Source organism: Ruditapes philippinarum, unplaced genomic scaffold (assembly GCF_026571515.1).
Source record: "Ruditapes philippinarum isolate M1 unplaced genomic scaffold, ASM2657151v2 ctg1678_1_1_1_1, whole genome shotgun sequence".
Classification (NCBI taxonomy): domain Eukaryota; kingdom Metazoa; phylum Mollusca; class Bivalvia; order Venerida; family Veneridae; genus Ruditapes; species Ruditapes philippinarum.
Genome location: NW_026861405.1, coordinates 1 through 131,929, shown reverse-complemented (window position 1 = coordinate 131,929; position 131,929 = coordinate 1). Strand labels below are relative to the sequence as shown.

The 131,929-nt window shown below is 33.1% G+C and overlaps 4 protein-coding genes and 1 long non-coding RNA gene across 11 annotated transcripts; 3 read left to right on the top strand and 2 right to left on the bottom strand.

Moving 5' to 3' along the window:
* Positions 1-16,255: 16,255 nt before the first annotated feature.
* Positions 16,256-38,473, top strand: LOC132715509 (FACT complex subunit SSRP1-like). The gene is made up of 19 exons (XM_060698514.1): positions 16,256-16,400; positions 18,973-19,048; positions 21,473-21,658; positions 22,207-22,312; positions 23,243-23,436; positions 24,281-24,375; positions 25,837-25,972; positions 26,467-26,570; positions 27,152-27,277; positions 28,044-28,265; positions 29,662-29,734; positions 30,146-30,281; positions 30,502-30,587; positions 32,163-32,285; positions 32,620-32,625; positions 34,484-34,581; positions 35,860-36,028; positions 36,943-37,080; positions 37,670-38,473. Exons 2-19 carry the CDS (start codon positions 18,992-18,994, stop codon positions 37,766-37,768), a joined length of 2,154 nt encoding a protein of 717 aa, XP_060554497.1. The 5' UTR covers positions 16,256-16,400; positions 18,973-18,991; the 3' UTR covers positions 37,769-38,473.
* Positions 19,776-20,683, bottom strand: LOC132715523 (uncharacterized). Its single transcript, XR_009623694.1, has 2 exons — positions 20,435-20,683; positions 19,776-19,998 (listed from the first exon to the last, which is right to left on the bottom strand). It is a non-coding gene; the product is annotated as an uncharacterized LOC132715523 (long non-coding RNA).
* Positions 38,474-54,220: 15,747 nt separating the features above from the next.
* Positions 54,221-56,014, top strand: LOC132715515 (uncharacterized). Its single transcript, XM_060698526.1, has 2 exons — positions 54,221-54,328; positions 54,486-56,014. Exon 2 carries the CDS (start codon positions 54,486-54,488, stop codon positions 55,089-55,091), a length of 606 nt encoding a protein of 201 aa, XP_060554509.1. The 5' UTR covers positions 54,221-54,328; the 3' UTR covers positions 55,092-56,014.
* Positions 56,015-66,087: 10,073 nt separating this feature from the next.
* LOC132715522 (protein unc-93 homolog A-like) lies at positions 66,088-69,140 on the top strand. The gene is made up of 4 exons (XM_060698534.1): positions 66,088-66,278; positions 66,648-67,524; positions 67,995-68,262; positions 68,516-69,140. The coding sequence occupies exons 2-4, from the start codon at positions 66,652-66,654 to the stop codon at positions 68,737-68,739; spliced, it is 1,365 nt and encodes a 454-aa protein (XP_060554517.1). The 5' UTR covers positions 66,088-66,278; positions 66,648-66,651; the 3' UTR covers positions 68,740-69,140.
* Positions 69,141-69,716: 576 nt separating this feature from the next.
* On the bottom strand, positions 69,717-131,465 carry LOC132715513 (phosphatidylinositol 4-kinase alpha-like; the record flags this gene model as incomplete). Of its 7 annotated transcripts, none has more annotated exon segments than XM_060698519.1 (48): positions 69,717-71,732; positions 73,063-73,222; positions 73,693-73,813; positions 74,423-74,548; positions 74,881-75,154; positions 75,465-75,537; positions 75,727-75,797; positions 76,139-76,268; positions 76,786-76,906; positions 77,779-77,832; positions 78,810-78,935; positions 79,403-79,535; positions 80,630-80,808; positions 81,805-81,884; positions 84,100-84,219; positions 84,643-84,773; positions 85,163-85,270; positions 86,678-86,829; positions 87,451-87,609; positions 88,338-88,465; positions 88,963-89,022; positions 93,966-93,998; positions 96,509-96,593; positions 97,130-97,222; positions 99,995-100,018; positions 100,321-100,530; positions 100,963-101,046; positions 101,388-101,469; positions 102,029-102,153; positions 102,714-102,784; positions 103,164-103,246; positions 103,710-103,843; positions 109,319-109,555; positions 109,754-109,804; positions 110,036-110,195; positions 110,654-110,757; positions 111,315-111,498; positions 118,217-118,315; positions 124,427-124,522; positions 124,913-125,163; positions 125,729-125,829; positions 126,921-127,121; positions 127,664-127,760; positions 128,630-128,704; positions 129,052-129,527; positions 130,019-130,091; positions 130,445-130,530; positions 131,372-131,465. In XM_060698519.1, coding segments are annotated over 48 exon segments (6,141 nt in total), but the record flags the coding sequence as incomplete, so codon positions are not given.
* Between the last annotated feature and the right edge of the window lie 464 nt (positions 131,466-131,929).

The following is a 131,929-nucleotide window of genomic DNA, read 5'->3' as shown; positions in this document are numbered from 1 at the left end:
TATAATAATTTGTGATATAATTTTCCCACTTAACATAGTCTAGGCACCTAGATGCGTAAATATATCATTGTGTGAAAGGTATCAAAACGGAATGTTGAAACCTCGTATCACTTTAATAATAATATATTATATTTCTACATGTACGAGTTAAAATTACAGAGGAAAATTACAGAGGAAAATTCTACAATAGACGACTTTAGAAAACGATTTTTTATCTTGCCCAATTATTTCTAGTTTACTTGCTCCTGATGTGATATCGGTGGGTTCATAGTAAATTTTCCTGTGTTTTCTGTGTTTTGTTTCAATTTAAAAGTATCTTGTATCCATTACTTCTTTGAATATTATTCTAACACTATCGCTGAGATATTGTTGTATAATAATACAATTTTGTATAATAATAGAATTTTTCTCAAGGTATTGCTTTAAATGTGAGTATACAGGACTTCATTGTTACAATAGATCAATTGATATTATTTTATTCTATCTATTAATTCTTATTAACTCTACTCGTACATGTATATTGTTGCTGAGGGTTGTTTTTCAAAAAGCTATTATGATGTTTAAAATAATGAATAATCAGGCGCCTTCCTATTTATTGAATAATTTTATTTTATCGTCAGATGTCCATACTTGCATTTTGCGTTCATCATCTGATTTTCAACTTTATACCCCTAGACCAAATACTGAACTACGAAAGCCTAATAGTGTCAAATGAAATAAAAAATAAAAATGCAAAGGCGTTATAACGCGAATAAAGGCGTTATTACGCGAATCAAAAGGCGTAATAACGCGATTAAAGGCGTTATAACGCGAATCAAAAGGCGTAATTACGCAAATCAAAAGGCGTAATAACGCGAAAAAAGGCGTAGCAACGCAAAAAAGGCGAAGTAATGCGAATAAAGGCGTTATAACGCGAATCAAAAGGCGTAATAACGCGAATCAAAAGGCGTAATAACGCGAATCAAAAGGCGTAATAACGCGAATAAAGGCGTTATAACGCGAATTAAAAGGCGTAATAACGCCTTTATTTGCGTTATAACGCGAATTAAAAGGCGTAATAACGCAAATCAAAAGGCGTAGTAACGCGAATAAAGGCGTAGTAACGCGAACCAAAAGGCGTAATAACGCAAATCAAAAGGCGTAGTAACGCGAATAAAGGCGTAGTAACGCGAAACAAAAGGCGTAATAACGCGAATCAAAAGGCGTAGTAACGCGAATAAAGGCGTAGTAACGCGAACCAAAAGGCGTAATAACGCAAATTCAAACGCATTATAATGCCAATTTTATACCATATTTATACTTATCAAATGGCCTAGTAACGTGAGAAAGGAAAAACAATATTGATCTGAATTTATTGCTCAAGATATAAACTCGTATAGAATAATATAATATACATTTACAATAACTATCATTCCATTTGCGCAGTAATATTGTAAACCATTTGTAATAACTTATTGAAGACTTTTTGATATTTGTCAATATCAGGTGACTTGGAGACTTAAAGGTCCATTGGGTTATATGTCAATACAGTTACTTTGAATTCACATCATTGATTTTACACATGTCACTATAGTAAATGAATTTCTTTTCTTTTCTTATATCTTATCTTATTTTATATGTGCGTCATATGTTCAATTATATACGGATATGTCCTGTATAATTATTTAATAACCTGTAGTATCTTTTAATTATGTGAATGTCGTTCCTAATTACACTATAGGTAATTGGCTATAGGTAACAAGATTTGGAAAAACGTAAGGCATACGTAAGTCACATTAGGGTGAAAGTATCTCTAATTATTGATAGGTATGCTTAGAGGGGTAAAAGTGTTTCTGTTAAGTTACAATTATAGGTGACATTGTCTTCTTTGTCTTTATCGAAAAGTATCTATAGTTGGGTGATAGTAACCTCTAATCTCACGAAAGCATTTCCTGATAAAAGATTAAAAAAATCAGACTGTGGCCTTAGGACGTATCCTTACAGAATTGAAAATAAAACGTACATCTTGATCAATTCATTTCAATCGACATTGTTCTTCCTATCTTACATCATAAGGCCACGGTTTGGAATTTATATGGTATTAAATTAGCGTTATAACGCCTTTCGTTTCGCGTTATTATGCCTTTTGGTTCGCGTTATTACGCCTTTATGTTCGCGTTATAACGCCTTTTGATTCGCGTTATTACGCCTTTTGATTCGCGTTATAACGCGAAAAAAGGCGTTATAACGCGAATCAAAAGGAGTAGTAACGCCTTTATTCGCGTTATAATGCGAATCAAAAGGCGTAATAACGAGAATTAAGGCGTTATAACGCGAAACAAAAGGCGTAGTAACGCCTTAATTCGCGTTATAACGCGAATCAAAAGGCGTAATTACGCGAAAAAAGGCGTAGCAACGCGAATCAAAAGGCGTAGTAACGCCTTTATTCGCGTTATAACGCGAAGCAAAAGGCGTAGTAACGCCTTTATTCGCGTTATAACGCGAATCAAAAGGCGTTATAACGCGAATTAAGGCGTTATAACGCGAAACAAAAGGCGTAGTAACGCCTTAATTCGCGTTATAACGCGAATCAAAAGGCGTAATTACGCGAAAAAAGGCGTAGCAACGCGAATCAAAAGGCGTAGTAACGCCTTTATTCGCGTTATAACGCGAAGCAAAAGGCGTAGTAACGCCTTTATTCGCGTTATAACGCGAATCAAAAGGCGTAATAACGCAAATTAAGGCGTTATAACGCGAAACAAAAGGCGTAGTAACGCCTTTATTCGCGTTATAACGCGAATCAAAAGGCGTAATAACGCGAATAAAGGCGTTATAACGCGAAACAAAAGGCGTAGTAACGCCTTTATTCGCGTTATAACGCGAATCAAAAGGCGTAATTACGCGAATAAAGGCGTTATAACGCGAATCAAAAGGCGTACTAACGCGAATAAAGGCGTTATAACGCGAATCAAAAGGCGTAGTAACGCCTTTATTCGCGTACTAACGCGAAACAAAAGGCGTTGTAACGCCTTTATTCGCGTTTTAACGCGAATCAAAAGGCGTAATAACGCGAACCAAAAGGCATAATAACGCAAAACAAAAGGCGTTATAACGCTAATTTAATACCATATAAATTCCAAACCGTGGCCTAGTAATGTAAGATAGGAAGAACAATTTGATCTAAATAAATCGATCAAGACGTACGTTTTATTTTCAATTCTGTACGGATACGTCCTAAGGCCACAGTCTGATTTTTTAAATCTTTTATTAGGAAATGCTTTCGTCAGATTAGAGGTTAACTATCACCCAACTATAGATACTTTTCTACATAGACAAAGAAGGCAATGTCTCCTATAATTGTGACTTAACTGAAACACTATCCCCCATTTAAACATACTTATCAATAATCACCCTAATGTGACTAACTTATACCTTACGTTTTCCCAAATCTTGTTACCTATAGCCTATTACCTATAGCTTAATTAGGAATGGCATTCACATAATTAGAAGATACTAGATGTTATAAGGTAATCAAATAGGATATATCCGAAGATAATTGAACATATGACGCACATATAAGATAAGATAAGATATAAGATAAGATAAGATAAGATAAGAAAAGAAAAGAAATTCATTTACTATAGTGACATGTGTAAAATCAATATGTGATACATGTGAATTCAGATTAACTGTATTTACGTCCAGTCCAATGGACCTATAAGGCACCAAGACACCTTAAATTGGCAAATATTAAAGAGTCTTCATTAGTTTATGACAAATAGTTTGCATTATTACTGCGCAAATGGAATGTTAGTTATTGTAAATGTATATTATATTATTCTATACGAGTTTAATATCTTGAGCAATAAATTCAGATCAATATTGTTTTTCCTTTCTCACGTTACTAGGCCATTTGATTAGTATAAATATGGTATTAAATTGGCATTATAATGCGTTTTAATTGGCGTAAGTACACCTTTTGGTTCGCATTACAACGCCTTTATTCGCGTTACTACGCCTTTTGATTTGCGTTATTACGCCTTTCATTTCGCGTTATAACGGCTTTATTCGCGTTATTACGCCTTTTGATTCGCGTTATTACGCCTTTATTCGCGTTACAACGCCTTTTGATTCGCGTTATTACGCCTTTTGATTCGCGTTATAACGCCTTTATTCGCGTTATTACGCCTTTCGATTCGCGTTATTACGCCTTTATTCGCGTTATTACGCCTTTTGATTCGCGTTATTACGCCTTTTGAGTCGCGTTATAACGCCTTTATTCGCGTTACTTCGCCTTTATTTTCGTTGCTACGCCTTTTTTCGCGTTATTACGCCTTTTGATTTGGGTAATTACGTCTTTTGATTCGCGTTATAACGCCTTTATTCGCGTTATAACGCCTTTTGATTCGCGTAATAACGCCTTTATTCGCGTAATAACGCCTTTGTATTTTTATTTTTTATTTCATTTGACACTATTAGGCTTTCGTACTGAACAATTTCGTAAGTCTTTTGTTTATTCTGGATCTTGTATTTGGAACGGCCTTCCTGATTATATTAAGTCTGCTACATCTTTGAACCATTTTAAAACCTTATACTTGAGGTATTATCACACATCCATGTATGCAAATTGATAATCTCCTGTATGTTTTTACATTTATGTATTTTAATAGTTTGAATATGTTAAATTTATATTGTTCCTTGTTGAGGGCCTCATGGAAGATTGATATGTTTGTTCAAATGAGTTCTCTCGTTAGATAAAGTCTTTATTATTATTATCATTATTGTTATTATTACTATTATTATTATTACTATTATTATTATTATTATTATTATTATTATTATTATTATTATTATTATTATTATACTTAAACGGAACCAAAATGCAACCGGAAAAAACATTCATTGCAAACAAATCTTCAAAATATATAAACTTTATACCTTCTGATTAAGTATATTAATAGATAACTGAATAAATAAGTTATTAATATTGGAGAAGTTTCATCAACAAACATTTCTTGTGTATCTGACACATACAAAATATAACACAAAATCAAATAAGTTAAAATTTCATTGTTATATAATATGCACTGGAACATTTTTCTACAGTGGAATTATGGATTGGAATATTTACCAGAAAATGTGAATTATATAACAAATCATGTTTTATATACATCATCTGTTAAAAGCTATATTACTGCAAACTGGAAGACACAACATAAAAATGACTTTATTTATTATTGATTTGCATAATCCATTAGAGCTTTGACTCTTTCAATCTGTGATATTTAAAAGTAAGATTAATATTAAATTGTAAACCTTCTGTGATGTTGTGGTCTTTATATTTTAAATTGAAAAATATAGAATATTGTAAGTATTATTAGTATGTTGTTTTGTTAAAGCATAATAATTGACAAATGATAGATGTTTTACTTTTGTATCTTTTATTTTTTATTTATTTTTTATTTATTTTTTTGCTTTATTTAGTGTAAGCTATGATGAAATAAGCTAGCTAATATACCAGCATACATGTACGCACTACTAGTAGGTATAAAACCGAAATACGTGTACAGGGGTTTAAGGTAAAAACAGCCAGGGAGTGGGGATCAGTGAGCATTAACAAGGGAGGGGAGGGGGTCAATTCTATATTTATCTAAAAATTGAGCAGCTTTAAAATCAAATGTTACATTCCGCTGATTCATGTGCGGAATAAAACTCCATATGTGAAAGCGGAAAGACGTTATGCACAAGACTAGTTATCAACATTTTTGATAATTTTCGAAAGATTTCATAAAATTCAAAACGATCTTCGTGGAGACAACCCGGCGGAGTTCAGAAAAAAGTTCAGCAGATGGAGTGTCATAATCTTGTCTAGAATTAGTTTTGCAGCTCTCTTTTGGAACTTAATAACTTTATCTTCCAAAAAAAGACGTACAGTAACCGTAAATTATGCAACGATAATCAAGATGTGGTAAAATATTTGCATTGTAAAACATTTTACGTACAGGTATAGATATGATATAATTTTATACGTGATAATAAATGCAACAATGAGTTACATTTTTTTAAGAACATTATCAATATGGCTTTGCCAAGACAATGTGTTATTAATTGTAATACCCAATAATTTTTCTTCAGAGCTTCAAAAAATTTGCTCTGTTTTATATGAAATACAAGGATTACTTTCATGAATATAATTTTGCTTGTGTTTTGAGAAAAAATACATGACATTAGTTTTGTTAACATTGATAGACACCAGACTTGCGATTCAAATCACACCATTTGTTGGCATTTAAAAGATCATGAGTAAGAGATTCAACTACTCTGTTTAGGGATACATCAGAGGTTGAAAGGGTGGTGTCATCAGCAAAAATATCAGTTTCTTTTTTTTCCATAGACAAAGGCAGGTCATTGATATAGATTAAAAACAGTATAGGACCTAGCACTGAGCCCTGAGGAACTCCAGTAGTTACTCAACTTGACTCTGAATATAAACCGGATATGTAAGTTTGTTGGGTTCTGCAATCTAAATAGGAGGAAAACCAGGAAACTGTTGAAAGGTCTAGGTTATACATTCTAAGCTTGCCAATAATAATAGAGTGATCCACATAGTCAAAAGCTTTAGAGAGATCAAGGAAAATTGAACCAACTATTTCATTTTTGTCAGTAACTGTAATCCAATCATCAATAATTCTAATCAGTGCAGTTTGACATGAATGATTTGACCTGAATCCAGACTGACGTTGGTAGAGAAGTTGATTTTCCTCAAGGTATTGCTTTAAATGTGAGTATATAGGACTTCATTGTTACAATAGATCAATTGATATTATTTTATTCTATCTATTAATTCTTATTAACTCTACTCGTACATGTAACTTGTTAGTGCATATGCAGTATTAATTAATACTCTTTTTAATTGTAATTCGACTTATTTACAAGTTTACTACTTGTTTCTATGTTAAGTTTCTTAGCGTAAACAAGATGCGATTGGAAATAAGTGCAATATTTCTAAAAACTGCACTCTCTCACATATGCAGACCGCTTAACGTCTGTTATCAATATGAGTATTAAAACCAGGTAAAAACAATTATATCCATTCATAAAACAGGATCAAAAAAAGGGGAAAAAAGAAACAACTTTAGACCAATATCTGTATTACCACTCATTTCTAAAATATTTGTATGACAGACAGGATTTAGATCTAAGCACTCTTGTCACAACATGACAAATGGATAAATGCAATGAATAAGGGAGAACTAACCGGCACAATTCTCCTCGACATATCTCAAGCTTCTTATTTCATTATTACCATTATTCTTCGCACAATATTATTCAGTTTATAACTTATCTACCAAGAAACAGAACACAGAGAGTCAGTGTACCAGGCAAACTGTTTGAGTCTACCAAATTAACATATCAGGACTACCTCAAGGGTCTGTCCTTGTGTTTTCGCTTTTTATTAACGATTTGTCTCTTAATGTTGGCGATGTCAGAATAGATATCTTGAAGAGTACATCTACCTTACAGCATCAGGACATTTTGGCACAAGAACTAAGATCCAAACGTCAAACTATCCTAGAACATGTCAGTCTTTGGTGCAGACAAAATGCAATGGTGTTAACTGACACATCTAACATTACACAGCTATAATTTTGTAACCACCATTACACCTTTAAGATCAGGTAAATGAATTTTCTGAAACCGAAAAGTTACTTTATTTTTTTGTCAACAATAAAATGAAATGGAAAATCCACACAGAGAATTTGCTTAAAATACAATAATTAGTTACACTTTCTAACCAGAAATGTACAATATCTCGGCATATATCTTACCTATGGTGGCTGATTTGGAACGCTTTTGTGCGTCGTGTTGTCGCTAGCGACAGAACGAAAAGGGACCAAACAGCGCGTTGTCGGACTTTCGTCTTGTTGTCGTGCGATGTGTTGTTGCGATGTCACGTTGTCGCTCGGCTCAAATCGAAGGATTGTCTATTTTTATATATATAAGCCAAGCGAAAGGGCGACAATGTGCCGCACGACAACGTGCCGTTTGTCGTGCTTCACTAGGGACAAGACGACAGTGCGACAACGCGCCATTTGGCGCGTTTCCCTAGTGCCAGCCACACTTACATTATAACTGTACAATCTGGGATAAAAGCAGCAGTTAATTGATCTATTCAATGATAAGCTGCAAGAATAATTATAATGCACCGTCCATTGATTAACTTTAGAAAATGGAAATGTTCTATTTCCTCAATATTCCAATTCATACACCAAAAACATCAGCTAAACTTGAGATCTACAAATAATTCAGATCTATCTGTGCCAGAATCAATGCTGAATCAATCGACAAAGCCAATATCCTAAACAACCAATACCAATCCGTTTTCACTAGGGAGGACAAATCCAGCATCCCAAATCCTGAGGGCGAACTATCCCCCACCATGCCTGACATAGAGATTACCAACAAGGGAGTGCTTACACTACTCAGGAAGCTCAACCCAAAGAAGGCAGCAGGCCCAGACATGATCTCTGCGCGCATCCTTAAGGAGATGGCTGAACAGTATTCGTCATACCTGGTCGTCATCTACAAAAAGTGCCTCTCTACTGGCAGCATACCTGAGGTGTGGTTAACAGCCAACGTGTCAGTCATATTTAAGAAAGGGGAGCGCTTCAAAGCCAGCAACTATCGACCGGTATCCCTCACCTGCATAGCCTGCAAGATGCTGGAGCACATCATCGTTAGCAACATAATGAATCATTTGGATAGTCACAAGATACTCACCGACAGCCCGTATGGATTTAGAAGAAGGCGGAGCTGCGAAACCCAGCTACTAACGCTGACAGATGAGCTCACCAAGTCCATGGACCGGCGTAAACAACATGACCTCGCAGTACTGGACTTCAGCAAAGCCTTCGACCGCGTCCCACACAGTCGCTTGCTTGTCAATCTCCATCATTATGGCATCAGAAACCATACCCTGAAGTTGATTGAGGCATTTCTCACAGGCCGCACTCAGCGCGTAGTTGTTGATGGAGCAACGTCCGACCCAGCACCCGTTATCAGCGGAGTCCCCCAGGGAAGAGTGCTCGGACCCATACTCTTCCTGGTCTTCATCAATGACCTGCCACTTCATGTCACGTCCAAAGCCAGACTCTTTGCTGACGACTGTGTGGTATACCGGGAAATCACCACTGAAGAGGACTGCCACATTTTACAGGATGACCTGAAGAAGTTGGCATTGTGGGAGAAACGCTGGGGCATGAGTTTCCACCCAGAGAAATGCAGTATAATCAGGATCCACAGGAAGAGGAACCCCATCATATACCCGTACTCCTTGAAGGGCCACACACTCGAGATAGACTCGACAACCAAGTACCTCGGAGTCCATATGTCTGGAAACCGCTCCTGGAATCAACATGTTGACAAGATCGTGAAGAAGGGCAACAGTACACTCGGCTTCCTTCGACGCAACCTGCGCATCAGCAATGAACAGGTCAAGAGCACAGCCTACATGTCACTCGTGCGACCAGGCCTTGAATATTGCTCCACCGTCTGGAACCCTTATACCAAGGACCTTACACGCAAGCTCGAGATAGTCCAGAGGAGAGCTGCAAGATATGTGACGAACCGTTACCACAACACAAGCAGCGTATCCTCAATGATCCAACACTTGGAGTGGGAGACATTAGAGTCACGACGGACCAAAGTCCAGCTGACCATGATGTTCAAGATCACCAATGACCTTGTGGACATACCAGTCAGCGATTATCTCACCCCTGCCCCGAGCCGCACTAGAAGTGACCACTCCAAGAAGTTCCATCTACCATCCACATTTACATCGTACTACAAGAACTCCTTCTTACCTCGTACAGCCACAATATGGAACAGCCTACCTGCCTCCGTTGCAGAGGCCCCTGACTTGGTATCCTTCAAGCAGGGGCTATCAGCCCTCACATTCTAAGTCGCCTTAGGGGCCCAGCTACAAGTACCCACTAGTGATATCCAAGGCTGTGCCGGCAGCGGCCACCGTAACCGGAGAGGTTTGGATTGAAGAGGCGAAATGTAGCTGGCCATACTTTTTGTCTATATCTCTACCTTTGTACTATCCAACCTCTTCTAACTTTCTATCATTTCTTGTATATTTCTTTTTCTTGACCTAGCACCACCCGTCGCGTCAAAATCAAGTGTGATTGCGCCGACGTACAATGTAGATGTAGATGAGAACCTTAAAACGATTTTTTTATTCAGAAAAATCCACAAATTACTCTTGTCCCAAAATCACACTGGCCATAGCTTTCGCAGAAGCGGTGGGTCTACCGCAGCGACGGTGGATAAAATATGGCCGTTTGTTGTTTTCGGTAAGTATATGACTGAATTTTGTTTTATGTTTTAATGTTTTACTGGAAACACTCAGTGAGACTGGAGCCCACATATGTACTCTTTCAACCTATTACAAGGACACGGTGCAATTCATTGCCGTTTATGCAAATACTTCTGTACAGTTTGATGAGGGGACGCCACTTTTGTCTAATTTTGGTTAAAACACATACAACTGTGTGCAAAACGACCCAATAATGCATCGGCATCACATCCAATCAATGATACTTTCACAAATTAACCATAATTTGGAAAATTTGGAAATTATTATTGCCTGTTTATAAAATAAATGAAAAAAAATGTTTTCGTCGCAGACGGCAGTGGATTCGATTGCAACGCAGTACGGTGGGCCCGATACTATTTTTGTATATTTTAAGAATTTAACTTGACGTAAGGCATTTTTCAATTGAGTACAGCCCTTTTCTTACTTTGACATCTGAGAAACGTGCTTATTTGATGTTTAAAACGATATTAATTATTATATATACGTTCGTACAAGTATATGTCCGAGGTCCGCTTTCATTTTCCTGACATTGAAAATTACTTCAGCCATAATTATCATTGAATAATCTACGTTCAACCTTGAACTTAAAAAGACCGTAAGTTCATTTTTTGTCATACAGACATATAAAAGATACTCGTAAAGATAAACAGAACATGCTTCTTGAATACGAAAAACAACCTCAGTTTTTAATGTCACTGTGTTATATTACCATATAGTGAGAACACTAATATAAATAAATTTTATGTTAACACCGTAAGAGTTGTTTCAGGAAAAGTTTTTTCTCTATTACTTTTTAGTAAAGACCTACGCGTTTTTTCTTCTTTTTCTTAAATTGTGACATATATATAAAAAAATGGTTTCAGATATGGTATATGTTTAAAGAATTTTAAAGTATGAAATGAAATAAAAAAAAAGGAAATAGAAGTATTTTATGGAATTAAGTCTTTCTTTAAAAATGTACACAAATATAGTAAAGAACTTAATAGCGAGCTCGACGAGCTGGCCCGAAGGGCCTGCTCGCAAAGCGAGCTTTACGGTAACGCGAGTACCTGCTAAGTGATGGTTTTGAAAACTTTCGTCCGAAGTACCAAATTGGACACATCGCAACCTTTCGAATTAAAAGATAACGATAAAAACTGAGGAATTCTGAATGAAAACGGATGTGTAGACTGGTCACCCGCGCACGTCTATGGGAACCATAATTGGACAGGGAACCAGAATAACGGAAGCTGTGTATAAAATATCGAATGACAGTTTTAAAACGGAAAATGTAAAATGAAAATTGAAGGCGCCATTTTGTTTGAAAAATCTGATAAATAAAAACAATTTTTTGTCGAATTTTGTTGTGAAATAGAATAAAAGAAAATGGTCTAACTAAGAAAATGAATCCGAACAACAATATCTTTTATTCAGTCGTTAACGCTGTACAGACGTTTAAAGTATTGTTTACGTGACGTCACAATGTAGCGCCAAACAGCACGTGCAAAACAAACAAATCAAGTACGCTATTTTAATGTCGCAAACGTTTTAAGTTTTACATTTATTTCACTTATAATTATCTTTATTTCGCTTGAAAAGTTATAGAGTGAAATAAAATAAACAAAGTTTTATCAACGTTTTCAAAACTCGTTATTCATTTAACGACAGGGGCGGAGCCATAACACAGTACGTAACGTCACACGCACTCGTCACTGCATTTGAGATTATTTTATACTATTTCACGTTAAAAGTACATCGAGCTCGCTTTGAGGCTTTGCCTTTTTCATATTAGCGAGCTCGACGAGCTGGCCCGAAGGGCCTGCTCGCAAAGCGAGCTTTACGGTAACGCGAGTACCTGCTAAGTGATGGTTTAGAAAACTTTCGTCCAAAGTACCGTATTGGACACATCGCAACCTTTCGAATTTAAAGATAACGATAAAAACTGAGGAATTCTGACTGAAAACGGATGTGTAGACTGGTCACCCGCGCACGTCTATGGGAACCATAATTGGACAGGGAACCAGAATAACGGAAGCTGTGTATAAAAATGAAAATCGAAGGCGCCATTTTGTTTGAAATCTGATAAATAAAAACAATTTTGTTGAATTTTGTTGTGAAAACTATCTAGAATGAAAGACAATGGTCTAACTAAGAAAATGAATCCGAACACCAATATCTTTTATTCAGTCGTTAACGCTGTACAGACGTTTAAAATATTGTTTACTTGACGTCACAATGTAGCGCCAAACAGCACGTGCAAAACAAACAAATCAAGTACGCTATTTTAATGTCGCAAATGTTTTAAGTTTTACATTTATTTCACTTTAAATAATCTTTATTTCGCTTGAAAATTTATAGAGTGAAATAAAATAAACAAAGTTTTATCAACGTTTTCAAAACTCGTTATTCATTTCACGACAGGGGCGGATCCATAAATTAACACAGTACGTGTGACGTCACACGCACTCGTTACTGCATTTGAAATAAAAATTAGCGATTATTTCATGCTATTTCACGTTAAAAGTACATCGAGCTCGCTTTAAGGCTTTGCCTTTTTCATATTAGCGAGCTCGACGAGCTGGCCCGAAGGGCCTGCTCGCAAAGCGAGCTTTACGGTAACGCGAGTACCTGCTAAGTGATGGTTTTGAAAACTTTCGTCCAAAGTACCGAATTGGACACATCGCAACCTTTCGAATTTAAAGATAACGGTAAAAACTGAAGAATTCTGACTGAAAACGGATGTGTAGACTGGTCACCCGCGCACGTCTATGGGAACCATAATTGGACAGGGAACCAGAATAACGGAAGCTGTGTATAAAAAATGAAAATCGAAGGCGCCATTTTGTTTGAAATCTGATAAATAAAAACATTTTTTTGTCGAATTTTGTTGTGAAAACTATCTAGAATGAAAGAAAATGGTCTAACTAAGAAAATGAATCCGAACACCAATATCTTTTATTCAGTCGTTAATGCTGTACAGACGTTTAAAGTATTGTTTACGTGACGTCACAATGTAGCGCCAAACAGCACGTGCAAAACAAAAACTCGTCGAGCTCGCTATCAACGTTTTCAAAACTAGTTATTCATTTCACGACAGGGGCGATGACATATTTAACACAGTTCGTGTGACGTCACACGCACTCGTCACTGCATTTGAAATAAAAAAGAGCGATTATTTCATACTATTTCACGTAAAACATGTAAAAAGTACATCGAGCTCGCTTTGAGGCTTTGCCTTTTTCATATTAAGCGGGAGAAAAAAGATTTTTCAGACTTGCATTTAAGTTATATGACCTTGAAATAACCACAATTAAGGAAAAAATCAAATTCACGTACAGGAAATGAGATCGGTGACCCCTAAGTTTTTTTCTGCTCTAAATGTTTATGTTATCATATTCTAGCATCATGCTTAATTTAAAGAATATAATTATATTGAACCTCCTTAATTCTGCGTGTATGTGTTTATAACACTGCACATTTGTTACGTCACTTTTCATTGGATAATCGTGACGTTTATATAGAGGATATTTGTTGGTTTCAGTGTAAGATCGAAAAATATTTCACCGAGTGAACACCAGATGCAATATTTTCCACGAGTGGCGTAGCCACGAGTGAAAATATAATAGCTGGGGTTCACGAGTGAAATATTATTTGATCTTACATGTAAAACAAACAAATTTTCTGTTTATTTCATGATTTTTTAACGATTTTTACACCATTTTACTGATTTTTGCCGCGTAACGTCATGCTCTTATCTTCATGACGTCATCAAATATGACGTCACAATGTTGAAGCAAAATATAATTCCATGATTATTTTTAGATTTTAGATGTTTTTCAGCACAACGTTCGAAAATATTTACGAACTACAGTTATCACGTACATTTTTTATTATGATTGACTACATTTCCGCTGAAAAAAACATTCATTAATGATAAATATTTTATTTTTACGCCAAATATAGTTCGGCTACTGTGAAATTATATTTGGTAATCATTACTGTGAAATTATCAGAATATAATTAACCGTAATAATTCAGTAATCTACTGCAAAACATGTAATAAATACATACAATGTACTTTTTAGATACATGGCTGCCGTCGATTTATGAAATTATCTCATTTTTCTCTAACAAAAAATGCTTGATGTATTATGAGTTCGTTGTAAATAAATCCAACAGATTATATGTTCGTATATAAACGGTTGTTCGCAATATTAATGGCTATCGATCGAAATTCTTTATAATACTTGTACATGTTGTAAAAATCAGAAAATAAAGTTACAAATAAACCAAAGAGCTCTATAATTAGATAAACGTCTCGATTTTCCAATGAAAAAATACGTTACAAACATGCAGTATTATAAAGTTTATATATACGACTGCTGTTTATTTAATAAAAAATTTATGTTTATGAATTATATTTTCAAACAACCGTTTATATACGGCCATATTGTATAGCCTTTCAAAATCTTTATAACTAATATGATACTCTCGAAAATGCCATGAATATGTGTTAACTTTATGTTTTTATAACTCATATGCCGTAATGCAAAAATATATGCATACCTGCCATGCCGCTTTTAATAAGTCAGAAATCGGCATTGGTTATAAGGTATAACACGTGATCACGTGTAACATGTAAATGTCTGACACATGTGATATTTTGGCTGGATTCATCACATTTGTGGAATTCCCTGCACATCGCTATATTACCTTTCGGTGGTGCATCAAGGTCAAATATTATGACTCTTAGTTTCCGCCGTTTCCTCTACGGTCCGGGTTGTCAAATGCATGAACCCTAATATGAACTTGGAAATACAAATATGATAAAGGGCATTATATATAAAATTATTATATGTTCTTACTTTCCTGCGCTTTTCAACTGGAATGGTGCATTCACAATCAAATATACTTGATACTTAGTAATAACCCGCAATAAATTGTTGAACGTGGATTATTCTATGATAATTATGGCAGATGTCAAAGTAAGAAAATGGCTGCACTCAATTAAAAAGTGCCTTACGTCAAGTTAAATTCTTAAAATATACAAAAATGGTATCGGGTCCACCGCACTGCGTTGCAATCGAATCCACCGCCGTCTGCGACGAAAACATTTTTTTCATTTATTTTATAAACAGGCAATAATAATTTCCCAATTTTTCAAATTATGATTAATTTGTGAAAGTATCATTGATCGGATGTGATGCCGATGTATGATGGGGTCGTTTTGCACACATTTGTATGTGTTTTAACCAAAATTAGGCAAAAGTGGCGTCCCCTCATCAAACTGTACAGAAGTGTTTGCATAAACGGCAATGAATTGCACCGTATCCGTGTAATAGGTTGAAAGAGTACATATGTGGGCTCCAGTCTCACTGAGTGTTTCCAGTAAAACATTAAAACATAAAACAAAATTCTGTCGTATACTTACCGACAACAGCAAACGGCCATATTTTATCCACCGCTTCTGCGACGAATACTCCACCGTCGCTGCGGTAGACCCACCGCTTCTGCGAAAGCTATGGCCAGTGTGAAAATATAGAATAATTAATTGAAATCCAAAAAAAAAAAGTTAAGGAATTTTAAGTTTGATCAAAGAGCTTGATTTAAATATGTAATACAAGTCTCTGGTTTGATATCAAACCTGGTATTTCACATCTTTAACTTCATCACGCAAATGTTTTGAAGTTCATTACCAGAATTAGCACGTAAAGTTCATTACCAAAATTAACATGTGTAAATATTTTTATTGCTACATATGGGTTTCACTTTAAAGACATGCATTTCAAATTCTGACAATTTCACTGTTATGTTAATTATAACCATTTTTTTTATTTTTATGTATACTGTCAACGTAGAACGTAACGACTTGAGTACTGAAGTATAACATACAATAAAGGTCAGGAAATATGTCGTGGTGAGCCAGCTGTATTTAGTACTTTACAACCAAGAACAAACGGAACGTGTTTACGGGGTTTAGCTGAATAAGTTGCGCAAGCGTCGGTGTGATCGAAAAAGAAGAAGAAGCAGCACTGGATAGCTCTTGTTAAACATTTAACGTGTAAATAACTTTTGACAATTTTTTAGTTTACAAAGAAAGAGTAGACAATTGTAAAAATGTATACTTATTGTTATGTGGTTGTCTTCAATATATTTCGATGAATATATACGTTGTAGATCTGTTATTAATGTTTAGGTCATTTGTCAGCTCTTTTTCCCGCCATCTTGACCAGGCCTACATTCTATTATTTTGTCAAATTTACAGACACACGTGAAGTCAAAACCAAATCAGTCAAAAAATTGTTCAATAGTGAACAACACTAAATAATATCACAGTAGTGCCATATTTCCATGTCATGTGGTAGGTGTTTACAGTGGTCCAATTTGACCTATTTAAATTTTAAGCAATTGATGTCCTTTAGGTCAATTTGTGTTTTTTGTAATACCTCAAATATTTTCAAAGTCCATTGACATATGGCTTTGAAACTTTGCACTATTGTTCACCATCATGACCCCAACCTGTAGACAGAAGGAGGTAACTCTATCAAGCATTTTGTCAGAATTATGCCCCTTTTTCGACTTAGAATTTACGTTAAAGTTTTTGTAATACCTCAAATATGTTCAAAGTCCATTGACATATGGCTTTGAAACTTTGCACACTTGTTCACCATCATGACCCTAACCTGTAGACAGGAGGAAGTAACTGTATCAAGCATTTTGACAGAATTATGCCCCTTTTTCGACTTAGAATTTACATTTAAGTTTGCATACCACCTCAGATATTTTCATATTCTATTGACATCTGGCTTTGAAACAAGTTGAAATTTTATTCTTTAATCTTTGAGAGCATAATAGGACTCTCTTCAAGGCCTATAACTGTAACATGGTCTTAAAGAAAAATTTTACCCTTTTGTTAACTCAGAAAATTTTACATTTTCAAGGTTTTTTTACTATCAAGCACTAAGAATAGTCGAGCGTTGCTGTCCTACCGACAGCTCTTGTTAATCTAAGGAGTTTCTGCTGTATTATGCATTTGTTATTAAAATGTTTGATATGTTGGATGACCATGTGTATTTGATAATTTGTATGACTATTAATGGTAAATTGGTTTGCAATAAAAGGGCAAAAAAGACTTGAATATAAGTTTACAATCTTTTATAATGAGCCATACTGGTAAGGCAGGCTTCGCGAAAGTTGCCGGACCGTCGGACATGTCCGACAAAAATTAGGCCGGTCCGATATTTTTTTCCGAGTTCCAGACCTTATGTCCGGTACGAATACCGGGATATATCCAAGACCAATCAAGACCGAGTTTTCTCCCTTGAATAAAAAAATGTAAAACGAGTTTTGATTCGCCGTTTCATTTTTAGTGTCCAATCAAATTAGATACATACAACTTTCAATGATCTTGTACTCGGAAGAAAATGTTGGTGTTACTGCATTATTAAATTATTACGTTGGCGCTACGCCATGCAAAAAACGTAAATTATCTAATGAAGGAAAAAAGCGAAACAAAAGAAATACGAGTCCAGGCGCCTGCCGAGAAAATTTGTGGGTAAATGGAAAAATGGCCGCTCGTGGTTGGTTTTTAACGAGGAAGAAAATAAGATGAAATGTACATTGTGTCATAAATTTTATAAAGATCATATGATGATGATGATTTTGATCATGAATGTTTAAATTTCCAGACAGAGTCCATCAATCTGGATAAACTGATGTTTTATTTAAGAGAATAAAATTGTGTTGCAAATCTTTAAAAGTTCCTATGTCTTTAAAAAAACACAAACGTATTACCATATACATATATTTGGAAAAAAAATTCGGTCAGACAAAAGTTCTTTCGGTCAGACAAGAATTGAAAGTTTGTCTGACCGGATGTCAGGCAAATGTTTCAGCAGTTTCGCGAAGCCTGGTAAGGTACATGCAAAACCAGATAACCATCAAAACCGAACAGCTCCTAAAATGCTGATTTAGTTGTTTACTTTGTTCAGTGGTTGAGATATATCAGACTTTTTTTATTAATATGTTTCTTCTATGGTTAAGTAAATTAAATTGATTTTAACTTTCTTGAGAGGTAACACTAACAGTTGTGTGTCTATTGCAATGTTGACATTGAAAATTCTGATGTCAAGAGTGCAATACCTGAACTCTAACGCTATTATCATTTCCTCAAAGCCCTTCTTGCTTAATTATTTCCTTTTTTAACTTGGAATATTTTCCTTTTTTCTCAAAAACCATGAAAGGTATTCACTTCGAACCTGAGATATTTGTTGACTGCTAAGCCTGTTGCATATTTGCAAAATGTATGCCCCCTCAACGCAGAGAAAAATGGAGTGTGCTGTCCGAAGACAGGTCTTGTTATATATTTAGTTCACCTGAGTGATAGCAATGTCAGGTGAGCTATTCACATAAGTTAATCAATATTAGCATTGAAGTGTTTCTTGTTATCATGTGTTCAGTAGTTTCAATTAATTAGTCTGAAATTCCCAATTAAGACTGTGTACAATTTTCCCAACAATTCCAATGGTGTAAAACTGTTAGTGGCTTTCCAAAATACTGAAAAAAAGAAGGCCTAGACTTTGTTGATATTTTTTTAATGGAAAAGCAATGACATCTCTCTATTGTTATTACAGGAGTCTCTAAAACATAGCAATGAGCAGTGACTATCAAGAATATCCAGATGTTGTACAGGAAGTGAGAGGAGCTTTAGTAAGTCTTATGTGTGGTGATAAGCCTAACGTTAAGCATGTTAAGATTTTGTTAAAGACCACCCTTGTGGCTGATGGGTTGCTTTTAAGGGTTGAGGCCTCAGAATTGCAGTCTTCCTTTATCCCTGCATGACTGTAAGAGACAATTAAACGGGTTCAAATCATTTCATAGCTCCATTTTGACCATTGGTGTTGCTTTAAGTTTGTAACACCCAAGGTTAGCCAGAATCATCTTTCCTGTTTTGGCACCATATGACTATTGTGTTAGTGCACCATAAAACCAAACAAACAAATAAGCTTTTTAAAGGTACATTAAGCCTCAAAAATGAATACATATTTAAAAAATATGTAATTTTTTCTCTTGACTTGTTTAGATTAAGAACATGTTTACTGCATATTATGTGAAAACAGCATTGATGACTGTGAAACAAATTTGTCAGAAACATAGCTAAAACATAGAGAGTAGAATTTTATCTTCCATACAAAATACTAAATCTGACACTATAACTTCAGCTATGATTAATTCAGCAGGGCTAGCACTGGCAGATTTTTTCTTTGAGCCAATTTTTCGCGGCGAAAATTGCGTGCCTGTATTTTATTTTCAAACAAGCAATCATGGTACTGCAGAATAACCAGAATTCAATTGTCAGACTTACTTATTGCATTATCTCATATATGGAACACTTTAAAAGGCATGAGATATTTAGAAGAAAAAAAAAAACATAAACTATATTTTACAACTTTATTTTGGTAGCTACATTTTTATCACATTAAAACTGATCATAAAAGCTTGCAGCTCAGTAGCTATAACATTTTCCAGGCTAAGTTGTTCAGCAATGTTTTCATAAAATCTAAGTCAGTGGCATGACAGTGACATCAGAACCACATTCTAATGTGCTGCTTCAGCTTGCTTGGTTAATGCCAAAGACTTTGTTTGAGGACTATCTGTATCTGAAATTATAAAAACAGAAACATTTGAGAGCAAGAAGAATAATTATTAATGAAGAAAAGAATATTGAAAAGTTCTAAACTAAACATAATTCAGGAAAAAAATGACATACTATTCATTATAAGAGTAAAGTTATTAGCATAAGTTTCCTAAAAATATTTTGTATGCTTCTTGAATTTTCCTTAAACATTTCACAGCCATATGCCATTTGTAAATGAATGCTCCAGACATATGTTATGTACAAAGTAAGGTCAATTTTTTTCCAGGAATACTAATTGTCAAATATACTCCTTGTCAAATTTATATAAGTTTTTTTTTTTAACAATTTTTAGGTCCGATTTAATTTGCAATTTAAAAAAAAACAACTTATATTCTATAACTCATAATTCCTTTGATCTTTTTATCAACAACAATAAAATTTAATGAATGCAAACTTACCGTAAAGTCCTCCATTTCATAACCAAACTGTTGATTTAATTGGCGATAATCTTAAGATGCCGCTAGTTATTGTTTTTATATTGAATATAAAGACCAATTATCCAGTGCACATTTAACAATCTGCCACAGGTATTTTTCACACCAATTAGTGTCGTATTTATCAGCTGATAAACATGTAAACATACCATGAGGTCAATGTATTAGACTGTGTTACTGTTTATAACAATATTTTATTTGGAAGGGAAGTACCAAATATAGACCAGTCAATGACCCCACAAAAAGGAGACTGTGTCGCTGTCTTTTGTGATAAGAAGCGGTAAAGCGGAAGTTGTATATGGTAAACCAAATGTGTACTTTTCCATTCTTAAAATAGCAAATGCTAAATTTAGACTGGATATTCCAAAAGTTATACTTTTCGTAAGTTGGAGCCAATCATGTTTTTTTTGAGCCAATTTAATAATTTTGGAGCCAATTTGCTCATTGGCTCCCGCCAGCGCGAGCCCTGATTCAGCCATATGGCCAATGAGTACAATTTTGGAAACTGTAACAAAACACTAAAATTAAAAGCATCTGAGAGATAAAATTAAGGCCATCCTTAAAAAAATGTTTATTTGCAGTAACGCGACTGACTCACAAAATTTGCCCCTACTCATATTTTTTTTCATGGTCTGGATAAAAAAAATTTTTTTTTTTAATCAGAAAATTATGCCTTGTGCTTTGTTTTCGTTTTTTAAAGGTTAATAGAAGAAATAAAATGTAGTTCTTATTAAATTAGGATTCAGTTATCAATTTATTAATTGTTACCAGCTTATCAAAGTATATATTGTCCAGCATTTTGAAATTCCATGTTTATTTGGGAGTACAGTTCAATAAAAAAAAAATAATAAAAGAATTATCGACCTACCTACCCACCTTGAAAATTCTGGGTCGGGTTACTGCAAACAAACATTTTTTTAAGAACTGCCTAATTGCAATTTTAGGATTTAATGTTCTGAACTGGATAAACAGGGTAAAAGTAATCTTATTTGTTCTTTACAGAATCCAGGTCGTTTAAAGTTTCAAGGGAACAGTATAGTGTTTAAAAATACAAAGACCGGAAGGGTTGATCAGTTTCAAGGAACTGATATAGATGAGGTGAAGTGGTTGAAGAGAGCAAGGGGTTACTGTCTCAAAATTGTCTTACACAGTGGACATATACACAGATTTGATGGCTTTAAAGAAACAGTAAGATACAGATTCAGATATTTAAAAAAATAGTTCTTTTTCAGTATAATTGTGCTTCTTGAAATTTTTCTATGGCGCTTGTTTTAGTCAATCTATACCTGTACTTCCTGTTTTACTTCCGTCTTCATTTATTGATTTGAGTTTAAGCTCATGTTACTACAAAAAGACACCTTGTCAGGTTAAGGTAAATGAAGATGAATCTTGGAAGGAACGTTCTTTACATTAAATATCAAATCTTAATATGTTCAAATATTTTTGTTCTGTACAGAACTTTGATTGATAACAAAATTTGAACATCTTCCAGGCTCAAAGCTTCAATGTGAGGCATATTCTAGTAGATCTCCAGAAAGATAGATCGCATTATGTTCCTGATATTAACCCCAACCCAGAGGTCACTTATTTTTATAATGTCTGGAATAATAGGGAAAACTTTTTAAAAAAATGTATTCGATAATAGATTTTGGGTTGACTTGTATGTTTTAATTGTTCCTTGATTTGCATTGTTTAAATTTATATCTATATTTTATCTATGAATTTTTGATTTACAGGATCAGGACAAACTGGGATCATTTATTTCACGTAATTACAATACGAAGCTGGAACCTGTTGATCTTTCAGTTAAAGGATGGAACTGGGGACAGGCTAAATTTGAAGGTATTTCCTATAAAGATAAAGCAATAAAACTCCCTATAATGTTGAATTCAAGGACCTTTATGCATGAAATTAAAAAAGGGTATGCAGATTTTGATGCAGTAAATTTAATATGTGCAAATATAATTGGATTGTATATCTGGACATTGATAAAACTGTTCAGAGAATAATGAAGCTATCTTGCTCACCCATGTGAAAGTGACTGTGTAATACCTTTTGTTAAAGTTATGCATGCTAGTAGCTACTTTATTAGCAGCCAACTGTTTATTTTACCAATCATGGAAGGTATTTGCTTAAAACTTTACACCTACCTATGAGATAATTTTCCATGGGTTTAACGGTAGCATGGATTTCAATGGAATAATAGCCCTTTATGTGAACTTAAACTTTACTAGTTCAAGATTTGCTTGAAGAGTCAGTGTTCCCTTGAAACTTGACACATGTCTTCAGAACATAATTGAAGGCCACTTTCCAAAAACCTTAACTGGCCCAGATTGTTCCTGAATTACTGGTATTACAGTTTGTGAACTTACCAAATTCATGTTCTTAGTGTTTGGGGTAAAGTTCTGCTTTAACTACTACTTGAAACTTCATACATCTTTGGAGCATAATTGAAGGTCATTATTTAAGAACCATAACTGTAGCATGGATTTTAACTATGGAAAAATTATTGCTACAAGTTCCACATCAGTGACAATTGATATTGAATCCAAACTGACGATATTAACTATGATATTTGGTGGCCACTTCTTTTCTGTAGTTTAATTCCAACAAGGCGTTCATAAACACTTATCCGTAATGTTTATTTCAGGATTTAGGCATATTGTTTGTAGCTCATCTGAGCCAGTGTTACATACAACTGAAGTAGGGTCATAAGTGTCTTGTGGACACATTTTTAGTTCTTACTAGTATTGTTTAGTCTGTTATCTTCAGGTAATGGTTTGAATTTTATGATTGACAATAACTTGGCATTTGAGCTTCCACTGAACAATGTATCTACAACAACAACAGCCAAAAATGAGATCACGCTAGAGTTTCATCAAAATGACGATGCCGCGGTCTCTCTAATGGAGATACGATTTCATATTCCTGGTGATCCAGCTAACCAAGAAGTAGATACAGTTCAAGTAAGTTTGAGCTATTGCCAATTTTTTTTTTATAATTTTTGACCTTTGACCCTCACATAAAGGTGGGTTTTTTTTGTCGTTGCCATAAATTGCTGGGGTTGGAGGCATAAGTGTAACCCCCAGTCCATCTGTGTGTGTGTGTGTGTGTGTGTGTGTGTGATGGAAAACCCAAAATTTTGGGTTCTGGTTGATAAATTTTTCCCTGCATTTATGGGGAAATTTTTTGTTAAAAATTTGGTTTTGGGATGACCAAAAAGAGCAGCTGATTTTTTCAAATTTATGGGTCAAAAAGACTGGTTTTTTTTTTACTTTAAATGGTTTTTGTCAGAGATTTCCCTTTTTCTCTGAGCAAAAGCAGTTTTTATTTCCCTTTCAAAAAGTAAGATATTTAAAACTCTCTAAAACAAAAAACCTCTCAAACTAAAAACCAAAAAAATTTGCTTCCAAAGGGGTGTTTTTATTGCAAAAGGGGTTTTTGCTTGTTTAATTTAACAATTTTTTTATTTGGTTTGGACAAACCCTTAGGTCGGGGCCTCTAACTTTACGTTAGGGGTCGCTGAGTTTAAGGTCAGTGTTGCTTAGAACAGACTTTTAGACTGTTATTGACTTTAATGCCCAATGTGCATTGAAAATCATTGACAAATGTGCAGGTTTGGGGAGCATCCATAGCAGATATTCTTGTTTAATCTCAATTTTTTAGTCAATATGAATATTGTAAGGAAAATTGATTTTATTAGATAGTTTCATGTTGATTGTTATCTTTCCATGGAAGTTTTGTTTGAATCTGACATCCCTACATCATTTTCACATCATAACTTATTTAAGGTTATTGTTATATTATCAGGAATTTCAGAACAAAGTTATGGAGAATGCTGAGATTATACAGGCAACAGGTGATGCAGTCTGTGTTCTCCCTGAGGTACAATGTCTCACACCCAGGTAAATACTTCTATACCTGATTTCTTATATCATGTGATATATTTTGTATCTTTATAGTGGGAATATTTTTATGCCCCCGCCATGTAATGGCCGGGGCATATAGTGTTACCCTGTTCCGTCATTCTGTCATTCCTTCATCATCAGTTTCCGTTCATTATCTTAAGAACGGTTGCACACATTCAACTCAAATTTGACATATGGATATGTCATGAGAAAATATAGGTCAAGTTCGAATTTGGTCATGGTAAGGTTCGATGATTTTTGGCAGAGTTATGCCCCTTTTACTTTGAAAATAATATGAAATTTCAGTTTCCGTTCATTATCTCCCCAACGGTACAACACATTCAACTCAAACTTGACATATGGATATGTCATGAGAAAATACAGGTCAAGTTCGAATTTGGTCATGGTTCGATGATTTTTGGCAGAGTTATGCCCCTTTTACTTTGAAAATAATATGAAATTTTCAGTTTCCGTTCATTATCTCCCCAACAGTACAACACATTCAACTCAAACTTGACATATGGATATGTCATGAGAAAATACAGGTCAAGCTTGAATTTGGTCGTGGTTCGATGATTTTGGCAGAGTTATGCCCCTTTTACTTTGAAAATAATATGAAATTTTCAGTTTCTGTTCATTATCTCCCCAAAGGTACAACACATTCAACTCAAACTTGACATATGGATGCGTCAAAGGAATGCGCAGGTCAAGTGCAAATTTGGTCATGGTTCAATGATTTTTGGCAGAGTTATGCCCCTTTCACTTTGAAAGTAATATGAAATTTTCAGTTTCCGTTTATTATCTCCCCGATGGTACAACACATTCAACTTAAATTTGACATATGAATATGTTTTTGGAATGCCCAGGCCAAGTTCGAATTTGGTCATGGTTCAATGATTTTTGGCAGAGTAATGCCCCTTTCACTTTGAAAATAATATGAAATTTACAGTTTCTGTTCATTATCTAACTTAAATTTGACATATGGATATGTCAAAGGAATGGGCAGGTCAAGTTGGAATTTGGTCATGGTTTGATGATTTTTTGGCAGTTTTAGCACTCATACTTTTTGCCATTATTTTGGCTACAAATATGCAATATGCTATTTTTAAAAGGTTAAGACTGAATAATTTCAGTGCCTTGAACATTGTATGAAAATGGTTTGTGTTAACATTGAAAAGTTTTAAGGGCTTTGAACTTAAAATGAAAAAAATAATTAATGCACCATCTGAAATTGTGGCTGCATGCGGGGGCATCCTTGGCATGATGACACATTTCTAGTTTATTATTTCATTTTTAAAAACTTAATTAAACTTTTCCATCAATTTTCTATTGACTAATTTATTCACAATTTTCTGTTTGCAATATATGCATTTCTTTTAAGGGATTTTTTGCAGTACTTTAAATTTTTGAATTCAGTGTCATACTTACAGAATGTTGTCATGTGGTTTTATATTACAGGGGTCGTTATGACATCAAGATGTACACAACATTTTTCCAGCTTCATGGTAAAACATTTAACTACAATGTTCCATACACTTCTGTCTTACGCTTATTTCTACTTCCTCATAAAGATGGCAGACAGATCTTTTTTGTGGTAAATTTATAACTTTATTCAATCATTATACTATTCTTGTACATACTCAATAATTGTTTCTTTTTTATGTACTTTTTGATATGATATATGATTGGTATGCTGGAAAAAATCTTAAAGAGCTAGGTCGTGATGTATACATTTTCATTCTTAATATAAATTTCTTATGTGCTTTATTTACTTACCATAGCAAACATACAAATAATGAAATTATGTCAAATTTATTTGAATTTGCTATGCTGTAGTGAATAGTTTGGAATAGAATTAGGAACATTACATCTGAAATACCTGTAATATTTGGAGTAAAGGATGAAGAAATGAAAATATAAGTATTTATAGGGTACGGAGTATTTTGGCAAATTTGACTTTGTTTTTAGAATATTTATGAATGATTATTGTTATAACTGTTGTCATTGTGTTTGGAAAGTTTCTGGAGTTTAATGTCGGGAGGAAGTATTCTTATTTGATGTAACGGTTGTTTGTTGTTTTATTTTCAGGTGAGTTTAGATCCACCAATAAAACAAGGTCAGACAAGATACCATTTTCTGATATTATTATTCTATAAAGATGATGAGATGACACTGGAATGTGGACTAGGAGAGTATGTACCATAAATATTATACTTTTATAACTATGAAATACTGTTGGAAAAAGGCGTAAAATGAAACAAACAAACAAACAAAACCTATTTTTCATGAATTTCATTCCATTCAGTTATGTCTTAGCAGCAAGCTTCATATTATTTAGAAATACCATTTCAAATCTCAGTACTTTGTCATTAAAGTTAAACAATACCAATGCCAGTAAGCTAAGAAATGAGTGGTGTTTGTTGCCTGCTTGTGCCTGAAATGATAATGATAGTAGCTTTTAGAGTCTTCTAGCTTCAGTTGGAAAGTGTTCTTAGAATGTTAACAATGGCAGTCAACCATTAAAAATAAGATGTTATTATGCAAATGGTTTGAGTAGGAACTTTAAATATTTTGTCATTGATTCTATTCAGTTTAAAGCTTCTCAGTTTTATGAAGCCATGATTTGCATAAGATGATGTGAGATTTGTTACATAAACCATAGTGATGTAATGTATCAGAATTAATTCAATTTTATAAGGTTTCTGTACTTGAAGTATTTGAAAAAATAGAATTCTGTATGATTAATGCACTCTGTTTTTGTTTATCTCTGCAGTCAATTAGAAGAAAGATATGAAGGAAAATTACAAAAGGAAATGAATGGACCAGAGTATGAAATAGTTAGTAAAGTGTTCAAAGCTGTAACTACTAGAAAAATCACAGTTCCAGGAAGTTTTCTAGGGTATGTTTATTTTTGTGACAATGTTTGCAAGCCAGACGCCAAACTTCTCAAAGATGAGTTTTTTGTGATGGCCTATGTCCATTAACTGTATGTCTTTTAATTATCTTTTCCCAAACCAATGGTTGGATTTTTGACACTTCTTAGAAGTGATTTTACAGATGATAATCTACTAGCCTTATAGCAAATAATTCCAGTCGGATGCAGGAGATCATAGGTGATAAGAATAGCCTTTTAAGGAGCTCCACTGAGGTGCAAATGCCTAAACACATAAAATTTGAAATTCTTACATAAATCAACTGGTGCACTAAGAACCAGTATGCAAAGATTATAAACCTAAAATTTACTCTAAATTAAATTGAGAAATCAATATTTGTATGGTTCTCAGTTTAAAATGCTTTTCATTTTTGGGTCATTTTGCACACACACAAAAACATGGAGAAATGAAGTGAGCAAATGATCTAAAATTTTGGACACAACTTCAGACCCGCTTCAAATGATACACATCTTTAAAAAATAAGGTTTTCAGTCCTGTCAAAAAACTGTGGAGTCCTTCAAAGAATGAATTTCTTTAAATAACAAAGCCTGAGCATAGATGTTTGATTTGTAGCAGTGATCCAAAATTACACTGGTCATATTTACTAGTAGAATTAGTTACATTTTTGAGGACAAATACCTTGATGAAGTGAATTATAAATATATTTTGTTTTACTTAATTAAACATTATTTACTAACATACATATGTAATAATATGTTATGTTTGCACCAGGCACTCGGGTACCCCAGCAATAGGTTGTTCATATAAAGCAGCTACAGGTCTCCTTTACCCACTTGAGAGAGGTTTCATTTTCGTGCACAAACCTCCCGTGCATATCAGATTTGACGAGTTAGCAGCTGTCAACTTTGCCAGAAGTGCTGGAAGTACGAGATCTTTTGATTTTGACGTTGAAACTAAAGCTGGAAATGTTTATACCTTCTCAAACATTGAAAAGTAAGTCTTAGTTTTAAAAAATATTTTAAACTTGTTTTGTTTCTTTCTTCTTCATATTATGTTATACCCCCTGGCGTCCGTCCGTTAGCAATTTGGTTTCCGGAGCATAACTTAAGTTCCATTTGGCCCACAATATTCAAACTTCATAGGATGATTGTCCATATTGGGTAGAAGACCCCTATTCGATTTTGGGCATCACAAGGTCAAAGGTCACTATGACCTTAAAACTGAAAAACAGTTTCGGAGCATAAACTATGTCCCATTTGGCCCACAGTGTTCAAGAACTTCATAGGATTGATTGTCCAAATAATTGGGTAAGAAGACCCATATTGATTTTGGGGTCTCAAGGTCAAAGTCACTATGACTGAAAACAGTTTCCGGAAGCATAAACTTCAGTTCCATTTGGCCCACAGCTGTTCAATCTTCATAAGAATGATTGTCTATATTGGGTAAAACTCCTACTGATTTTGAGGTCCAAAGGTCAAGGTCCAATTACTTAAAACTGAAAACAGTTTCTGGAGCATGAAACTTAAGTTCCATTTGGCCCACAGCGTTCAAACTTCATAGGAAATGATTGTCCATATTGGGTAGAAAACCTATTGGTTTTGGGGTCAACAAGGTCAAAAGTTAAGTCACTATGACCTTAAAACTGAAAACAGTTTCCGGGAGCATAACTTAAGTTCCATTTGCCCACAGTGTTCATACTTCATAGGATGATTGTCCATATTGTCACAAGATCAAAGGTCAAGGTCACTATTACTTTGAAATTGAAAACAGTTTCTTGAGCATAACTTAAGTTCCATTCGGCCCACAATATTCAAATTTCATAGGAAGTTTGTCCATATTAGGTAGAAGACCCCAATTGATTTTGGGGTCACAAGGTCAAAGGTCAAGGTCACTCTTACCTTAAAACTGAAAACAGTTTTCAGGGCATAACTTAAGTTCCATTTGGACCACAATATTCAAACTTCATAGGAGGATTGTTAATTGAAGGAGGTAATACTTTATTTAATTCCAATTCTTACAAATGCTTCATCTTGACTTTAAAAAAAAACACTTTCGGGCATATAATGCTCCGCCTAGCGGTGCTCTTGTGTTGAATTGAAGTAATTTTAAGTAATTGGCTCATTCAATACCTAAGTAGAAATTTTGGACTTTAATGATATATGACTGTATAGTAATCATTAAATATTGTCCAACATAGGTCATGTGCCTCCTTTTTCTTAGAAAAGTTACTTTACTGAAAAAAAGCACAGGCTTTCTTTTATTAATGCCATATTACAGAATAGGAAAAACTGTTCACTGTAATGTATATACTGTCATTATGCAGTATTTGTTATAGATCCACTGCTTGTTGGTACACAAACATGTTTTAAACATGGTTATTTATTTACAGGGATGAGTATGGAAAACTATTTGAGTTTGCAAAGAATAAAAATCTGAGAATGAAAAATATTGGTAATAAAAAGGTAGGTAGTGTGTATCTTGTAAATTATACAACATGATTCTTCAGCTGATGCTGTCTGATTTCAAACTTTTTTCAATTGCTGGTTTGACTTAAAGGTAAAGAATGCCGTCAAAATTTAAAGTATGCTCACTTAGTTTTACAGGGAGAAGTTCAGATAGATGATTCGCTCCTCAGACACCGCAAAATTTCAATATGACAATTGATTCGAGAGGTTAGGTCTTATAGTCATTTGTCTGTCATCGTTGATTCAGAAATTATGTGATTTTAGTGGTCAGTCAATTGCTGAGATACTGGTAATCACTTGTTAGTTATCCAGGAAAGCTGTGACCCAAGATGTGACCAAAAAAGTGTTGAACTTTGTGTAAAATCCAGACAAAGAAAGAATTGACAACATTACATACATGTATTTCAGAGTGGTGTTAACAATTATGATGCGATGATGGACAGTGATGATGAGGATGGAGGACATGATGCCTATCTGGAGAGAATGAAAGCTGAAGGAAAAGACAGGGATAGTGATGCTCTTGATGATGATAGTGATTCTTCAGGTAATGCCAATACTATAATTTTGTATTAGTTTCCCCTTTTGAGATAAAGCAAAAATATAATATTTCTGAACAAAAGTGCCACGGGCATGATTCCACCAAACACAGGTTCTTGTCATCTCCGACTGCTCTTGTTGTACATACATTTGTAATAAATTCATAGCCCAGAACGGGTTATGGAAGTAATAGTGTTTCAATTGAGAAGTTCATTTATAAATTTCAGATGAAGATTTCCGACCTGAGGATTCAGCTAGTGATGTTGCTGAGGAGTATGACAGTAATCCTATGACTACCTCAGACTCTGATGAAGTAAGTTGGTAGTCAGTAAATTATAGTCAAGTTTCAGATAATGAGTCAGTTACCAGTAAGTTGGTAGTCTTAAAAATTTGCTTTCAGTTAGTTGGTAATCTGTTAGCATTTATAAAGCTGTTCTAAGGTGCTAAGTCATAAGGTAGAAAGTAAGTATGGTCTTAGTCATAGAGATAGTAACTTAATTATCAGCTAGTAGACAGACAAAACAGTGGTATGTTGGGGCATCTATGTATGTGTCGGATAGGGTACTATACTATCATAATAATGTACAACACGTTGTGTCTGGTTTATACGTCTATTCAAACTACTAACCTTTACACTACAAAAAAAGGAAAAAAGTTTGGGGAAACCCGTTTTTACCCCTTAGGGTAAAAAAGACGTCCACGCATACGTTGGGTCTTTTAACTGGCAAACATGTTATAAGCGCAATTCTCGACAGTATGCTTTTGTAGTTAATAAATATTGTTTAAGTGATTATTTAAACATGTAAGACCCACACTTTGTAACACCCCCACCACATAATGTTTTAGAGTCTATATTACTTTGTCATGTTGGTTGGTCATTCAGTTAGCTGGTCAGTTAGTCTCCATGTGTCTGCAATAAAAATCCTTTATCCTTTGAGGGATTTTTTTTTCAAATGTCAACCTAAACAGGGTAATGTGCAGAACCCATGCCACCAATGTCCCATGTCAAGGTCAGGATCATGCTTGATACTTAAATATCAGATGGCCAGTAGGCAGACAAGTTTGTTTGTGCTATAAGTCATATACCCCTTCAAGGATTTTCTTTTAACTTTGGTTAAATGTTCACCTTAAGGGAATGTGTAGAATCCATGCCATCCTTGTGCCTGATTTGTGTTGACACAGTTGTGCTGCCTCAAGGTAAAGGTTACCTTTAAAAGTTTAATACCAGGCAGTAAATGGGGGGTCTGTGGCTGAGTGATTAAGGTCATTGACTTAAACTACTGGCAACTCATCACTTCAGACTGGAATTCTTTCATATAAGGAAGCTCTTCAGCTACCTTACGGAAAATTAGTGGTTCCACTTGGGTGTCTTTTCAGAGGCCTTCCTCCACAGGTAAAGCTGGAAAGTTACCATGTGACCTTTATAGTGTTGGCTCAATGTAAATTTTCAAAGTTTGATAAGTCAATAATTCATGTTTCACATTTTTGATGTGTGATAGTGTTTATTTCTGCCTTACTGTTTGGTTTACCTTGGCCTTACTATTTGGTTACCGTTGGCCTTACCATTTGGTTTATGTCTGCTTCACTGTTTGGTTTATGTCGGCCTCATTAGTTGGTTTATGTCGGCCATACTGTTTGGTTTATGTCGGCCTCACTGGTTTATGTCGGCCTCACTGTATGGTTTATGTCTGTCTCACTGTTTGGTTTATGTCAACCTTACTGTTTGGTTTATGTCGGCTTCACTGTTTGGTTTATGTCGGCCTCACTGTTTGGTTTATGTCGGCTTTACTGTTCTGTATATGTATCATGAAAATGCAAGTACACAGTTTGATGGGGGTGTTAGTATTAATGACAGATTGCATAAAATGAATGATTGGTATAACTTCAGGAAGGTAGTGGCTCTGGTGGTGAACAAGATGAAGAAAAGAAGGCAGAGAAGAGGAAAGAAAAGGAAAGGAGAAAACAAGAAAAAATGGAGAAGAGAGAAAAATCTAAATCTTCTAAAACTGTGGTAAATTACAGAAAATGTTCATAGTTAAAGATATACAAATGTAGATTGAAGCATATTGTTAGTCAGAATGTTAATGTAAATCATATATAACAAAAATTAATGAAAATAAGTATAGAGGGAGGGGGAAAGATAAAAAGTATCTGCCTTTTAACCAGGTATGATTGGTTTGAGTGGTACTGAGGTCACAACCCCTGGAAAAAAAACAATTTGGAAAAAAATTAAAAAAAAGGAATAAAATATTTTGGAGTTGGAATTTTCCTGCATGATACAAAAATTTTTTGGGAACTCATTGTAAAAAAAGTAGAAAAAAATTTGAAATTTTTTAAATTTTTAAAAAGAAGGTGGTCAAGAAAAAGAAGAAAAAAGAAGATCGTGACCCAAAAAACCCAAACGTCCCAGACTGATATTCATCTGGTTTATGTCAGAAAGAAAAACAAAGACATAAAAAATCCTGGTTTTTCTTTGTTTTGATTCTCAAAAAAAAGCGGGAAGTTGGGGAAGGGGTTTTTAACAGAAAAGGGGAAAAAAGGTGAAAAATTACCCCGATAATTATTGAAAGTTTTAAAAAGATTATTGTTTATATATTTGGGCTTTTTGATTGGAAAGAAATTCAACAACCTACCCAAAAATTTCAAAAGATGGTTAATGACAGATTAACCTATTTTTGTGCAGAGTCAGTTTAATTTGGGGGTCCCTGGTTTTGGTTGTTGATTTAAAAAACACTTCCCTAACATTTGGGTAGAACCAACCCTTCTTTTTATATAAGGTTTTATCCACTGCTTTTTGGAAATTTGTAGTTCTACCGGGACCCGTTCAATGCCCGAAAAAACTCCCAAATGCACCCGAGGTTTTCTTACCACTTAAGGAATTTTGTCTATAATTTTTTCTGTGTTGTGTGATTAAAAAAAAAAAAAAAAAAGGGGGATTTTTTTTTTCTTTAAAAATTTGGCAAATCTTTTATTTTGGCAAAAAGTTTCAGTATTTTACATAGACTTGCTTTTTATATTGAAATTACAAACATTTTACTTTCAAAAACTGTTTAGTTTTTTCCAAACTTAAATAATTAAACAATATACAGTTATTTCATATGTGATTTGGGAACAGTCAAACTGTTGGCCCGAGGTGGAGGGGGTAGTGTTTTGAACTTTTGCCCAAGGCCGTAGGCCGAGGGCAACAGTTCAAAACACTATCCCCGACACTGAGTGACAACTGTTTGACTGTTCCCAAATCACACATGAAATAACTGTTTTATTACCTGATCAACTACTGATTTAACAGTATTTGCAGAAGAAAAAAGGAACAAGAAAATAGTTTTGCACTGTATATGTTAATAATTAAACTTAATATTTTAACTATGTCACGTCAAATCTGGTTCATGATCAAGATCGATGGACGCTTCAAGTGGGAATCCTCTATGACGTCAATGACGTCAGAGCACGAGAGGGAAACAGTTGAAACTATTGACCGGTCAACAGTTCGCGAATGTTGACGTTTTTAGAATTTCAGAAAACAGTAAATAATAACAAATTACATTTATATAAGGTATCAGGTAATAAATTTATTTATGTATTACTAGGTTTTTTTTCTGCCCTTGTCTTTTACCAGCTCTTCTCATCTTAACTCAGAAAGCTGGTGACAAAAAGACTTGCTTTTGCTATTATTATAAAACCAGAACAGCTTGCATTACTAAACAACTTATTTATTCTGATATACTGATTTAGCTTAGAAAGTAACTACAGAAAGATACAAATTTAAAGCAAGCAAAAAAAATCAGAAATTTACCCTAGGCCAAAATTTCTTGAAATCAACATTTCAGACTGTTTTGCTATGTTAATTATAAATAGAGGATATTGAATGAGTGTAAGTTCAATACTGAATTTATTGCATGAGTTGATAAAATTATATTATGCGAGCCTCTGGCGAGCATAATATTATTTAAATCAACGAGTGCAATAAATTCAGTAATGAACTTACACAAATTTATTCTATTTATCACATACCCAAAATAAAGACCATTTAAAGTTAAATTAGAGTCATTTTTCATCTATATGACATTGAGCAAACATTTAAAGTTTCGGAATTTTACTATTCACAAGATTTTACAGCAAAATTTAATCTCTTTTAAAAAGTCTGATTTGACAGTAATTTAACAGGGGCATGTCTTACAGTTATATATAGGAATATGTAATACATTTTAGCCATTTGAAGAGAAAGCAAAGGAGGCCAAAGAAGAATATGATATTGCTATTAAGGAGTACAATAAAAAACTTAAAGAAGAAGGACCTCCAAAATCTAGGTGAGAGATTCAATTTATAAGATTTGAACGTTTTTAGATTTGAATTCATTTGATATATGACTAGCAGCTCAAAATATCTTGAAACTTTTATAATGGGGGAAATCTGTATTTTGGTGTTTCACTAACTAAGTATTTAACACAAACATACCAGCAGTGTTTCTGCCAGCTCTGATTTTCTGAGGGTCTTTTATGACCCCCTGTATGATATTTTAGGGGTCATTTCAAATTCATAAGGGTCATGCCAATAAATTTAACAAAAATGTAAAAAAAAAAAACAGGTAACACTTTATAAGTTTTATTTACAATATTTTGTATATTTTTCGTGAAGAAATTGGTCAATCTCTGCTATTTTGGATTATTTGTCATCCAATAATAACGCTGTATTTCTTAAAAATTATGTGTGTTAATTTTCATAGAAGAAAGAAAGTCGATACTATATTGAAATTCGTTCATAGTCGCCTTCTATTTTTCATAGTGCTTCATAGTACAGCCTAGTGACGTAATCAAGGGCCAAATAAAGCTTGACACTAAATATGTTAAGTGTTCATCCTTAGCTGTTTTACAGAAATTAGAAACATTCTCCTGTCGCTATCGCTCCTTCGAAGTTTCTAATTTCTGTAGAACAGCACAGAACGATATGAACACTAACATATACGCAGACTGCATTTTCCAGCAGACAGTTATTCGTTCGCAGAATATGACGACAACAAAATAAATAATTTGTTTGGGCGCTTTCAATATATGCAGTAACGTATAATGCAAGCGTTTATTAACTAGTTGAAATTGGCTAAATGCCGGACCACGGACCCGGTAATTTCATTTCTCATTAAAATTATAGTGGAGCCCACGGTAAACATTCCGTACATTTTTATACTGAATTGACGGTTTATAGTCTGTATATCTGACTTGTGTTGAAATCAGCGACGGTGAAATTCTTGCGTCACAAAATACGCACTAACTAAATTTCATTGCGCCATGGCTGAAAATAGTGCGCCAAAAACGCAAAAACGCGCTCTGGCAGAAACACTGTACCAGAGAAGCAAATTGTTAGAGTTTTTGTGTATCCTAAAAGCAACAATGTCTAAATAGATACGAAAAAGTAAACCTTTTAGTAAAAAAATATGGGCACAAGATGTGGAAAATATGCACAACGTGACTATAAGTTTTCCAGATATCTTAAGTCTTTGATTAGTCTATTATGACTTTGTGTGGGGCATTTTGTATTGAACATTTTACAGAATTAATTTTTATTTATCAGAGTAAAATATATAATTATAGCAGTCCAAGTGAGAAAAAGTCAAAGTCGAAATCAAAATCCAGTCCGAAGAAGCCAGCTGTAGAATCTAAGGCAGGAGCTGGTGGTTCATATAAAAGTAAGGAATTCATTTCGGAGAGTGAGTCATCATCTGACGAGTCTGAAGATGAGGATGATAAACCTCTCAAAAAGGTCAGTACAACATGTAACACTGCATGATTGTAACATAATTCATTGGAAAATCATGATGTTTATTAAACATATTTCTTCTCCAGTTTTCTCCCTTGATTGTGATTTAAGAAAATAAAATGTTCTATTTACTCTGGTTTGGTAAGTTAGATGTGTCTCATACAAGTGGAATTTGTATAATTATGGTTCAATGGCTTCATACTCGTAAACCATGCAGAACATTATTTAGGGAAATCAGATAATTTTGATTATTTACTCTTAAAATTGTAATTAACATAGTAACATACTTGAAATGAATGACCTATTGACATTTGGCAATACCATTCATATTGTCATCTTGAAAGGATGTCTAGTTGCTTCAACTTGCTAAAAATGATTGGGCTAAAATTGTATCAGGTACTTAATTTAGCTTCATTTCAGCTTAATATTCATTTTCATTCTTACACATAATACTAAGATGCTTCCATTCAGTTGGTTGTATCATACAACAGGGATATTAATTCAACAAAATGGTTGTTATGCTCCCCGAAAAATTTTGGGTTGCTACCTTGTAGGTCAAGATCACAGCATGACCTTGCAGCAAAATTGTGTCCGGCCCATAACTTTGTTATTTGAAGTCAGATTTTACAACTATTTCACAGAAATGATCACCATGTTTAGACAGATGTGTCACACGCAAGGTCGGTAGATAGATCTCATTGAGTAGAAGTGCAGTGCAAAGAACAGTACCTCTGCCTTGCCTAAGTTTGGAATTATCACACTTTGAACTTTGTCTGGGACATAACTCTGAAACTACAAAAGATATACTTTCTGTGTCCAAAACTTAGTCGGGGAGCATGACCTGGTTAAACCGGCTCTTGTTTGTAATTGTTTCATATTACAGAAATATTTTATTATATTACCCTTGTTTTGTTTAGAAACAGAAAACAAGTAAGAAAGAGAAGAAGGAGAAAATGGAGGTAGAAGAATCTGGTTCAGAATCGGAGGGAGAAAAACCAACAGGTGTGAAACGTAGATCTCAGAGGAAAGAAGGGGAGGAATCTGATGTTGGTTCAGTAAGTATAAATCTGATTTTATTGTAAAGTTAAAGTTTACACATTGTTCTTAAAGGATATAAAGTATTTGTGATGAAATATTTTTATAAAATTTACAAACAGTAAAATTATGTTGTTTCCATAATATTGTGGTCAATTCTCTAAAGACTTGTAACATTGAATGTTTGACATGAATATTCCACTTAAACAAAATAAAATATTCCAGAATGTAATATTATGGTGCTGTTATAACAATTAGCAATTACTGCATGCATGCAAATAAAATATTGCCAGATCTAATGTATGTGCTTGTGAGCTCTTAAGGAAATTACAAACATTTCTTTTTAAAAAAAGTTTATTGATAAATTCACTTTCTATGGTCTCTATAATTTTAATTTTTTGACTGAGGTCTAGGATCACAACTTTTTTCAGACATCTTCTTGTATGATACCAATAAAATAAGTTTATGAAGCCTGGTAAAAATGTTCCTTGCATAAAGTCGCATCAAGGTATTTCAGTTAATTTTGTTACAAGCAGAAGTCTGAATACCATGGCAATTAGAAACAAAATCTTAAATCTGTCCACTATACAATCATTGTTTATTTTGTAGTTACCAGATGAAGAAGAAATATTAAGTTCCCCGGATCACTCGGATCCTGGTGAGGCTGCCTCCGAGTCCGAGTCTGGATCAGGTTCCGCATCAGAATAAAGAATGTGTGACAACACAAGTCAGAATATCTGATCAATACAACAAGAGTGATTTCCCTTCCTGTGTTGAATAATTACAACTTGTTATTTTACATATTTAGAAAATCATGTAAATCATGTATACGAAGGTTTATTGTTGTGAATATATGTGAATTCTGTTTGTTTATAAGATATTTTCATGATTGTTACAAGAGCATCATAGGTTTACTCTGTACTCAATATGTTTGGTATTAGTTGCTTTTGTTTGTTGTAAAAAGCAGTAGTAACGACAAATGCTTGATTTAAATCTCAGACTATGTTTGACGATATTGCCTATGTTATGGACAATGATATTTATTCTGTTTTTGTCAATGACACTTTACTCTGTCAGGGTTTCTTTTCGTGTTAAGAAACAACAAAAAACATTACCACAATGTTAATGACTTCAGAAGAAGTCTAAATGAAATTTGTTAATAAAATTTACTGTGTATTTTCCTTTTTTATTTTATAATTATATAAAAGGTAAACCTTGTCTAACATTTTAATATCAATGTTGAAACCAAAACCTCTGGAAGGAAAGTTTATGGGTTAAATAATCTATACATATCTCTTTCTAGAAAAACCAAACTTCACTTAAGTGTCACATCCTCTTGAATGAAGATGGTAAGGAAATGGGATCACTCTAGATATATGTGTTGCTTTTGAAGTCATGAAACATGTAAGAAAAGTGCAAGTACAAGTGCATCATTGAATGAATAAGTTAATGTCATGTGAGTGCAGAATATAATCTGGTGTAAGAATGGAGGCTACTTTTTGATATGACTGAAATTTCTTGTAAGTAGCAGTTAATGTAAGATATAAGAAACATGGTTAGATTTTAGATTTCTGTAAATTATCTTGGATGGGACCAGTGTATAAAAACTTTCTCATCTATCATCTCTACCTCATTTTAACCCCCTCCCCCACCCCTCTCCCCTGAAATGGGGATGCACATATACAACGCCCCATCTGTCTCGGCAACCATTAGCCTGAATATATCAAAACTTGATAAGTTACTTCCAGCTAAGGAGGACCTGTGCATATAAATCACATGTTCAGGGAGTTCTGTCCCACCTTTTCTACTAGTATTGCAATAATTTCTGTTATTATGTTCAATATATAATTTTGAAAAAAGGAATTTAATTCAAATATTCCTTCTACTGATACATATTTTACTAGCACATAAAACCTGCTCTTATGTGCTACTTTAGAGAGTAGTTATGTTTCCAGTAATATTATTCCCTATTCCCTCTCTCCCCTTCATAGAGATAGAGTAGTTTTGCAAATGTCCATCTTGATAATTATTTTTGATAAATTCCAAAAAAAAATTTTGCCTTGCAGATGACTTACTGGTGTTGGAAAATATGAGTGTATGTACAGTAAATATGAATTTATAAGTATGACTGTTCAGTGGGATACAACATTATGTTTAATTACTGGGATCCTATATTGTTGTATGACACAATTTACAAGTTTATGAATCATGTATACAAGTAAACATAGTTACTCATTCACCTACTTTTAATATGTCAGTAAAGTGCTAATGAAAAAAATCCAGTCTTTGTTCTGTATTTTGTAAAGAGAATGTTTTAAGTGGATATCAAGTGGTTGTTTTGAAAGTGTTCAGGGAGAAATATTAGTATACTAATGTGTGTATACACAACATTTGGAGTCAAGTGTGTAGGTGAAGTCAAATGGTACATTTGGAGTCAAGTGTGTAGGTGAAGTCAAATGGTTACCTGTACACCACATGTGTGGTAAAATGGTCAATACTATGGTAACATATACACCTGATGTGAAGTAAAATGATCAGTTGTGTGGTAAATTTAACACCACATGGGGAAATAAAATGTTCAACTCGGTGGTAACATCCATGTAAAGTCAAGTCTGTAGGAACAACACTACATGTTAACAAAAGTGGCCAGCTCTGTGGTAGTTAACATGTTTAGCAAAATGATACGATCTGTGGTAACACTCACCACATATGGAGTAAAATGGTCAGATCTGTGGTAACATTTACCACATGTGGAGTAAAATTGACTGATCTGTGGTAACATTTACCACATGTGGAGTAAAATTGACTGATCTGTGGTAACATAACCCATGTCAGACACAAGAGTATACAAATGAAATAGCATTTACATGTATTATTGTTTCGATTATTGAAATTATTAATTTTGCAAATATTCATGAAATTCAAATTTATATTCTGCAGTCTGACCAAGGCATAATTTAGTCTTCACTAATGTACTTATCTGGCCATCGTATTCTGTAATTTGACTATTGTAGTTCGTAATCTGACCAACATATGCTCTCATCTGACCATGACATACAATAAGTAACATTAGCCTGACTATTGTATTTCGTCATCTGACCATCGTATTCTGTGATTTGACCATCGTATGTGATTTGACCATCGTATTCTGTGATTTGACCATCGTATGTGATTTGACCATCGTATTCTGTGATTTGACCATCGTATTCTGTGATTGACCATCGTATTCGTAATGTGATCATCGTATTCTGTGATTTGACCATCATATTCTGTGATCTGACCATCGTATTCTGTGATCTGACCATGGCACACACAAGACTGACTTGCATTTCATAAATTTTACCATCGTATATAGTTTGTAGTCTATGACTTAGGCTTGTATATCGTAATCTATCCACAGTATTTTGTAAACTGGTCATCTTATCATTTGATTTTGTGGTCAGAAATAACTTTTCATAATACGCTCATATTTCTAACAAATAATAAAGGAATCGCGCTTCTGGCTTAATTGGCTTGAAATCACTTTTCAAAGGTATCTTAAAACTTTTCTTGGATTTTACGGCAACGTCTTTTTTAGATGCATGTACTTCATTTTTAAAAATATTTACATTGGTAACATGTAATAAAGGAATCCATTAATAAAGTTATGTACAAAAATTCTATACGGTTGATTTTTTTTTATTTGTTTCGGATACTGTTTATTAAATGGTTCCTCCTCAATATTATTTCCTTGCTAATTGAAATCCAAGCTTTTATATACCTTCGGTAAGTTATATTCAATTTTAGATTTTGATATTTTTTCGTTACTTTCAGATTCCAGCATTGGCAGGCATGTCTCTATATATTAACCCGTAATAGAATCCCTTGTTTTTTCAAAGAATTGTTCCCAATGATGAAAATGTTTCTCCGGAGACTAAAATAATTAATTGCGGATGCAAAAGAATGTCCTATATTGAAATTTGATCTCAAGATAAATTTTGAAAGGATACCCCTCAATACTTTCAGTTTGAATTTACGAGTCCACATTTCTTGTGAACTGAATTAAAAAAAATCCGCACAAGTCCACCTACTGTTAATAATAATTATGGTAATTTCCCTGTAACTTTCATCACTAACTTATATCATACAGAGTGAGTTTATGGTAATGTGGTTTTTTTCTCCAGCTAAGTAATAGTAATTAAGTGCCTTAAGAACACGAGCACTTGACTGCTTATATTAATAACGCCACTTGAATTTAAACGATCCAAATGATAGTGCTGATAACCGAGAATTCAGATCGAACGCGGGAGAGGGTGATTGCTATAACATGTCTGTTTCAACATATATTATTTCTTTTATTAGATATAAAGATTCTTGACAGGTTATATGGCCCTATATAAACGGTTGTTTGTATATAACCCGGGGCGCTAGGCGAGCGTTATATTGCAAACAACCGTTTATATACGGCCATATAACATGTCAGGAATCTTTATGACGAATTTATAATACAGCAAACTTCTTTTTTCGGGAAAAAAAATGTAATTTCTTAATAAACTGACAGAAGCCGTGTACATGTATATAAAGCTTTATAATACTGCACGTTTGTAACGTCACTTTTCATTGGATAATCGTGACGTTTATATTATATGTTATTTTGGTTTTGGAGTGATATATGTGGATATATTACCTGTTAAGATTTTATATTACCCGAGCCGTTAGGCGAGGGTGATATTTTATCTTGGCAGGTAATATATCCACATATATCACTCCAAAACCAAAATAATAATTTTATTACCCTTCCCCTGCCGAGTTTAGACGATTTTTTAAAAAATCATTGCTGTTTCAAATGAAACGTCGAAATAAGATTCCCTTTAGGATACCTCTTCGTCACAACATGACGTCACATAAATACATGACGTATTTTTCCCGTACCTTACGAAAGTAAACAAGAGAAAAGGAGTAGTCTATTGAACGCACTTTTTTGTAATTAATATCAAGCTTTCACAAGGTCATATTTGTTTTTCGATACTGATGGTAATATGTATCATTACTCTACTTTGGTAAAATATTGATCATTTGACAGTTAAAAAGTGCTTTTAAATCGGAATTTACACCGCGTAAAATCGAACCGTACGCGCATCACCTCAGCGCATGTTGTTTACAACGTTGGGTACCAAACGGGGAAATTTAGCGTGTATATTACCCGTCTGGCTCGGTTATATCAATTTCTTTCGGGTGATCAATATCCAATCAAAAAGGCGAAAAAAATCTGGAAGGGTAATAAAGTTTTATATACACGGCTGCTGTCGACTCGTGAAGAAATCTTATTTTTTTCTTTAAAAAATGATGCTTGCTGTACTATAAATTCGTTATAAAGATTGTTGACAGGTTATATGGCCGTATATAAACGGCTGTTTGCAATATAACCCTCGCCTAGCGGCTCGGGTTATATTTACAAATAGCCGTTTATATAGGGCCATATAACCTGTCAACAATCTTTATAACTAATAATATAACCGTCACGATTATCCAATGAAAAGCGACGTTACAAACGTGCAGTATTATAAAACGTCAAATATCATAAAGTTCTCGTCTCTTGTGTCAAAGTGGTAAAATTTGAAATAGTAATGTCAAATATCCTTGACCTTTTTACAATGCGATATTTCCCTAGAAACGGAGGTAGCATTTCGCGTTTGTGTATGGCTAAAAAGAGAAACTTCGTATACATTTCCTCTTGTATTTATGCGTAACCTGGAAATAACTTACGATTACATAAAATGTCTTTTTTCCTGCCCTTGAAGAAGTTAAAAGCAGGCCATAATCTGTCTGGATATGGTGTTCGTCGTATTGATAGTACAAGATCATTTCTCCGACCAAAGTTAATGATGAACAGATAGTTCGAGAGACTGGGCTCGAAGTTAAAGAAACGGAGAGAAAGTAGTAACTTGTTATGGAAGTTCTAGGACATAATTATAAATATACAGGCGCGCCACGATTACATGGGCGATCGGTCTGTTGTTTGTAAATGACATATACCGTGTATTTTAGTATAGATTGGCATGAAATGACTTACTATAGGCCAAGTTAAAAGTCAAGTCGACTTGTACGTACACAACACAAGAAAAGCACCTTGACACTCGAGTCTTACAAAATTTTCCTGTAAACCAAATCCACGTTTAAAAATTTTATATACACTTTTGGGAAAATGAAAGAAATTAAAAAAACAGGGGCAAAAATTTTTGTAAATAAAAATTTGGCATATTTGAAATTATACACCTCTTTTTAAAAACAAACCTTTTATAAAAAAATGCATCATTCAAAACCCTTTTTCCGACTTTTTTGGTGTCCTGATCCTGATACAGTTTTTCAAAAAAAGTTTCTGGCCATAAAAGCGAGTCATGTACAGCTTCTCTTTAATATAAGTATCGTATATGTAAGGTCAAAATACAAAAAACGAAAGGACTCGATCTGCCTTTAAAGTTAAGTTTATAGTTGAACTGAACAAAGCTATAATTGTTTTATTTATTAAAAAAAAGGTCAGTTTAAGTCCAAGGTAAATTTGTCTGTATGTGAATAGGTTATTAAGTTCTTAAATATTTATCAATTATCAATGACACGTTACTTACGGTAATAAAATAAGTGACATTGCCAGTAGCCTTTTCTCTGATAAACCGAGATTACCCGCTTAAAACGTAAATACATGTCGTCGCCCTATTCTAAAAATGGTGTATCTACAATTTCCTCTTTTTTGGGAAAAAGGGGTTAAAGGTTCAAGACGTTGTAACTTTTATTTAATAACTCCTAACAGTGTGAACTTCTGGATTGGTATTATAGATGTCAACATGTGATGAAAGCACTTTGTTATTAGTTACCTTTATAATTTGCAGTAATTGTAAAAATTAAAAAAAAAATTTGGAGATAGACCAAAAATGTTTATTTTTAGATTAAAAAATTACTCTAAAAATGACGTTTGCGGAGATATGACAAAGTAACGCTAAAATTGTAAATATCTTTTTGAGTTAGCATTTTTAAGAGTAATAATTTTACTATAGAATATTAGTAGATTTTTACATTCTAAAAACATTTTCAGCCAGAGTGGTTGAACCGCTGACACTGAATCACTTTATCTTGCGTAAATTACTATGTCAAGTGTAAATTCATTCACGTGATCTCCAACGTGGGCCTTTCTCGATAATAACAATATAAAATTGTGCCATAAAAAAAGAAAAACAAACATTTTACAAAATTTTTAAGTCAATGGAAGCTTGCTAAAACAAACTGAAATATTTTGAACCATAATGAAAAATGAAATGATTGTAAACCATGTCTAATATTGTGATTAAATAATACAGATATAAGAATTATATTATCATTTCATTTTCATTTCATTTTATTGGCAAAATCGGCAAATAAACATTACCTTGGCCATTAACAGAGTATCATGAAAAATATGGCCAAAGTTAAATAGTTACAAACATTACATCATAAGACAATATATAACAAAAAGAGCAACAAGAATGAAACTAATTAAGAAGCAGTTACATCTTCAAGAGACTGTTGCCTCAACTTAAATGCATTATGAAACATAGTGAGCACATTTAAGAATAAGCTTTTTTTTATTAGTGGACAATATAGTCCGAAAAGTTTTGTATAGTAGGCCATGAAAATGTTTCCTAAATATTTGGTTCTCTTATAACAGTATAAATTGGACAACATAAAAGAAGTGGTATTCTGATTCAATAGAGTTATATATACATAGTTTACATTTGCGATCGTTTCTATCAATGTTAAAATGTTACCATTAATTCTTTTTAATTCACACAATTAAAGTCAATACCACATGCATTCAAAGTCTCAATTATTGTTGTTTGTGGTTTTAATATCAACGTATGAAAAAAATATCTGCTCAAGTTCTTAACAATCTTTCAAGATTGCAAAATCGTCGTTTTCAAGATTTTAATCATCCAGTGAATTTTGCGATCCCCCCATATTGGTTTTTGGTCGCACAACGTAGATATTGAACAGTGCTAAATCAAAAAACCGAGCCGGCAACATTTTAGATCATTGCCGTATTGTTGCTTTAAGAATTCTGCTATTATCTAATAATATAATCATTGACATTGTACCCGGAGAAACACCTGAAACTCGCATGGGCAAACTTAAAATCTATGTTTTGACAAGACAGTGGTATTCCGATCCCGATTGGGAATTTAAATATCTATTTATTTTGTAATATTTTAAGACTTGAAAACAATGATTTATCTGAAAAATGATGGCAAGTCAAACTTCCCCACCAGACTTGATGTTGTTGATATAAAATTCCAAAGTTTTGTGGAAAGTTCTGCTAACTGCAGTCACATGTTCTAAGAGACAACATTTCTGTAAGGACAACATCTGATAATGTAAGTAAGTCTGACCTGAAATGGACAAAATTATTATTCATTAAGCAATTAAACAACAACAATGTTCGATACTCCAAATAGTTCCAAATAGTTCATAACGAATATTCCGAATATAGTTATCCGAAACTATTTGTTGATTGTGAAACTTTGAGAAATATATATAAATAATGATAATACTATGAAACAAATACTAATACAAAATATAAATTCACTTATAAAACGTATGAAAGCTAAAAATATATTACTTACATGCTTCAGAAACCATTTTTTTAAAAATTGTTACTTGCCTTAGTTAGCCATGGCTGATTTAGATTACGATTGTTGTTGTTATCACTTTGGAGTTAGAACAAAACAATTATATTGTCAGGCCCCTTCAGGTCACATGACCATATATTTTTCAACTTGATTGGCTGGCACGAAAGATTAGCCTAAAAGTGTTACATGTGTTGGGAGATACGACGAAAAAAAGGCTAAACAGCAAAGCTTTCCATTGGACATAGAACAAAAATACAGCCGCTATATCTACAAAAGTATGACGTAAAATTCTTCACAAGTTTTGTTTTGGAGATAGGGAACAAACTAATTACTAAAAAAATGTGCAGTTATCTCATTTTTTGTAAAAATGGAGATAGGACATTTTTAGAATAAGGCGACGATGTAGTATCCAATCAAACAACTGCACGATAATTTAGAGTAATTTCCATAAAATGTCTAGATAACCTGAAACGTTTTAAAATGTTTTTTCATGTTGGACCGTATTTTTTTATTGAAATGATACCACATTTATAACTATCACAACAAAATAATCACAACACGACACAAATTCATGACAAATTCAACACAATACTAACCAACAATATTTTACAAATTTATGATTTGACATTATAATAACTAAACACAATGATTAAAAAAAAAGTAATGAGATTATGCATTTGTGTATTATCAAATATATATTTTACAGTTGTGTACTCGTACAGTAGAATTCAGTATAACGGCAAACCTTTAAAACTTATTAGCACAACAATAAGAATACAATACAAGTTCATGACAAGCCTTTAGAACTAATTAGCACAACAATAACAACACAATACAAATCCATGACGAATACAATACAAATTCATAAAGTCACCAGATATAATTTTATAAAAGTCTATGGTAAGACATTATTATATGTCACCACCATACAATACACATTAATGAAATGTATGTACGTACGTGCGTACGTACGGATGGATAGATGGATGGATGTGGTGTGAACGAAACCTTTGCCCCGGACATGTCACCAGTCATGCCGTTAATTTTAAAGCATAAAGTTTTAATAATTTACCTCCGTGCAATTTCGACAGACTATTAGCCAAGAAGTTATTTTGAGCCAAATATAGGTCACTGAGCACCTAGAACTAAAGTGACAATAATGGAGGAGGTTAGCCTTGATAAGGGCTGATGTGCCTACAGAGGGCGCCACCGTTCAAGCCGTCTTTTCCTGCCTGGTCGTCCCTGTCTAGTTTATACGACCACTCCTCAGAACATCGGCAGCTAGTTCGTAGAATGCTAACTCGCCAATTAGCCAATTAAGTACTGGTGGTAGTTTGGTCTCCAGGATGCCTTCTTTGTTAAATAATCGCTAGGATCTTAACCAGTCAACGTGTTTTTGTGAAGCGAAGCTAAGCCAAGCTCCATATCTTCTGTCGATGCCCTGTGCCTCTCCACGGTGTGCACGTACCGATGAGTAAGAGTAATGTGTTTATACTACAGTGTAAGTTATGAAGCCACTATAATGGGTAGATGTTATAACGTGTATTCCAATTAATTATAATTTCTTACAAATTTTTTTTGTTAATTCTTTCAGAATTTAATATTTGTGAAACTGCTATCTAGAATCCCCGCATGACTCCTTTTTTAATTGTTGTTTTTATTGAATGCGCTCAATTTTTACACCACGGATGTTTTGAATTGCATTTGATTTTTGTGTTTCTTGACTACCGTTGTTCGACTTGCTTTGCTATTTTTTCAATTGAATCAGAACTTAGTCATAAAATTAATGTCAGCCAAATGAATTACTCTACAAATTAAGTTTTTGGTTACAACAATTATCTTATTTAAACCATGTTTTATTTAAAATGTAGAACATTCAATAAAGATATGGTTAGATATATTGATTATGTCATTCGATAATGTAAGAATTCAAGTATCTACATAAATCATCCAACAAGGAAAATATACCTAACTTATCAGCCAACTTTGTTATACCTAAAATAATATGGTTAATGTTATATTGTAATTATCAACGAATGGAGGTGCACAATCAAATCTTACTTCCGAAAAAGAAATGATTTAAAACTTGCCAACGGATAAACAGTTGTTGCAAGATAAACCAATGAGAAATTTTTTTAACTTTCAACCCAATGGTGACTAGTTTAAGTCAGTTCTCAAATTATGTAAAACGAATTTATCCTGTTAAAAAAATGAATCGACGGGAGTGTTAACGCGTTCAAAATTCAAGAACAAAATACAAAAAAGTACCCCACCCCTTAAACCCTTAAAATGCATTATAATTATGTTATCATGTGGATTTTATTTTATGCAGTATAGCAAGAGCAAAGTTACTAGTAAAAGTAGTTATGTACAAAGTACATGTTACAAGACAGTTCCTTGCACGATCAACTTGTATTAAAATTAATCACAACTAACCTATACCACATATAGACTTTGTTACTTACATAAAATAGCTTTTAACGCTAACATCTGTACGTGTTAGTCACGAGTGACTGTAGTTCAATGAATGAAAATGAGTATACCAATGACTTCCTAATAACTACATTGTATTTATTTATAAAATTATTTATGTTTTTTATAGATGTTTAAAAATATACATGTATATATATTTTTTTAATTATTTGTATTGTTGTTGTTGTTTTAATTAAGTTTGGTGGTTAATTTCTCTTTTATTATTATTGTGATGAATATCTTTTTTCGGAGCGAGGGCAAACTTTTGTAAACTTATATTCTGCCTTCTTGAAATATATGGGTAGTAAGATAGTGTAACTTCTTTAACATCATCATAATTATTTCTCAAAACAATTAAGATTTGGAATCCTAATAGGATCATAAACGTTAACGAGTTTTTTTTTCAGTTCACAAAGGGTCATAGTTATGTCAAAAACAATGTATGGGCCTATGATAGTAACACCCATATTTATCCAACCCCATCTTCCGCGCTATAACACATTCCTTCCCCATATTCCGCGCTATAACACATTCCTTTCCCATCTTCCGCGCTATAACACATTCCTTTCCCATCTTCCGCGCTATAACACATTCCTAGCCCATCTTCCGCACTATGACAAATTCCTCCCCAATCTTCCGCGCTGTAACACATTCTTTCCCTATCTTCCGCGCTATAACACATTCCTTGCCAATCTTCCGCACTATAACACATTCCCCATCTTCCGCGCTATAACACATTCCAACCCCATCTTCCGCGCTATAACACATTCCTAGCCCATCTTCCGCACTATGACACATTCCTCCCCAATCTTCCGCGCTGTAACACATTCCTCCCCAATTCTTCCGCGCTACAAAACATTCCTCCCCGATTCTTCCGGGCTATAACACATTCCTTTCCCATCTTCCGCGCTATAACACATTCCTTGCCAATCTTCCGCGCTATAACACATTCCCTCATCTTCCGCGCTATAACACATTCCTCCCCCATCTTCCGCGCTAAAACACATTCTTCCCCCATCTTCCGCGCTATATAACATTCCTCCCCAATTCTAACGCGCTATAGCACATTACCCTCCCCATCTACCGCACTTTAACACACCCCCTATCTCCGCGCTTCACGCTGTAACACATTCCCCCATTTTCAGCACTATAATTCATTCCTCCCCCATCTTCCACGCTATAACACATCCCCCATCTTCAGCGCTATAACACATGGCTCCCCCATCTTCCGCGCTATTACACATTCCTCCCCCATCTTCCCCGCTATATCACATTCCGCCCCTATCTTAAGCGGAATAATACATTCCTCCCCAATTCTTCCGCTCTATAACACATGTCCACATCTTCCGTGCTATAACACATTTCTCCCCCTTTTTCCGCGCTAAAACACATTCCTCCCCAATTCTTTCGCGATATAGCACATTCCCCTCCCCATCTACCGCGCTATAACACCCCCATCTTCCGCGCTGTAACCTTTCCCCCATTTTCAGCACTATAACCCATTTCTCCCGCATCTTCCACGCTATAACACATCCTCCGATCTTAAACGCTATAACACATTCCTCCCCAATCTTCCGCGTTATAACACATTCCTCCCCTATCTTCCGCGCTATGACACATTCCTCCCCAATCTTCCGCGCTATAACACATTCCTACCCAATTCTTCCGCACTATGACACATTCCTCCCCATCTTCCGCGCTATAATACATTCCTCCCCCATCTTCCGCGCTATAAAACATTCCTCCCCAATTCTTCCGCGCTATAACACATTCCTCCCCCATCTTCCGCGCTATAACATATTTCTCCCCCATCGTCCGCGCTATAACAGTCCGCGCTATAACACATTCCTCCCCCATCTTCCGCACTATGACACATTCCCCCCCCCATCTTCCGCGCTATAACACATTCCTCCCCAATTCTTCCGCACTATAACACATTTTTCCCTATCTTCCGCGCTATAATACATTCCTCCCCCTTCTTCCACGCTATAAAACATTCCTCCCCAATTCTTCCGCGCTATAACACATTCCCCCATCTTCCGCGCTAAAACACATTCCTCCCCCCATCTTTCACGCTATAAAACATTCCTCCTCAATACTTCCGCGCTATAGCACATTCCCCTCCCCATCTACCGCGCTATAACACATTCTTCTGTCTTCCGCGCTGTAACATATTTCCCCCATTTTCAGCGCTATTACACATTCCTGTGCTATAACACATTCCTTGCCCATCTTCCGCGCTATAACACATTCCTCTCCCACCCCGCTCTATAACACATTCACCCATCTAACGCGCTTTTACTTCCGCGCTTTTACACCTTCCTGTGCTATAGCACATTCCTTGCCCATCTTCCGCGCTATAACACATTCACCCATCTTCCGCGCTATAACACATTCCCCCATCTTCCGCGCTATTACACATTCCTGTGCTATAACACTTCCCTTGCCCATCTTCCGCGCTATAACACATTCACCCATCTTCCGCGCTATTACACATTCCTGTGCTATAACACATTCCTTGCCCATCTTCCGCGCTATAACACATTCACCCATCTTCCGCGCTATAACACATTCACCCATCTTCCGAGCTATTACACATTCCTGTGCTATAACACTTCCCTTGCCCATCTTCCGCGCTATAACACATTCCCCCATCTTCCGCGCTATTACACATTCCTGTGCTATAACACATTCACCCATCTTCCGCGCTATAACACATTCCCCTATCTTCAGCGCTATAACACATTACTTGCCCATCTTCCTCGCTATAACACATTCCTCCCCATCTTCCAAGCTATAACACATTCCTCCTTCCCCCATCTTCAGCGCTATAACTCATTTTCCCCCCTCTTCCCCGCTTTAACACATTCCTCCCTCCCCCATCTTCAGCGCTATGACACATTCCTCTCCCATCTCCCTCGCTATTACACATTTACCCATCTTCCGCGCTATAACACATTCCCCCTATCTACCGCGCTGTAACAAATTCCTCCCCCATCTTCAGCGCTATAAACATTCCCTCATCTTCCGCTCATTAACACCTTCCTTCCCCATCTCCTGCGCTATAGCACGTTTTGAATCATATCCTGCGCTAAAGCACGTTTTCTCCCATCTTCCGCGCTATAACACGTTTCCCCCATCTTCCGCGCTATAACATGTTTCCCCCATCTCCAGCGCTATAACATGTTTTCCCTCATCTCCCACGCTATATCACGTTTTCCCCCATCTCCCGCGCTATAACATGTTTTCCCTCATCTCCCACGCTATATCACGTTTTCCCCCATCTTCCACGCTATAACACATTCCCCCATCTCCCGCTCTATAACAACTACCTTCTCCATCCCCCGCGCTATAACACGTTTTCCCCAATCTTCAGCGCTATAACACATTACTTGCTTATATTCACCGCTTTGTCCGTCTCCATTGCTATAACACAGCACATCAGTTCATGTTACTTAACGGTTAAATAAATTGTTTAAAAGTGACAATTTCTTATAATATTGCATGCTCAAATACCACATCTTTCGTAGATTGAACTATTACGCCTACTCGCCCTCAGTACGTCACGAAACTCCCTGCAAGGCAAACATAACACCCAGCTGTCCAGCCACGGTCTACCAAATGTACATGATAACGGGTAAGCGTGAATATAGAAAGTAGCACGTTTTCCATCATCTCCCGCGCTATAACATGTGTTCCCCCATCTTCCGCGCTATAACATGTGTTCTCCATCTTCCGCGCTATAACATGTGTTCCCCATCTTCCGCGCTATAACATGTGTTCCTCCATCTTCCGCGCTATAACATGTGTTCCCCCATCTTTCGCGCTATAACACGTTTCCCTCTCCCCATCTTCCGCGCTATAACACATTTTCCCCCATCTCCAGCGCTTTAACACGTTTTTCCCGATCTCCAGCGCTATAACATATTTTCCCCCATCTTCCGCGCTATAACACGTTTTCCCCCATCTCCCGCGCTATAACACCTACCTTCCCCATCTTCCGCGCTATAACATGTTTTCCCCATCTTCCGCGATATAACATGTTTTCCCCCATCTCCCGCGCTATAACATGTTTCCCCCCATCTCCCGCGCTATAACATGTTTCCCCCATCTTCACGTTATATCACGTTCTCTCCCATCTTCCGCGCTATAAAACATTCCCCCCATATTCAGCGCTCTTACAGATACCCCCCCCCCCCATCTTCCGCGCTATAACACATTCGCTATTACACGTTTTTCCCCATCTTCAGCGCTATAACACATTACTTGCTCATATTCACCGCTTTGTCTGTCTCCATCGCTATAACACAGCCCATCAGTTCATGTTACTTAACGGTTAAATAAATTGTTTAAAAGTGACAATTTCTTATAATATTGCATGCTCGAATACCACATCTTTCGTAGATTAAATTATTACGCCTACTCGCCCTCAGTACGTCACGAAACTCCCTGCAAGGCAAACATAACACCCAGCTGTCCAGCCACGGTCTACAAAATGTACATGATAACGGGTAAGCGTGATTATAGAAAGTTGTCTGGTCATTTGCAAAAGTATAAATTTAATGTTGATATGTTTTGTATATATTAAGGTACACTGTTGTCATAGTAAACGAACAAGTGTGTCATTGTTGCCAAATTAAAGAAGGCAAAAAAGACCGAACACTGTAGAAAACTTAAACTAGCGTTTTTAATTTTAAACGATAAATAAGAGATTTTATCTTTATACCCAAATATGTTATCAATTTAAAAATGCGAGTAAATGTGAAACCGTAATCAGTTCCAAGACGTATAATATACGTAGAACTAGTTCTTATTAATAATCTATTTTTCGGCAGTGCAAAGCAAGTCTCTTATTTATAACTCATTCATTAATTTATATAAGACAACAGTCTTCCATTTCCCCTATAGCAACAGTCAGTTCATAATATCCTATAAATTTATACGGTAGCAACAGTCAGTTCATAATAATCTTATAAATTTATACGGCAGCAACAGTCAGATCATAATATCTTATTAATTTATACGGCAGCAACAGTCAGTTCATAATAATCTTATAAACATATACGGCAGCAACAGTCAGTTCATAATAATCTTATAAACTTATACGGCAGCAACAGTCAGTTCATAATAATCTTATAAACTTATACGGCAGCAACAGTCAGTTCATAATATCTTATAAATTTATACGGCAGCAACAGTCAGTTCATAATAATCTTATAAATTAAATTTATACGGCAGCAACAGTCAGTTCATAATAATCTTATAAATTTATACGGCAGCAACAGTCAGTTCATAATAATCTTATAAATGTATACGGCAGCAACAGTCAGTTCATAATATCTTATAAATTTATACGGCAGCAACAGTCAGTTCATAATAATTTTATAAATTTATACGGCAGCAACAGTCAGTTCATAATATCTTATAAATTTATACGGCAGCAACAGTCAGTTCATAATAATCTTATAAATTTATATTTTGCATCAAAGAAATTATTATAAAGTACAAAATTGTGGGGTACATTAGATGATTTAATGGTTGTGGTCTTTTTTTACTTCGGTAATTCAAAGATTCGCTTTACTTACAAGTATACTTCTTAAAAATTATGCACTCATCAAGAGAAAAATCATCACATGAAATATTGTGGTTAGGTTTTTTTTTATAATTATACTGAATCCTACTTTAAACCTCTTGAAGTTGTCTATCTTATTTCATGTTCAATATAAGAAATTTATAGACTAATTTTTGCTGCAGATTTTGTTCAACATGTCAATTGTTCATCAAGTGCAAGAAATAGTGTTATTGTATTTCGATTTTATAATACATGTATTTCATCCTGAAATTGTAACGTATAGGGGAAATTAAATTGACAAAAGTATTAATATTGAATCAACATGATCTACATACGGAAGTGAGATAACGGTTAGTTATCATTAGCAATCGTTGATGTAGGGGGAGTTTACATCCGAGGTAAATGCTTGTTCCTGGTTGGCTAAGTGACGTTCATATAATTATCTATTTTTAGCTTTCGAAAAACCCTCTAGTCGCCAATAAATATGTCTAGTTCATAGTTGTCTGTATCATTTTACGATAAGGAACAGAGAGTCAAACGTTGTCTATCAAACAAAGCAATAGAACAATTATATATATATTTAAAATTGTAAGTGTTTAACATTTGTATATGGATGTTATTCCATTTAATGTTTTTAAATCTTACATATATAGTTTATATATAAATGAAGTTTAAGCACAATATCAAAATTGGAAATAAAACCTCAAAATATAATTATAAATTAGATTTTTTTTCTTTATTTCAGATGTTCTTTAACCACATTATGATGTTAGAAGCTGTTATCGTCTGCGCAATTTTTGTTCAGAACACGTGGAGCGTTCCGATCCATAAACAACCGGGGTCGAGTTTGCAAGAAGATTTGGAAAGGCATAAACGGTCAGATTACACCGTTGAGTTTAAAATGAATAGTGAATCACATCAAAACTTAAAGGAAAATAAAACCTTAAACGAAATTGCCGATGCCAGTGTGCAGGACTTTAATAACGATCTTGTATGTCCAGATGAAGTTTCAACAAGAGCATCCGACCCGGTACACAAAAGGTCAAGTTGTCCCTGGTACTACAAAGTAACACATGAACCAAGGAGATGGCCAGTTACCATTATTGAGGCAGAATCACTCTGTCCCTATGCCATTGGTTCAAACAAAGGATTAGAGTGCACTCCAGTGACACAGGCCATGTCTGTGCTGATTCAGGACACTCAAAAAGACTCACAGGGGTTGTACGTATGGAAGCAGAAAACTATTCAAATCGCTGTAGGCTTTACAGCATCTGGTAGACGTATTGCTGAAAGCCAAACGCCTTCACCTACCACAGTCGCACCAAATGATGAGCCAGTATGGGCCAAATAAGATATTTGGGATTACGACAGTACATCATTGCCAGTAAGGCATTTTGTCCAAGTTTATGGACATATATGTTGGGCCATACTGGCTCCCTATGATAATAATGACACAGTGTAAGGTTGTACAATACTTTATTTAGATTTATAGAAACAAATGTGTTCAGAGACTTTTTCTTTTACAATATAGTTAAAGTTCATAGCATTATGGTACATGTGATGTTTAACATTTTTATTCTTATAATATTTTACATATATACATTTATACACCCTTATTTCGCTCGTTTGATATTTATGCATTTATTATAAATGATGTGCATTTTCTCTCTTTAAAGAGTGGAGAATATTACTTGTGGTTTTATTTTATAATGATAACAATTATTATTATCATTATTAATGTTATCATTATTGCATTTCTTATACATTTATTCTACAAAAGCTGAGGCACTCAGAACAAATTTCAAATTAATTTACACTTTGAACATATCAATCATTCCTACTTTATTGGGGTTTTTAATTGACTTTTTTATATAAATTATTTTTATTTCATTTAATCCTATCTTTTTGATTTTTTTTTATTATTTATTTATTTATTTATTTTGGAGGGGGACTATTTAAGGACGAATAAGTGTTAAATTGTAAGGATGTCAGTTATTTATTTGCGTAATTCCTATTGCTAGAAAGTGTACGGGTTATTGTCATTTATTTGCGTTTTTTTATTATTATTTATTTGCTAGAAGTACAGTATTTAACGATGTGCGTTTAGTTTTTGTCGGTATCTTGATCTTTAAAAAATATACTGTTACATGTGCAATACATATTTTCTTATTTATGTTTTACAAGTTTTTGTATTTACAATTTACTTTATTTGTTAGATTTATTTATTTATTTTTAATGTTAAGTTTGAAATAAAAAAAAATGATTTAAATGTTTGCCTTTTCTTTCATTCTCATTTCATTACATCGATATCCCGAGGGTCTGCATTTATTAGTATCACAGTACTGTGTTATTTTAGTAGTGCGTTAAAGTTGAATTTAGAATGACCAGCGGTCAGCCATTAGGGCGAGCTTTGGCGTATCATAAATACGTTATACTCTAAAAAATGTGTGAAACATAGCCGGGTGGAGAAGTTAACTTTAGGTCATGGTTTGATGACCTGTGAATCCTTTATAGTGCAAAAAAACACGTCAATCTCTGTTTCTTTATAAAATGATAAAACAAAATTGATTTGATAAACAAAATAAAATAAAACATTAGTTTATTTTATTTTTTTGCTGTTTATTTAGCATAAAATGTATAGAGTTTAGTAACGAATAGCAATTAAACACCCAATCATCGCCTGGGTTTTTGCTTTTTTTTCTGCATTTTAGTTAATAATAATTCTATATAATCTAGCTCAGAAGAGAAGCCACGGAAATTTGAACAAAAACCACTTTATTTTTATTATGTGACAAGTTAGTATGCCGCAGTTCTATATACAAAATGTCACTAAGAATATACAAAATTGAGCATATTTTTCTGATAACTGGTCGACGAATCGGTCATCTTCATGAAAAAATTGAGATTGTGTTCACCGTATATAACTATATTAAAGTAAAATGCCTCCAGATTCATGCTAATGTTCATGAAAGTTTTGAAAATGTTTAGAAAGAATGTATTGTGAAGTGAAGAAAGCAATTTACACGGAACTGACAATCGACGTTAACTACACAACAAGATGTCAAAATAAGCAAAAATAGCCCTTACTGCGTTAGTCACGCAGAAGAAATATAGTGATAAATACTGCAAAATCAGTAATTAATTGCACATAACATTTATTTTATTTAGAATTTCTCCAAAGTTTGATTTTATTGAAATGTTTCGGCTCATCTGGAGTATTGCAGCTTTAAATGTATACCTATTAATTTTCATGTAATCATGAAATATACGAATATACATGAATGCATTGAAGAATTTCTGTAGAATTACGTGTACATATATAACATACACTGTACATTGATAGTTTTTCAAACACATATTCCAATTTCTCTGAAATTTGGTGACCGTTTTTTTTATTAAACAGAGTATGCGGAACTTATACTTCTAATATCTACAATTACCATACAATGCTGCATATAAAATACAAGAACAAAATCAACGCTGTAGTATATATACAGCAAAATTTTCGGTTTTGTATGTTCGGTTAAATTTGCTTGGAAGTCGCCATAACGATCATTAAGTATCAGTGTGACGTAAAAATTCAACAACAGCAGCAGCAACAACAAACAACAAAAATACCAAACAACAGGAAAAACATAGATTGTAGTTTCACTATTGAAATTTGAAAATATACCAAATTCTTTATGGCATAATTTCTACAAAATAACCGAAGTACATAAGTTTGCACATAAATGTGTCCATGTGCAACATTTATTTTTACGTTATTCCTTTTCATAATGTTTATTTTAAATGTAATGTCACTCTGTATTGAAAAGGGACTTTTAAAAAAAGAGAAAAAAAAAGAGATTAGCATACCATTACGTGGAGTGTAAATTTCATCGAATAATAAATGTTACACTGACAATGGAGGCAAAAAACTTCCGCAATTTTAACACCTTTAAAAACAACTCCTATTTTTCTGATATAAATATGCTTTGAATTTGCTGAATGCTGACATTGTCTCTAGATGGAATGAAAGCTCAAAATTCACATTTCACTCTACTGACTTTTGTTCTATTATATCTATCTTCGATAAGAAAATGAAGAAATATTTGAGCTGTGTCACGACAAGACCAACATAATGGGTTTGCGACCAGCATGGATCCAGACCAGCCTGCGCATCCATGCTGTTCGCTTACAAACTCTATTACAAGTAGAGAAACTGATAGCGAACAGCATGGATCCTGATCAGACTGCGCGGAAGCGCAGGCTGGTCTGGATCCATGCTGGTCGCAAACCCATTATGTTGGTTTTGTCGTGACGCGGCTCATTTATGAAAAAAAAGTATCAAAAGTATCAAGAGGCCAATCTTTACAGAATTTCATATTTCATAAACAACAAAAACAGCTGAGTGATACAAAATGAACGTGTTAAAGCCATTTTCTTTGTCAATTCCTTTTTTTGACCTTGTTAATTCTATATAGGCAAGTAAATTTAATGGTTGTCGATTTAACTCACATTAGTCAGACATCTTATTTTGTTCAGGTATGTGGAGAAGAATGAAAGGGGTTGTGAAATCAACCAATATTCGTTTGAAATCACCACCATGTCAGAAACAAGACATTTTTACATGCCATCATCTTACAGTCTTTATGAATATTTTCGGTACATTTGATTTTTTTTTTCAAAACGTGAAATTTCAAAATGTCAAAATATTTAGAGCCTTTACTAAGCTATTATATCATTATGCAAGTAACCTATTCTTAGGTAAATCAATAGGTAGAAAATAAATTCTTGCATTGTTTCACTAATAATGACTAGATTTTCATTGATAAATGCCCTTGTTTAACACGCAACAGACGCATTTTAACCACATATCTTAAATACTTTAGTATAATGATCAACAAATTGTTTACATGTTTGAAAATAATATGCATGTTGTGGAATGATATATTTAGTAGTTTGAATTTTTGTATATATGCACTAAAAACTTAGAATTAAAAAAAAAGACTAACGTGAATTTAAGATCATGTTATCATGCTTAATAAGCACGAATTTACATGGTGAACATTTTTAATCGAGAAAGAGTTATAATAACCTAGTCCGAAATGTAACAAATGTAATAACTTTATAATGAAGGTTTTCTTACAGATCTATTAAATCAAAGTAAACATACAATTACATTGAAAACAGTGTTAATTCTACACATGTATACGTTTATTAGTATACCTAGCATTTTAACTAGAAAAAAATAAAATATAATAATAAAATAAGCGATGCATGAAATAAGCACAATTTAAAATGTATTCTTTAGCCGACATGAAAAGAATGACGTACCACTACGTCACGTGTACCGAAGCCGTTCCTTATGTTGCGGATGTTATCAGGGATCGACAAAAATAACCATTCAGTTCAACAATATGTCATAAATATAATTAGTATTTTGACCTAGTGATTAGCAAGCAAAATTATAATAAATGCCGGATATAATAACTTCACTTTATCATCAGTTTTGTTATTTCTAATATTAGTAACATTTTCTAATAACCCAAATGACAAACTCATAATGACAGTGTAAAACATCATTTTGAAGCACACGCTGTTTAGTGTTTACATATATAAACAATGTTTGGAATAATAATTATTATCACCTAGTTCTATTTTTGCTTTTAAAAATCAAATATAACACGTGTCTTGTGATTCAGAAGTAAAAATCATCACACTTATAGTACATTTATATGTACATGTGTCTGTTAAAAAACAAACAAACAAAAAACAACAACAACAACAACAACAACAAAAACGAACAAAAAACATTTTTATCACCGTCTTGATTTACACTATTATATTTTTTTTCACTTTAATGCGTGCGTCTGCGTGTGTTGTTAATTATTTTTGTTGTTTTTTTATTTGTAATGATATTTGAAGGCCATTTTAATGCGATTTTTCATTATTTTAATGTGTTATCTTCAAATACTATTATTTTTTGTTTGTTTCATTTTACGCCTTTTACAGTATTTCAGTCATATAGGCGGGTAGTTTCCTAACCAACGTTCCTGGAGAGTTACACCAGTACTAGACTACCTTCCTCCGCGCTAAACTACCAAAGTATCTCCCGGGGATCGAACCCACGCCAGAGAGGTAACTGGATTAGAAGTCATCGACTCTAACCCCTCGACCACGGAGGCGGTTCCAAATACCATTAAAGTCATTACTTAATTGAACAAGTAAAGTAAAAGAAATTAATGATCTGACAATTTCATACTGATGATGGTGGTGGGGATAATGATTTTGAGGATGGTAGTCGTGATGATGATGATGGTGATAGGGTGGTAATTGGTTAGAAGAGGTGTGATAACGAGGGTGATGGGCGGTTGTGGTGGTAATCATGTTCATGATGATGACGGTGATGATGATTATCATTATTGCGGTGATAATGTTGGTCATAATGATGATGATGGTTGTAATAGTTGTGGTGGTGGTGGTGGTGACGGCGCCGCGGCAACGGCGATGTTTGTGGTGGTAGTGTTGGTTATGATGATAATATTTCGGTGAATTCTTTGTTTAAAAACAAAACTAAGTTTATATTACTATAAACATAGCACACAATTTAAAAAATTCATCTCACATAATGCGTAAATATACATGTATACACGCCATATACAGTAGTTCCCATTGTAAGAAATAAATGATCGGGATATATTGGTTTCTTTTAAACTTCCTTAAAATATATTGTCTTCAATTACGTGACACGTAATATATATAAATTAATCATATCTATTCATCGATAAACTTCCTGCATTTTATTGAATAACTATAATGGTAGTGATTGAATGACAAAGTATAGAACTGTGAAAATGTATGTGTGGTTTTATAAGCATGGAAGTAAATTGTTGGTAAATCAAATTGGCTAATTAGCTGAATATATACATGCACTTTTAATGAACAAAAATGTAAAATTTCAATAAACAGAAACAGAAGGTTTACAAAATAAATCAACATGTTTTCCCCGATATTCTTCCTTTGACGTACATATGTTAAAATGGCTTGTGGGAAATTTAAGCTACCGAATTAATTTTATTTGGTTAGAGGGAAGGTATAAAGCCCGCATACTTCTTTAGTGTTGTTTACAGTCATCACGAGAAGAATATCAACCTCCATGGTGTTGAATTACATATATATGGTCTCTTAAACTATTGGTGTACTGCATGGAATTACAATATCACGTGAATAATTCTCAATAAGAGCGTTAACACCGTCTGACAACAAGTCCTTCCAAAAGACCCCGTCCCTGCTCCATATAGTCTGTCAGATGAAATTTACAAAAGAAAAAGAAAAAAAAAAGATCTTTTGTAATGTTGCTTTCGACCTATTTCGCTAAACTTTGCTTATGTTTCTTCAGTGTTAACAGAAATCTCTTGTATAAAAAAACACGTCGGAGGGAGGGAGGGATTTACCCCTTTAGATAGAGGTTCGTAAAGGATATATGATGAACATATTACATGTGAAGTGTCGGGTACAAACTTTAGATACGAATGTTTTCTAGTGTTAAAATGACATGCTTTATTATTTTTATTAATGAATGATATCTAAAGTAAACATTCAATTTTAATCATTTCAATGAGTTAACACTTCAGATGATAACATTTCTTAATAGGTTGTTTACATAAAATCGGAAATGTTCAATATCTTCCGCTAAATGGGGGAATACGATTCGCTCAACCAGACGATGATTACACGCGTTAACATTATAATACTACTACACGTATTTAAAAAGGGGTGAATTAAATTTGAATGTCTACCCAACCACAGATTTCTGTTATCTGTCTGACAAAAAAAAATGACAAAATACCCATCTCGAGTGAAAATATTACAGTGATTTGTTAACTTTTAAACTATTTTAGGTATGTAAATCCGTGTTAGTATAATTACTAAAATAACCGAATATTTCTACAATTTCATTGATCAATATCATCAGTAGATTTGTATTATCTATGTTTTGACAAATATTTTTAATAAACTATTTCAAACACTTGAAATGCCGAGTTTGTGTTCGTAATGTCTATTTGATCAACAATGAAGAACAATTTAAGTTGTGTCACGCATTAAGATACAAACAAAAAGTAAACATTGATGTCTAACAACAAGGCAATTAAAATCGTCTCTAAACATAAACAATAACTATGTAAATCATTCACCAATACCTTAGTTTTTTTTAAATATATAAATCTGGCAGTAAGATTCACAAACCCTCTAATAAATGCACCACTTATTTGTGGACTCTTGTATGAAAGTTTGATCAAATATAGTCTAAATATACATGTATAAGCAACCATATTAATGGTCTTATGATTAAATATGTATTTAATAAATTAACGCTAGATATACTCGTCAAAGCATACAAGTTAGTTGACGCAAAAGCCCCGTATTTAAATTAAATTGGCTATACAGTAATGCATTTTGGAGATTTTTACAATACAAATGATTATTTAATAATAATTGAATGTTTAGTCTGTCTTACCACTCGCTTTATATCTTAAAACGCGTATTATATACTATTTATGTGTTTATTTTGTTTGTTTACCCTCATACCATATGGACGAGCAGGTATTACTTTATACACTATTAGACCGACTTTCATATTTACAATATTTACAGAAACAAAAGCAAATTATTGGAAATTGCTGTTTAGTATAAAGGCATGTCCAGGTAGGGCTATTTTCGTCAACAGATAAAGAAATATTGCTTTTTCGTGCGTACAGGTCTTTTATTGTTTAAAGATTTACATATCAGTTTCCAATTAAGGCATATTTTACCATATGCACTGTTATTTTCTGTCGTAATAATTTCCAAACTGGCTGTTTTCGTGACATCGGGTCGTGCTTGCCCCAGTCCTGTTTTTATTTGACTTTCGTGAGTGTAATATTCTATTTTTAGGTGTTTCTTTTTTTTCCTGGAAATAAACTGAAAATCACCCGTAAAGAGTCAAATAAACTAGGTGTTAGATCATGACCTTGGTCTTATTTCAATCAAACTAAGGTCAATATTTAAAGAAATAATAATAGTAATAATATATTTTGATAATGGTGGTTTGTGGGGAGGGGGTGGCGGCAGGGGGCGGAATGTTTACGTCACACCAACACTGTAAATGCGGCTTTCCTGGAAGATCTCATGTGCCCCTAGGTGCATTATTTCAGGCACGAATGGGCACTAGGGTAGAATTACCGACGTTGCGTATTTTATAGTGCGGAATACCTTAATTTACAAAATGATTCGACTGGTCCATCTGTTATTCTTCACAAAACCATCATTTAAAGGAAAATTCAATAAGTGAATATTACAGTGCCGGCATGTCCGTGTTAATATCCGAAAGTGGTAGATATACATAGATTATATTTAGATGCGTAAATATTCTGAAAATTTCAAGAAAATGTATTTTCCTACACATTAATGATATTGAAAACAAATTTGTTGCCGATTGTCCTGTAAATTCTGATTTAACAATAGTATCAGGATAACAATGTACATATTTTAAACTGGTCATACATGAATGTGTTAACAGAATTGAAAATACTAGATATCGAGTTCTTTACTTTTTATAGGCTTTTAAACAGTCGGTTCTACATCCATTCTTTTAGTTAATAAAAATCTTACTAAGCCCTTATGATATCAATCTTTAGGTCAAGCTCACTTTGACCATAACAAAAAAATGTTCGATCAATAACGAAATAACTATTTTATTTGCGTAAGGATTATCAGAAAATGACCGACTTAAAATCGTAGTGCCCTGCTTTTAACGGGAATTTCCATGTGTGTCCGGAGAGCCAGGACTTTGAAAATACAAAAATAAAAGTCCCCACTATTTTCCATAAGGTTACAGCTGACTATTGCAAAATTATATTTGTGTTGACTTTAGATTTTTAATGTATCTATAATATATCATATATAAAAGGATTTATGTATGCATTATTACACTAGTTAATTATATATTCTTTTTTTTTTGCAAACCTGTACATACTGAACAGATTCAAATTGTTTAAATATTCTTAAATTTGTTCGTGATAAGAAGCATTTGTTTATATTGATATGTGACTCAAATTAGCATTTGTTTATATTGATATGTGACTTAAAAAAGCATTTGTTTATATTGATATGTAACTTAAAATAGCATTTGTTTATATTGATATGTGACTCAAAATAGCATTTGTTTATATTGATATGTAACTCAAAAATAGCATTTGTTTAAATTGATATGTGACTCAAAAATAGCATTTGTTTATATTGATATGTGACTCAAAAAATAGCATTTGTTTATATTGATATGTGACTCAAATATAGCATTTGTTTATATTGATATGTGACTCAAAAAATAGCATTTGTTTATATTGATATGTGACTCAAAAATAGCATTTGTTTATATTGATATGTGACTCAAAATAGCATTTGTTTATATTGATATGTGACCAAAAAATAGCATCTGTTTATATTGATATTTGTCTCAAAAATAGCATTTCTTTATATTGATATGTGTCTCAAAAATAGCATTTATTTATATTGATATATGACCCAAATTAGCATTTGTTTATATTGATATGTGATTCAAAATAGCATTTGTTTATATTGATATGTAACTCAAAATAGCATTTGTTAATATTGATATGTGACTCAAAAATAGCATTTGTTTATATTGATATGTAACTCAAAATAGCATTTGTTTATATTGATATGTAACTCAAAATAGCATTTGTTTATATCAAAATTGGTATCTGACTCAAAATAGCATTTGTTTATATTGATATGTGACTCAAAAATAGCATTTGTTTATATTGATATGTGACTCAAAATTAGCATCTGTTTATAGAAGCATATATTTATAATCGATAGTTGCATATGTTAAAATTGATATATGAACTATATAGAAATATATTTAGATTGATTTGTAAGCTACCTTAACATTAAACAAGTGTGAAATGGAACAGTAGTAAACAATAAACATTTTATTTCATGAAAAGTCACTTCGGATTATGGGAGATAATACGATCCAATACATAATGTGAGACGTGTAATTATTATGTCCCTTGTTTATACAATTTGCCCATATTTCTGTTATGTATTTAAAAAAAAGAATAAATGTCTGACAAGTGACAAGAGAAACAACGGAAAACTTCCATAAATTAAATAAGTCTCGAGTCAATATTGCAAAACAATAATTCACAACTTCATTTCCATACATATAAAAAATATACATAATTTTATGACATTACGTGTAAGAAAGAAAAAGACAATAATTTCATCTTGTAAGTCTTAATTCGTATAATAAGTATCATTTCAGAGTAAAGTATGATAGTTCATGTTAAAAACCAGAGATTAAACAATCAGCCCACATTGTATGGGAAGTTAAACTATTGCTATGGTACCGGGGTTTGATTATAATAAACTTATAGCATGTTTAAATTACTTTGCTAAAATATACCCATTTGCATGACTGTTACTTGCATTTTTTGAAAAAAAAGATCTGTATTGCGTTTTTAAAATACAATCAAATACTTGTTCCAAAATCATATAGAACAATTGGCTAAAATACAATAATCTTCACAATCGAGTCCGAGTTAAAAGCGTAGATCACGTGATATACGCATCAGTGATCCGCGCACATAACGTTCTGCGGCTATACTACATAACGTACAGAAAATAAACGTTGTGTAGTTTTCGAGCTAAACTCCCCACATACTGGACAGCCAAGAAGAAAATAATATCCATCATCAATAATTTATTATACTTCATTCAATTTTTGGTTGCAAATATTTACAAATTATGTTTATTCTATTTCTGTTATAATATCAACATCTTTTGTATTCTTCAGTCATGCGAAGTTAAATTAAATCTAATTGAAGTAATCCGAAATGTTCTTCTAATATTTTTCCATCTTGAATCTTTAACACGCAAGTTGCCGTTGTGATTAATATAAGTTTGATCATAATATGAGGTAACTTTACATTGTTGAGTACAATATTGAATTATATTGGAAAGGTACACAGCTGTCAAGATTTCACAACCAGGCCCACATGTCAAACCTACTAGTATATTGGACTAGGCGCTATGTACAGACGTACACTGACAACGAAAACGATGCTATGCGGAATTAAATAACAATTTTAAAAATGAAAACGAGGCTAAATGGAGTACAATAAGGATTTGATATCGATTTTTGGACTCGGAAAATGAAAACGAAGAAGTAAAATTGGTAATACTGAAAGTGCATTGGTTACATATTTGTATACCAAGTTTTGACAGAGGCTCGCATAATATGATTTTATTCAATGTACAAACTCACTATTGAACCAATTATTTATTCAATATGCTTTATATGTTTCATAATAATGTTGACATACCTATCGTGTTCAATTAAGTCCCCAAAAAATTAATATCGCGTGGTATGTCCGCCATATAATTGTGCGATAACGAAGATTCATTAGATTTATATGTGGTATCTTATTGTAGCTGATAAACCAAGAAAGTCATACAGTTCACATTAGTGTATATGGATAAACATAGCAATGTGAGTAGATATTCAAAATTATATACAACTTTATTATTCCCTGTGTTTAAATATCTATACTAGGGAATTAATTACATTTTGTACTTTCTACTATTTATGTAGGTTATTATATTATTATACCACTTAATAATTAACAAATAAATCTAAAAAAAAACAATATTTATTGTATGACATTAAAATAGATGCTTTCCTCCTTCTTGATAAACGATGTCATGCTTTTGTAATGTTGTTGATGTTGGTGTTAAATAATGCTTTCTTAAGATGACAAAAGTGACTTGAATTGTAACGAAAATACAAGCTAAGATAAATTATTCAGAAAAAAAATTCTGCAAATTGTTATCAATATACATGTTTTATCAACATTTATAGCATTATGAAAGAAGAAACGGGTTCGAGTGGGAAACTGGAAGAAAATGATGCTCATAAAGGGAGAGAACTGAGAAATGTATTGATATTATCGGGAAGTTTTACTGCAGTTTTTACCGCATACCTCGCTATACAAAATCTACAGAGTAGTCTTAATCAAGAACATGGACTTGGAATTATTTCACTATCTAGCATGTATGCATGCATAATCATTTCCGGAATTCTTGCACCGACAATAATAAAAGTAATCGGAGAAAAACGGACGCTTATTATCTCATTTTTATGTCACGTGATTTACACAATCACGAACTTTTATCCCTCATTCTTTACATTGATTCCATCTTCTGTGCTATTAGGTATGACGGCTGGACCAATGTGGACATCTCAAAGTATTTACATTTCCGAAATGTCATATTCCTACGCGACAACTTCCGGTAAAGATATACATGCAATTTTGAGCAAATTCAACGGCATCTTCTTTTCCATGTACGAAACTACTCAGATAACTGGAAATTTAATTTCATCACTAGTTCTTCAGCAAGGTTCGTACAACGATAAATCTGCCAGCAATGAGACAGTAAGTTACTGTGGTAAGACAGACTGTCCACTTGAAACGAACGCTACCAGCATTGACGAACCGGAACATCGTGTAGTTTATATTCTGCTAGGAATATTTTTAGCATGTGATATTGCCGGTGTTATCCTCACATCATGTTTTCTTCCGCCTTTGAAACAACAAGTTTCGAAACAAAAAACAAACGTTTTAAGTTCTCTGACTTTGTGCGGGAAAGGTTTGCTCGATGTTAATCTAGTTTTACTTGTTCCGCTAATCATGTTCATGGCGATGGAACAAGCGATTCTGTGGACAGATTATACCAAGGTAAAAAATATTTCAACCCTAACCAGAATAAATAACTTAAATGGACTTGCCCATCTTTCAATCGTCAACTTAAAAAAGAAAAAAAAAGAAATACTGACTGAAAAGCGAACAGTGCAGTCTGCGTGGTAATATCTATTGCCGACATTAGGCTATGTTTTAACTAAATGAGTTTCCAATGACGTCATCAGGCTAAGAGTGAACTAAATAAATAACACGCTTTCAGTATTGCTTAAACAAAACAATGAAATGTGTCTTTTATAGATTCTTTCGAAAATAGAACGTAAAATGTAATTTCTTTTGAGAATCACAATTTTATCATTGAATTTCGACCTGAATTCGATTGGACCAAGGAATGATATTTCTACCAATATATATGTAATATATACTGATATGCACTGCCACATATATAATGTTTTAGATTTATTTATAGTTGATTTTATATGATGATTATAACGTATATTATTATTTAGGCATTTATCAGCTGCCCTGTTGGAATACAGAAAATTGGGTTCGTGATGTCGGCATATGGCGGCTCGACTACATTTTTCGCTCTAAGTCTGAGTAAAATATCTCAATACACTGGACGTCACTTGCTATTTATCGTGGCAGGGCTGGTAAACTTTGGTATATTGGTCACTCTATACTTATGGATACCTCAACGTGATGATATAACGCTCATATTTGTGTTGCCAGTCATCTGGGGATTGGCTGAAGGAATATGGCAAACGCAATCTAATGGTAAGATTAAGTATTGCCTATTTTGTGACAACTGTCGGTGTGAAGTCTCATTTTGACCACAAATAAAGCTTTAATAGAAGTTTGAAAATTATAAAGTGTTGTTTGCCTTGCGGCTCTGCCTAAGTAAGGTTACTCCCCGTGATACTAGGCCATTTAACATGACAAAAGTAATTTGATAATATAAATGCTTTCACAATTTGATATGGTGTTGATGAATTACAGTAAAACAAAATTTTATATTTTATTATTTCAGCGTTGGTGGCACTTCTGTTTCCGGAGAAGAAAGACGCTGCGTTCGCTAATTATCACACGTGGAAAGCTGTCGGGTTTTCTATAACGTTTGTCTATGGGAACTTTTTATGTGTCTCAACAAAACTTATGATAGCGTTAGTTCTACTTGTGGTTGCTATGACTTTATATGTGATTGTAGAAATTCGAGTTACACGTAGGAAACGTTCTATATATGAAGTGAAATAATTTTCAACCAGGACAGCTTAATGATCTTTAGGTGCTTAAAATCATGTAATCATAACATGTCTTTCAACTTAATATATTGTTTACATGTACTGTAAATTAAATATTGCGGAATTTTCACACAAAAAAAATGACAGCGTCGTGTTTTATTTGAAACTCCTTAAAAGCACAAGAGATTAAATCAACTATCAGTCAAACGTTATTATCTAGTAATCTTGATATTCAGTATTTCATCAGTTACAGAACATTTATTAATTATAAATCTGTCAGTGTAAGTTGCAGCATATCACAATCATTGGCATTTTTTATTTACAAAGATTTCTACAACCAAGTACTTTTATATGTATCCCCCGATATTCTGACATATTCCCAGTTTAAGATCTGTTTTACGAGGGGAAAACCCCTCTGATAAACGAGACACTGTTAACTAGCTTTGTAGTGCAACAAGCAATGTCAGTATACAAATGAACAAATGTTTTATAATATATCATGTAAAGTTTGGTGTACATAAAACAAGAGACACATTTGTAAAGCACAGCCGTGAGAAGTGACGCATGAAAATGATGTCAACGACGTTACCATACAAATATCATACCGGCACAGTCTATTAAAGTGTGTGTATGAAGCTATAAGCTTAAAACACATTATCAAATATGATCTTTGAACCAACTAGTACTAAGCAATGGGTAAATAAACTTGCTTAACAAAAAATGACTGCCCCTGACGGAGTTTGAACAAGGCCTCAACATTGCTGTGTTGCGGTAAATTGATGAAACTCCTTTAAAGGGTAAAGAATTTTATAGACTGGACACACAGCCTACAGCCATTGTGCATCTAAACTTCATATTGTGCAAGATTATACCAACAATGTACTTCCAAAATCAAGATATATTTCCAAGACAGTAAATACAAGAGTCAATACATTATCTATTGATAAAACTGCATCTTGTGGAATGTACACTATAAATAATAAAGATAACTTAGAATTTTGTCAAAGGTTTTATTTCAGTTTAAGGGTACATAGTTTAATAGTTCACTTTAAACATGTACAACATGGTGTTCTCTAGAAAATTCTTTAAATTACTAGATAAATTGATCTACATTGGTACATAACATAAATGTTTAATTGGTGATGCATGTTATTATTAAACATAATATCCATACAGTGTAATTTTCTTAAGATGACCTGAAATATTTTTCATATTATATTTAGCAGGAAAAGAAAGAGCATGAATAAATTTGTATTCCTTTCTATAAAATCAAAGTCTGCAAGTTAAAACTAAACATGTGTCTACAGGACAATAGTTATTGAATATTAGATTTATCGTTTTTCATAGGCATGCATTAAACACAACGTCATCTCACGATGGTTATGTAGATTTCTTCTTGATTTTTTGGAAATCCGATTGTGCATGCCCCTAAATTTTATGGTGGGTGACATAAAGTAGTTCTGGAAAATAGAATCATTTACAATACCAGATTCTCTGCACGGACAACACTGGTTTTTCAGAAAAGAAATAATGTATCACATAGTATTGCACAGGACCCACATCTCATACAATAAAACATCAACATGATTACAATAGCTATAATAATAATATATCACATTTTTGACAACATACTATGTTGATAAAATTAAAAAGACGCTCAAAAGAATACATACTGTTCACCAGAGTTAATGGAGAAGAAGATATAAAGTTCCAAAGGAAAAGACAATTTTGCCGATTTGTCTATAATGCATATAAATTTTTATCAGTTCACATGGCGATGCTTCGTTCTAAATAGTTTTACTTAAATGATTTAAGCAACTACATGTATATGTATTAGGTTATACTTGATAAAAGCATGTTAGCTCTAGGACTCTTTGTTTCTAACTTTAAGATTTTTTAAGATATCATTCAATAGTTTATTTTAACTTCTGTAAAACTGCATATGCATCTGACTAGAACTGATCAATTTATTAAAGTTTTTTTAAAGTTTTGTTCAGTGAGGATGATTCCCCTCAACTTTGATAAAAATTCACCATATGTGGGTTTAACTTTAAAGCAAATAAGTAAATATTGTGTAAAGGGCCATTATAAAAATAAATGTAATAATTATCATTTTTATTTCTCAAAAAACATTTTATTTTAATATTCTGTTAACCATCTTTTGGTTTTTGGCTTATTTGTTAAGTTAAAGTGATTAAGTATTTTGTATGGAAGACAAGTAACGCTTTATTTATATTTTGCTACATGTATTATGACAAACTATTTCAGAAGTAAATATGCCTCGTAAGTAACTAACAAGCTCTCAATGCATTTTGTACTAATTTCTGAGGCGTAATGTGCCTATAAAGAAATTGTGAACACTGAATGACAACACTCACCAGACAACAGACATTAGACAATCAAAAATTTCTTACTTCACATATAGGGCAGTTTGTGCTCTGGTGAGCTAATATCATAATCTCTATTTTACAACAGGAATACATTTTTTGTTCAATTTATCATACACTGATGAAATACATATATATTCAAGCAAATAAATATACTAAAATGAATAGAAAAAGTTTCTGTTAAAAGTAAAACGATAAAAATTTTGTATTTCATCGCCATAACATATTTTACTGCAGAGTATAATTCTATGATTGGCTTATTATTGTTCCACTTTAAAGTGAAGGAGTTCTAATTCATTACATTAAAACTGCAGTTATAATGTCGGATTGCATTAATGAGGTATAAGACTTGACATCATCAAAGCTGGTGGTTAAAGAGTTTGTTTGTATAGATTAATGAAAGATGCCTTGCTGTGCTGCCTGTATAGCATCATATGATTTGGCCCACCAACTCAAGTAACACTTTCTTACTATCTCAGTCATATACTTGGCTGCTTCCTTCTCGTTAGAGTTAGGCTGGAATCTCTGACGTAATTGTTTAATTGTCTGACCACGGAAACACGGCAGTCCTGTATCTAACATCAATGATACCAGACAAATAATGTCATCCTGATACGGTCTGTAAATAATATATAATACATGTACAACTACTAGAATTTTAGAAAAGGGCCTTAATAATTTATGGTCCTCTTGAGATGTTAAAATTTAAAGGTCATCCAATGTCAAAGGTTATTCCTGACATATTATTGTACATGTGGTCTAAATTTGAATGCTATAACTTTTAAAAGTCATAGCTGTATTCACTCAAGGTCAAAATTTATTTATAATCACAAAATGTACATGACTTCCAACCACAATCAATGCAGCTATAATAACAAGAGCTGTCGGTAGGACAGCAACGCTCGACTATTCTTAGTGCTTGATAGTAAAAAAAATGCTTGATACAATTACCTCCTCCTGTTTACAGGTTGGGGTAATGATGGTGAACAAGTGTGCAAAGTTTCAAAGCAATATGTCAATGGACTTTGAAAATATTTGAACTATTACAAAAACTTTAACATAAATTCTAAGTAAAAAAAGGGGCATAATTCTGTCAAAATGCTTGATACAGTTACCTCCTCCTGTTTACAGGTTGGGGTAATGATTGTGAACAAGTGTGCAAAGTTTCAAAGCCATATGTCAATGGACTTTGAAAATATTTGAACTATTACAAAAACTTTCACATAAGTGGTTACGCCGACGCAGACGCCGACACCGACGCTCGGGTGACTACAATAGCTCTACTTATTCTTATCGAATAGTCGAGCTAAAAATTACCTTTACAAACTAAGATAGGTTTTGCTTTTGCACAAATAAAGGGATATTAAGTGATCTACAGAACAGGTCCAATTTCAACCATTTAAAGATTATGTGTCTTGATCATGGTGATTGACCCGATGATTCTACATGCCAAAGGGATCTGTCCAGGAAATCAATTCTAAATTTAGTGTAACCATTACTGAAACTTACAATCAACAAATAAGTGCTAATATTTCCTCTGTAGTACATAGCTGTCTCAGGCCATTGTACATGTAATTGTATTTTAGAATATGTAACTGATTTTACAACAGGTTGTTGCACTCTGCATATCCTCTCATAATGATGATAATTTGTGCCATATTATTTTAGAAACTCTTCAGGCATTTAAGTTTTGGGGTACACATCAAAATGTTGACCAGATGATTGGAACGGCTCACACTGTGGGAGATTGATGAGCCTTTACTGAAACAAGTGACACCTAGGGCAGAGTCAGTTTTAATCATGGATTTAATTTGAACGATCTTGACAGCTGACTACAACATTATGACACTTTCTAGATATCTGCTACATGTTTTGTGGTTTCAGAGAAGTACATAATGAAGCCAATATTTAAGTTTCTACTTAAAAACAAAATATCAGACATAACTAACCTAACAGCAAGGTAGCCTTGTATACATAGTTCCATGAACCACTGGAATGGTTCTGCCTCCATTTTACCTCCCATTATCATTATCATCTCATCTGTTAGCTTCATATCTGGTTCCCAGCCCAGATTTCCACCTGGTGAACTCTCAAACATAAATCCAAAATCTGAAAATATCAGTTTACACAAGTTTTGTTACCCAAAATTACTTGTCTAGTATAGAGTGGTATCTTGAACAATGCATTTCTCTCCAATAAGATATATCCCTCTATGAAGATTACAGTTTATATGTTCAACACTTCTGAGTTATTCTACAATTACAAAGGGCAGATAAGTGCCCTCCAAACCCATTCACTTTTATTTATTCAAAGAGATTGATCAAACTATAGAGCTTAAAATTAATAGTCTCGATACAATCAATTCTGCTACATACAAAAACAGTAGGAATAATTACAAAGGGTTATAACTACAATTATCCAAAAGAGTGTAATGATTACTAAAACATGCACCTCTCATAAATAAAGTGGTGAAGGTCTATGTTAACTCAAGATGGACAAGCTGATTCCAGGATACACATACAAGTCTATTATGGTAAGGGTTAAGTATTACAGTATTTACTATAATATAATAAGTTTACCAATATGTATAAGATGTCCAGCACTGTCTATCATTATATTTCCATTGTGTCTATCTTTTATTTGTAACAGAAAACTGATCAAACTATATCCTGCCATACTCATAATGAAGTTTCTCCTTGCCTACAAATATAACACATAGTCATTCATATTCAATGCATGTACAAGTTTTATCAATATTTGGAAATAAAATTATATTACAACAAACTTGTATGCTAAATCATTTGACAGAGACATTAACAACAAGATGTAGTTCTCATACACAATTTGTTGTGATTCTTTGTTATAAACTTACACATATAATAAAAGAAGTGAGAAACTTGAAACTGCCAACCTTTTAAAAAAAATTCTTGTGAAATGACTGTTAATCTATATTATCTGATTTTTCAATCTAGGCTTTGAGTTATACATAGATTATCTAAGGGTCATTATACCACATATGTAAACTGTATCTTCACATACAATTATCAATTTTAGATCCAAAATTTGGACAAATGGACATAATAATCTTTAACATATACTCTCTTACTTTAGTACCATATCTGTGAATTTTTGTCAAAATCCACAAAGGTTTCAGGAGATGATTTTTTTTAACATTGAAATAATAATGCCAACAGACATGCTGTCACAAAAGCTCAGGTATAAGCACTCTGTGCTCAGATGAGTTAAACTTTTTTGTAATGATCAGCTGTACAATGCAGGAGGTATAGTCTAAGAGAGTGAAGAACTTACATCTTGGAATGATGGAGTATCCTGATCTCCATATTTCTGTATAAAATACTGATCTAGACTGATATCTGTAGCTTTACCAATCTGATCACGTGATTTACTGTCAGGTACACACTCTATAACACCACACTGAAAATATACAACAATATACAATGTATTATCTACAGTTCTTGTTGTAAATATTGTTCAATGGAAAAACTATAAGAATAGCAATATGATTTTTCAGACTTATCAACCCAGGGGAGTGTTAGGCCTACAAAATTCTACTTTGAAAGTTCATTGGCATTTTTCTACCAATTATTTCCTACCTACATTTGGCGAAAAAAAAATAATTTCAAGTTACAAACAATAATTTTGTCTTGCAAACAAACAATCATTTTGATAAAACTTTTCATTAAAAACTTCTGCTATTGTTTAATTTGAATATAAATTTGGACATGTTAAACAACAAAATAGCATACCCCAGGAGCTGTGGCAACCACTCTGTATGGAGCTAGATAGAGATCAAGGCCGGTCTGTTCAAATATATTCCTAAAGAGACTAATGACTTGTAGTGCTAACATGTCCTGTCTAACATCATCGCCCACCTTGAAGATACATGCCTGCCATACCATAGCTGATACTTGTCTCCTCTCATTCCCCTCACCTTCAGTGTTGCTCAAACCCAGGTCTTCTAACTGGTGTATACCACATGGCTTTACTTTAAATCGTGCCAAAAATGGAGCTTTTGCAGCACTGTAAATATATTGTTCATTCTTATATATAGAACAATATTTACAGATTTATTGGTGAGAAAAGTGATAAAAACAGTCTATATGGAGAAAAGCACTTTTTAAAAAATGAAACTATGTTTTATATTTTATACACTTTTTATCAACAAAGTTCACTTGATTATTTCTTATGAAACATTAATAATACACATTTCACCAACTTTTCTGCAAAAAAAAAAATATACATGTATAAGGCAAATTATTTATATTTACAAAATAATACATAAAAAAATGTGTCCAGTTTATTTCATGAACCTGACACCTGATAATATTACCTTTGCATGGGTGTTCCAGATTTATAGTCTATTTCCTTCACTATAGCCTCTGGATTTGATGGCAAATAACATCCTGTATTATATAAATAAATAATTCTTTAAAACATATCTTCCATTAGTAGAAAGACAACTTCGTAATGGGATTTGAAGAACATTTTTTTTTTTTTACAATTATTTTTCTTGCTGTTTTACTCATGGTACAACAGTTAATTTGTTATGCTAGAAAAAAGAGACATGCTAAACAAAAAGAAAATGTATTTACCATGTTGTAACTGTATTTTACTTAAAGCTTCTAGACATGCCTTCTTTCTCTCTGGACCTTTAGGGAATGGCCTGTAGAAAAATTAAACACAATCAATTAACTTAACAATTTGTGATGATAAGAGGTGTTCTTATTAATTTGACACTCAAATTCTATGTTACAACTCTTTCAAGAATTGACCATAAGATGATGGAAACAACATAATTATACAGTTAATAAATCTTATACAAATATTTTATCATTAAGTCCATGTGTGAACTTACTCATTATTAAAATTCAATAATCTAAACAGTTTTTTGAAACAGAATTGTATTTTACAATAATTATGCTAGATATATCCCATTCTGCAATAATTATCAGTCACTGAATGATATTTTAAGCAGGATCAAAATATATCTTGCTATGAACTTACTTGATGATCCTAGAAATATCTGTGATCTGTCCAAAGAAGTCAAATTCTCTCTGGTAGAATTGTAGAGCAGAACCAGAGAGCTGGTCTTGTATCTCCTGCATTAAAATCTCCAGCTGTTCTCCAATCTCCGCTGTAATACATATACAATAACTCTAATAAGACAACTTAAATCACATCAGGGCTGCGCAAAACAATAGCTGTCTCTAATACACATTACGTTGGATTTTAAGTAACACCAGCACTGTTAAGATAGCATGCTTGACTATTGTCAGAACTTGTATTAGTGGACTGGTACTAAAAAGCTTTTCTTGATAAAGTAGTCAGAAAATGTATCTAAACAAGAAGCCCATGATGGTTTTTGATGCCTTTTCCACAAGCAATAATAAACCTTTTCCCTCTAGTACAAATTGAGTAGAAGATGCATTTCATAATAATGCAAATATTCTAACCCCTGTATATTATTAGTTATATTTTTTTTTTTGACAGGTTATATGGTCTTATATAAACAATTGTTTGTATATATAACTTGAGCCGGCTGGTGAGAGTTATATTAAAAGCAATCATTTATTTACCCTGTCAGCAACCTATATAACTGATATTTTACATACATGATGTACCAACACATATTAGTGAGAAAATTAATGTACCATCTCTCTCCAAGCCCTCCTCATCTCTAAACTTGTTAGTTTTCATGTTCCATAGTAACTGATGAGCTAATAACTGAGAATTCTTGGCTGCCCAGCGTATAAAATCTGTCACATAGCCCATCTATAAATGTTAAACAAGATAATTATGATCACACTTCAATATTCATGTTTTAAATTGAAAAAACATCTTATTTAAAGAAACACAAAATCTCACACTAATTATATATAACTGTAATCATTTATACAAATTAAAAATAAATGTTTGAAAATATTTTAAATTAACAACTAATCATTCATGAAATAAAATGTAAAAATTGAAAATTTATCACAGACAATCATCTGTTATTTCTTTTAAAAGAGAGCAAACTATTATTTTTTAAGTGAGAAAATAAATAAAATTTGATCATTTTAACAACAACAGTACATGCACTAGAAAAGTAATAATTTCTTTGATGCAGCTGTATATGATTGGTTCACATACAATGTCATTAAAGGTCAAACTTTAAGTTCTCTTAAGCGTACAAAAGCATAAAAGTTGAACTTGGTCATAATTAAAATCATCAAAGATCTAGGCCATGTAGATTCAAACAAGAAGATTTATGCGTGTTTTCCTGTATAGACTATGTAAATACAGTGACCCAAAAATCAGTGATCAAGATTTATATAGCTTATATTTAACAGCTCTGGGCACTTAGTTTCTTAGAGATTATTTTAAAGATTTCATTTTAGCTTTCATATGTAACTTTGTAGAGGTTGACATGAGAATAACTCCAGTGAAATTTGATCAAAGTATATCATATGGTTTAAAAGAAGTTGTTCAAGATATTATGAATGATGTATGTCATATAACATGCTGTCACAAAATAATATTTTGTATTTTGTGTTCCGAAAAGCCAAAAATTAAATCTGACAATTTCCATTGATATAATTATGGAACTAGAAAGTAGCTAGTAATAAATGTTTTAAATGAGAGGCAGATAAACAAACACTTACAGTATCATATCTTACTGCCTGCACCAGCTGGGGAATGTAAAATAACAATGCTTCCTGAAATATACCAACAATTAATATAATAACAATCACAGAAATTTGTTTACATTATCACAACTCTATATCGTTTTCAGTTTGTTAAAACTATGGGAACTAGTAATACAACTGTTCCGATTAAGATATCCAAGTACCAACTGTTTAGTGAGTAGGAAAGTCAGACAGTCTTAAGTTGATACATCACAAAATAATAATATTTACTTATAGTTATACTCTCAGTCTGAACAATAACTAGGCATGAAAAAATAGACAAGCTAGAACTAAAAAAACTATACAGAAGAGAATTATTGTCTTTGAACACTGCATTTTTCCACAATAAAACCTACTTTAATATCTACCATGTATCAAATTGATACCTCAAATATTATTTTAGTTTTGCCTTTTACAAAAATTATGACCACTAACAAAATTATGGTTAACATATTGCGTACTGAATTTCTTAAATGGACTATTCCAGCTCTCATATTAGGAACTGTCCATTATCAGTTTTTCGGATTCAAGATGAAACTTTAAAATTAGTCAGTCAACAATAAAGAGCCTTGTCAGACTACACAAATGTAGGTGTTGGCCTGGCTATATACTGGCGGAAAATGCAAATGACCCATTTCCAGCAGGCAAATGGTTCACTTTTTTTTTTTTTGGTTGGCTTTAACTTCGCAACAACAGTATGAATCCAGCTTTACTGGTGGAAAAAGACCTAAGGTGCCCTTCCTTGCATTATTTCAGACATGAACTGGCACCAGAGTAGAACCAGTAATGTTTCCTTAGCTAGCTGGATAGCTTCCTCACATGAAAGAAACCAAGTCTGTGTCAGGATTCGAACCCACAGAGGTGAGGAGCAAGTGATTTGAAGTCAAAGACCTTAATCGCTTGGCAACAGACACCCACACATTATATACATACACTATTATTTTTTGGAATATTGAGCTACTGTAGTATTAGACTTAAACATTATATAGTGATGAAAATATACATACTGTAGGTGCATTATGAAGCTGTTTGACTGCACATTGAGCAGTGAGCGGGTGGGGTGGAAACAGTCGTGAAAAATAGGACAGGCATACCAATGGTGATATAGGACACCATGTCAATATCTGGCTTAACTGAAATCATAAATAACTTATAATTATAGAATGTACATTCTTACACGCTTTGAAATAATACATGTATATATATCAAATTCATGAATGTTTCATGATAAAAGAATATACCATCTACCTATATATAAAATTACAAATGTACCTCCTGACTTCATTGCCTGTCACAGCGTCATATTTACATAAATATACTTATAATTTAGTTTAACAGGAGACTAGTTATTGATTAAATAAAGATTTCTAATCAACCTTTATCTAATGATCTTCAAGTCTATAGAAGTCATTAAATGGCCAGGGAAATGTCCCTTACCAAGTTTGAAAAATTTAGATTTATTTTATCTCCAGTTTTTGATCACACAAGAATTTTACAACAAGTGACACAGTTACCTTGATCTATAGCTTTTATTCTATTAATTTCAAGATGTGCATGTGTTATACAACATTTACATGTATAGTTTTGGGGCATATCTTACCTCTGGGGAATCTGACTCAACACTGCTAGGTGTAACAACAAATTTGATAGCTTCAGGAATGTTGCTCACAGCTAGAGGATTATTCCTCACCAGTCTTGTCACTTCTATCCTCAGTGCATCAGAGTTACGGAACCTTTATTAAACAGACATAAAAATAATAAAAATACATTTCTGAGTTTCAAAATGTTTTAAAATCAGATGAGATATTGGATAAAGCAGTTTGCCTATGTACAACAGAGACATTATTAAAGGACACAAGAAAACACAATTGACAAGGTAACAACAACTGAAACTATCTCTGAAGGTGATAAATACACAAGTATACAGTTTTAACTCCCAAAACAAACAAACATCACACTTGACTTTTCTTAATACTGAATGCAAAAAAAAACAACAATAGAATATCTTTTTTATGTCATGGTAATATCTGAATTATTCAATATGAAACTTGGTCCTAAAGTAGTTTTGTCCAAGGATAAACCAAACTCATCAACATATATTTTAATAATATATAACAAAGTTATGGCAAATTTGATACAGAAAAAATCAAAGACCTTGGTGACAAGAGGTTCAATTCATATACACTTCAGGCAGTTATCAGACATATTGTCGAGTTCAAATATTAATCAGATATATACATAAATCAAAAGAATTTAAAAAGATTTTCATATTTCACCTTAAGGATAAATTCCATTTAAAGTTCAATGTCATATTTGAATTACTTCACATTACCATTTTGTCTTAAATAATGTTTGGTTCATCCATAACAATTTACAATTTCCAGTATGTGACCTTGGCTTTTGACTTAATGAACTTAAAATCAATAGGGGTCAATAAATTACCATTTGCAATGTCCCTACCATGTGTTACAAACTTAGGCTTGTTTTCTTACGTTATCAAGCAGACAAAACATTTTACACTAAGTGTTAAGTGATACCTTTGACCTACTTTGACTTCTTTGGTCAAAATCATTTAAAGGTCAAGGTCACATCCACCTGACTTGCTCTACCCTAGGTGTTGAAATAAATACTTCTACTAATAAAATTGTAATGGCCATTTAAGCAAAATCCATTGCCTTGGGGTCAATGCCAAACATCAATATAAAATGCTATTATTGGTTGATCAAGCATTTCAGAATCAAGGTCACAGTGACCTTTGACTTACCTAAATATTTATAAGGGTCATTCACTAGAGTTGGATTGGTATTAAAATATAAGCAAGACTGACCTAGATGGGAAGAAGACAGCAAGGACTGGAGAGATTTCCCAGGCAAGTCTAGCATAATCCCGCCATTGTTTCTCTGATATAACAGTATTCCAAGCAAAGGCTTTCTCCTCATCCTTAACTTTAAGCTCTAGTAACTCCATTGGATTGTGCCATGTTGTGAACAGTTCTACAGTACTTGCCTACAAAATATAAACATCTTTAGAGTACTTGCATACAAAGAAATAAAATAGTTCTATAGTACTTGCAAAATACAACAGCAATCAGTGATCACATGTGTTGCCTGATGATAGCCAATTAAGCAGTTGTATTGAGGGGTGATTGAACAATTTATTACCTTTATGTGAAGGCTATTTTGTAGCATGTTGCAGCTACTGTGTGACACAAAAATCATGAACAGGCCAAAATGCTTTTTTATTCAAAGGCCACAACTCAGCCAAAATAAACTGGAAAACCTATATAATCTATATAAGTACATACCAGTTTCTAAGATATATAAACATGTATACCAATCACTATGGTATATAAACACATTTACCAGTTATTTAGGTATAAAGACATTTACCAGTTAGTCAGGTATATACACATTTACCAGTTACTCAGGTATATAAACAAATATACAATTTAACAGGTACAAAACACATAATTGTACCAGTTTTTAAGATATACACATGTATAACTCATACACACCAGTTACTAGGGGTGTAACAATACGGCAAAAACCGTATTGCAATATATTGCCATTTTGCCGAAGCGTATTGCAATATATTGCAATACATATTGTTGCGTATATGTTTTGATGTAAAGATGGAGTAACATTATATATTATTATTATATATATTCTTAGTAGAAACTTAATAAAAATGTAAGGAATACATAGAAAGTAAAGTGTCACACAATTTGATAAACAAAACTAGTCGCGCGTTACCTTTCGCATCTGGGTCGGATATTTTTATCTTATGTTGGCGGCTTGGCGCTAATAAAATTCGCCAATTAAAGATTTTATGCGAAATTTGTATGAAATATGAAGCTAGGCAATTAATTGAAAATATGAATTTTATAAAGTACCGGTTTTCCAAAAATCGTACTGCGGTACAAAATTAATTTTTCCATATTGCAATATATCGGTATACCGGTAAACCGTTACACCCTTACCAGTTACTCATATAAAAACATACCAGCATTGTAAGAAGAAGACCCCTTTTTCTAATATAATCTCTCAAATATGTATTGTTTTGTTGATTCTGCTTTCTGCTGCCTGTAAAACAAATAATAAGGTAGATGTGACTAATAAAGCAAAGTAATTTCATTATTTGTAAGTACTAGTTATTGAAATGTTAAAATAACATTAAATAAATATGTAAAAATATTTTGCCACGGTAACACTAAAGTTCGTATACGAATTTTAACATGCAAATGAAGTCTATAATCAGCTTGTGTATGCGCTACGTCACAGTGTTAAAGTTGCTATATGGACACAGCAAATATGAGATTTTCTTGTGCAAACACACTTTAACCGTTTAAGCTTCACGGTGCACTAAGCCTGAGGTTCAGAAAAAAGTAATCATCTCATTAAAAAGATAAAATTTGTATGAAAACATCCAATACAATGCGGAAATATACCGTTAAATTAGGACTGCTACTTATAGTCATGTTTGTTGATTTAATATTGATGTACGGATGATCCGAAGGCGGAGTTTCCCATGCAAATAGAAATTGTACTTTCGAATTCGCCAGAATGAGGTTGCAGATTTTATGCTTATAAAAACTCATTTTGGTTGTCCGGACATCAAGATAAGATCTGGAGTCGTTGTGAAACACAATTTATTAATGAAATGTCTCTATTTCTGTTTTTATGAAATTTATTAAATGTAACTTTAAGAATATTACCAGTGAAATTTAGAGTCAACAAATCTATTGTTAATGTTGTATGACATAAGGATGAAGTTAAAATGTATGAAACACAAACTATTGCTTTACCATACTGTAATAAATGTGTTTGTAATTAACTGATAACTTTAGTTATTTGTAAATCATTTTACAAAACACTGATTCATTAATTCACTCTGTCATTATTAAACTTTATATTAAATGAACAAAGAATGCAAATGTTCAACAAGGAAATTTTGCTCATTTGTTATGATTGAAAGCTTTAATATTGAGCACAACTTGAACTGACTCAAGATAAAACTAAAACAAGTAAAATAGAACTGTAACAGTATAAAACAAATTTATACCTATAAAATATTTTCCTGGTGTAAAAATAAAACATTAAATGATTATAAAAAGCATAAAAAATTATTCTTTACATAATAGGTAAAAAATCTTGAATTTACCAATGGCATGTCTTCTTCATAATGTACTACAAAATTATGCCAAGTCATTTCAAACAATTGATTTAATGACCAGATACAATTATCAATGTAGCATTATGAATGGATTTCTTCCTTTAAAGTCAGAAAGTGTGACCATGACCACTACAAATTTGTTCTCACTCATTCCACTTTGCTTTTATGTATCGGTCACTTAATGACAAAATATGGACATGGTAATGCATTATCATATGATTTTTAACATGTGTGACCTTGACCTTTGAGCTGTTGAACTAGCCCTAAATCAAAAGATGTCCTCTTAATTAACTGAATATTTCTACATAAGTTTTCAATATTCATACATGAAAAACAAAGTTATGTACAAAACAAGACTGTCTTTTCACAATCATAGGCATTTAAGTGTGACCTGATTCTTAAGAGCTTGATACATGTCATCTAAATGTGCAACAAATTTTAAGATTTATGCAAAGTATTTTTTTTATTTAATCCACATTAATAACAGGATTTTTCACTAAACAAGGACGTTAATGTATTTGAATGTAAAATTTCCTTTACAATTAATTAAGTGTGACCTTGTCCATTGAGCTAATTCTTGAGGTGACATGTCATCATTTATGGTAAGTTATTTTACAATCCATTTATTTACCAGACACAGCCATCTGCACTTTTCGAAAATTCCTTTCCAACAGAAGTGTGACCTTTACCTTTGACCTACAAGCCTGAGTCTTAAATGTAACACATCATCTCAATGTGCTACTAAACATTTATGAAACATTAATTTAAAATACCTCCATGAATAACTAAGTTATGGACCTGGCAAAAGCAGACTGACAGACAGGCAGATAATTCAAAATCTATATGCCACCATTCACGGACATAAAAGAAACTATATGTCATCCTTTTGGAAACATAAAAGCATATACAACTATTGTAAATTGACATCTTGTCATCAGATCATAATAATAGATAAACAATGCTTATTGTAAAAGAGTGAGGTGTTTTGTTTCTTTATTCCAATACCATCACTGTACAGGTAACTTGTGGAGGGCTTGGTTTTGTTTGGTCCTGCAATATTTTAGGCCCTTAAACATTCTGTTATAGATAAATGATATTATAAACATATCGTTATAAAGAACTTACTGGTAGATCTCTTGGAGACTGATGAAACCCCACTATTTATAGACATGAGCCATTTCTTAGACTGACTACTGGATATTGTCATCTGGTTAACACTGGAGAAATCATCCATCTCTTTCTCCTCTATATCATCAAACACAGTATAGTATTAGGATTATAGGCATAGATAATTAGACAATGGATAAATCTAATTAGGCATAAAGAATAAGACAGAATCACACAAATATAATGAGACACATAATATTAGAAAAACAGGTAAAATAAACAAGATCAGACATCCAAATCAAACAAACAATGTAAGATATCAAACAGGAATAATCATCATCATTGTAAAATCTACAAATTCAAGTTCACCAACCAAATAAATGTAACATTGTATAAGCCACATTTAGAGATTTGTAATGAAAAGAATGTACTAAAAAAATTAGTTCAAAAGACATAACTAACAAATACAAGTGTATATTGTTTTCAACAACAAATATGCAATTTGCCTTGTCACTTAATTTCATCAAATGAATGGCTTGCATAAATCTAAATAAAGCTCACCTATAGGAGGTTGGAATATATTCTCATGCAGATATTTCTTGTCTTGATGTACAACATTCCAGAACTTGACACATGTTATAACGTCCTCTCTCAGATCTGACCCTCGTTGTGTGGGACATATCACTGGCCCTCTATATATTGTAATGTAATAATTTTATGATTTCATGAATTACATAACTTTTGTAAATGACCATAAGGCAATCATACATGCTAAATATCAAAGCTCTGGAATTTATAATTTCACACAAGATTAAAATGTGTTTTCTTATATAACTCTATATGAACAAAGTGAGCCCCAGCACAGGGCCAATTATGATCTCAGAAAGTACAACCAAACCTGTGCATAGTCTTATATCTTTTAATTGTTAATGTTTCTGTACCAAGTAGATTCAATTTCAAATTATATAGGTTTCAAACATACAGGGCAAACATGAAATTGCTTATAGATTGGATACCATGTGCATTTCATTATAGTTATGGTGAATTTCTTTCCGGGCATATTAAAGAATAATAAACATACGCATAAAAATCTAGTGCAGTATTATAGACCCTTTCTCTGAGAACTCCTTTGATGACATTGTTAGGTAGGTTATTTCCCTGCAGTAAGGATAGACCCATATGTAGTAATCTGTAATAGATAAGTATTTGTTATCAGTTATCAGCATGATAAAGTGAACATATAACAATGTCACAGTGATATAATCATGATAAAGTGAACATATAACAATGTTACAGTGATATCAGCATGATAAAGTGAACATATAACAGTGTCACAGTAATATAATCATGACAAAGTGAACATATAATGTCACAGTGATATCAGCATGATAAAGTGAACATATAACAGTGTCACAGTAATATAATAATGACAAAGTGAACATATAATGTCACAGTGATATTAGCATGATAAAGTGAGCATATAACAGTGTCACAGTAATATAATCATGACAAAGTGAACATATAATGTCACAGTGATATCAGCATGATAAAGTGAACATATAACAGTGTCACAGTAATATAATAATGACAAAGTGAACATATAATGTCACAGTGATATCAGCATGATAAAGTGAGCATATAACAGTGTCACAGTAATATAATCATGACAAAGTGAACATATAATGTCACAGTGATATCAGCATGATAAAGTGAGCATATAACAATGTCACAGTAATATAATCATGACAAAGTGAACATATAATGTCACAGTGATATCAGCATGATAAAGTGAGCATATAACAGTGTCACATTAATATAATCATGACAATAATCATGACAAAGTGAACATATAATGTCACAGTGATATCAGCATGATAAAGTGAGCATATAACAGTGTCACAGTAATATAATCATGACAAAGTGAACATATAATGTCACAGTGATATCAGCATGATAAAGTGAACATATAACAATGTCACAGTAATATAATCATGATAAAGTGAACATATAACAATGTCACAGTAATATAATCATGATAAAGTGAACATGTAACAATGTCACAGTAATATAATCATGATAAAGTGAACATATAACAATGTCACAGTAATATAATCATGATAAAGTGAACATATAACAATGTCACAGTAATATAATCATGATAAAGTGAACATATAATGTCACAGTGATATCAGCATGATAAAGTGAGCATATAACAGTGTCACAGTAATATAATCATGACAAAGTGAACATATAATGTCACAGTAATATAATCATGATAAAGTGAGCATATAACAGTGTCACAGTAATATAATCATGACAAAGTAAACATATAATGTCACATGAATATAATCATGATATAACAACATTACAGTAGTATAACTGTGGGTTCAAACCCCGCTAAGGACTTGATTTGTTTATTTGAGGAAGCTTTCAAGCTAGGTGCTTACAGAAGGTCAGTGGTTCTACTAAGGTTGTTGAAATAATGCAAGGAGGAACACCTGAGGCCAATCCTCACTAGAAAAGCTGAAAAATCATTATATGACCTTTAAAAGTACTTAAATGACTTTAAAACCAATAGAATTAATACAAAACATACCCCAATCTTGCTCCCATTGCAGCTGGATGCCTTGATATCAGTGAAGGATTTCTGCCAACTCCAAGTAACAAGGATTTATTGATCAGTGTTACAAAAATACTCACTTCACACAGACTGCTGTATCGTACTATTTCAAGACGTTCTTGCAAAAACTGAAATAGTCAAAATTATTCTTTCAAATATATAATCATTTCAAACTATAACTATCGCTGAATGTGATTTGTTCTATAACTGAGCTTTGATAGATAATAATGAACCAATAATGGCCAAGTGCCCTTGTGATTTTTAAGTTTGTGTTTTGATTTTTCAGGCTGAATTATTACAAGTTGTTGTTTTTCCCTTATCCTAAGTTTGAACCAGCAATGCTTGGATTACAAATCTGATGCTCTCCATATTGTGTGAAGCTGGCTGACTTAGATATTTATGCACAAAAGTACATGTTAATTTCAAATCATTTTCTTAGTAATAACATGGGCAAACCTTTGTAAAAATGCAATGAAGAGTTGTCAAACATGGCCTAAAGAGTATGTCTGCATAGACTCCAGTAACTTAACCATTTATTCGCATCTAACGATCATGCAGGGATAAACGGTGGGTGCGATTCTGATGCCTAAACCCTTTTAAAGACAATTCCTCAGCCACAAGGGGAAACAAATTTACATAATCTATACAAATTTATAATTACAATTTATAGTATAAAACCATATATTACAAATAAATTGTCATACAGTGTCAGTGCATTTCATAAATAAAATGTCTTAAGAAAATCTAACCTTGACCCAGATATTGTGAGGTTCAACATATGGTGCATCAGGATGTAATACCTGACCCTCTGTTTTAGCAAGGGGATCAGATCTAGGTTTATCATCTCGAAATATTCCTAACTTCATGTCTATAGTTAGTTGCCAAGCTGCAGCCATCTCACATACAAACTGTCAATATCAATCAAAATTTATAACACTGATATTATAACTGTAATACTCTACATAATAAAACATTATGGTAAAATATTCTATAATAATGTTTTATATGAATATCATGATCTAATCTGTTTATACTATTACTAGACAGGATGGATAATGCTACCATTACCAGGGTAACATAACTACATTTATTATCAACTAAAATGGTGGGATGAAAATTATGGCATTTTAAAGGCATACAAAACTTCACTTTTACGAAAATACTGTGATTCAAATTGAATATTCAGATTTAAATGAGAATAAAGTGAGTAAAATCTGTAAACAAGACTTATTAAGGTTGCAAGCAAAAAATAAATTTTTATGATTGTAGATACAAGAGCTGTGTCTGTAAGTAGGTTATGTCTCCTAAATGTAGCTTAGAATGTTAACTGAAATACATATTTAATTGATTTTGTTGTTGGGTTATATGGCATACCCATACTGTAATGGTCATTATGGCCTTTTACAGCTTTAATGGTGCTCCTCATGTGCTCTTCTGTGCATTACTTCAGGCACAAGTGGACATTTGCATAGAACCATTGACCTTCCACACACTAATTAGATAGCTTCCTTACATGAAAGTATCTAGGATTTGACCCACAGCAGTTATAAACAAGTCATTTAAAGTCAACAACCTTAACTCCTCAGTCACAATTGCCCGTTTTTGTCATTCATTTTTCACTATGTTCTGTAATTACCTCAATACTCCACTGTGGCTTGGCAGCCAGGATCCACTCCCAGCATGACACTGCTGCTTTCATTGTCATCTTGGTAAAATGTTTTACTGGTGTCCAGCATAGGGCATGTAATAACACTTTGTTTATATCTGAAAAAAATATTATTATTACTTTTATAAACTAGTAAATACTTAACCCCATCTGATCTTATCTGCAAATGTAGATATAGATGTAAATTGCGCACATGAGAACCATTGCAAGGAAATGTAATAATTTCTTAATCACAGAAGTACTTCATTGGATTACATTCTAGATCTATTCACTGTCAAATTTTGATTTCACACACTTAAGTGTACAAATACTTTGAATTTGAAAGCTTGAGCTAAGTAAAGTATAAAAGATCAATCAGTACTTCCGGTCTCTAGTTCACAACCAGAGCAAACCAAATCATTTTATCTTACCAACATTGTGAATAACAATGGACAACATACCATCATAAAACATCAAATCTTCCTCTCTTTGTGCTCAGATAAACTACAGCAAACAGACACTGGGCCAAAATGACCCTTCAACCAATTTAAACTTTTTCTCAGTAAAAACAAATAAGATTATTACTAATGTTGTAAAATATAGAGAAACTACATACCTTCCATACAGATAAGTAGAGAGCTCACTCTGAACATGGCTTGTTTACACTGCTCTACATCTAAAATGATAATATGAACAATTGTAAAATATTGTTGTTATCACCATAAATATCATGCATCATGTATCTGGGGATTGCTTTGACAACATTTATAAATATATATACATTGTGATAGACATAATAATAGGTCATGCCTATTTTTGTTATACAAGGCAAGTGTCTTATGTGTACAAAATCAAAGCATTTTATCAAACCTAAGTAAGTAGAGCACAGCAGGTGGTGTAAATGCTCTGCTGTTAAAAATTCCATGTTAAAAGGGGCAGAATTATGCCCCTTGTCTTACAAATGCACCGCATTATGATAAGCAAGAATTCCATGTTTCAAGTTGATAACTTTTAAAATGTTTGAATTATGGACTACATTAAAGTTTTTGCATGACACCAACAACGGCGCACACGATGATGCTGCAGCCATCATAATAGCTTGACTTTTCTTCATAATAGATAAGCTAATAATTACAACAGATATTACATGAAAGAACATACAGATATCTTACACACAGTCCATATAAAATGTGAAAATGTCATTAAAATATTTTCATCTATAATTAATGAACATGTTAGTAACTTGAAACTATTTTGTCTACTTTCATGTTATTATTTAAAGCAACTATTTTAATTAGTTGACAAACACAAGACCTGTCTAAAGACAGCATGTTCCATTTTTCTCTGAGCTGGATAAAAAAACAAAGAAGGAAAAGGCTGCAAAAAATGCTTAGCAGATTTATCTGACTTTGAAAATGAACCAGTATTCTTAGTTTGAAGTGAATATCTGTGATGGGTTTTTGAGACAATTATGAAGATATTCTTTGACCAAAAAAGGGTAATAATTAGGCAAAAATATTATTTAGCCTTTAAAATAAACTTTCCAATTTTAGCAGTGAACAAATAATCAAAAACTGAAGAGAATGTATTTGATATTCTTTGAGAAATGTATCTTTACAAAAAAGTAAGCCAAAATATTTCAAGGAAAAAAGGGCAAAATTAAACTAGAACTATCACTAAATTTGATTAATACCCCCACAAGACTGCTTCAGAAATGAGGATGTTACTAGTAACAGAATACCTTGTAAAAGAATTGAAATATAGAGTTATGGTTGTGGGCAATTAAAGATAGCTGTGGTTCTTGTATGTTGCATTTCCTTTCAATGTGGTTGGCCATTGATGAAGTTTTATTGGATTACTCTGTAGTAAGTCCAGAAAGACAAGGAATAGGAACAAAGGGCAATAACTCTATAAATACTGAAGATGGAGTTATAGTTCTTGTGCACTGCACTTCCTGTTATTGTGCTTGACCATTGTATGAAGTTGTTTTGAATTCCAACCAGTACTTTTTAAGTTATGCTCCGGACAAGGAAAAGTATCAAAGGGCAGTAACTCTGTATTTTGTCAAAATGGAGTTATGGCTCTTGTGCACTGCACTTCCTTTTAATGTCCTTGACAACTGTATGAAGTTGTATTGAATTTCAAACAGTAGTTTTCAAATTATGCTCTGGACAAGGAAAAGTAACAAAGGGCAATAACTCTGTAATTAGTCAAGATGGAGTTATGGTTCTTGTGCACTGCACTTCCTCTCAATGTGCTTGACCATTGTATGAAGTTATATTGAATTCCAACTATTAGTCTTCAAGTTATGCTCCGGACAAAAAAAGCAATGGAAAAGTAACAAAGGGCAATAACTCTGTAATTAGTCAAGATGGAGTTATAGTTCTTGTGCACTGCACTTCCCCTTATTGTGCTTGACCATTGTATGAAGTTGTTTTGAATTCCAACCAGTAGTTTTCAAGTCATGCTCTGGACAAGGAAAAGTAACAAAGGGCAGTAACTCTGTAATAAGTCAAGATGGAGTTATGGTTCTTGTGCACTGCACTTCCTCTCAATGTGCTTGACCATTGTATTAAGTTATAATGAATTCCAACAATTAGTCTTCAAGTTATGGTCCGGACAAAAGAAAGCAATGGAAAAGTAACAAAGGGCAATAACTCTGTAATTACTTTAGATAGAGTTATTGTTCTTGTGCACTGCACTTCCCCTTATTGTGTTTGACAATTGTATGAAGTTGTTTTGAATTCCATCTAGTAGTTTTCAAGTTATGCCCCGGGCAAGGAAAAGAAACAAAGGGCAATAACTCTGTAATTAGTCAAGATGGAGTTATGGTTCTTTTGCACTGCACTTCCTCTCAATGTGCTTGACCATTGTGTGTAGTTATATTGAATTCCAACCATTAGTCTTCAAGTTATGGTCCGGACAAAAGAAAGCAATGGAAAAGTAACAAAGGGCAATAACTCTGTAATTACTTTAGATAGAGTTATGGTTCTTGTGCACTGCACTTCCCGTTATTGTGTTTGACAATTGTATGAAGTTGTTTTGAATTCCAACCAGTAGTTTTCAAGTTATGCCCCGGACAAGGAAAAGTAACAAAGGGCAATAACTCTGTAATTAGTCAAGATATAGTTATGGTTCTTGTGCACTGCACTTCCTCTCAATGTGCTTGACCATTGTGTATAGTTATATTGAATTCCAATCATTAGTCTTCAAGTTATGCTCCGGACAAGGAAAATGCAACGGACGTCTGGACCGACCGACCAACCAACCGACCGACCGACCGACCGACCACCGGGTGACTCCTATATACCCCCCCCAAACTTCGTTTTTGGGGGTATAATAAATCTAACTTTCAATTTTGAAAATCATATGTGTTTTGATAGTGGCCTAGTATTTTCATAATTAAGTAAAAACCTTTAGTAGCTAATGAGAAATGAACCATAGCAAAAAAAAGTTGAAAAGGGGAATAACTTTGCCAAAATTAATTTTGGGCTTATCTGCCATTTAAAAATGGTGTCAGATTTTGATGGATTTAACTCATTACAGGATTGGAGCAGTACCTCTAGACGCTTGCAAAATTCATGATCACAAAATAGACAAATGTCGTTTTTTTCGACGAATATTACATTTTTCATGCATTTACAAACAAAAATCGGTGTGGCAAGATGAATTAGACCTTTTAAAGTTCATTCCGTTGGGTAAAAAGGCAAGATTTTATCATTTTATGATTGAAGCGCCTTGTCCGGTATATACCGGAATATGTTATTTAGTGTGGTGCTCCAATCCTTTTTATAGTCTCACTCGATTTAGATAGTGAACATGTATACTAAGTTTCAAGTGGAAAGCTTTAATAGTTTTGCAGAAAATGAAACTTAACAAAAAGATTAACCATCACAGATCTCAATGAGAAGGCCACAAAAATTGCTCCTCTTTGTTTCTTTCAAAGTAGAGCCAATAAATAAATAACTAAAAGATGTTAGATAAATAAATCTAGCAGAAAAATAATTTGATTAAAATTTTTGTTAGTTTATTCACATATTCAATTGGATATTTCATTCAAACTCATGTGAAAACCTTTTTCAATTTCTTTTTTTATTATCTCTAGCACATACCATCTTAGACAAGGGGGCCATTGATCCCAAAATGCTCATCTGAGGGCAGTTTTCTATAGTTATGAACTGGACAATGCTTTAGTGGTCAAGGCCACTTTAACATTGCCCTTTCACTGTCTTTACTCAAAATCAATTGTGGGTCATCTACTAGTCATGAATAACCTTCATACCAAATTTTATAAACATCTACAAGCCATGAAAACCCTCCACTACAAATATAATGACTGAAGACACATGGAGTTTAAGAGAATTAATTGTTTATTTTGCAAATAAAGGGACCCCCAACCCCCGAACAGAGGAGCCAATTTTGACACCAGAACAATACTTTGAATAGACCTGTTAGATGTCAACAAGACAGTGTTTCATGCCTAATAATCAAATATCTAAGCTTTAGGCTTTCACAGAAGATTTTATGCCAAATATCTATGCTCTAGCCCTCGGAATCTTTTTTATGTTTTTACAATCTACATGTATGTAAAACCAATGATCCCTGAAAAAAAGCCAATACTTGTCCAATCTTGGTGCAGGTAAATTAAAATTAATGTTTCATGCCAAATATCGAAGCTCTTACCATTGGGGTTTCTTTTCGGAGAAGAAGATATTTTAAGTTTTTTTTTATAAATATAAGGAAAACCCATGACTACATTATGTTATATATCACATTCCAAAGCTCTGGGACTTTTACTTTTAGACAAGACAATTTTTGAAAATTGCACTTTTTAAACTCATTATTTGGTCCTGTGACCTACTTATGCAACAGACCAGAACCATTTGAATTAGTTTGAAAGGGGACTGACTACCCAAGGATCATTCCTGTGTAATTTAGTTAATATCTGGTCATTGGTGTCAGTGTAGAAGAATTTGTTGATGATGAATGATGATCACAAAAGCTTACCATTAGCTAGAAATGTGATCATAGGACATGTACATTACATTTCACTGTAATAGATGCATACATGTAAATACATGTAAATATCTAGCTTATTTCATAGCATTCAAATGTGATATCAACAAGGCAGTTTGAAGGACACCTGCCACCATATAACTGACCTTGCGTATGACCTTGACCTTGGAAGAAGCAACCTGAATTTTGAGCTCTGAGCATCGGTCATAATGGTGATCATTTGTGCCTAATTATTTCATATACTTTCAGCAATTTTTAAGTAATGATGTGGATACAAAATGTGGGCTTAATGTGACCTTTAAATGTGACTTTGAACTTGGGGATAGCAACCTAATTGTTGCAGTAAGCCATTTGTGCCAAAGTGGACACAACATTTGGACTTTTTTTATATTTGAAACATGTTATACCAAGTTTTATGTGTTGATCACTTACTAACTGTAATTTTTTTTATATTAAATATGTTGACTGGCATACATGTTAGTAAGATTATACCATATATAATTATGTAATACTCATGCAACCATTCTAAACATAATATTTGTACTGTAACAAAGGGTGAAACAATCATTTTCTGCTGGTGTGTGCATATTATATAAAACTTACCACCGTGAATCATCAGAAATCTCTCTTTTTTAACTGTTCATGATAACAACAAAGTGCATGATATGGGTCTTACAAAAATTGTGTCTCAACATTTGCAAAACATTGATCTTAAAAAACATATAATGATTAAGTCATTTTTTGTGAGGAAGTTAAAAAAACATATTATACATTTTTGGAGGGAACAAATGTCTAAAGACTAGACAAATACAGAATAACCTGTCAATTATACAAGTGTTCAGCACAGGTTTGATTGTTACATGCTTATCCTAAATCTCTCAAACATTCATAACTTTATCCTTGTTTACCTCTCTCAAACATTCGTAACTTTATCCTTGTTTACCTCTCTCAAACATTCATAACTTTATCCTTGTTTACCTCTCTCAAACATTCATAACTTTATCCTTGTTTTACATCTCTCAAACATTCATAACTTTATCCTTGTTTTACATCTCTCAAACATTCATAACTTTATCCTTGTTTTACCTCTCTCAAACATTCATAACTTTATCCTTGTTTTACATCTCTCAAACATTCATAACTTTATCCTTGTTTTACCTCTCTCAAACATTCATAACTTTATCCTTGTTTTACCTCTCTCAAACATTCATAACTTTATCCTTGTTTTACATCTCTCAAACATTCATAACTTTATCCTTGTTTTACATCTCTCAAACATTCATAACTTTATCCATGTTTTACATCTTTCATACATTCATAACTTTATCCTTGTTTAAAATCCCAAATCTTTCATATATTCATAACTTTATCCTTGTTTTATATCCCAGATCTCTCACACATTCATAACTTTATCCTTGTTTAAAATCCCAAATCTTTCTTACATTCATAACTTTATCCTTGTTTAAAATCCCAAATCTCTCATACATTCATAACTTCATCCTTGTTTTATATCCCAGATCTCTCATACATTTATAACTCTATCCTTGTTTTACATCCTAAATCTCTCATACATTCATAACTTTATCCTCATTTTACATCCTAAATCTCTCATACATTCATAACTTTATCCTTGTTTTACATCCTAAATCTCTCATACATTTATAACTTTATCCTTGTTTTACATCTTTCATACATTCATAGCTTTGCCCTTGTTTTTATCCCAAATCTATCATAAATTCATAACTTTATCCTTGTTTTACATATCTCATACATTCATAACTTTCTCCTTGTTTTTACATCCCAAATCTTTCATACATTTATAACTTTATCCTTGTTTTACATCCCAAATCTCTCATACATGTACAACTTTATCTCTGTTTTACATCCTTCATAAATTCATAACTTTATTCTTGTTTTACATCCTAAATCTCACATACATGTACATTCATTACTTTATCCTTGTTTTACATCTTTCATACATTCATAGCTTTGCCCTTGTTTTTATCCCAAATCTATCATAAATTTATAACTTTATCCTTGTTTTACATATCTCATACATTCATAACTTTCTCCTTGTTTTTACATCCCAAATCTTTCATACATTTATAACTTTATCCTTGTTTTACATCCTAAATCTCTCATACATTTATAACTTTATCCTTGTTTTACATATTTCATACATTCATAGCTTTGCCCTTGTTTTTATCCCAAATCTATCTTAAATTCATAACTTTATCCTTGTTTTACATATCTCATACACTCATAACTTTATCCTTGTTTTACATCTTAAAACTATATTACATTTATAGCTTTATCTCTGTTTTAAATCTAAATTTCTCATAAATTCATATCTTAATCCTTGTTTTATATACTTAATCCCTCATACATTTACAATAATTTGTTTTATATACAAAATTCAAGTGTTATGTAAATTTTGATCAAACTAAAAGCATGAAAATTATGTATAGTAGGTCATTTGACACACTGTCTGCAGAAAACCATGTGTTTGTTTTTCTTATTTCAGGTAAATAACTTATAAACATTATAATGAAGAAGATTTGTTAAAATAAAACATTAAAAATATGATCAACATGCAAGGATTTGAATACCTTATTTATACATTATACAATATACATAGTTTACTTTTCTATTACAATGTGATAATATATTCTCTCTATATAGAAAAATAATAACAACATGCAATGCATGTAATATTTATATCATATATAATACATGTATGTAATATTTTTAAAAACATTCCTAAATGATCAAAATTGTATTTTCCATCACATACATGTTATTAAATTGTGTTTATATTCTTTTTTTAAATAAATTAATATAATGTTCTAGACTATCTGTGAGATGTATGAACATGAAATAAAACAAATATATGATGAACTATCATGTAAGCTTATATGAAGATATTTTTTGTAATTTGTATTTTGCTAAGTTAGCATTTATGAGCAATATTGTTTAGATGTCATGCTTGCCCAAGAAGCAAATCATGTTTAATATTTTGGACTTAAGTCATCAAAGATGTATTATGTTTGTATAATGATATTTCACACATATTATAGTATGAACCACTGTTTACACATAGGCTAATTGAATCAAATCACACATAGTAATGTACACAAGTTACATACCAGTATCTAAACATGCTTTATCTAGTCTGTCACACAATAACTTGACCAGGTCTTCATCATTACTTATACTTCTCATACCAGATATCTGTCACAAAAATAAACAACAAGATCAGTACCTGCAACTATCAATAAAGCTTGATAACAAAACATGAATCAATCAAATTTTCTACATTTGCAATTAGGAGGAACTGATTAAAATCAACACTATGCTTTTTTTACCTTAGCCAGTAAGAATCACTTCTGGAAGGAATTTTACATATTTCTCTCTTTTTTATTCATATATTCATAAAAGTTGTTCATTTTAGAATAAGGAGTGACTGTGTAGTCAGATGTTAGTTGGTATTAAGATTGCTAGTCACATGGGTTCAAATCCGTTAGAAGCAAACCATTGCTTCCATGACACTCATTCCATAGTATTATGGTTGGTTCCATGGACAAAGTCAAGAGTGTATCTATAAGCTTAAAGCTTTCAACACAATCAAACTAAAATACATTACAAGTATGTATAATCTAAATATGCTAAGTCTCTAGAGCAATTTTAAACTCTACGTTATACTGATAGTAACCTAAAGATGAAATAGATTTTACAGAAAAACTTGATAGAAGGTTCGTAAGACTTACCTCTCCCATAAACCTGCTACGTAAACTGAGACTTGCCATAAAACTAGAACTGTCAGTTGTTACACATTTTGGACGTCTCTCTAAGGTAGAACTCTGAAATTGTACAGTCCAATACATAAAGTTGTGTCTTTTTATACTGTTGCATCCTCGGTAACCCAGGCTATTTACCGTATACCAGTATTAAATGTAGTATATTCAGAATGTGTACCGTGGGTTCTGATGATGATACTGTTGCAGATATTATAGTATAGAAATGCAATCTGTATCATGTGATCCAAAAATAACCTTCTGTATAATCAATTATTTCTTTATATATTCACAAGTAAGTTTACCTCAATGCCTCACTATGAGGGAGATTATAAGAATCTTTTATTTTAAAGAAAGGTTTGACCATTTTCTTACATATGGTGCCGGATTCAAAATATCACTAAAAACTAAATAAGAGTGCCTCATTTCAAAGTTTGCCCATCATTTCTATATAGTAAATTGATGAATCTTGTCCATTATAAAAAGATTTTCATTTTGTAGTTTTTGTTTTATTTTATTTTAAATATGTTAATTTTCTTTTGAATGGTAAGCTTGGTTTATTATAAGGGCAGATTGTTATAGAACCATGGCATTTCATTTTTGTTATGGTAGTTTCATGATTTTTTGTTTTATCATCATACAATGCAGAACCATGGTTAAGTTGGCCATATCTAAAAGCAATGGCTCATCTACGGTTAAAACAATTATTTTTTAGAATGTTGTTTTATTGAAACAGTATTGTATATATGTGTATGTAATATATCACTGATATATTAGCCCCAGGTTTGTATAAGTATTGTTACTAAATATATATGTAGAAATAAAATGTTTTTTTTATGAATTTCAATTTACAAAATTATGAATTATTTCGCATGCAACTGCATTGTTTATAATCTTGTTATTTCACAGTTTTCTCATGCCCTTGCAGAATAGCTTTAAGATCATACTTTGTATAGTCAAGCTAAAAATAGAATATTTGCGCTTAGTTTGCCATAAGTGTAATAGCATAGATAAAAGTATCATACCCTGGGCTTCTGTCCTATATAAAAAATGTGTTACATAATGAAATACATTGTAATTTGGCCTTTCATGAAAACTTATTAAAACTGGGGCAAAAAACAATAGTTTTCATACCAAGTTTCTAGTTTTAAATAGTGTTTTCCTATATATGAAAACAAGAACAAATTTATATTGGACATAAGCCCCAGGTTTGTATAAGTAATGATAATTTTATCTATTTAACCATATGATCATACAGAATAAGCATGTATAATAGGATATGCATAGTATGTTTGTAAGCAGGGAGACAGAATATTTCATTTATTTCATGAATAATGTTATTTAAAATAAATATCTATACATATTACAGTTGACTGCCGGTAACTTGAATTTCAGGGGACTGGGCATTTTACTTCGAGAGAAACAGAATTCGTGTAACGTGGATCTGCTGCTTATATGTACATTATTGTATGGTCCAAAGTAGTACATTTGTTATTGTTGATAACGGCAATGCTGCAATATTTAACCACTGAAATGATCAGTCGGCTGTTTTCACACTTCGACTAATTGAGATGAAAATATGTAAGACTTTAATTGATGGGACCAAAAACCTCCTTTCGACTAAACAGGAGTCTCAGTAAGTCAAAATTTGACCTAAGCGAAGTTAAAGTACAAAGATAAAGAAGGAAATTTGGCAGGACTTTAGAAATTTTTCGACTTAAGCGGAATTTTGAGTAAGGCAATTTTGACTTATTGAGAGTCAACTGTATTTATCACATTTATCAGGAATCCATGAAAACCTTAAAACCCTCTAAATTCCTTGTCTACATTTCTTGGAAGAATCTTCATCCCCATCATCAACTGAGCATGTAAGCAGTCATAAAAATCAGGATGAGCTAGTTTGTTACCTAAGCATTTTATACTGTAATCTGAACCAAAGACAGCAAATCTGTATTTATTCAGAGTTGGGCTAGAGATTATCTGGACTATTGTTTTTGGTACAGTATGATCAAAAACGTCAATAAAACCATCAATATTTTCCAAACTGGAATGTATACTTTTTTACCATTTGCAAATAAGTCCAGAGTATAAAGAATTTCAACAGTATCAAGTTAAAATGACCTTTCAAGCATTGCCTGTTAGGAACTTGCTAGACCACTCACAGTTTAGAAATGTAACTCTTCTAATGGACAATTTCAGGCCTATAGTTTATCAAATGAACTTGAAATTTTATCAGTATAATAAGATCAAAAGTCTGACTTTCTATAATGCACCCTATATGTATAACATTTTTTTTGGAGTTTCTATGCTTACATTCCATTAATCAGAAGATGAATTCTAGACTAGTTGTTAATCTTAGTCTCACAACTTTGAACCTGCTAATCTGAACAACAGGTTCTAATTTTAGAAATTATACATTACTGTAGCCATTCAAATCAAAACAAAACATTCCCATGTGATTTCATAAAACTTTGATAACCCTGCTGAATGTTTTAGGCAGTGGACACTATAGACTCTAGTCGTACTGAACCAACACGTTGACTGACACGTCAATATACTGATAGTATATGGCAATAGAATTAAAACTGTAAAAATCTGTCAGCATTTTGGTTTTTGGTATTGATAATCCACAGGATTTTATATTTGGAAAATAGATACATCAGGTAAAAGATAAAAACTCAAACCTTCCAACTTTTATCATCCTCCTTGTATATATTAATAGAAAATATTCTCAATTTTTACGCAAGAAATTATTGGTTACAATCAAATATTTGACAGTTGTACGACCACAGCAGCTAGAAACATTCAAAGATTTATAATGTATAAAAATCCCATTACCTCCAATGTGGTTTGAATATCAAGCTATAAAGAAAAACTGTATTGATGACAACTCACATTAAATCAGAGTAAAGTTAACATGATTATAATTTGTCCGTAATCTTAAACTGAAACAGAAACTTAATCTTCAAATGATCAAATCAATGCCCAGTAAATATCTAATTCTGTTACAGTATTTCTTTCATCAATGTTCTAGTGTTTCTTTTTGTTTTTGTTTTATTTATTGTAATGCAATAGTCAAGTTTCTTTCTTAAAAATATGTATATTGAAAATGACCTTTAAACATTATATAATATCAGGTATAGTGTATTTGAGAGATCACTCACCCCAAGGGCAGCTGCACTTCTGTTGAACCCAGCATAGTTTAGAACACTTTCTGTTGCCATGGCAAGACCACTGTGCTGGAAGAGGCCCTGGGATGTGTTCTCCATTTCTAATAAATATTCTGTAAGATGTGAACGTGTAATCTGAGGTGCCCACTTTATGGCCTCCTGAAGAATTCTGGAGCTTTGTAACGCAAAATCTTTCACAATTCTCTGCAATATATGATGTACAAATAAGTATAAATAATGTTTACCATTAAAGGGTTTTACTCATGAAATGATTTGTCTTGTTGTTATTCTTTTTGTTTTAGCAAAACTTTCATTATTTTATAAAACATAAAACTGATTGTCAACATTTTGGAAAGAGGCCAATTTTATGCATAAACAATTATTAAATAAATTAACTAATAATCTCTTCACTGCAGAATTTGTAAACTACACTTTTCCTTCGTTGAATTTGTAACTGTCAATCATAATTTTCAAATAATTATGTCTACATTTAAAATACTTAAACTGTGCAGCCAGCAGAAACAAGTTTTCTCATTTTGTCAGATAGTGTAGACCAGTCTAGTTCTACTATAGTGGCACAATTCATGACAGAACATTTCTATAATTATAGTTTGATATATATAATGTATATATTACCTCTCTGTCTATCATATTATCTTTCACTTGTAGTATATAGTCTGTACCTGGCACTGTGAATTCAGGGGCATGTTGGTGAGGATCCTGAAATATTTAATTTGTCATTGAAAAGTTCATCATTACCAATATTGAAATGTTTATTATGAATTTCTAATGTTCTTTAAGTTGTTGAGAAAAATTTGAATATTTGACATGTATCTGACTTTAAAGTATGGAGAGGTTCAATTACAGCAATTTGAATTTTTCTTGTATAAAAACAATAAGTATCTGAGACAGTATTATGTATTATCAATATCATATTGACCAATGGCTTTCTAGTAATACTTGTATAATGTTAGCACAACATCTCTCGGTGGTAGTGCCAATTAGTTAGTTGCTAAAATTATCATTTGGGGAAATAAGAAAATTTATGTCATCAAATTTACCATTTCAAGAGACTTTGAGAGTAACTGTAATAAATCCAGAATTGTCCTCAACACATTTCCACTCCATAGTAAATGTGGAAATCTGAAATAAATTAGTTAAACAACTATATTTCTGAAATAATAATATTAAGAATCTGTATGAAAATCATAAAGTTCTGAAATTGTAAAGTAACAAAAGTTCTCAATGAGGAGGCAGCATACCTGGCGTGATGCAGTTAAAAAAGACAAAACAATGAAAAATAAGTACAACTTTTATCAAGCAATCAAAGTTCACAACCACGAAGCACATTGTCACACCAAATAGAGCTTTAATTCAATTGTTGACAATAAAGTTAGCTGATATCAATAATTTGTTGCTACTGATATATGAAGGTATATTTTATACGACAGATAAACAAAAGAGCGCAAAAGTTGGCTGTAACGATATATATTCACAAGTAATACAGATATATATCTCGGGTTATCATGTGACCAGAGATCAGGTGGTGGTCAGAATAGTACACAGGCATGTTGGCTATGCAACAATATCCAGCCGAGTAATCAGTAGGGAAAAAAACAGTTTTATGCCAACCTAATTAATTATAATACATAGAAAATAGAACAATCAAACTTGTGTCAATCATTCAATCATATTATCTTACTTGTCTATAAGTGCAGCAAAATATCTATCACCGACTCTCCTGATACGACTGTGTACGTGGTTAAACTTGACCAGTAAAAACTGAGCATGCATCTCAAGTTCCTGTTCGCGTCTGTCAGTACGCTCCTGTAAATAAATAACGTGTTGATGACAGATGTCTATCCTATATACGCTTTGTACTTATGATAATTGAACATTTTTCTTTGTAAAACTGACAAATTGTAACACTACATTATCAATACATTGTATAAGCATGTAATATAAAAGAGAAAGGAAAGTGTTTAAAGTTAAAATGTGATAATAATCAAGTTTGTTGTGTGATATATTTACTATATCCAGCTGTAAATAGTGTGGTGTCGAACATCAACTTGTATTGTCTGTTGTTATTCTGACCTCGCCAACATACAGTCAAAGGAAGATGTTGAATAATGCAGAATAATAACTTCATAATAAGAAAATCATAAACTCTCACGATTTTCATTATTGACAGATTGGTGATCCATATCATCGGTTAAAATGCTGTTAAAATCATTAGTTTTTTTCAGCCTGTATACTTAAATACCCCCCTCAACCAAATCAATTGTTTTTGTTGGCATATCTGTCACCTCAGATAAAAAAGAAAACCCGGAACTCTATATTCTTTTGACTGTGCCTTTAATTTTGTAAAGTTGAGCTTTAAAGTTTACCTTCTCTGAGGTGACATCAAGGAATTTGTCAAATGTTTTATCTGCCACTGCTTGTATACAGAACCACATACCTGAAGATATACAGGAAATATATAACATGAATGTGCTATTACGATGGTTTGTATCTCTCAAGTTGGTAGTGTAAAGATAAATTCTTACAAGCCTGATACCTTCAAAGCAATTATACATTTGAATTGTCTCATTTAGACTTTTAAGATCAGTCTATAGCTTGAGTTAATATGGACATCTGCTGCCTCTTTTGTGCAATATTTCAGAAAAAAGTTTTAAAAGATCATATGTAAAGATCAGCTTCTCCTTTGTACAGATATGCTTCAAAACAAAACTTTTAAAAAGTCTAAATCAAACTATGTAAGCTACAAACTTAAAACACTTCAACATAATCATATTAAACTATATTTCATGATTTATTACAGAGTAATTTGTACAAACCAGCTTTATCTTTGTGTATAACGTTATCCTCTAAGTAACGAAACAATCCATGAAATGCTTTCGGATCATCAGAATTTGTCACCCTGTAAACACAGTTTAATACATATAATATCTATATAGATAAACCAAAGATCAGTTTAATATTACACAGCTTTATTCAAATATGTAGCCATAAATGACTTTTATTTGAGAAAAAAAATGTCATCTTTAGCATTCATATCATTTTAAAGTACTAATATTTACATCCTTTTTAAAAAAAAATAAAAAAAAAATAATGAGAATACATCAACCAATGAAGTTTTATGATCAACCAGTTAAGAGAACATGAGCTCTGTGTGTCAGGTAAAAATTAAAAAGGGCAATAACTCCAAAAATATGCAAAAGAATGTTACAGTTTTTAAGCAGTGCATTTCTCCTCAATGAGATCTATTCTCCTATGAAATTGCATGTTTATAACTCTAACTTATCCAAAATGAAAAGCTAAAGAGGCAAATCACTTCACCTCAATGAGATTTCTCTACTTATTGTTAAATGATGATACTCTACCTTAACATTTCCAGTCTATATACTGACAGTAGGTATGTGCACTGTGAGAAGGTCAGGTTTTTCACATACTGGTCAATCTCTGGTTTATTGCCCAGCCATGAACATATGTTAATCCGCAGCTCATTCAACTCCGCCTGAAATAATATGATCATATTTCTATGATTATTTCATATGTATATATATTCATGTATCCTTGTATTTTAGACATTAAATAAAACAATTTCCCCGATCAACCCTTCACATTTCTGGACTTGTATAAGCATATTTCATATGTAACATGCCACTAGCTGTGCAAAATATATTGTTTAAAGATAAACTATGCTCAAATTTGATTTTTCAAAATACTGATAATTGCTGTTTAAATGTAAAATAACCATCTTTTGTATAAATACATTGTATACCATTGTAGGTCCCTTAGACCTTGGAGTTCAACATTATTTGATTGTTTACTCTGAGGCCCTTTCACATGAATTTTTGTGAATATTGAAGTTTGAGGATGATATCTGTTTTACAGCCACAATTGATTTTTTTACTTGAAGTCCAAGTGACCTTGACCCCATGGCATATAAGTGAGTCTCAAGCGTAGATTATGCATCAACCTGCACACATCTATGAAGTTTGAAGACTTTGGGTGACTGGCATTGTATTTCATTACCATGGTTAATGTTACACATATGAAAGTCACATTTCCTTTAACCCTATGACCTCTAATTGGGTTTTGTGGGTAAAGCACATCAAAGTGCAGATTTATTGATCTGACACACAGAAAAAAAAATCAATACTATTAAAAGCTCTTATCCTTTCCTTAAACAATCAAAAAAGACAATTTACACTTGGTATTCTGCAAAAGATAAGCAAATAATAAATCATAGATAACCACTGAGACAATTAATTAATTTTATATACAGAGAAATTATACTTGGCTCTTCCGGATATCAAATAACTTCAAGAAAGAGGTGCAACATCCTTTAAGCAGGAGGCAAACATTCAGCATTTGATAAGCTGGGTAAAGCAATGGTTAAATAAATTCTGGATACTGGAAACCTTGCATTACAAATTGTTTACATTAGAAGATTTATAATAAAACTGAATTTTTGTTAAATCCATTGATGAAAAGGGCTTTACTAAAGACTATTCTCAGATCTAGAAAGTGTTATAAACAAGAGCTGTCCGTAAGACAGCGCGCTCGACTTTTTTATTGCTTGCCAATAAAAAAAGTTTTTGCAGTAAAAGGCAATACAAGAATCTCTGTATTTTTAAAGTGAACTAGTTGTTTGATACCCTTGAATATTACAGCAATGTTTATATGACATAATTTATGGTAAAGTGAACAAGTGGATAGGAATGAATTTTTTTAGATTTTTTAAGTTTTTTAGTGCTTGCCTATAATACAAAACATTGACAGTTAAGGGCCATAATTCAAATAAAATCTTTGACAGAATTACCTTCTCCTGGACATGTTTGGGAATCATGATTGTAAACAAGTATTCCAACTTTCAAATTAATATCTCAAACAGTTCAGTCAAAAAGTGGACTGGTACTAAAAACTTAACCAAGATTCTAAGTCGAAAAAAGGCCTTAATTTTTAAAACAAATCCTTGACAGAGTTACCTTCTCTTGCGTACAGATGGGGGTAATGATGTGAAATAGCATTAAAAGTTTCAAAGCAATATCTCAAAGGGTTAAGGCAATAAGTGGATTTTACCCATATTCAATGTATTTTCTAAGTCAAAAAGGGGCATAATTCTGTCAAAAACCTTGACAGAGTTATGTCCTCTTGTCTGTTGATGAAGGTCGTGATGGTAAACAAGTATGGTCAGTTTCAAAGCAATACCTCCAATGGTTTTGAAATAAAGTGAGGTGGTACAAAAAACTTAACCAAGCTCAATACACTTTCTAAGTCAAAAAAAGGGCCATAATTCTGTCAAAAACCTTGACAGAGTTATGTACTCTTGTCTGTAGATGGAGGTTATGATGGTGAACAAGTATGGTAAGTTTCAAAGCCATACTTGTAATACTTCTGAAATAAAGTGGGGTGGTACGAAAAACTTAACCAAGGTGTGACGCCAACGCCGACGCCGACGCCGGGGCGAGTAGGATAGCTCCCCTTTTCATAGAAAAGTCGAGCTAAAAAATCATATCCTTGACAAGCAAATTTGTTGAACTATTATTTTAATATTTAGCCTGAAAAATTAAGCCATGTCAAGCAAGGGGACATCCTTCTGAGATATAATGATAATAATATGACAGAATGTAATGTCATTCTTTTTTACAATTCTAGCATTTAAGCTTGGACTGAAAGCCTAAATTATCAAATTCATTAAATCCAATTAGACCAGGAATTGACATAATTTACAATACAACTCTGATATTTTTTTGCAAAGCTTACTGTGAGATTAAGCACTGCACTTGTTCTTAATGAGTTGTAACCCAGTTTTAGGTTTCAAACTAAAAATAAGTTTCATGCTCCCATAAAATTGTGACAGACATGGGACAGACATCATCAAAATTTGATACTTGAAAGACTACATTTATGTTCTCTCAATTGTTCTTTTAGCAAAATGAGAGAAAAAGAAGCCACATAAGAAATGTTCAAATGATATTAACTGTAAGCTACGGTTCCCATAGCCACTTTCTACATGTTTGTTTGAAGGACCAGAACCATTTAAACAACTTTGACAATACTACATGAAAGGAAAATCCCAGGAAAGTTTCCTCAAATATTGCCAATAAATGTCATTTAAAACATTTTTAAATGAAGAATTATGGATAATCAAAGATCCTTAAAGGTCATCTAAGCACGACATGATACATTAAGTCAAAATCCATGACTGATTTATATCCTTCTACCTCGAAACATCAATTATTGTTCAACAGTAGTATATAGTACATTAAAGGATATCAATAAATAAGTGGGTAATTAAAAAAACTTAATGAAAAGTGTGTCTCTGATGATGATACCGACACCAGGGTGAGTAGGAATCTTTGTCTTGGGTATAATTTAGCAGACTGTACAAAATGTATCAACAAAATTTCATATTTTCATTAACAGACACATTCCTTGTGTAATTTTTTATTTGATTAAGCACTTGTAACACATGAACTGTGAAAATTAGTTTCTCTTGAGGTTATAACTTAGCATGCTTTGCTTATTTCTTAATATGTGTAGCCAGTTCATTTAAAACTTATTTCAAAGTCAACTAAGTATGAAATGTTTGGATTTTATTCTTATACAAGCATGTTCTGAGGAAAGGGAATTGATACTTAATATTGATCAACACCAATAATTTAAGAATTGAATCGCAAATCAAACACAGTAAAATAATATCCATAACTTGGTTAAAGGTGACCAAAATATGCATTCAGAAAAGTAAAAATATATAAATTTCTCGAAAATTCTGGTATAAAATCACTACATTCTGATAATTTACCCTTTTACTAACTCCTGAACCAAACTTTCTACTAAAACCAGTGTAATTCTGTAATAAAAGTGCAGAACATTTCTAACATCAAATATCAGTCACACAAATTGCCATATTCTACACACAAGTTGCTGACATTTACACTCAAATTGTTGACATTTACGCACAAAATGTCACCACCTTTGACATTTACACATATACTGTCAACAGTTACACACAAGCTATTGACATTTACACAGAATTCTTAATATTGAAATTTACCCACAAATGATATCTACATACAAATTGACACATTACAAACATATTATCACTATATCTACATATACAAATTTAATATCTTAATCTAGATAATTTATGGTTAAAGCAAGGATTTAAATCTTGCTAAGAGGCCAGTCACAAACAAGCAAATGATTGTCACTGACCCATGAACATATCAAGAGGAGATGGATTTTCAATTTCTGGTGTCTATCAAAAGACCTTAGCACCATCAAAACATTTCAATAATGAAATCTCTAAAGGATGGCTTTTATAACAAGAGGGCCATGATGGCCCAAGAGGGCCATGATGGCCCTGAGGTCGCTCACCTGTATATAGGCCCCCCAAACTCCCACCCCCCCAACGTTGCAGGGCCAATTTAACCCAAGGGCTTTTATTTGCACAAACTTGGTAGACACCCATAAGAAGATGTTTCATGCTAAACATCTAAGCTCTAGCTCATTGGGCTTTTTAAAAGAAGATTTTTTTAAAGTTTTTACTATACACACATATATAGTTAAAAACAATGACACCCCTGGGGCCGGGCCAGTTTTTGACCCCAGGGCTTTTATTTGAACAAACTTTGTAGACACTTACTAGAAGATGTTTCATGCTTAATATCTAAACTCTAGCTATTTGGGTTTTTTCAAAGAAGATTTTAAATTTTTGCTATACACATATAAAGAAAATCAATGACCCCGGGCGGGGCCAATTTTGACCCCAGGTCTTTTATTTGAACAAACTTTGTAGACACTCACTAAAAGATGTTTCATGCTTAATATCTTAACTCTAGCTATTTGGGTTTTTTCAAAGAAGATTTTTTAAGTTTTTGCTATACACATATAAGGAAAATCAATGACCCCCCGGGGCGGTGCCAATTTTGACCCCAGGGCTTTTATTTGAACAAACTTGGTAGACACCTATTAGAACATGTTTGATGCTAACTATCTTAGCCATAGCTCTTTGAGTTCTTTAAAAGAAGATTTTTTTAAGTTTTTACTATATGCATATAGGGAAAATCAATGACCCCCCGGGGCGGGGCCAATTTTGACCCCAGGGCTTTTATTTGAACAAACTTGGTAGACACTTATTAGAACATGTTTCATGCTAAGTATCTTAGCTCTAACTCTTTTGGTTCTTTAAAAGAAGATTTTTTAAGTTTTTACTATATGCATATAGGGAAAATCAATGACCCCCTGGGGCGGGGCCAATTTTGACCCCAGGGCTTTTATTTGAACAAACTTGGTAGACACCTATTAGAACATGTTTGATGCTCAATATCTTAGCCATAGCTCTTTGAGTTCTTTAAAAGAAGATTTTTTAAGTTTTTACTATGTGCATATAGGGAAAATCAATGACCCCCGGGGTGGGGCCAATTTTGACCCCAGTGCTTTTATTTGAACAAACTTGGTAGACACCCATTAGAACATGTTTCATGCTAAATATCTAAGCTCTAGCTCTTTTGGTTCTTTAAAAGAAGATTTTTTAAGTTTTTACTATATGCATATAGGGAAAATCAATGACCCCCCGGGGCGGGGCCAATTTTGACCCCAGGGCTTTTATTTGAACAAACTTGGTAGACACTCACTAGAAGATGTTTCATGCCAAATATCTAAGCTCTAGCTCTTATGGTTTTTTAAAAAAAGATATTTAAAGTTTTTTCTTTCGGTTGCCATGGCAACAAGAGTTCTGCATGGAATTAAATTCTTTGAACAATTTTTAAAGGTGACCACCAAAGGAACATTCCTGTGAAGTTTGGATGAAATTGGCTTAGTGGTTTATGAGGAGATGTCATTTAAAGTAAAAGTTTACGGATGGACGCCGGACGGACGGACGCCGGACGAAAAGCGATCACAAAAGCTCACCCTGTCACTTTGTGACAGGTGAGCTAAAAATAGAAGATGTTTAGATAAAGAATGGAGGAAAACATACCAGTGACACTGTATCATTTCTCAACGCTACATTAAACAAGAGCTCTGATCTTAGATGACCTTCAGATATAAGTAAAGGGGACGAGATGGATATCTGAGACACACCCTCATACCAATCATGCGGCCACAGACCTGTGTCCTCCGCAAACTTAAACACCACACAGTACTGCCAGAAGTCCCGAAATAACTTCTGTAATCTCTGCTTCGCATCAATGATTGTTGGCATCCTTCTCATTAACTATATAAATAGTAACATAGAAAATATATAAATAGTAACATAGAAAATATATAAAAAGTAACATAGAAAATATATGTAGTAACATAAATATATCCCACTGAAGTATTTAAATTTATCTTTATTAAATAGTCACTCAATTCATCATGTATATATTTCCAAATGAAATAAAGTTTAATGATAATAAATTCTTCAACTCACCATTGCTATGACAGGGATTAAGACTCCAAGGTTACCAGCACTGCTTGATGCCTGAAATCAAAATATTTAATATGTTAGTCTGAAGTTCAACACAAATATGTCTTTACATGTCATTTTGCTAAAATTTCAGAGAATAAATCATAGCATAACAAGTATATTTATATTGCAAATGAAGCTGTTTATCAATTAAGACATAAACTAATATTCAGTACACTATCAACTTTTTGTTGAGAGAGTGAGACAAATAGGTAGTTTCATATAAGGGCTATAAAGAATCAGTACCTGAATGAGCCCTGAATGTTTTTCACTGACTCTTTTAGCTTCTAGGCCAAGATTTACAAACAGTTCAAGTATCCGGATAAGAAAATCTTGTTGGTTATCATCCCCAGTGATATTTGCAGCAATGTTGGCGAAGGCATTGATTACAGCTGATGACACTTGTCTGTAAATTCATCAATACATAATGTATTATCATAATATGTTATTTTTATATACATTAGTGTTTCTTGTTCAAATTATTTTAATCTATCACCATTTGTGTAAATATAGAAAAAATAATGCGAGTTAAATTATTAGTTAATAACTTATACAAGTTGCAGACAGGATAAACTGGAGAATATAGCCCGATTGTTATAAATATGCCGATAGCTTTCTACAAAATCTAACTAAAATAAATTCTATGTAAACTAAATAAGAATAGTCAAGCTAAAAACAGAACTTATCACATCTATAACTTTTCATTTGATATTCATGAAACAGATCTATGTAACTTTTCCTTTATTATAAAACAGGACTTCTGTCTTTTTTGTTTAAACATTATAAAACAGGACTTAAAATAGGGCCTTCATGTGTCTATATAATTTTTCCCATTTAACTAAACAAATATAGGACTTTTCATACCTGTAACCTTTCACCTTTTCATCTTTTTCTGAGTTAGTGTATGGACTACTGCTTATAATACTGATCTGTGTAAACATGGCCATCACTTCCTGGTATATACAGGTCTGTAATTATAATAAAACTTTATTAGTTCAAGTATGTTTATATATAACTATAATATTTTCAAGGTGTACCATTATAGTATAAGGCCTTAGAATTAGGATGTAGATTTATTCTGTACATCAAAAACAGGCTTATAATTCTACAGCTATATCTCATTCAAACTTCAATTATTACTTATCACTTAAAAATATTGTAACAAATTAAACTGATCAGATTGTTAGAAACATTAAGTGCCTCTCTAGAGAAGCATAAGAGTGTAGGAAGAATTGTGTCATTGGCTTAGAGTGTTTCTAAAATAAGGAAGAAGTCAGTACATTTAGCATTAGCCTGCTAGCTCACAGCAATATGATTTAGGTCAAATCCATAAAAAAATTCAAGTCACTAGCCCCACAGGCCTGTGAAATATCAGCAGCCTTTCACTTCATTGTCTAAAAATAAAATTACAAATTTATTGTATTTATAATTATTCTTGACTTTCGAGCTCATTCCTGGGAAAGATTGATCTCCCAACTTTTAAAACAAGACATGATATAAACATGAGAAGATGTAAATAACATACACATCCTGCCATAATCATAGATCCAAGCTGGTCAACAATCAGGACATCCAGTGGTGATGGTGGTGAACAGAAACGTTGTTGAAATATCTGCAGGACAGATTCTACTGTCTTTGGTGTGTCCCTTAGAGAAACCGCTACATGTCCCAGTGTTAGAATAGTGTTGGTAGATATCAATGTTGACTCCCTATAATACATACATACACTCTTACTTATATCAAACTAATTATATTCTTAATTAAATCTTAAAATCATTTTCACTACATTGATAGATTGCCTTTACCATTTAACAAATAAAGTTAACAAAAGAAAATTTAATCAAATAGCTAAATGAGTACAAAACTGAACAAAATGCTGTTTTAATTAAAGCTGTCATGCAAAATAAATAAATAAAATGTTAAGAAACAGAAGCCAAACTTAATATAAGTTTATATATTAAGTACATGGTATAATATGTTACTCTAGTCTACATGTTAATATATTGTTAAACACAAGAATATGTTTGATAAACACACATACCCCCAAAAGCATGGAACATAACATCATTGCCATCCAACAACTGTTTCATTAGTAATTGCTAAAGTTATAATCTTTAATTGGTAATTAGATGTCTTTACCTTCTATAACAATCTCAGTACTTCTTGTAGAAGATAAAAATAATAACTGAGATTTAAAAAAAAACAACAAAAAACACCACATACATGTGTTTCTTTAAATTATGCAAATAAAGGACAAATCCTTAAATAACAAGATATGTTTGTAAAACATGTATGCCCCCAATCAGCAGCCAATTAGTCATGTGATAAGGTTATTATGCATGACTTCTGACCCAGTGATCAAACAATTAATAAGGGTTATAAAGTATCTACTGGTCATGACCTTGACCTTTGACCTCTTGACCCAAAACTCAATAGGGGTCATCTGCTGGTCACGACCAATCATCATACAAAGTTTGAAGTTCCTAGGCCTAGGCGTTTTTAGTAAATTGATCAGAAACCGTTTTTACCTACAAGGTCAATGTGACCTTGACCTTTGACCCCTTGACCCCAAAATCAATAGGGGTCATCTGCTGGTCATGACCAATCACCATGCCTAGGTTGAAGTTCCTAGGCCTAAGGGTTCTCTTATTATTGATCGGAAACCGTTTTAACATACAAGGTCAATGTGACCTTGACCTTTGATCCCAAAATCAATAGGGGTCATCTGCTGGTCATGACCAATCACCATGCCAAGTTTGAAGTTCCTAGGCCGAAGCGTTCTTTAGTTATTGATCAGAAACCGTTTTTACTTACAAGGTCATTGTGACCTTGACCTTTGACCCCTTAATCCAAAATCAATAGGAGTAATCTGCTGGTCATGACAAATCACCATACCAAGTTTGAAGTTCCTAGGCCTAAGTGTTCTTGAGTTATTGATCAGAAACCGTTTTTACTTAAAGGTCAATGTGACCTTGACCTTTGACCCCTTCACCTAAAACTCAATAGGGGTCATCTGCTGGTCATGACCAATCATCACCCAAAGGTTGAAGTTCCTAGGCCTAAGCGTTTTTAGTTAATTGATCGGAAACCGTTTTTACCTACAAGGTCAATGTGACCTTGACCTTTGACCCCTTGACCCCAAAATCAATAGGTCATCTGCTGGTCATGACCAATCACCATACCAAGTTTGAAGTTCCTAGGCATAAGGGTTCTTAAGTTATTGATCGGAAAGCATTTTTACCTACAAGGTCAATGTGACCTTGCCCTTTAACCCCTTAACCCCAAAATCAATAGGGGTCATCTGCTGGTCATGACCAATCACCATACCAAGTTTGAAGTCCCTAGGCCTAAGGGTTCTTTAGTTATTGATCGGAAACCGTTTTTACCTAAGAGGTCAATGTGACCTTGACCTTTGACCCTTGACCCCAAAATCAATAGGGGTCATCTACTGATCATGACCAATCACCATCTCAAGTTTGAAGTCCCTAGGCCTAAGGGTTCTTTCATTATTGATCGGAAACCGTTTTTACCTACAAGGTCAATGTGACCTTGACCTTTGACCCCTTGACCCCAAAATCAATAGGGGTCATCTACTGATCATGACCAATCACCATACCAAGTTTGAAGTTCCTAGGCCTTAAGGTTCTTTAGTTATTGATCGGAAACCGTTTTTTGCTTTCAAGGTCAATGTGACCTTGACCTTTGACCCCTTGACCCAAAATCAATAGGGGTCATCTACTGATCATGACCAATCACCATACCAAGTTTGAAGTTCCTAGGCCTTAAGGTTCTTTAGTTATTGATCGGAAACCGTTTTTGCTTACAAGGTCAATGTGACCTTGACCTTTGACCCCTTGACCCCAAAATCAATAGGGGTCATCTACTGATCATGACCAATCACCATACCAAGTTTGAAGTTCCTAGGCCTTAAGGTTCTTTAGTTATTGATCGGAAACCGTTTTTGCTTTCAAGGTCAATGTGACCTTGACCTTTGACCCCTTGACCCCAAAATCAATAGGGGTCATCTACTGGTCATGACCAATCACCATACTAAGTTTGAAGTTCCTAGGCCTTAAGGTTCTTTAGTTATTGATCGGAAACCGTTTTTGCTTTCAAGGTCAATGTGACCTTGACCTTTGACCCCTTGACCCCAAAATCAATAGGGGTCATCTACTGGTCATGACCAATCACCATACCAAGTTTGAAGTTCCTAGGCCTAAGGGTTCTTTAGTTATCACTCGGAAACCATTTGGTCTACGGACCGACGGACCGACAAGTGCAAAGCAATATACCCCCTTTTCTTCGAAATGGGGGCATAATAAATATAGATTACAAGTAATGTAATGTCTGAATAAAATGTAAGATAAATCAGACATTTTTGCACTGTCTGGTAATTTAATGGTTACTTCGAGTTGGGTATTTTTTTTTAAAATTTAACCATGTCCATGCTTGTATAGATCATGATATATATAAACAGTAAATATAACCTTCAGGTTATGTCTATATAAAGGGTCCTAAATTGAATTGGCTATAAAATTTTGTTTTTACATTTATTGGACATATTTTATCCACATATATGATATCTATGGTAACCTGGATATAGTGGTCATCTGTCAATTACAGCCATTTAAACTGAGTCCCTTTGCTGACCACTACACTATAAACAGCTTCTATTTTTATAGATATACCACCTTGCTAACTAATAGGTTAACCATATCTGTTGTCAGACAAACAGGAGTAAAATACAGGTAGTTAAGGAGAATCAAGGTAAAATGAAATAAATTAAAAACTTAACATCATCCAGTACAGAATTCTATTAAGAATTGAAATCAGTGCAAAAAGCCAAACACTGCCAGCAAAGTAAAATATGCATTCCTGTCATTTTAGATCACAATGAACAAACATGAAACATGATGCATTAAGTGAAGGATAAACATCATGATGTATTCTGTGATGAATAAACATCAATGAAACATGATGCATTCAGTGAAGGATAAACATCAATGAAACATGATGCATTCTATGAATTATAAACATCCATGAAACATGATGCCCTCTGTGAAGGATAAACATCAATGAAAAATGATGTTTTTGTGAATTATAAACATCAATTAACATGATGCCCTCTGTGAATGATAAACATCAATGAAACATGGTGTTTTTTGTGAAGGATAAACATCTATGAAACATGATGTTCTCTGTGAAGGATAAATATCAATGAAACATGATGCCCTCTGTGAATGGAAAAAGATGCATTTTGTGAAGGATAAACATCAATGAAACATGATGCATTCAGTGGAGGATAAACATCAATGAAACATGATGCATTCTATGAATTATAAACATCCATGAAACATGATGCCCTCTGTGAAGGATAAACATCAATGAAAAATGATGTTTTTGTGAATTATAAACATCAATTAACATGATGCCCTCTGTGAATGATAAACATCAATGAAACATGATGCTTTTTGTGAAGGATAAACATCTATGAAACATGATGTTCTCTGTGAAGGATAAATATCAATGAAACATGATGCCCTCTGTGAATGGAAAAAGATGCATTTTGTGAAGGATAAACATCAATGAAACATGATGCATTCAGTGGAGGATAAACATCAATGAAACATGATGCATTCTATGAATTATAAACATCCATGAAACGTGATGCCCTCTGTGAAGGATAAACATCAATGAAAAATGATGTTTTTGTGAATTATAAACATCAATTAACATGATGCCCTCTGTGAATGATAAACATCAATGAAACATGATGTTTTTTGTGAAGGATAAACATCTATGAAACATGATGTTCTCTGTGAAGGATAAATATCAATGAAACATGATGCCCTCTGTGAATAGAAAAAGATGCATTCTGTGAATGATAAATATCAATGAAACATGATGCCCTCTGTGAATGGAAAAAGATACATTCTGTCAATGATAAATATCAATAAAACATGATGCCCTCTGTAAATGGAAAAAGATGCATTCTGTCAATGATAAATATCAATAAAACATGATGCCCTCTGTAAATGGAAAAAGATGCATTTTGTCAATGATAAGTATCAATGAAACATGATGCCCTCTATGAATGGAAAAAGATGCATTCTGTGAATGATAAATATCAATGAAACATGATGCCCTCTGTGAATGGAAAAAGATGCATACTGTCAATGATAAACATCAATGAAACATGATGCCCTCTGTGAATGGAAAAAGATGCATTCTGTCAATGATAAATATCAATAAAACATGATGCCCTCTGTAAATGGAAAAAGATGCATTTTGTCAATGATAAATATCAATGAAACATTATGGTTATGTGAAGAATAAAACTTGATGCTTACTCAATTTAGGCTATTTTGTTAATGTTAAAGCAGACCAAAACTATTTAAACATCTCTTAAATGCTTCAAAATATATAAATGATGATACTCAAGGATTTAAAATATATCAACACTACCCCCTCATATTTCATCCAAAACAAGACTAGATTAAACATGCATAATGAACTGAGCCTGTAAACACATCAAGCCCCCTGCCCTGATTCTTGTTAGTAGCCATTTTCTTGACAAAAAAATTAATCATTCACTCAGACTGCTCAAGACACATTGTTAACATGGTTATATAACCTTACTAAGAATACTGAGAATTTGTTATTTTCAGGGGAAAAAGAAGTAAAATGTTAATAATATTTGATGAAATTGAAAACCATTCAACTTGGCCAATATCAGATATATATCAACAAATACCTAGCCTGTCTGACCCAGATATTCAATAGACTAGAATCATTTATTGCTTCATGTTAACAACATCAAAGGCATGTTTCATCTTTGACCCATTGGTTTCAGAGATTTGTGTTCAAATGATCTTAAAAGGAGATAACTGGTAAAAGTGGTCACTGCAGTTATGTGACTTAGTACTTTCATGGCCTTCTAAAGTGGTTATTAAGTGTAAAGCTATATCTATCTTAATTGCCAAAGTAGTTCAACAACAGCTATATTCAAAGTCTAAGAGATTTCATTTGCTTAAAATGAATACATTTGTATGTAAGTTGCCAAGGTTATGGCCATTGAACTTGTTAGTAAGTTCCTATAGTTCCTAGCCATTTTACTGATATATCTTAAGATATTTTATACTTATCTTCCAATTTGCCAGAATAGGTTAACCATACCAGGTTCTAATTTCAAAGTGCTTAAAAGGGAATTAATTGAGAGCAAATGGAGGTTAAAGTTATGTAACTTGTTAAAAACATTGACTTTGTGTAAGGATGAGCCATTAAAATACTTGTATATCCAACTTGGCAAAAATAAAAATGGTATACTGTTTAAGCTATAAAGAAACATTTATATTGGCTCTGTTTATTGTAGCAGAATGGAAATAAGTCAAAAGGAGTGATTAATCTAATATCATATCAAATAATGATTTAACTGAGACACATGTACATGTATCTGATAGGTGTGGCATTTCAAAGACAAATGCACTCACTTCAGCCAATGACTAGTAAAAGGACACAACCATTGTGATACTTCTAAGAACGCATACATGTATATACACAATTGTTTGGGTTTTTCGTCCCACCAACCCAGTATAGGTCATATGACAACGATCCAGCTTTACTGGTGGAGGAAGAACTCAGATGAACCAACGACATCTGTAAGCTAGATGGATAGCTTCCTCACATGAAAGAATCCAAAGTCCCTGTCGGGATTCGAACCGACAGCGGTGATGGACAGTGGTTTGATAATGACCTTAACCACTAGGCCACGGACGCCCCGTGTAACAATTGTACAGGTGTGACAACTGTAATGCTGTCTAGACAATACAAGTGTAAAACATGTGATATGGTGCTTTAACAAAAACAAATTTAAGCTGTGGCACAAATGTGAAATCTTTGCACATGAATATTTGTCCAATTATGACACTGATAAGATACATGTACAAGTGTGACACAGTTCAGGTGAAGGACTAAATAAGCTGCTAGAAGGCTTAAGCTGTGATGATAGCCATAAGTCAGTATTTGTTCTATCTATCCATTATTGTACACTATTATTAAAATTACATAAAAGTATCTATATAAAACAGAATTTCAAAGATGTTGTTAAAAACTTATTTTCTTTCATGGCTTTGGAACTTTGATGCCTTCTTGTTCAGCAATTTTTTCAACATGCTCCGGTAAGCTTAAAACCAAAGAGAAAGGTAATCCTTGTTGTAACAGCTATAGAATATGATAACTAATAAAACAACAATGCAGACCAGTATCAATTTCAAATCATACTATTTTGATGTCAATTTCATAATGAGTAACCATCTTTGATTTTTTTTCTTTATTTAAGATGACAATTAAAAACTGGATAGATAAAATAAACTGACTTATGACTATGTAAAATGGGTTAAACTCTGTGTTAAAGTCAATGGAAATTGCCTTTCTAAATCTTCAGGTTTCATCTTGTGTACAGTTGGACGAATAAACTTCATTACAAGTTTAAGCTGACTCCAACGTGCCTCTGCACTCATGTTCGGCCTAATGAAGGAAAATGTTTATATTACTCATGCACAAAGCTTCAACTAAAATAAAGCATTACATTTAGAGCAATTTGAAGTTTACATCAGTTCTGCATGTTTTAATTAAAACAAGAGGGGCATGATGGATCTAGATTGCTCACCTGAGAACTTTTGCCAGGTAAGGTTGCTGATGTTAGTTTTCCGGTCAAATTAAAGGTTCAAGTTCAATACAACATGTAACACTTGTACTAAATATGTTCAGGAAAGCTAACAAGAGCTCTGCTGAGACAGGGCAACATACTTCTGATGGCAATTTAAGAAGAGGGGGTATCACAGACCAAAATATGTCTTCAAGATACTTGAGTAGATAGCAAATATATTGTTGTAAATAGCATTTACCATAAGTTTTCAGTACGTAAAAAAATAAAGTCTAATTTTCTGTCAGGTAATAGCATATAAGCAATAGCAGATAACTGAACTTTCAAGAACTTGTTTGCATACAAAGGGGCCTTACTATGTCAATAACAAATACTGACTGCAGAGATTATCAAGCTTGAGCTGTGTTTTAACATAACAAACATGCATGCCAAATATAAAAACAATCATTAAAATATTTAAAAAGGTTTTCATGAGGAAACCCAAAATTTCACAGAAAATTTGTTTTAAAAAAGGGCATTACTCTATAAATAATAAGTTTCCTATAAATAATAAGTTTTTTGCAGCAAAAATCAAACATAACTGTGTTTTGATATAATATACTGACATGCAAAATATAAACACCATTATTGAAATCCTTCAAAAATCATTTTGCGGTCAAAACAGATGGAGGGACGGACAAGCGACCAAATTGGGACAAGCGACCATTTTTGTTGTTATTTTCTTTTGTTTGATAAAGGGCCATTGGCCCCTTACTCTATTGTTACGGAATGAACTCTATTGTTCTCCTTTGTAATGTTTACAGTTGAATGGCCCCCCTATCCCTATTCAGTAGTGCAAATGTTCTTCAGGAGGCAACATTATGGGGTTATTCCTTTGATCTTCTTTGATTTCTAAAACCCCATAAGTAACTTACTTTCATCCCATTAGCAACCTTTTTCTGCAAAAAGCCTCTGAGCACTTTTTCTCAGATGAGCACAAAAAAACAACAAAGGGCTCAAATTGCATTAAAATCATTTGAATAATAAAAGGAAAATAATGTTAAACAAACAACATGCAGAACTTTTTGTAAACAGAACAAAACATTTTGCTATAATAAGAATATATTCCACACCTGAAAAGAAATATAATTGTGAGATCAGTCATAACTAACACATGCAGATATAATTATTTGCCATTTTATATGTACGTTTCGTAATATATCAGTGCTTGAGTTTCACTCCAACAATGCAAACATAACCAAACTGTCGAATAAAAGCAGTTCAGAAATATCAATAAAATATTCATCAAAACATGCTCAATAGGTTGTTATACATAAATCTCCCACCCCTAACAACATTGACTCTATATCTAATATTTTTTATGCCTATATTGTTTTTGACCCAAATTGTGGTTAAGACTATAATGGATTCTTGTTCCAACTTGTTTGAAGCATAAATATTTCTATCAGTCTGTGTCTATGAAAAACTCTTTTTACTCAAATTCTTATTTTATGTATAGATCGTTCAGCCAATTAGCAGACATATATAAATTTCTCGCCCAAATTGTGTTCATGCTTAAGATTTTTATCAAAGATATTTGTCCAACTTATTTTAAGCACAGATATTTGTCAAACTTGTTTTAAGCATAGATATTTTGCCCGAATTGTTTTAAGCATAGATATTCTTGCCAAATTTGTGTTGATGCATAAGACTAAGCAATAGTTTTTGTTCTTGTCGACAATTCCACAAATGCTGCAAGCTTTTTATTTTAAGTTTTGTTGTTTACCTTACGTCATGTTTTTTTTTTCAATATTTATTTATGTAAATAGTACTGAAATTACCTGCATTGGAAAACATACAAAATTTTAAGGAAAAAAATATTTTTAGGTCTTTCAGGTCTTAACTTAAGATACTAAATCAATATGCCAAAAAAAAATATGGGAAAGGAATATGACAACAACTAGACTTCTCTAGTCTCAAAGTGAGTCTACCTACACAAACCTAGGACTGGATAATCAACTTTTCTGTTTTTCATCATTTTACGAACAACTGAATTGAACTACTGTAAAATCATTAATATTCGTGGGACACGAATTTTCGTGGTTTTCGTGGGTAGGTCAATCCACGAATTTAAGATCCGACGAACTTTTATCCAAACAAATACTTCTTACCCAGTCTGTTCTATATATTACAAACATGCGTTGGCTCTTTTCCGGGCCGATTTTTCTTAAAATGGATGTAAATACAGACAGATAAGCAGGTTAGTGACACATTAAATCCGTTTGCAATATTGAAACTTGAAAGAAAACTCGATTATATGTCCACAAATGTCGCATAGGCCTATATACTTACTTGATCGTTGAAGTCTACTAGGACTTGATTGTGTTAACAAGAATACTTGATATAATCGAGTAAATATGGGAACCCAGGCAGTGCAATAATTATCGCTAATAAAAATTGTCAGTTTGCTCTTATTAATTTAAAAAAAAATCTTTGATATTAATGTCGTAAGTACACAAAACTATAACAAGAGGGCCATGATGGCCCTGAGGTCGCTCACCTGTATATAGCCCCCCCCCCCCCCCCGGCCCAATTTTTACCCAAGGGCTTTTATTTGTTTATTTGAACAGACTTGGTAGACACCCATAAGAAGATGTTTCATGCAAAACATCTAAGTTCTAGCTCATTGGGTTTTTTAAAAGAAGCTTTTTTAAGTTTTTACTATACACATAGAGTAAAAAACAATGACACCCCTCGGGCAGGGCCAGTTTTGACCCCTGGGCTTTTATTTGAACAAACTTTGTAGATATTTACTTAAAGATGTTTCATGCTTAATATCTAAACTCTAGTTATTTGGGTTTTTTCAAAGAAGATTTTTAAGTTTTTGCTATGTATATAAGGAAAATCAATGACCCCCGGGGCGGGGCCAGTTTTGACCCAGGGCTTTTATTTGAACATACTTGGTAGACACCCATTAGAACATGTCTCATGCTAAATATCTTAGCTCTAGCTCTTTGGGTTCTTTAAAAGAAGATTTTATAAGTTTTTACTATATGCATATAAGGAAAATCAATGACCCCTGGGGAGGGCCAATTTGGACCCCAGGGGTTTTATTTGAACAAACTTGGTAGACATTCACTAGAAGATGTTTCATGCCAAATATATAAGCTTTAGCTCTTACAGTTCTTTAAAAGAAGATTTTTTAAGTTTTTACTATATGCATATAGGGAAAATCAATGACCCCCTGGGGCGGGGCCAATTTTAACCCCAGGGCTTTTATTTGAAACAAACTTGGTAGACATTTACTAGAAGATGTTTTATGCCAAATATCTAAGCTCTAGCTCTTACGGTTCTTTAAAAGAAGATTTTTTAAGTTTAAACTATATGCATATAGGGAAAATCAATTACCCCCCAGGGCGGGGCCAATTTTGACCCCAGGGCTTTTATTTGAACAAACTTGGTAGACATTCACTAGAAGATGTTTCATGCCAAATATCTAAGCTCTAGCTCTTTGGGTTCTTTAAAAGAAGATTTTTTAAGTTTTTACTTTATGCATATAGGGAAAATCAATGACCCCCTGGGGCGGGGCCAATTTTGACCCCAGGGCTTTTATTTGAACAAACTTGGTAGACATTCACTAGAAGATGTTTCATGCCAAATATCTAAGCTCTAGCTCTTACAGTTCTTTAAAGGAAGATTTTTTAAGTGTTTACTATATGCATATAGGGAAAATCAATGACCCCCCGGGCGGGGCCAATTTTGACCCCAGGGCTTTTATTTGAACAAACTTGGTAGACACTCACTAGAAGATGTTCCATGCCAAAAATCTTAGCTCTAGCTCTTACAGTTCTTTAAAAGAAGATCTTTTAAGTTTTTACTATATGCATATAGGGAAAATCAATGACCCCCCGGGGGCGGGGCCAATTTTGACCCCAGGGCTTTTATTTGAACAAAACTTGGTTGACACTCATTAGAAGATGTTTCATGCCAAATATCTAAGCTCTAGCTCTTAGGGTTGTTTAAAAGAAGATATTTAAAGATTTTTCTTTCGGTTGCCATGGCAACCAGAGTTCTGCATGGAATTAAATTCTTTGAACAATTTTTAAAGGTGACCACCAAAGGAACATTCCTGTGAAGTTTGGATGAAATTGGCTCAGTGGTTTATGAGGAGATGTCATTTAAAGCAAAAGTTTACGGACGACGGACGGACGGACGGACGGACGGACGCCGGACGAAAAGCGATCACAAAAGCTCACCCTGTCACTTTGTGACAGGTGAGCTAAAAACTAGAAATGTGTCCATAGGACACGGATGCCCCCACACTCCACTGTTCTGTCAATCTTATGACTCTAGGTCAAATATTTTTTGGACTACATGTGCCACAAGTTGAAAACTAAAAATCAACAAAGGGCCATAATTCTGTTAAATTTGGTCGCAGCAAAAATTCCTTCCTTTACTACCATCTACACATTAAGGTTGTTCATCCCTGGAAGTTTAAACAAAATCTGCCATCCGGTTTAAGAGGAGTTGCGTTCACAAAATTTCTACATAGTATATAGTGAAAAAATCAACAAAGGGCCATAATTCTGTTAAATTTGGTCGCAGCAAAAATTCCTCCCTTTACTACCATCTACACATTAAGGTTGTTCCTCCCTGAAAGTTAAAGCAAAATCTGCCATCCGGTTTAAGAGGAGTTGCGTTCACAAGATTTTGGGACATACGGACAGACGGACGGACAGACAGACGTACGGACAGACAAGTGCAACGCTATATGCTCCCACTCTGTGGGGGCATAAAAATACGATCGCTAAAACAGATTTATTGTAAATTCTTTTTGTCGTTTTTAAATGATCCAGTTTATATGAATTTTAATCTGTATTTGTGCGAATGCTATTCCATAAACATCAAAGACGCCACAGACTTTTACAAGATCCACATATACTCGTGTTATTTACCGAGATTAATTTATATGCATGTAAATTTACACGTTGTGTGTAACTACTGTCAAATATATTAAGTGTAAATTTTAAACTCGCTGGTTAAAACCTGTCAGGTGTCGTATAAATTCAGCGATGTTTACATCGGCGAATTACAGGGGCAGTGTGTCCGTAAGAGGTGCATATCATGTCACATAAATGTGTTAATTGCAGTCAATTATCGGCAGCAACTTTGCTATATTAGAAGTATGCCCAGAGGCAAGGATTAAATTTATTGACAAGCGCTGTGTGACAAGTAAAGATATGTTTGTTGGAAGTAAAGATGTTCGGCGGTTAAGTTTAATATTACATTGCAGTAGGTTACTGAATTTTTTTTTAACAAGAAAACGAAAATCCATGAATTTAAGAACCCACGAAAATGCCCGTTTTGATAAAACCACGAAATTTCATGCCCACGAAAATAAGTGAATTCGCAGTATACTATCAGTACTATACCATTCATCTTTACATCATTAAATCATGATTAATTTAACACCTTAATACTTGTGGAAGTATTTGTTCAGACAATGGATAGAACGACTATCATTTAGTATCTGCATAACTTATAACAGAGTTCTATGACAGGCATGAGTCCTACTATACAGTTATCTTTTCATTATTTTTGTTGTTTCAAGTAACATAAAAGTGTACATAGCATATGTCAACTAGAATGGTTGAGGAAGAACCTCCAGCGAATGAAGGAAGATCCTCAAAGCCTCTGTGTGCATTATTTCAGGTATGAACCACTAAAATTCCAAAGATTAGCTTCTCATATGTAAGAAGGTAAAGTAACTAGCTGAATTAGAACCACCAGCTGTGAGAGACCAGTGATTGAAAACCAATAAACAATTCTAATTTGTAACTTCAATTATAATTCATATAAAAACAGTGAAAATGTCAGTGACTGTTTGAACCAAAGTTAGCAATAACATGAAAACAATATTGAAGATTGAAATAAAACAAATTTGAATGTAAGAACATAAAATATGGAACAAAGTGTATGATAATAATGGTTACCTATCACTCATTTCTGCTCTATAAAGACGATTAGATATTGATGCCAGGAATGCCTGCACACATTGTGGATCTGTCTTCAAACCAGCTTTTAATGCCCTGAAAATAAATACACAATATGTACACAAATACCAAGTGGCAACACAAGACTGTTCACCATCCATTAATGACAAAGTTATGGACCACATAAAAATGGCACAAAAACTATATGCCTTTGGGGGCCTATAAATTCACAGAATCTGAACATGCTACTACATGTAATATGCACCGCTACTTTTGACAATGAAGATTTTTTTAGAATGTTCTCCAGACTTGCAAGTTCTCTATTATTTGTACACTACAAACCATACATAATTTGCACTCGAGTCTAAACCACTTTCAACACAAGAGAGAAATTACTAAGGAAACAACTGTGGCATTTTTTCCTCAAGGTTTTAACATAATTTTTTCTCTCAAAAACACACATGTTTCATGGCAACTTAGTATTACCTGCAAATATTCATTATTGCACAATCCAACACATTTTGTAATGTTTTTGTAAGTTTATCTATTGGTCCTGATTTCCTTTGACTACTGCGTGTCTCATCTGTCACAGTGATTGTGATGTTTGCACGTGCACTTGGATTTGCATACTTGTTCAGCTTGCTCAGTATAGGTGAAGGAGTTACAAGAAAATCTCTCAGAGAGGAAACCATTGATGATGCTAGGTTTGGAAACTTCACAGCTAGTTTACCTATAGACTGAAAATAAAACGTAAAATGATATCAAAGCTCAGCATTATGTTGATGATTTTTCTCCTGCTAAATATAGCATGGTTTTCTTCTTCATTATTCCAATAAAATCATAATACTGTGACATGAATGAGCATCTTACATAAGAGCATCTTATATAAGAACATGATTACTTAAACAGACATTCTAACATGCTTCACACTATTCCTCTATCAAACAGAAAGGGCAATCAAGTGTAATATTACATGATATATGTACAGCAAAAAAAAACAAATGTTTACACATCATATGACATCAATAAACCAAATGATGTCAGAAAAATTACTTCTAGACTAAATGTATTACAACATATTTTTATCAATTTTCTTTTTTATTAGCATGTTAGAATGGAGATAGATATAAATTTTTCTTATATTATAGTATAATAATGCAAGGTTTATTGTTAAAATGCTTTGTAATTAATATCTCAGGCCTATCAGCCTTTGTGATTATATTTCTGAGTATTTGAACTTGAGCCGTGCATTATCCTACAAAATGCACTCAAAATTGATATCTTTTTCCTAAGTATATGTACCTCTAATCCAACCAAGAGTATAGGAGCATGAGACAGAAGAAGTCTTTTTTCAGTATTTGTTGAGATCTTTTCTGTCAGTTGTAAACATAAATTTTCTGCATCTATAAAAAGAAAATAAATCACACATAACATACTGTTCCAAATGGTACATAGTAGTTTTAAATGAAAATATTCAACATTAGGTCATTTTACTGTTCAAAATCTGATATTATACTGTGCCCCTCTTAGTTCACGGTACTTAACACTTTAAAACAGTAAAGAACACAAACAATAAACTTACACTACAAAAACTGTCATAAACTGTATTATTTAGTCATTTTTCTGCTATATGACACAAGGAAACAACAATATATTCAATCAAAATTAGTTTTAATTTGTCAGATGTAAACCGTGTGTCGGCCATTTTGAAAACAGTATGTCATCATTTACCTCGCGATAATGGTGTTTTATTTCTGTTATTCATGTTTCAGTTAAAATTTCTTTAAGTTATGTTGCATAATTTTAAATATTAAAAATATTTTTACATTGTAACTCAAAATTTATTTTTTCAACAACCAAGAACATTTAGAAAATGATGATTGTTTCAGACGTATGCACAAATTTAATGGACTATTGTTGTTTTTTGCAGAAGTTTGTAAAATGTTGTTCTGTTTTACGTAAAAATCTATAGATTTAAATTATTTTGCACAAAAACTTTGTTGTTAAGGTGTTTGAATAAAATATGTCAATTCTGACCAATTATAACAATGGTCACATGAAAATATGCCATTACCGTGAGATAAGTGATGACGCGGAATTAGTGATGTTGAGTATATATGAATTTTCACTAATATAAAGATCTCCATTTAGATGGAAAAGCTTGAAAAGATTTGAAATTCTTACATAGAACAACAGGACCACTCAAACTGATTAAATATGCAAAAGATAATATAGAAATATTCTCAAGATTATATTGATAGACTGAAGGGCAAATGATTTAAGGTCAGCAAACTTAATTATTCTCCACCTGTTACCCAATAATTATAATGCTGTAAATTCATAATTATTAAAATATAGAGTTAATATAGAACTATGATATTACCTGATTCTAGCCTAACTGACCAGAACTATGATATTACCTGATTCTAGCCTAACTGACCAGAACTATGATATTACCTGATTCTAGCCTAACTGACCAGAACTATGATATTACCTGATTCTAGCCTAACTGACCAGAACATGATATCTATACAAGCTGCCCCGCTGTATACAAGTAGCTCATATGGACTGACATCTACACGACTTCTTGCTTCTTTACTGCCTTGTGCTGGTCTCTTCTCTAGATCATGCTGTATACCTCCCCACATCTGCTTCACATAATCCTCTACCTCATCCATAAAGGAATCTGGCATCTCTAAAATACAACACAATATTCACATGGTTAAATATTTGGTGAAGACAAACAACAAGAGCTGTCAGTGGTGACAGCATCTTCAACTAATTAAATTACTGGACACAGTAAAAACAGACTACAGTAAACCTGATGATTTTGTCCTAAATAATGTTTTGTCAAAGTCTGAGTCAGTTAAGACAATAATAACAAAGTTAGGGCAATTATAGCGAAATGTCCAAGTATGCATACAATACATCCATTAACAACAAAGTTATTGCCAAATATAGAAAAAAAATCTTTCGGTCAAGGTCATTTATGGGTCTAGGTCAAATTCCTTACAATATGACAAAAAAGATCTCATGCAGAGATACTCCCGTCAAGTTTTATTGAAATGGGTAGAACAGTCTTTGGAGAAAAAAATGCAAAAAAAGATGGTGTCTGAAGATGGTCATATGATCAACTTTTAACCCATACAAATTTGTTGTGTGGGGCTATAACTAGCAGCAAAAAGCTATTTTGCTTTAACATAGCATACTTTTAAAGGGTAGAACTAATGAAATTACCTGCTTCCTGCTCCATGATGTCACGTAATGCTGTCACCAACACTAGAATCAAAACCTCACTGAAGGTCTGATACACAAACTTTGACATCAAACCATTCTAAAAAAATAAAATATTTTGACTTAGCATAATGCAAAACAAAAATATTTAAAACCATGAACTGTTGTTGATATATTTACACCAAACTGCTGTATTATATATTTAAAGAAATGAACAAGGCAGATTTCCTTGTAATATGATAATAATAGTACAGATGGTAGCTAAGAATTCAGAATTAAAATGTTATATTAAAAGTATGTCATTTAAAAGTATTATCATTTTTTTATTAAATGCATAATTCTATATCAATTATTCAAAAATATAGCAAACAAAAAGATCTTCATTAAATATAATGGCAACCAATAAGTAATGTAACAATGACTACTAAAATGTTCATTTTGTTTAATGTCTGACATTGACATTCTGCACTCATACATGTATGTCTTGATTTTCAATTTTGTCACCTTCAGGTCATGACCAACAGTACCACCAAATGTGAAGACAGTAGACAAGCTTTTGTAGTGTACTTCTCTGTGACCTTAAAACCTTTATTATTAAAATTAACAAGGGTCACCTACAGGCCATAATCAACCATCCAGCAAATCTAGGTCAAACCTTTCTGTACTTACTGCTGACTAAACAAGGTATAGATACTAATGGTCCAACCCAAATGACTGTGTAAAGCAATATACCTTTATACTATATCTCCACTACAAAGAGTGGTGGGTGGAGGTAGATGCAAATAACATGAGATAAATAAACTACAGCATGACCTCTGAATAGCAACCCTCTGTAAAGCAATTTCCTCTTTTTAACAAAGTAACATTTCACAATAGACATCTTCTCAATGTTTTGTCTTACAAAAAGGTTGTTGATCTGCAGTGGTTGCACTGTATATATTAAGAATATATATATATATATATAATTACCTCGCTTTCAGAATGTGCATCTTCCAGGAAATCATCAAGTCTTTTCAACAGTGCCTTATCTAGCAGCACCTTGGCCTAAATATGAATAATATACACTTTATTATAACTTAAGACTTACATATATAGCAATCTAAATTGAAACACACAGTTTTTATAGCTGTGTTCACATTTATAACAAGAGGGCCATTATTGCTCTATAATTGCTCACCTTAGAAAAATAACTAAACACATTTTTTACCATGCAGAAGTCAGTCACTGAGTGATTTTCAAATATATCCATGATTTTACAGACACAACTCATATAACAAAAAATTCCACTGTCTGAACTTATGTGAAATTTGTATATGAAATTTGAAAATAGCAGATTATTATCTGTTACTGAGATTCTGAAATGCTCTACTATTAGACTGAATATCACTTACAATATCGAAAAGCTTATGTAAATGGTTGATTGTAAAAACAAGATGTTCTTGCTCTGGTATAATCTCAAACCCCCAAGGACGGATCTTTGTAAATGTTGAACCCCATCTATTGAAATATATCAGTTTTAAGTCTGGATTTTCTATCTTCACAGGTGGAGATGCTGTCTTCACAGGGGAAGCTAAGTTTGGTGAAGGTGTACGCTCCCTTTGTGTGTCAAAATAATCTGAGAGTCCCGAGGGAGTCGAGGGCGTGTCTGGTGTCCCAATCATATGAGTAGATAACGTCCTTGGTAAAATTGGTCTAAACGATGTGAAACTTTTGCCACGTTCATCTTTAACTTGTGGTGTTGGTTGACATGGTAGAGGTTTGTCAGGGGCAAACAGTTGAGATATAAGAGATTCCCGCTCGTCACTGGACCTGCCTAGAGCACGACCAAGTCCTAACATGATCGGAACAATACAACTGCATAGCATATCTGTAGGAAACAAGAAACTATTTGAGGTAAGCATACATATTTTACTTTAACACAATAATTACAAGGTCTGTCAGCAGGGCTGTATGCTGGACTATTCAAAAATAGAAGCCATAGTTATGTAACTTGCAAAGATCATGTACTTTGTATTGATTAGTAAGTGTGTAAATTATGTAGTCATTGGTACATGTAGAACATAAGACAAATCAACTTGCCGTTTTATGTTAACCTCTACAGACAGACAGACAGACTGTGTAATGAGACAGTATTTATGAGGCTACTATATTGTTCTGTTTAGCCACATAAAGAAAAATAGCCACATAAAAGCCTTACTGAATGAATGTCATCAAAGAGAAAGTACAGTTAACTGTACATAAGTATCCAAATGTAAGTTTAGAAAGACAAACGGTATAGTTATAGTATACAACAGTACAGTACAGTTCAAATACTATATGTACAGGGGCATAAAATGAAAATAACAACATTTATATTACTTTTAGATATTTCTTTCTTCCCTTCACACATTGAACACAATGTTTCCATCACCTCCAACTGGGTAGATATTATCTAAAGTGAATATATAGAGTACATACTAAATTATTACTTGAATTAAAAACTTTCATGTGCATACATATATAAGTAACATAAAAAGGCAATCTATCTGTATTTATTTTGTACCAAATTAGAAAAAAAAATTACTACATGGAATAAAAGATGGACAAATCCTTAACATAAATATTAAACATGTCGGTAGTCTCATCTATTCTACAAAAAAAGTACTGGCAAAAAAATAGTCCAAATAGTCCAAAAGTAGCATTATATATCAATCACACTTTATAATGATTTTATAGCAAATTTACTTAACAAAAATGACCTAAAATAAATTGAAGAGCTCACTGATAATGTAATTTATAACAGACCTTGTCTCTGGACTCAGAGTCTTGTAATGCCACATCACTGAGTATTGTGTTGAGAGAAAAACTGAAACATTCAGCCTGAGGTAGCCCTGAAATATGTTTAACAAAATACATGTTCTCTTTTCTAACTCTTTAACACCTGTCCATCTTTCAATCAGGACAAGATCATTTTATCATTTTTAGAGAAAATTTTCAAGTAAAGAGCAATGCCAGCATTTACATCTTTGTTGTCTGGAAAACACTCAAAATTTAGGTGTTGGGCTGTTTTGTTCATCCAAAAAGTCTTGATGTAATGTAGCCCTTGTTAATATAAATTTGTCACAATTTACAATGGACAGTTCCAATTTTTAATCGAGACGGGCCACTTTATACACAAACAAGGGTACCGTTGTAGCAAAATATGCCCAACACAAAAGCTGCAGTGTCCTGCATTTTGCAGATGTTACATATAGGCTATGTACAATTTTGTTTCTCATCAACATTTGTGCCAAGTTATATTAAAATTCCTCTGTGTATAGTTAATTTGATCCAAACAAGCATTTCTTCTGATCTCTAAATGTGATCTTAACATTTTACTTCGAGACCTGGTTCATACATGAGGCATGATGGTGAAAATTTCTAGTTATAATATAAAATCCCTCTATGCATTACAGACATATGCTCTGAACAAAACTGGAGGGGGCTCACAACAGCCATTGGCTTTCACATAATACAGCCCATTTTCATACAGGCAGGTCAATTTTGACTCTAGGGGCATGGTTCATATAGTTTTTGTAATTATAATACATGCCATTTATCTACACTTTAGGCAAGAAATTAAACAAGTGCCTGTATTTTACTAAATTAATTGAAAGTGTCTTTAATAAACTTCATTGAATACTGAATAAGAGATGCAGTAAAATATATCATAGCTTAAGAGTATCAACTCACTGTAAACATTGATGCCATCAGGCACACTTAGCCACTCAGCCTTTGGTAAACCCCTCAATACATCCAGAAAATATGGAATCAACTTCTCTTTGTACTATAAATAAACATTAACAGATCACCTACATTTGTACAGAAATAATATTTTCACATTACATAATGGCACTAAAATAATAGTCTAAACAATTTAAGTGTTAAAATTCAATTTTCTTAAGTCTAAGTGCTCCTGACCAGAAAAATGTCTTGGTTTTTCATAACTTTTTTTAATGTTGGGCTTAAAGACATGCCACTGTGTTTGCTTATATCAAAAGGCGACTTTCCGGCTTCACTAAAATATAGCTGTTGTCAACCTTGTCATAAACACATATCAATATAATGTGGTTGATGATAAGAAACATAAATTTCAAGTAAAAAGTAAAGCCCTGCAATAACAAAGAATTATAATGAAAATAATTTTTGTGTTGTAGAATGTAAAATTATAATTCCTAAGGGAAAAGCATTCTTTGAAATACAGCTGTCAGAAGACCAACTGACCTCAGAACCAAATGAGGTCATAACCCG

Coding starts and splice junctions, on each gene's coding strand:
- LOC132715509 (XM_060698514.1), top strand. CDS start 18,992: ATGAGCAGTGACTATCAAGAATATCCAGATGTTGTACAGGAAGTGAGA. Junction 21,659..22,206: donor TTGATGGCTTTAAAGAAACA/GTAAGATACAGA, acceptor TTTGATTTACAG/GATCAGGACAAACTGGGATC. Junction 36,029..36,942: donor ATGATAAACCTCTCAAAAAG/GTCAGTACAACA, acceptor TGTTTTGTTTAG/AAACAGAAAACAAGTAAGAA.
- LOC132715522 (XM_060698534.1), top strand. CDS start 66,652: ATGAAAGAAGAAACGGGTTCGAGTGGGAAACTGGAAGAAAATGATGCT. Junction 67,525..67,994: donor TGTGGACAGATTATACCAAG/GTAAAAAATATT, acceptor ATTATTATTTAG/GCATTTATCAGCTGCCCTGT. Junction 68,263..68,515: donor ATGGCAAACGCAATCTAATG/GTAAGATTAAGT, acceptor TTATTATTTCAG/CGTTGGTGGCACTTCTGTTT.
- LOC132715515 (XM_060698526.1), top strand. CDS start 54,486: ATGTTCTTTAACCACATTATGATGTTAGAAGCTGTTATCGTCTGCGCA.